The sequence below is a fragment of the Coregonus lavaretus genome (genome assembly GCF_964263955.1).
Source record: "Coregonus lavaretus genome assembly, chromosome: 10".
NCBI classification, from domain to species: domain Eukaryota; kingdom Metazoa; phylum Chordata; class Actinopteri; order Salmoniformes; family Salmonidae; genus Coregonus; species Coregonus lavaretus.
This window is the reverse complement of record NC_139997.1, coordinates 54141925-54286103: the sequence shown is the minus strand read 5'-3', so window position 1 is coordinate 54286103 and position 144179 is coordinate 54141925. Positions and strand designations below refer to the sequence as shown.

The following is a 144179-nucleotide window of genomic DNA, read 5'->3' as shown; positions in this document are numbered from 1 at the left end:
GCATGTACATAGCTTGCCAGCTCCATATCAAGCTGCTCTATCCATTGGTGAAGTATTTTTGAAAAGCTAAATGTAAAAAAATATATATTTCAGAGGTTTAAAAAGGAACAATATTGTTACTTTTTTGGGGGTTCAAACCAGTTCAGAACTTTAAAATGATGGTTCAGAACTAAACAATTGGAAAATAATTTTGGTTCCAACCCCTGCTTTTACTCCAATTCACTTTATATCCATAAAATTATTAGCTGCAGCACACTTGGTATTGAACAGCTGGGATTTGTTAGTAAGATATCATCAGCTGATAGGTTGGTTTTGAAGTCATGACCACTAAATAGTGAAACCACTTACACACTCCTTAGCTCTAATAACGTAGGCAAGTGGATCTAGTGCCAAAATGAATATACCTGGGGAGGCCGAACAGCCTTGCCTTTTAGAACGGAAGAACTGAAAGCGGTCAGATACTAGGCCATTTGCTTTAACTGAAGCAATAGGTTCATGATAGAGTGCCCTAATCCATTGTATGATAACAGGCCCAAAACCAAATTTAGTGTGTAAAACAGATAAGGCCATTCTATTCTATCAAAAGCTTTCTCTGCATCCAGTGATACTGCTATCGCTGGATGCTGGAGAGATCTAGCCCTTGACATAACATGAAAAAGTATCCTCATCTTGTTGGAGGATAGGCGACCTGGTACAAACCCCACCTGGTCCAGGTGTATTAAAGGGATATTTCTAATGTTTTATATATATTCATCATCAACAAAAATATAAAAGCAACATGTAAAGTGTTGGTCCCATGTTTCATGAGCTGAAATAAAAGATCCCAGAAATGATCCATATGCACAAAAAGCTTATTTCGCTAAAATTTTGAGCAGAAATGTGTTTACATCGCTGTTTGTGAGCATTTCTCCTTTGCCAAGATAATCCATCCACCTGACAGGTGTGGCATATCAAGAAGCTGATTAAACAGCACGATCATTACACAGGTGCACCTTGTGCTGGGGACTATAAAAGGCCACTCTAAAATGTGCAGCTTTGTCACAAAACACACGTTTTGAGGGAGCGTGCAATTGGCATGCTGACTGCAGGAATGTCCACCAGAGTTGTTGCCAGATATTTTAATGTTAATTTCTTTAGCATAAGCCGCCTCCAACGTCGTTTTATAGACTTTGTCAGCCGCATAACACGTGTAACCACGCCAGCCCAGGACCTCCACCTCCAGCTTCTTCACCTGCGGGATCATCTGAGACCAGCCACCCAGACAGCTGATGAAACTGTGGGTTTGCACAACTGAAGAATTTCTGCACAAACTGTCAGAAACCGTCTCAGGGAAGCTCATCTGCGTGCTCGTCATCCTCACCAGGGTCTTAACCTGACTGTAGTTCGGCGTCGTAAACAACTTCTGTAGGCAAATGCTCCATTTCGATGGCCACTGGCACGCTGGAGAAGTGTGCTCTTCACAGATGGCAGACAGAATGTATGGCATCGTGTGGGCGAGCGGTTTGCTGATGTCAACGTTGTGAACAGAGTGGCCCATGGTGGCAGTGGGGTTATGGTATGGGCAGGCATGAGCTACGGACAACGAACACAATTGCATTTTATTGATGGCAATTTGAATGCATAGAGATACCTTGACGAGATCCTGAGGCCCATTGTCGTGCCATTCACCCGCTGCCATCACCTCATGTTTCAGCATGATAATGCACGACTCCATGTTGGAAGAATCTTTACACAATTCCTGGAAGCTGAAAATGTCCCAGTTCTTCCATGGCCTGCATACTCACCAGACATGTCACCCATTGAGCGTATTTGGGATGCGCTGGATCAACGTGTACGACAGCGTGTTCCAGTTCCCGCCAACATCCAGCAACTTCACACAGCCGTTGAAAAATAATGGGACAACATTCCACAGGCCACAGTCAACAGCCTGATCAACTCTATGCGAAGGAGATGTGTCGCACTGCATGAGGCAAATGGTGGTCACAAAAGATACTAACTGGTTTTCTGATCCACGCCCCTACCTTTTTTGAAAGGTATCTGTGACCAACAAATGCATATCTGTATTCCCAGTCATGTGAAATCCATAGATTAGGGCGTAATTAATTTGTTTAAATTGAATGATTTTCTTATATGAACTGTAACTCAGTAAAAAATGTTGCATGTTGCGTTTATATTTTTGTTCTCCAGCACCACCCCAACATCAACATACACTACATATACAAAAGTATGTGGACACCCCTTCAAATTAGTGGATTCGGCTATTTCAACCACAACCGTGGCTGACAGGTGTATAAAATCGAGCACACAGCCATGCAATCTCCATAGACAAACATTGGCAGTAGAATGGCCTTACCGAAGAGCTCGGTGACTTTCAACGTGGCACCATCATAGGATGCCACCTTTCTAACAAATCAGTTCGCCAAATTTCTGCCATGCTAGAGCTGCCCCGGTCAACTGTAAGTGCTGTTATTTTTTACGTGGAAATGTCTAGGAGCAACAACGGCTCAGCTGCAAAGTGGTAGGCCACACAAGCTCACAGAACAGGACCACTGAGTGCTGAAGCGCGTTGCCCATAAAATTAATCTGTCCTCGGTTGCAACACTCACTTCTGGAAGCAAAGTCAGTACAAGAACTGTTCGTTGGGAGCATTGGAAACTCTGTGATGAATCACACTTCACCGTCTGGTAGTCCGACGGATAAATCTGGGTTTGGCGGATGCTAGGAGAACCCTACCTGCCTGAATGCATAGCGCCAACTGTGAAGTTTGGTGGAGGAGGAATAATGGTCTGGGGTTGTTTTTCATGGTTCGAGCTAGGCCCCTTAGTTCCAGTGAAGGGAAATCTTAACGCTACAGCATACAATGACATTCTAGACAATTCTGTGCTTCCAACTTTGTGGCAACAGTTTGGGGAAGGCCCTTTCCTGTTTCAGCATGACAATGCCCCGTGCACAAAGCGAGGTCAATACAGAAATGGTTTGTCGAGATTGGTGTGGAAGAACTTGACTGGCCTGCACAGTGCCCCTGACCTCAACCCCATCGAACACCTTTGGGATGAATTGGAATGCCGACTGCGAGCCAGGCCTAATCGCCCAACATCAGTGCCCGACCTCATTAATGTTCTTGTGGCTGAATGGAATCAAGTCCCCGCAGCAATGTTCCAACATCTAGTTGAAAGCCTTCTCAGAAGAGTGGAGGCTGTTATAGCAGCAAAGGTGGGACTAACTCCATATTAATGCCCATGATTTTGGAATGAGATGTTCGACGAGCAGGTGTCCACATACATTTGGTAATGTAGTGTATGTGAAAATGGCACGTTTCAATGTTTTGTAGTAAAAAAGATAGAGAAAGATAAGTGCTTCCAATGATATCATCAACCAATTAGTAGACAATTAGTAGGCAATGCCTACTCATAATTGGTTAAAATCACACAATGCACACAATGTCGTCATTGGAAACACTTATCTTACAGTATCTTTTTTTCTACAAATCATATAAACATGCCATTTTCACATATGTTGATGTGGTGCTGGATATGATGAATATAAAGTTGAAATTTTTTGAAAGAAGGGATAACCTTTTCTAGGCGCATATCAAGGATCTTGGCAAACAATTTATAGTCATTATTTAATAAGCTGAAAGTGCCAAAATTGCTCATTTGCTAATTATCCTTGCCTGGCTTTGGTAGCAGAGAGATGGTGGCAGAACACATGCTCATTGGCACTAACTGATTGTCAATTATGTCATTGAATAGCAAAACAAGGAGTGGCGACAATCAGTTTTGGAAACATTTGTAAAATTCTATACTATAACCATCGTCACCTGGGGTTTAAACAAGCAATTACTGCCATTCAGAATTGTAAAGGGTCCATATTATGTGATCAAAAACAAATACATTCTGCTTTTGGAGAGAACTACTCTGGACTGTATAAATCTGAATATTAACAACAAAGAGATGGATCGTTTTTTCAAAGATATGTCTCTGCCCACTCTTAAGGAGAATGATAGAAAGGTAATGGAGGCACCTGTTCTGAAAATTGAAATCATACTTTATCTGACATTAGAGTCCTCTCAGCTGGAAAAACCACAAAAGGTGATTACTAATAAGAACGGACATCACGGACAAGTGTTTAGTAATATCAGGATCATAGTTACCTTTATTTGCCAAAATACATTTATTTGCATGTACAGGAATTTACAGTGAATTAGTCCTGCCACAATAAACCGAATTTACAGACAGACAATAAACAGAATATATGGACAAGATAACACCACCCTTTCAATACATGTGTCATTCATCAACTCTACCTTATTTTTCTACACATGGAGTGTGGGGGCAATATGGGATACCATACAGCAGGGATTGGCAACGTTGATGGGGGTGAGGTCCGCAGTGGCTCGCAGGTCTACGTACCAACATCCATAAACCCCCCAGTTACATGAAGCCTGTGTTAGGCCTACTGCTGCTAGGTAGCTCTCTCTCTGCTCTCCCCCTCCCATCTGTCTGTCCTTGATTGCAGGAGTGAAGTCTGGTGTGCGGGAGTCAGGGTTCCAGCTGCAGCTCATTCACCATTATCACCTCAGCCTTTAAGACCCGGTCAAACTTGCCAATAGTCAAGACGACCATGTTAGTTTCGCTGTTGACTCAACCTGCTTGTTTTCGCCCTTTGTGTTTTTGGCCTGTTCTAGTTACTTTTCTCCTGTGCCACAGATTATTGGAACCTGACTCCTGCCTCCGCTTCACTCCTGCCACCACCATCCTGCTTTCCACTACCGGACCTCCCTTTTGGACTCACCACGGACACCAGGACGTTACGGTACCACTCCTGCTCTGAACCTGGATCTGTTACCCTCCCTGTAAACCTGGACTTGCTCTTCCCCTATTATTGGGAACCTGGACAAATTGAACTTTGTAAATAAACCTGTTAAACCTTCTCTGGCTCGGTGTAGTTGTCTGCATTTGGGTTCAAATCCAGTTAAATCATGACAGTATGATCTGACCAACATGAACCCAGCAGACAGTAGCTCGGATACCACCCCAGAGTGCACTCAAATTTGGACTGCCATAGCCAATCAGGGCATTTTACTTGGCCAACATGATACCCTGTTTAAGACTATATCCGAGAACAGTCAGGTGCTGCTTAATCAGGTTCAATTACTCACCAATCAAGTGTCTGCCCTTACTACCCAAGTTAATAATGCACCCCTCGTTCATGGCATACAAACTGCTCCTTCTCATGCTCCGCCTGTTTTTCCGGCTCCTCCAGCCCAGATCAGAGAGCCTTTTGTTCCTGCTCCAGAGCGCTATGACGGGAACATGGGAACCTGTGGTGATTTTTTTGACTCCATGCTCGTTGGTGTTTGAACAACAGCCCCTCACCTACGCCTCCGAAAGAGCCCGTATTGCCTACCTTATCAACTCTACTAGCGGTTCCGCTCGTTCCTGGGGATCCGCGGTCTGGGAGAGTCAGTCGGACATTTGCAACGCTTACGTTGCCTTCACCACTGAGATGAGGAAGGTTTTCGACCACCCCGTACGGGGCAAGGAGGCTGCTAAACGTTTGTTTTCTCTTCGGCAGGGGTCTCGCAGTGTGGCGGAGATGGCAGTGGAGTTTCGGACTTTAGCGGCAGTGAGTGGTTGGAATGACGAGGCATTACAAGGAGTGTTCGTTAATGCTTTGGCTGAGACCTTGAAAGATGAATTGGTGTCATATGATGAATCGCCTACGCTGGATAATCTTATTTCACTCACCATCAGGTTGGATAATCGGATTCGGGAGCGCCGCCGGGAGAAGAGTGGTAGTTCCAAGCAACCTGTCTGTCGTCAACCAACTCCTCCCCGCCTCTTCCCTACGGAGAAGGCAGAGTCTTTCCGAGTCGATACTAGGAGCACTGAACCCGAAGCCATGAAGGTGGGTCGTGCACGGTTGTCCTCAGAGGAGCGTGCACGTCGTATTCAGGCTCGGGTCTGCCTGTATTGTGGAGAAGCTGGTCATTTCGTTCCTTCCTGCCCAGTTCGTCCGGGAAAAGGGCCGGCTCATCATTAATGGGAGAATTTTTGGTGAGCCGAGCAGCGGATTCTTCCTCTTCTCCCCGCATTCTGCTCCAGGCATCCCTCCAGTGGCAGTCCCAGAATTTCCCTGTTAGTGCGCTGGTTGATTCTGGTGCCGATGAAAGCTTTTTGGATCGAGAGTTGGCTCAACAAATGGATTTAGAGACTGTACCTATGGACCGTCCGCTGCAGGCTAAGGGTCTAAATGGACAATTGTTGACCCGTATTACTCATCAGACTGTGCCTGTTTGTCTCAGAGTGTCGGGTAATCATCAGGAGAACATTCAGTTTCACATCATTGACTGCCCACAGACCCCCCTGGTCCTTGGTATCCCCTGGCTCATAAGACACAATCCACACATTGATTGGGTGACCGGTAGAATTGTTTCATGGAGCACATTTTGTCATGTGAATTGTTTGTGTTCTGCTCAGACCCCTGCCAGCACTGTGCCTCAACCTCCACTGGAGTCCATGGATCTCTCTGCTGTCCCTGACGTGTATCATGACCTGGCATCCGTTTTCTGCAAACACAGAGCTACTTCTCTTCCTCCTCACCGGCCTTACGACTACGCCATTGACCTCCAGCCAGGAGCCCCTCTCCCCAACAGTCGCCTGTACAATCTCTCCCGCCCGGAGGCTATGGAGAACTGCATTCGGGACTCCTTGGCGGCAGGTATTATTCGTCCTTCCTCGTCACCTGTAGGAGCGGGATTCTTTTTTGTGGGAAAGAAGGATAAGACCCTCAGACCCTGTATTGATTTCCGTGGACTTAACAACATCACCATTAAGAACAAATATTCTCTGCCTTTAATTAATTCTGCTTTTCCCCTCCTTCATGGTGCAACTATCTTTACCAAACTGGATCTACGAAATGCGTATCACCTGGTGCGCATTCGTAAAGGTGATGAATGGAAGACTGCCTTCAACACACCCTTGGGACATTTTGAGTATCTGGTTATGCCTTTTGGGTTGTCCAATGCCCCTGCTGTTTTTCAGGCACTAGTGAATGATGTCCTTCGGGACATGTTGAATCGTTTTGTTTTTGTCTATCTGGATGATATCCTGATTTTCTCAGAGTCCTCCCAGAAACATGAACTGCATGTGCGCCAGGTGTTGCAAAGGTTGTTGGAGAACAAACTATTTGTGAAGATGGAGAAGTGTGAATTTCATGTGTCTGAGACCTCTTTTTTGGGTTACATAATAGCTCAGGGGGAGTTGCGGATGGACCCAGCTAAGATCTCTGCTGTCACGGACTGGCCAGCCCCCTCCACCCGCAAACAACTTCAACGATTCCTGGGGTTTGCGAACTTCTACAGGAGGTTCATCAAGGACTACAGCCGCATTGCGGCGCCACTCACCGCTCTCACCTCCATCTCACTACCGTTCGCTTGGAATGAAGGGGCCGAATCAGCGTTCGAAGAACTGAAACATCGCTTCGCCTCGGCTCCCATTCTGATGCAGCCGGACCCCGACCGCCAGTTTGTCGTGGAGGTGGATGCATCCGACACTGGGGTAGGTGCGGTGTTGTCACAACGTTCTCCTGAAGATAACAAACTGCATCCCTGTGCTTTTCATTCACGGAAACTTTCTCAGGCAGAGAGGAATTATGATGTTGGCAATCGTGAACTGCTCGCCGTTAAGCTGGCTTTCGAGGAGTGGCGGCATTGGTTGGAGGGGGCAGAACAACCCTTCATCGTTTGGACGGATCATAAAAATCTGGCATGCATCCAGTCAGCGAAGCAGCTCAACCCCCGTCAAGCCAGGTGGGCAGTATTTTTTGGGAGATTCAATTTTTCTCTGTCTTACCGTCCTGGGTCACGCAACGTCAAGCCTGACGCCCTGTCTCGTGTTCATTCGGCTGTTGATACTGGTAGTAACCCTGAACCCATCTTGCCTCCTACCTGCAGTATTGCGGCCATCACATGTGACATCGAAGGGATTGTTAGACAGGCTCAACATCATCAAGCTGACCCTGGGAGGGGTCCTCCTAACCGGTTGTTTGTCCCTGAGTCTGTTCGCTCCCAGGTACTTCAATGGGCTCACTCGTCTCCCCTTACCTGTCACCCTGGAGTTACGCGGACCCTTGACTTTGTGCGACGGAAGTTCTGGTGGCCCAGGATGGAGGCGGACACTCGAGCCTTCATTGCTGCTTGTACGGTATGTGCACGAAGTAAGAACTCCACCCAGGCCAGCGCTGGTCACCTACGACCTCTGCCTATACCCAGCCGGCCCTGGTCGCACATTGCTATGGATTTTGTCACTGGACTTCCCTCCTCGTCTGGAAAGACTGTCATTCTTACTGTGATTGATCGTTTTTCTAAGTTCGCTCATTTTTTGGCCCTACCTAAACTGCCCACTGCCAGAGAGACGGCTGATATTTTGGTTGAACATGTGTTCCGCTCTCATGGTCTACCCACTGATATTGTCTCTGACAGGGGTCCCCAGTTTGTCTCCCAGGTATGGAAAGCTTTCTGTAACGCTTTGGGCATCACATCCAGCCTGTCCTCGGGATATCACCCCCAGACCAACGGGCAAGCCGAGAGAGCGAACCAGGAGATGGAGACCGCTCTCCGCTGTGTCACAGGGTCTAACCCTGGGTCATGGAGCTCCATGCTTCCCTGGGTGGAATATGCTCATAACACCTTGACTAACGCTTCCTCTGGTTTGTCTCAATTTCTGTGTGCTCTGGGTTATCAACCTCCCCTGTTCCCTTCTCAAGAGAGGGAACTGGCGGTACCCTCGGTGCAGTCCCACATGCGCCGCTGCTTCAAGGTCTGGAGGAAGGCCAGGGTAGCTCTGTCCCGAGCTTCGTCGTACATGCAGAGGCAAGCCAACCGTCACCGGACACAAGCTCCCGGTTACTCTCCTGGTCAAGAGGTATGGCTTAAGTCACGTGATCTTCCATTGAAAGTGGAGTCTAAGAAGATGGCGCCGCATTTTATAGGACCATTCAAGATACTGTCTATTGTTAACCCCTGCGCGGTTAAGCTACAGCTTCCTGCCTCCCTACGGGTTCATTCCACTTTTCATGTTTCCCAGATTAAGCCTGTGTCGGTTAGCCCTCTGTGCCCGCCCTCTCGTCCCCCTCCGCCCAGGATCGTGGGTGGGGGTCCTGTCTACACTGTCCGGTGACTTCTGGATGTTCGCCGCCGGGGTCGTGGTTTCCAGTACCTGGTGGATTGGGAGGGTTATGGTCCTGAGGAACGTTCCTGGGTGCCCAGGAGCTTCATTGTGGATCCTGCTCTGGTCCGTGAATTTCATAGGTTACATCCCGATAAACCCTGTCGGCCGCCAGGTGGCGTCCGTAGAGGGGGGGGTACTGTTAGGCCTACTGCTGCTAGGTAGCTCTCTCTCTGCTCTCCCCCTCCCATCTGTCTGTCCTTGATTGCAGGAGTGAAGTCTGGTGTGCGGGAGTCAGGGTTCCAGCTGCAGCTCATTCACCATAATCACCTCAGCCTTTAAGACCCGGTCAAACTTGCCAATAGTCAAGACGACCATGTTAGTTTCGCTGTTGACTCAACCTGCTTGTTTTCGCCCTTTGTGTTTTTGGCCTGTTCTAGTTACTTTTCTCCTGTGCCACAGATTATTGGAACCTGACTCCTGCCTCCGCTTCACTCCTGCCACCACCATCCTGCTTTCCACTACCGGACCTCCCTTTTGGACTCACCACGGACACCAGGACGTTACGGTACCACTCCTGCTCTGAACCTGGATCTGTTACCCTCCCTGTAAACCTGGACTTGCTCTTCCCCTATTATTGGGAACCTGGACAAATTGAACTTTGTAAATAAACCTGTTAAACCTTCTCTGGCTCGGTGTAGTTGTCTGCATTTGGGTTCAAATCCAGTTAAATCATGACAGCCTGGTCTAGGCCAATTGAGGAAAGCCTATGAATTAGCAGTGAGTGATCAACAGTATCGAAAGCTTTTGACAGGTCAATGAAGAGGGTAGCACAATATTGCCTTTTACAATTAACCACATAATTTATAACTAGGGATGCAGCAGAGTGCTATGACCTGGTCTAAAACCAGACTGATGTACATTTAGAATACATTTCAAAGATAAGAAAGATCTTAGCTGAGAATGAATCAATGATTCTAATATTTTAGCTAGGCAAGAAAGTTTGGAAATAGGCCAATAATTATTTAGGTCACAAGGGTCAACACTTTTGTGAAGGGGGAGTACGCCTTCCAAGGCATCTAGCACATCACAGGTGGTAAATTGCTGAAATGAAAACAAAGATTCACTAGAAGTTGACGTGTTAACCGTTGAGTCAGCTAGAGGCTGGCAGAGGAAAGAGCAGTCGATTGACTGACCAGGGTAAATTAAACCACCATTTATCTCAAATAAAAAGCCTGCCGAGATAACATGCTGATTAAAAGCATTACTTATCCTCTTCTTCTCAGTTATGATGCCAGAGTCAGACAGAGCTTGCTTAGGCAGGGAAGAAGAGAAATTTGTACAATTTACTGTTTTCCAAAATGTAGAAGGATCACCAGCAGAGTCAGAGATCGAGCTTAAAACGTAGCTTGACTTAGCTTTCTTAATCGAGATAGTGGCTTGCGAAAATATTCACCCCCATTTGCATTTTTCCTATTTTGTTGCCTTACAAACCCCCAAAAAATCAATTTTAATTCCAGGTTGTATCATTTGATTTACACAACATGCCTACCACTTTGAAGATGTCACATATTTTTTAGTGTGTGACGAACAAAAAATTTGACAAAACAGAACTTGAGTGTGCATAACTATTCACCTCCCCAAAGTCAACACTTTGTAGAGCCACCTTTTGCAGCAATTACAGCTGCAAGTCTCTTGGGGTATGTCTCTATAAGCTTGGCACATCTAGCCACTGGGATTTTTGCCCATTCTTCAAGGCAAAACTGCACCAAATCCTTCAAGTTGGATAGGTTCCGCTGGTGTACAGCAATCTTCAAGTCATACCACAGATTCTCAATTGGATTGAGGTCTGGGCTTTGACTAGGCCATTCAAGACATTTAAATGTTCCCCCTTAAACCACACAAGTGTTGCTTTAGTAGTATGCTTAGGGTCATCCCCATATTGTTATTTATTTTGCTCATTTGCACCCAAGTATCTCTTTTTGCACATCAACTTCTGCACATCTATCACTACAATGTTAATACTAAATTGTAATTATTTTACACTATGGCCTATTTATTGCCTTACCTCCATAACTTACTACATTTGCACACACTGTATATAGATTTTCTATTGTGTTATCGACTGTATGTTTTGTAACTCTGTGTTGTTTTTATCGCACTGCTTTGCTTTATCTTGGCCAGGTCGCAGTTGTAAATGAGAACTTATTCTCAACTGGACTACCTGGTAAAAAAAAGGTGAAATAAAAAATTAATTTAAAAAATTGTCCTGCTGGAAGGTGAACCTCCGTCCAGTCTCAAATCTCTGGAAGACTGAAACAGTTTTCCCTCAAGAATTTCCCTGTATTTAGCGCCATCCATCATTCCTTCAATTCTGACCAGTTTCGCGGTACATGCCGATGAAAAACATCCCCACAGGATGATGCTGCCACCACCATGCTTCATTGTGGGGATGGTGTTCTCGGGGTGATGAGAGGTGTTGGGTTTGCGCCAGACATAACGTTTTCCTTGATGGCCAAAAAGCTCAATTTTAGTCTCATCTGACCAGAGTACCTTCTTCCATATGTTTGGGGAGTCTCCCACGTACCTTTTGGCGAACACCAAACGTGTTTAGTTATTTTAATCTTTAAGCAATGGCTTTTTTCTGGCCACTCTTCCGTAAAGCCCAGCTCTGTGGAGTGTATGGCTTAAAGTGGTCCTATAGACAGATACTCCAATCTCCTCTGTGGAGCTTTGCAGCTCCTTCAGGGTTATCTTTGGTCTCTTTGTTGCCTCTCTGATTAATGCCCTCCTTGCCTGGTCCGTGAGTTTTGGTGAGCGGCCCTCTCTTGGCAGGTTTCTTGTGGTGCCATATTCTTTCAATTTTTTTATAACGGATTTAATGGTGCTCCGTGGGATTTTCAAAGTCTCTTTTTTTATAACCCAACCCTGATCTGTACTTCTCCACAACTTTGTCCCTGACCTGTTTGGAGAGCTCCTTGGTCTTCATGGTGCTGCTTGCTTGGTGGTGCCCCATGCTTAGTGGTGTTGCAGACTCTGGGGCCTTTCAGAACAGGTGTATATATACTGAGATCATGTAACAGATCATGTGACACTTAGATTGCACACAGGTGGACTTTATTTAACTAATTATGTGACTTCTGAAGGTAATTGGTTGCACCAGATCATATTTAGGGGCTTCATAGCAAAGGGGGTGAAGACATATGCACGCACCACTTTTCCATTATTTATTTTTTTAAATTTTTTGAAGCAAGTTATTTTTTTCATTTCACAATTTGCACTATTTTGTGTATGTCCATTACATGAAATCCAAATAAAAATCATTTTAAATTACAGGTTGTTATGCAACAAAATAGGAAAAATGCCAAGGGGGTTGAATACTTTTGCAAGGCACTGTATGTTTCTCAATTGTCAGAAAAATTGCCAGTCCCACTACATAGTCAGTTTTCCTTGCTTTGGCCCAGGCCTGATTTCTCATCTGAATGAGCTCAGATAGCTCAGAAGAAAACCAAGGTTTACATCTATCTTTCACTCTGAATTGTTTAAAAGGGGCGTGATTATCTGCCAGATAAATAAATATGGAGGATTCATTTTCTAGAGCCAACTCAGGGTCAGGAATACAGGAGACAGTGGCTAAATCAGAGTAGAACATGTAATGTAAAAACCCTTGAGGATATTGGTTATAGTGTGATAGTGATGGGTTCTAGGCTACCACACGTTGTTTAAGCAGTTGTTGTTGGTCGCATTATTCCGTGCCGGGCGTGTGAGTGACAGCCCAAGGTCTGTTTGATTACTTCATGATGTAATCAAAAAGCATTGCTACTCTTGCATTAGAGCTAGATATAATGTTGTGTGCATTAAGTTACGATGTTTCCGTTATTTTTCTTGATTTGAGTTTGAAGTTTTGGAATATTTCTTCCCCCAACTGAAGGGCTAGGTCCAATAGTCACGGTTCTCCACTGAGGAGTAGTAGTAGTAGTAGTAGTAGTGGTAGTACTACTACAAGACCATGGTACTTGCCTACGGAGCAGCAAGAGGAACTGCCTGCCCCTACCTTCTGGCTATGCTCAAACCTTACACCCCAACCCAAGCACACTTGCTGTGTTAGGCCTCTGAGCCGCAGAGGCCCATGGTATAATCTTCAGTATCATTTTGCGAAATAGACTTTGTGATGATACTGGACATTATAACTTATTTAAATGTTTCTAGTGAGTAAACACTCTTGAATTACAAATGTTGGAATATTTTATGTTGTTGAAAGTAAATAAAGAAACCAGACTGCAATGAAAGGTTGTTGTCATTCTTCATAAATTCTCTTGTCCATTATTTACATAACATAATAAACAGATCGTAATCAAGGTTAAAATCATGACATGTTAGTATCTTGTCAAGTTACTGTTTTACAACTCAAGCTCTGGAAGGTGTACAAAATAAGGGAGGGTTCATAATATACACAATTATTACCCAGAGGAAAATGGGGAGGGTCATGCTTTTCAATTTCAGTCAGGGTTAGGGTTTAGTATTTTTTAATTTAGTCCAGGGGAGGGTCATGTAATTTGTAATCGATTAAATGTCATATTGCTCAGGGTTTGAGAATTAGTTGCTTATTATAGTATCTTGATGTGTGCCCGATGATGCCCCTCATCCCTGATTCTCTGCTGGGTGGGCAATATCAACTGAGCCTAGTGTGGTCTCAATAAAATGATCCATAATACGAAGAGCATGCTCGGAGAAGCACAGGGCAAAGTTCTATTTCTAAGAAAATGTACTTTCTTCCCGAGTTTTTGATCTGCTGGGATGTTGTATATAAAACTAGGCTACACTGCATTACACACTGCAATGGATGGTCGTTCCCAATCATGAGCCCCGGCCTGCCCTGCTCTTGCTGATGTAAACCCTTTTGTGCTGCCTAACCAATTACTGTGCTGTGTACAGTGGCACTTCAGGAGGCGAGTCAAAGGCTTCTTCCGATAAATAAATAAATATATATATATATATATATATATATATATATATATATATCTGTGCATGCGGACTAGGCATATTGATGACCTTATCAATTTGAGAGGGAGAGCGTGAAGATGAGGAGTACTGGAGGTAAGCTTGCTACTGCTATAATTGATTTTAATAAAAACTGTTTCGTTGCCCATAAAGAAGCTATGATCCAGCTTTAAATGACATTCAGCTTATAAAGGCTTCATAAAGCCTTCATAAAGCCTTCATAAGCACTACATAAATGTGTTACAAAGCATCTATAACCGTATGTCATGCTTTATAAAGGGTTCATAAATGTGGCATACCTGTGTGACATTATCACCAATGTCAAATGTGACATAACCCACTATGTCGAATATGATATGAACATGTGCTTTGTAAAGGGTGACATGTTAAGCTGAAGGATGGCATACGTCATGTTTGTCACATTACACCTAATCTCGTTCCCAGAAACTTCCGCCCAAATGCGAGGAAGGTCTGGTGGATCAACGCATCAAACCTGGCCATAATTAGTTAGGGTTAGGTTTAAAATCAAATTTTAAGAAGATAAATTGTGGAAATGGGTAGGGTTTAGCACTAATTATGACTTTTTGACTGTGTTAAGTAGTGACGATGACAAATACTTTACTTAGTAAGGTCACTCCTATGGAATTCTATGGTCACTCCCACTAAGGCCAACTTTGAATGGTTGATATCCCAGGCTTATATATGCTGTGTATGCAATAGCCTGGGGATGGAGTTACACCAAGAAACACTTACCTTGATGAAAGCCCACAACCTAAAGAAATTGAAAGTGTCTTTCTTCTGGAACCAAGTTACATGTTCCTCAGTACACAAACACACACACAACAGAAACAAGCCATACGGCGCGATGCTGGACCCAGTCAGGTCTTTGACACATTCACCCACTCCCCCGCTGAAAGATCAGTGGCAAAATGTGGTCAACATTGTAACAGGTTGTAATCAAGCCCTGGTCTCCAGCATGGGAACAGAAAAGGAATAGCTGGCGCGGTAGTCTCAGGTTGGACTACTCCAAATCATCTTGGTTCTGACACACACACAAACACAAGCTTTGCAGGTCCATCAACCCATTTAAATACCTCTCACATCCTACACTAACCTGTGGATCATGAGAGAACCTTCATAAATCAGCAGAACGTTAATAACCAATTATTATAAAAAAATTTACCCCCATTTCTCCCCAATTTCGTGATATCCAATTGCGATCTAATTACGATCTTGTCTCATCGCTGCAACTCGGGAGAGGCGAAGTCGAGTCATGCGTCCTCCGAAACATGACCCGCCAAGCCGCGCTTCTTAACACCCGCACGCTTAACCTGGAAGCAAGCCGGACCAATGTGTTGGAGGAAACACTGTTCAACTGACTACTGAGGTCAGCCTGCAGACGCCCAGCCTGCCACAAGGAGTCGCTAGAACGTGAAGAGCCAAGAAAAGCACTCCCCGAAAAGTTTACATACACCTTAGCCAAATACATTTAAACTCTGTTTTTCACAATTCCTAACATTTAATCCTAGTAAAAATTCCCTGTCTTAGGTCAGTTAGGATCACCACTTTATTTTAAGAATGTGAAATGTCAGAATAATAGTAGAGAGAATGATTTATTTCAGCTTTTATTTCTTTCCTCACATTCCCAGTGGGTCAGAAGTTTACATACACTCAATTAGTATTTGGTAGCATTGCCTTTAAATTGTTTAATTTGGGTCAAACGTTTCGGGTAGCCTTCCACAAGCTTCCCACAATAAGTTGGGTGAATTTTGGCCCATTCCTCCTGACAGAGCTGGTGTAACTGAGTCAGGTTTGTAGGCCTCCTTGCTCGCACACGCATTTTCAGTTCTGCCCACAAATGTTCTATAGGATTGAGGTCAGGGCTTTGTGATGGCCACTCCAATACCTTGACTTTCTTGTCCTGAAGCCCTTTTGCCACAACTTTGGAAGTATGCTTGTGGTAATTGTCCATTTGGAAGACCCATTTGCGACCAAGCTTTAACTTCCTGACTGATGTCTTGAGATGTTGCTTCAATATATCCACATCATTTTCCTTCCTCATGATGCCATCTATTTTGTGAAGTGCACCAGTCCCTCCTGCAGCAAAGCACCCCCACAGCATGATGCTGCCACCCCTGTGCTTCACGGTTGGGATCGTGTTCTTCGGCTTGCAAGGCACCCCCTTTTTCCTCCAAACATAACGATGGTCATTATGGCCAAACAGTTATATTTTTGTATCATCAGACCAGAGGACATTTCTCCAAAAATTACGATATTTGTCCCAATGTGCAGTTGCAAACCGTAGTCTGGCTTTTTTATGGCGGTTTTGGAGCAGTGGCTTCTTCCTTGCTGAGCGGCCTTTCAGGTTATGTCAATATAGGACTTGTTTTACTGTGGATATAGATACTTTTGTACCTGTTTCCTCCAGCATCTTCACAAGGTCCTTTGCTGTTGTTCTGGGATTGATTTGCACTTTTCGCACCAAAGTACGTTCATCTCTAGGAGACAGAACGAGTCTCCTTCCTAAGCGGTATGATGGCTGCATGGTCCCATGGTGTTTATACTTGCATACTATTGTTTGTACAGATGAACGTGGTACATTCAGGCATTTGGAAATTGCTCCCAAGGATGAACAAGACTTGTGGAGGTCTACAATTTGTTTTCTGAGGTCTTGGCTGATTTCTTTTCATTTTCCCATGATGTCAAGCAAAGAGGCACTGAGTTTGAAGGTACAGTGAGGGAAAAAAGTATTTGATCCCCTGCTGATTTTGTACGTTTGCCCACTGACAAAGACATGATCAGTCTATAATTTTAATGGTAGGTTTATTTGAACAGTGGGAGACAGAATAACAACAAAAATATCCAGAAAAATGCATGTCAAAAATGTTATAAATTGATTTGCATTTTAATGAGGGAAATAAGTATTTGACCCCTCTGCAAAACATGACTTAGTACTTGGTGGCAAAACCCTTGTTGGCAATCACAGAGGTCAGACGTTTCTTGTAGTTGGCCACCAGGTTTGCACACATCTCAGGAGGGATTTTGTCCCACTCCTCTTTGCAGATCTTCTCCAAGTCATTAAGGTTCGAGCCTGACGTTTGGCAACTCGAACCTTCAGCTCCCTCCACAGATTTTCTATGGGATTAAGGTCTGGAGACTGGCTAGGCCACTCCAGGACCTTAATGTGCTTCTTCTTGAGCCACTCCTTTGTTGCCTTGGCCGTGTGTTTTGGGTCATTGTCATGCTGGAATACCCATCCACGACCCATTTTCAATGCCCTGGCTGAGGGAAGGAGGTTCTCACCCAAGATTTGACGGTACATGGCCCCGTCCATCGTCCCTTTGATGCGGTGAAGTTGTCCTGTCCCCTTAGCAGAAAAACACCCCCAAAGCATAATGTTTCCATCTCCATGTTTGATGGTGGGGATGGTGTTCTTGGGGTCATAGGCAGCATTCCTCCTCCTCCAAACACGGCGAGTTGAGTTGATGCCAAAGAGCTCCATTTTGGTCTCATCTGATCACAACACTTTCACCCAGTTCTCCTCTGAATCATTTAGATGTTCATTGGCAAACTTCAGACGGGCCTGTATATGTGCTTTCTTGAGCAGGGGGACCTTGCGGGCGCTGCAGGATTTCAGTCCTTCATGGCGTAGTGTGTTACCAATTGTTTTCTTGGTGACTATGGTCCCAGCTGCCTTGCGATCATTGACAAGATCCTCCTGTGTAGTTCTGGGCTGGTTCCTCACCGTTCTCATGATCATTGCAACTCCACGAGGTGAGATCGTGCATGGAGCCCCAGGCCGAGGGAGATTGACAGGTCTTTTGTGTTTCTTCCATTTGCGAATAATCGCACCAACTGTTGTCACCTTCTCACCAAGCTGCTTGGCGATGGTCTTGTAGCCCATTCCAGCCTTGTGTAGGTCTACAATCTTGTCCCTGACATCCTTGGAGAGCTCTTTGGTCTTGGCCATGGTGGAGAGTTTGGAATCTGATTGATTGATTGCTTCTGTGGACAGGTGTCTTTTATACAAGTAACAAACTGAGATTAGGAGCACTCCCTTTAAGAGTGTGCTCCTAATCTCAGCTCGTTACCTGTATAAAAGACACCTGGGAGCCAGAAATCTTTCTGATTGAGAGGGGGTCAAATACTTATTTCCCTCATTAAAATGCAAATCAATTTATAACATTTTTGCATTGCGTTTTTCTGGATTTTTTTGTTGTTATCATGTCTCTCACTGTTAAAATAAACCTACCATTAAAATTATAGACAAACGTACAAAATCAGCAGGGGATCAAATACTTTTTTCCCTCACTGTAGGCCTTGAAATACATCCACAGGTACACCTCCAATTGACTCAAATTATGTCAATTAGCCTATCAGAAGCTTCTAAAGTGTCACGGTTCAGACAGACGACAAGAGGACCACAATTGCGTCACACCAGAAAGTTTATTAAAACTTAAGGGAAAAGGGAAGTAGGGAGTGAGTGAAGGTTCCAGGGGTTATTCCGTCCAATGTGCTGGGTCTGTGCCCCCCCCCAGTGGCAGCGATGCGTCCGATGACGCCGGTGGTTGGTGGTCCAGAAGTCCTGGGGGGGAGGAAACACAGACACAACGGGGCGGATGAAACAAGGCAGAAGTACAGTTCAAGGGAAATCCAAATACGTTGTAGCAAGGCAGAAGGCTGGTCAGAGTTACCGGGGTCGAAGAGTAGTCAGGAGTCGTAATGGCAGAAAGCAGGTCTGGTTTTCCTGGGGCAGAAGAGTATCCAAGAATCAGGCAGGTCCGGGGTCACAAAACAAGGGTGAGCCAGAAGCGCGAGCAAACAGGTTCCGGGTGTGAGCTTTGCAGACGATCTGACAAAGGAGAGCTGAAAGACAGGACTTTAAATACTGGGAGAGGTTAGTGGGTAATGCAGCGCAGCTGGCAGAGTAATTAGAGCCGAGCAGAGCAGGGACAGGTGGAGCTAGTTAGGCTGAGTAGAGAGAGAGTGGTGAGCAGAGTGGAAGATAGTGGAAACAAATTAAGGTGGTAACCCGGTGGAGTGAGAGGGCTCATGACAGAACCCCCCCCCCAAGGGACGGCCCCAGAAGTCCCAAGAGCAACACCACGCCGGGCGGGAGGAGGGGAGCCGGAGGAGGGCTAGAACTCCTCCGAACGGTCCGAGCGAACGTCCTCATCCTCGGAGGAAGCCGGAGGGCCGTGGTCGGGAGATGGGACAGGTCCCGAGACAGGATCAGGCACAGGACAGGAAGCCGAGCGGGCAGGACGGTTAGGGATCCCTCTGGGGCGGCCCCTACGGATTGCAGGTTGATCAGGATGCCGTTGGTGGAAGGCGGTGATGAGAGTCCTATCCACAATCCGACTAGCTGGCACCCAGGTCCTTTCCTCAGGTCCATAGCCCTCCCCGTCAATGAGGTACTGGAGACCCCTACCCCTCCGTCTGGACCGAAGCAGGCGGCGGACGGTGTAAACCAGACCACCATCGACGAGCTGTGGAGGAGGAGGACAAGGCGCAGCAGGGACCAGCGGACTCTCATGAATGGGCTTAATCTTAGACACATGGAAAGTGGGGTGCACCCTCATGGAATTAGGCAGTTGGAGCCGGACAGCAGTTGGGCTAATCACTCTTATGATAGGGAATGGGCCAATGAACCGAGGTGCCAGCTTTTGCGACTCCACCCTGAGTGGCAGGTTCCTTGACGACAACCACACCCTTTGACCAACATGGTAGGTGGGAGCAGGGATTCTCCGACGGTTGGCCCCGGTAGTGTAGCTGGCAACGGATCTGAGGAGTGTGGCTCGGGCTTGTGACCAGGTGCGGCGACATCGACGGGCAAAAGCAAGTGCAGATGGGCAAGTAACCTCCCCTTCCTGGCTGGCAAATAGAGGAGGCTGGTATCCATAAACACATTGGAAAGGGGACATACCGATGGCAGAGCAGGTCAGAGAATTGTGTGCGTACTCCACCCATGTCAATTGCTGCGACCAGGAGTGGGGGTTGCGTGAAGTCATGCATCGCAGTGCCTTCTCGAGCTCCTGATTTGCCCGCTCTGACTGCCCATTGGATTGGGGATGGAATCCGGAAGTCAGACTGACTGTGGCTCCCAGCAGGTGACAGAACTCCTTCCAAAAAGCGGAGGAGAATTGTGGACCACGGTCAGAAACTACATCCTTTGGCAGTCCGTGGATCCGGAAGACGTGTTCCAGGACCACCTGGGCGGTCTCCTTGGCGGTTGGGAGCTTGGGGAGGGGAATGAAGTGTGCCATCTTGCTGAATCGGTCAACTATGGTGAGAATGACGGTCATGCCACTTGAAGGGGGCAGCCCCGTGACAAAGTCAAGGGCGATGTGAGACCAGGGACGTCTGGGCACAGGCAGGGGCTGCAGCAATCCGGCTGGGGGCTGGCAGGACGACTTGTGTTGGTTGCAGATGGGGCAGGCTTGGACGAATTCCCGTACATCCTTTCTCAGAGAGGGCCACCAGAACCTCTGGGCGAGCAGGTTGTAAGTGCGGGTGGAGCCAGGGTGACAAGCTAGGCGGGAGTCATGTCCCCACTGAACGACCTGGGACCTCAGGTTTTCGGGGACAAAAAGGCGGTCAGCTGGGCAAGTGCTGGGACCGGGCTGGTTACGGAGAGCTTCCAGCACCTGTTCCTCAACAGCCCAGGTCAGAGCTGCTACGATGCAGGGACTTGGCAGAATCGACACAGGATCCTTGGAGGGGTTGTCATCCTTCTGGAATTGACGGGAGAGGGCGTCTGGCTTGGTGTTGCGTGATCCAGGCCGGTATGACAGAGTGAAATTAAACCTGGTGAAGAACAGGGCCCAGCGGGACTGCCTGGAGTTCAACCGTTTGGCCGTGCGGATGTACTCCAAGTTCTTATGATCGGTCCAAACGAGAAATGGAATGGTGGACCCCTCCAGCCAGTGACGCCACTCCTCCAAGGCAAGCTTCACAGCCAGCAGCTCTCGGTTCCCTATGTCGTAATTGCACTCAGAGGGGGACAACCGACGTGAGAAAAAGGCACAGGGATGGAGCTTCCTATCCTCCGCAGCCCACTGAGAAATCACAGCACCAACTCCCACATCCGAGGCGTCCACCTCCACAATGAATTGCCGGTCCACATCAGGCATCTGGAGGATGGTAGCGGAGGTGAACCTTACCTTGAGGGTACTGAAGGCCTTGTCGGCTGCTGGGGTCCAGGTGAAGGGTTGCTTGGTGCTGGTTAGAGCAGTGAGAGGGGCAGCAACGGTACTGTAGTTCCGGATAAACTTTCTATAGAAGTTAGCAAACCCCAGAAACTGTTGCAGCTTCTTTCTGTTCTCCGGAACTGGCCATGAAGTGACTGCTGATACTTTGGCAGGATCCATTTGGATACTTCCCTCTGCCACTATGTACCCCAGGAAGGCCACTGTCTTGACGTGAAACTCACATTTCTCTGCCTTGGCGTAGAGGGAATTCTCCAGAAGACGATGAAGGACTTGCTGGACATGGCGGGTGTGTTCAGACAGGTTTCTGGAGTAGATTAAGATGTCATCCAGGTAAACGAAGACAAACTTGTTTAACATGTCCCGCAGTACATCATTCACTAGAGCCTGGAACACAGCAGGAGCATTGGTGAGGCCAAAAGGCATAACCAGATACTCGTAGTGGCCTGTTGGTGTATTGAATGCGGTCTTCCATTCATCTCCCTCCCGGATCCGCACTAGGTGGTAAGCGTTTCTGAGATCCAACTTGGTAAAAACAGTGGCTCCCTGGAGCAACTCAAAAGCAGAGGTGAGCAGAGGGAGAGGGTAACGGTTTTTCACTGTGATGTCGTTGAGTCCCCTGTAGTCGATGCAGGGGCGAAGAGATCCGTCCCTCTTCCCCACAAAGAAGAAGCCAGCACCAGCCGGAGATGAAGATGAACGGATCAATCCTGTGGACAGAGAGTCATTGATGTAGTCCTCCATGGACCTTCTTTCAGGAGCAGACAACGAATAAAGACGGCCCCTGGGAGGGGCTGTTCCAGGGAGGAGGTCGATGGCACAGTCGTACGGTCGGTGAGGGGGCAGAGATGTGGCTCTTGCTTTGTTAAACACTTCTCTGAGACCATGGTAGCATTCTGGGACATGGGAGAGGTCAGGAGCGGAGTTAGTAGGTACTGGCCGAGGGGGTAGTGCGGCAGCAAGCAGGCAGGTTCGGTGGCAGTCCTCCCCCCACTCCCTGATCACCCCGGTCACCCAGTCGAGCTGAGGGTTGTGCCGGCGGAGCCATGGGTAACCCAGGATGAGGGGTTGGCCTGGAGAGGGGAGCAGGTGAAACTGGATAGTTTCTTGATGGTTCCCGGACAGACCCATCAAGACCGGGGCCGTGACATGAGTGACCGATCCGAGTAAGTGTCCGTCCAGTGCCCGGGCAGGAATAGGAGGTGTCAAACGGAGGTTCTCCAGTCCCAGTTGGCGTGCCAGCTTGATGTCCATTATGTTGGCTTCGGCGCCAGAATCCACCAGAGCAGCCAGGGTGTGAGTTGAGTCAGAGAGGCGGAGGTGAACTTGCAGCAGGGGTTTGCGGTCGGAGGACTGGATGGTCATTGAGCTCAACCGGACTCCCCCTATGCCCGGTGAGCTTCGGCTTTTAAAGGGCAGGTTACCACACGATGTCCATCACCTCCACAATAGAGGCAGAGGTTTGAGGTGAAGCGGCGCTGGCGCTCTGCAGGAGTGAGAGAGGCTCGCCCAATCTCCATAGGCTCAGACTGATCAAGCTGACTTGGGTGAGTGGCAGTAGATGACAGGAGCCCAGTCGGATCTCTCCGAATGCCGGTAGTTGGTGGACCTTGGCGCCCCCTCTCACGACGACGGGTCTGTATCCTTCTGTCGATCCGGACAGTCAGTGCGATGGCTTCATCAAGAGTGGAAGGCAGTTCATGGGAGACCAACTCGTCCTTGATATAGTCAGCCAAGCTATGGAAGAACGCGTCCACCAACGATGGTGTGTTCCAAGAACTTCGTCTTGCCAGGGTTCGGAAGTCGATGGAATGGTCTGCGACTGTACGTCTGCCTTGTCGAATACTGAACAGTTCACGAGACGCCTCTGCGGTTGGTGAATCCAGGTCAAACACCTTCAGCATCTCCTCAGCAAACAGGTCGAAGGTTGCACATGCGGGGGTTTGACGTTCGAACTCTGCTGTTCCCCAGAGTCGAGCTCGGCCCGTCAGGTGAGTGATGGCATACCCGACCTTAGCCCCCTCCGTGGCGAAGGTCCTTGGCTGCAAGGAGAACTGAAGTCGGCAGCTAGTCAGGAATGGCCGGACCTGGGTAGAATCGCCGTTGAACCGCTCGGGGTTTCCCATCTTGGGTTCCGGAGCAGCGGCTGCAATGACCGGGGCAGGTAACTCGGAGGCAGGGCTGGTGGGCAGACTGGCTGGGGTAAGGTTGGTGAGGAGTTGGATGATCATGGCGAGTTGTTGTTGCTGCTGCTGGGACTGCTGCTGGTGCTGCTGGAACTGCTGATGCTGTTGGTGGCCGACCTGAAGCAGAGAGGTGATGTCGCCGCTCATGCGGCCTAGCTCTCTCTCAGTGTGTTCCAGGCGTAGCATGGCGGTGGGTTGCTCAGGTTCTTCGGTTTCCATGTCGGGGGAAGTGTGCGCTGAGTCCATGATGGTCAGATCGTACTGTCACGGTTCAGACAGACGACAAGAGGACCACAATTGCGTCACACCAGAAAGTTTATTAAAACTTAAGGGAAAAGGGAAGTAGGGAGTGAGTGAAGGTTCCAGGGGTTATTCCGTCCAATGTGCTGGGTCTGTGCCCCCCCCCAGTGGCAGCGATGCGTCCGATGACGCCGGTGGTTGGTGGTCCAGAAGTCCTGGGGGGGAGGAAACACAGACACAACGGGGCGGATGAAACAAGGCAGAAGTACAGTTCAAGGGAAATCCAAATACGTTGTAGCAAGGCAGAAGGCTGGTCAGAGTTACCGGGGTCGAAGAGTAGTCAGGAGTCGTAATGGCAGAAAGCAGGTCTGGTTTTCCTGGGGCAGAAGAGTATCCAAGAATCAGGCAGGTCCGGGGTCACAAAACAAGGGTGAGCCAGAAGCGCGAGCAAACAGGTTCCGGGTGTGAGCTTTGCAGACGATCTGACAAAGGAGAGCTGAAAGACAGGACTTTAAATACTGGGAGAGGTTAGTGGGTAATGCAGCGCAGCTGGCAGAGTAATTAGAGCCGAGCAGAGCAGGGACAGGTGGAGCTAGTTAGGCTGAGTAGAGAGAGAGTGGTGAGCAGAGTGGAAGATAGTGGAAACAAATTAAGGTGGTAACCCGGTGGAGTGAGAGGGCTCATGACATAAAGCCATTACATAATTTTCTGGAATTTTCCAAGCTGTTTAAAGGCACAGTCAACTTAGTGTATGTAAACTTCTGACCCACTGGAATTGTCATACAATGAATTATAAGTGAAATAGTCTGTCTGTAAACAATTGTTTGAAAAATTACTTGTGTCATGCACAAATTAGATGTCCTTGTCACGATCGTCTAACATAGAGGAGGACCAAGGCGCAGCGTTGAACGTGAACATATTTATTTAATAAATGATCACCCGACCAAAACAACAAAACGATGACGTGACAGTCAATGGTCAATAAACAAACCAAACACGAACCTTAACGGAACAAAATCCCACCAACCCGAATGAAAAACAGACAGTTTAAATATGGCTCCCAATCAGAGACAACCCACGACAGCTGACACTCGTTGCCTCTGATTGGGAGTCACTCTGGCCAACATAGAAATAAACACCCATAGAAACAAAACCCATAGATCTACACACCCTGGCTCAACATAACAGTGTCCCCAGAGCCAGGGCGTGACAGTCCTAACCGACTTGCCAAAACTATGGTTTTTTAACAAGAAATGTGTAAGTTGTAATGACTCCAACTTCAACTGTATATCATGGAATTAAATAGATTAAATTAGAAAATGATAGTTTCCCAAATGAAAAACGTTACAAGTGCATATAGGCTTACCTGATGATGTGCGACTTCTGTGTTAAACAACAAATGGCTTTTTCTCAAATTCATTGATGATCAGATACTCACAGATAAACATACACCTAATAATATATCTAGCTATCTAATAATAATAATAATTTATTTTTTATTTTATTCATTTAACCTTTATTTAACCAGGCAAGTCAGTTAAGAACAAATTCTTATTTACAATGACGGCCTACACCGGCCAAACCCGGTGCGCCACCCTATGGGACTCCCAATCACGGCCGGTTGTGATACAGCCTGTAATCGAATCTGTAGTGACGCCTCAAGCACTTAGATGCAGTGCCTTAGACCGCTATCCCCTCTCTTTTTTTCTGGCTCACAAGCCAGTTCGTTTTTAGCTCTAATACCTAATGACACATTTTATTTTGTACAGTCATTAATTAAATATTAACATCAAAAAGACAAGACATGAGCTAAATCAAGTAGGCTACCTTGGTCCGTTTTGGGTGACTGACTCTGACTGCAGCTTGAACAACAGTCAACAGGCTAGCTAGCTAGCTACCATTAGTGAGCTCACAGACTTTGGTAGCTAGCAATCTAGCTAACATTATGTGGCCAGGAAATACAATTACATTGCTAAAGTAAACAACTAATTAGTAGGAAACAACTTTGCCATCATGTCGTCAAATTTACTGTAGAGAGATGGCAATTGCCATAGCTAGAAAACTTAGTCAAAAATAGCTTGCAGTGCTAACATTACCTAGCTAAAATCTGGTCCTGTCCCTCAATCTTAGCTAGCTAGCTAAAGTTATACTCCATCTAAAGACACACTGGCAAGATCACAGTGATGACAAAATGTTTTCATACAAATGATGTGTTCGTTTTACAAGTCACTATAATGCACTTTAGATTAAATCTTCATCGGCATATGGCTCAGAGAATGCATTGAGTAGTAGAACATTGATTCTGTTATCAGTCCTCAAGAGAACATTTAAAACAATATTGTGACGAAGCATGCAACCCACAAGTAGCATGTCCTTAGAGTAGAGAAATAACTATCTACTATAGATACTTAATTAATTGTTGCTGCTGCTGCTGGTTTCAAGACCCATGCGACACAACCTTGATGGAGCTGCTGGGAAATCCATGTGTGTACCTAGCCTGATTTGCAATGCAGTCCGATGTGTTCAGACTGAACTTCTCTGACACTTGATTATGAAAAATAAATCGAAGCCAAATCAGACTAAGTGAATGTTCGGATGGAAGACAGTGCAAAGACTGCAATACTGCACAATCGCTCTTGCTTTGGGGCGGAACCAGCACCAGAACTAAGAGGATATATGCACATAAACGATAAATGTTAATTGGTCTATTATAATCAGCTCGCCTGTATTGTGTTTATTTATTTTTTATTTCTAGGTATTACTGCACTGTTGGAGCTAGAAACAAAAGCATTTTGCTGCACCTGCGATAACATCTGCAAATCTGTGTATGCGACCAATACATTTTGATTGATTTAAATAAGCTCCTATCCCGGTTTTGAGAAGCCCGAACAAGATGCCTCGGATATGCTGATCTTAGACCGGATACTGTGGCATGTAAACAACTCATCCCGTTTACTGTTGTTTTTCGCAGTCTGCGCAGTCTCAGTTTCCCATAGTATGACCTTTGAAGTTCAGATGGGAATAGTAATAGTAGGAATAGTAACTGAAGTCTGGACACTGACTGTAGGCCTCACATGTAGCCTATTATAATATTAACTATAATATAACTAATAATTTTTCTTGCAGTAAAATTATAGACCAAATGTCTCGGGAACAGGAGTAGAGAAATATGATTTCTTTATTTCATCTTGAGAAGATGCGAATGCACGCTTAGGGACTGCTTAGGGACCGTGTTGTGTTTTTCTGCGACATAAAAGCTGACAATAGCTAGGTTTCATCCAATTGCCCATAGATTTTCATGCAAATATTCTAAAATGTGTTTCCATCCAATTTACTTGTTGTGGATAAAAGTCTGTGCATGACTAGAATGTCATTGTATGCTGTAGCGTTAAGATGTCCCTTTACTGGAACTAAGGGGCCAAGCCCAAACCATGAAAAACAGCCCAAGACCATTATACCTCCTCCACCAAACTTTACACTTGGCACTATGCATTGGGGCAGGTAGCGTTCTCCTGGCGTCTGCCAAACCCAGATTTGTCCATCGGACTGCCAGATGGTGAAGCGTGATTCATCACTCCAGAGAATGTGTTTCCATTGCTCCAGAGTCCAATGGCGGCGAGCTTTACACCACTCCAGCCAACGCTTAGCATTGCACATCTTGATCTTAGGCTTGTGTGTGGCTGCTCGGCCATGGAAACCCATTTCATGAAGCTCCCGCTGATGTTGCTTCCAGAGGCAGTTTGGAACTTGGTAGTGAGTGTTGCAACCGAGGACAGATGATCTTTACACGCTACGCGCTTCAGCACTCGGCGGTCCCGTTCTGTGAGCTTGTGTGTCCTACCACTTCACGGCTGAGCTGTTGTTGCTCCTAGATGTTTCCACTTCACAATAACAGCACTTACAGTTGACCAGGGTAGAAATTTGATGAACTTACTTTTTGGAAAGGTGGCATCCTATGACGGTGCCATGTTCAAAGTCACTGTTTGTCTATAGAGATTGCATGGCTGTGTGCTCGATTTTATACACCTGTCAGCAAAGTGGTGTGGCTGAAATAGCTGAATCCACTAATTTGAAGTGGTGTCCACAAACCTTTGGCCATATAGTGTATATATTATGTATATATGTATATTGAAATAAATGTGAACTCACAGTCTAATGATTCCTGCTTGAACATTGACTCCTACTGGTATATGAGGGGTAATGCAATTCAGTGAGAACAAGTCTACCATCCAGATGCCTACGTATTTATAGGGTTAATGGTAACTACTTCGAAACTTTCAAAGATCCAATCAACCATGATAGTATACCTAGCTACACGTTGAAATGATGGTGTCCTTTGATGGGCAAATCAGATGTCAATGTAGCCTACATACACATAACCTCACTCCGAATGTACTTTCACATACAGCTTATGTTTGAAAAGTTAGAGTGAATTTCAACTATTCAATGTTATTTAGGTAGTCTACGGAAATCAGTATGAAAGCTGATCAATGTGTACATTTGTTGACATGTTAACTCACCATGAAAAATAAGATTCTCTGATCTGATAAAACCAAGATTAACTCTTTGGCCTGCATGCCAAGCGTCACAACTGGAGGAAACCTGGCACCATCCCTACGGTGAAGCATGGTGGTGGCAGCTGTGTGGATGTTTTTCAGCGGCAGGGACTGGGAGACTAGTCAGGATCGAGGGAAAGATTAACAGAGCAAAGTACAGAGAGATCCTTTAAGTAAAACCTGCTCCAGAGCGCTCAGGACCTCAGACTGGGGCGAAGGTTCACCTTCCAACAGGACAACAACCCTAAGCACACAGCCAAGACAACGCAGAAGTGGCTTCGGGACAAGTCTTTGAATGTCCTTGAGTGGCCCAGTCAGAGCCCGGACTTGAACCCGATCGAACATATCTGGAGAGACCTGAAAATAGCTGTGCAGCGACGCTCCCCATCGAACCTGACAGAGCTTGAAAGGATCTGCAGAGAAGAATGGGAGAAACTCCCCAAATACAGGTGTGCCAAGCTTGTAGCGTCATACCCAAGAAGACTCAAGGCTGTAATCGCTGCCAAAGCTGCTTCAACAAAGTACTGAGTAAAGTGTCTGAATACTTATGTAAATGTGATATTTACGGGTTTAAAAAAATTAAAAGGTGCAACAAAAAAAAAATATGCTATGTCATTATGGGGTATTGCGTGTAGATTGATGGGGGGGCGGGAAACTATTTAATCCATTTTAGAATAAGGCTGTAACCTAACAAAATGTGAAAAAAGTCAAGGGGTCTGAATACTTTCTGAATGCATTGTAGGATGAAAAACATATTATACATTTCTCTATGTAATTTTCTACGTAATTTCAACGTATACATAGTTCTGATGATTATGTTAAATTTGGTTGATATAACAACATGTTAGTCAGGTTAATTTAATGTATTTAAGTTGAAGTTTTACCCCAATTTCAATGTTTACAACGCTGGTTGAAATTAGATGAAAACAGTACTGGTTAATTACTTTTTGCAAATCCAATGTATTTTCCATGTTGATACCATGTCACAATATGTTGACAAATTACATTGAAAGAATGTTGATTCATCCAGTGTGTGCCCAGTGGGATGTTCTGTTCACCCAATAGAACTCACATCCAAGCTGATTTGGGCCAAGCTCCACTGCTGGAAAGGCCATTTTATCAATATATTTTGTGACGCATTATACTGTCTAAACCATAATTCAATTGCTGGGTGCAGATTTAAAAGACATTCTTGAATTCTTGAAGAGGTTCAATTGAGCTATTAATAGAGACTGGAGCAGTTTGGGAGTTTTGATAATGTGATGCAACGAGATCCATCTTTTGGTCTTTGAAAACAAATCACATCTGACAATAGAAAAAGAGGAGGAAACACTATTTTTTATCACCAGAAACAGCTGTGTGTCTATATATGAATACTAGCAGGCATGTTTCGGTTCCAAACTGTCTCTTCAATTTCCTGGTCTAGGTGGAAGCCCCTACATCTGAATAAACGCAGATAAATCCCACACCTCTTAAAGGGGTTAGAATCAATGCAAGGTATTTTATTACAGGGCAATGATTAATGTGCAACATCTTGGCTGCATTTATACAGGCACCTCAATTCTGATCTTCTTTTGACTAATTCGTGTTTTGACCAATCACATCAGATCTTTTCACATCAGATCTTTTTCAGAGCTGATCTGATTTGGTTAAAAACTGTATCAAAATTGGGCTGCCTCTGTATACATAGCCCTTGTGACATGAAAACTAATACAGTGAATCAAAGCAATTATCCCACTCCCCTGCTGTCTAACAGGCATGTCCACCAACTAACTTAAGATTCCCCCGTGTTGCGGCACAGATTCCTGCACCGCCATGCCAAATAGCTTTGTTCCAGGCAAAATGTGCTAAATGGCTGTCAGGCTGCCTGAATTACCTAGACTGGAGATCTAGGATGACACAATGAACATGGAGCCATGTTTAGAATGAAACTAGTGTATTGTGGTTGCCATTAGAAGCTATACCATAGCTTATGTTTACCATACACACACAAGGAAAGAGGATATCACCCTCTAATTGAAATCTCATACTCTGAGAGATGATACCATTCCATTACTATTTAAAAAATCCATGAAATTATTTATTGAAAATAAAAAACACTTCGACCATAAAATGGGTTTTAGATTACAAGCATATTTTTACAGATAATAACAGATTCCTAGACATGCATCTTTTAACCATTCGGGTAGGTTTGTTTTGGTGCCAATCATGGAACTAGACCATGGGTGATTTAGTTAGATAAATGAAGTAGACCGTTGAAAAAGTCAATAATGTATTTTCCTAATAAGAGAGTGCCCTTGGCCAGTGACACTGGTCTGCAGCTTGAAGAATGGATGGTCATTTAATCTCTCCTGCTCTAACCTCTCTCACCTGGTGGACACCTCTGCTCTGAGCTGTGGCGCTCTGTAATCAGTGCTAGGCTGCAACGCTGGCTCTCTTTATTGTCCTGCCCATGTGGAGACAAATGGCTCAGTCTATTCTTCCTCCTTCCCCAGAGCAGTGCATTTAGAGACTGACCTTTTTTCATCCCTCTCCTCTCTACTCCTTCGGCATGCCAGGTATATATGGGCTCTGGTATGCTGTGGACCGTTCAGGATGTTCTATGAGGGTTTGATGGCCCCAAGCGTTGTGTTTGTGCATGGGCTTTTCTCTTTTCTCTTTCTTCCATTCAGAACTCACTACTCAACTTTTAGATTCTCTTCTTAATTTGTTATTCTGATACTCCAATGATTTCATTAAGTGCGTGCCAGCTACTATGTACACGTCCTTTTTTTCTCCTCACATTTATTTTCTTAAAAATCTAAAATGTATGCTAAATGTGCTCTCATTGCATGGCACATACATTTTGAACATTAAATAACGACAGAAATCCTTTGCATATCCACTTCCTCAGGTGTCATGTTAATGAGAATCCACCATTAACCAGATGGAACGTTATACGAACATTAGTCACACTTTATTTGGATAGTCCATCTGTAGATGCTAAGGTTACAGTTAGGGTACATTTTAGAATAAGAGTTAGGGTAAGGGTTAAGGTTAGAGTCAGGGCTAGGGCTAGGGTTAGGGTAAGGGTTAAGTTTAGGGTTAGAATAAGGGTTAGGGTTAGTAGATAGTTAGTTGAAATGTTATCGATAGTCTGTAGAGCATCTACAGATGGACTATACAAATAAAGTGATGCCCAAACATATCACTCTAACAACCCCACTTAGACGGACTCGTCAGAATGTGCATTCGGCACAAACTCATTAAGCAACAGGCACATTTATCATACATTTACACAGCAACCGTGCATGGCGTCAGTTCTATGCTCTTATCACTTTCTTATGGAACATTTGTTCACACCATTTAGATTTAAGAGGTGATTTTGCACGAGGCTACTGAAGCATTTGAAATACCACTCTCATGGGGGGTTTATTTAACACTGTAAATATTCAACCATGATTCACTAATAATGTAACTTGTTATTCTTTACAGGACTTCTCCCAGGAATCCATTAGGCTTTTCTTCCTTGGACTAATAGGATGCTCAAGGCATGAATCAATTGATATTACATTGCCAAAATGGCTCTGGAGAGATACACTATGTCTACATTTCCTCTGCTATTTGGGTGGTTTAGACAGAATGGTGGGAACCCTGTGGAAGATATTGAGTTTGCAGCTTACTGACCTAGGCTAATACATTGAGCTGCTAGGAAGTCATTATAGAGTAGAAGTCCATTATAATATCCTGTCCATGAAGGTGAAATGGCCAACGTCTGGGTTTGGAATAAAGTGAGAGCATGATACAATGTGGAATTATTGTCAAAGTATATTTCTTGAAAGTCTCTCACGAGCTAGAAGTCATGTCTAATTGGGGATTGAGCTGTTTTGTCAACGCTACAAAGGGGAACATTGACTTGTGCGTCCAAATGCAGAGCTGCAAAGACAAAGTACAACTGAAAACAAATGCGCTTCCAACTACAACTGTACACACAGACTTTATGCAAATCAGTAGCTTTTGTGATTTGGTTTACGAAGCTTTTCTAAAAATTGCTTTTTCTTTGTCATTATAATGAGAACAAAGGATGGCTGGATGGAACATGCGAAAGAGCAGAAGTACAGTATATAACCCAGAGGCTCCAACACCCATACATTTCAAGAACGTTGCGAAAATCCCTGCTTTTGCAGATGCAGCAACTGGTTTTGTGTGTGACGCCTTGGTAAGTAGATATTGGCTACCAAGGCTTCAGAGAACACACTACAATGCTCTGACTAATTTATTCTCGCCCAGAATCCAAAGGTTTATCATGTTCCCCTAAGAAACAGCCCTCTGCTCGGTCTGTGTATAATAATAAAGCAAGGTTTCTCTCGCTCAACCTTTCTCTCCTCCGCCACGTGCAGATGGCATACAGATGCTTCCCTACCCTCCTAGACAATAACCAGGAGACACACATTAAGCAGGCACTAACACAGGACTGTAGCCTACTCCTGGTTCCATTCAGACGTTGTGCTCTAAAACATGCCATTCATTCAAAATCATGACTGTTAATTTCGTTTTTGGGATCCCTACACAATACCAAGCATGTTACAGTTACTGTATGTGTGGCTTTCTAAGAATGGAGTGACAGAAGCACAGTGTCCCTGAAGAAAGTACTTTCTAAGTATTTGTCCTGGTCATCTTAGGTTGTAGTATGTTGAGAATGGTTGGCAGTGAGAGCCATTCAACAGCGTTGCGGGAAGAATTGTTCTTCTGCGGCTGACAACAGAATGGTCGAAACTGATCATGTGATTGCTGCACAGGAGCGACTACTTTCTTCCGTTCTGCTGAAAAATAGATAATATTGCATCCTTATTTGGGAGATGGTGCTGACAGTCCCACGGTCTCCGGGCCCATCCCTCTGAGACACAAGCAACACACAGAGCACAATCCACTGCAATGAAAAATGTATATGTTCAACAGCTGAGAGAGACATGAAAAAGGTTTCACAGTCGCTCGCTGGCTTTTCCCTTTAGAAATCAACAGTTAATTATCTGCAGATCGAGGGGATCAACATCTCACGAAAATAGCAGATTTCTGTCCATATGCTGCCAGAGAACAAAGACTTGTTTTAATTGTGTTTGGCGAGGTTGTGGTGTGATGTGGAGTTTTACAGGGAGAGCTCCTCTTTACAAGATGAAAATATGTGAAGCTCACTTATCATCCCACACACCTGAGAACCCCTGTCTTTTATCAATCATATTCTCTTTACAGAAAATTTTACATTTTAGTCATTTAGCAGATGCTCTTAACCAGAGCGACTTACAGTTAGCGAGTGCATACATTTTCATACTGGCCCCCCGTGGGAAACGAACCCACAACCCTGGCGTTGCAAGCGCCATGCTCTACCAACTGAGCTACAGGGGACTGAATGTTGAATGTTGAATGTTGAGTTTTTGTGATCGACTTGGGTTAGATCTATCCCATTTACTTTTACTGTATGGCAGGGGTAGGTAACTAGATTTTGCCGCGGGCTGGTTTTTTTCGGAGCGGGTGGTCGGGGGACCGGAACATAATCATAATAATTTGTACACTGCAAATTGACCACTAGTAAGCCCAAAAGGAGATTGTATTTTGAAAATAACTTAATCATTTCATACCTTGATGACATTGAGACACGATCACGTCTCTCTTTTTATTTGTGGGAATACTTGGGAACATACTGTATTTTCTAAATGAAACAAAATCACTCGTGGGCTGCCTGTTGCCAACCCCTGCTGTATAGGGTGGCCGTAAGGGGAGAAATACTGTACATATTTTGAACAAACTGAAATTTGGAACATGGTGTTCCAAAGAACAGACAGTAACACTAGAGGGGCGAGTCATCGTCCCTAAAGACAGACCCCCCCCCCCCCCCCCCCCCCCCACACACACATTCCCTCATACACCTAACTACAGCAATCCTATTTATAAACCCCTCCTCCAACTTTCAACACCAACACACTTCATTGAATACTAAACCCACTCCATAGTCTCCATTTTAGTTACTCTCATTCTGAATATTTGAGAAAAATCTCCTCACAACTCGAGAAGAAATCCAACCAAGGGTCGTTGTACAGAATGTCTTTTTTTATTCGATGTAATTGTACATTTTCAAAATTCATTTTCTTGTATCCAAAGACGTTTTAGATTAAGTGGTACTATCTTTTATTCATAACGTTATACACCTGTGGAGAAATATCAGCAAACACAATCCACACTTTTGTGCTTATCTTTTTTTGCAAATCTTTTTTGGGTAATTATTTCAGTTTTTACATTTTCACAATACCAGATGAAATTATCTGCAATAATTTGTTTACCAACATGCACACGTTCTGGACCTTTTTGTAATAAAAACAACACATAACAACAACCTTTGTTTATATGTGCTGGTCTATCATGGCTGCTTCATTCTATTGTGGTTTTCATTATGGATCACAGATTGAAAAGGACTTGTAAGAACAAAATTACAGGACTTACTCACTTACAACAAGGGCTCTGTCACTGGGTATAACTAGACAGAATGCTCTAACTGAAATATAAAATCGCATACTTTAATCTCCCTCTCTTTCTCGTAATACATATTTTTTTAGGTAAAACAGATCCATCCTCATTTGCATTCATATCAACATTGATTCATCGGACTGTGTAGGATAGAAGTTATACAATTGTCAAGTTCTGAATATTCTTTTTATTATTTATTTAGGGAGGACTGAGAAGGGTCTGTTTCTGATCATTAATTAATTATTCAACTATATTCAAATAAAATTATCTCTGATGTATGATCTATGATTTATCCATGTGGCTATATAGTGTCTGTGCGTTTAGTGAATATGTACAGCTTTATCTTTTACAAATACTTTCTTGTTATGTACAATATAATTCACCCAACATTGTGCAAAAAAGCTCCAATCTACATTTGAAGGCCACCGTGTGTCTTTTATTCTACGATGCTCTTTTTCAGAACTTGTAAACTAGAGTACTTACTAAGACTGACCTTTTTGTACTGGGTGTTAGTAAAGTGATAGTAAACAATATGAGATCAACTCAAAGGACCATGGTGTTAAAAAAGAATACTGAACAAAAACTGCACTCAGATCCGCACTGTCAGTTCAGTGACTCCAGTTGTAACCAAGATGTACAGTATTCAGTATTATGAACAAACAATGGAAATTATCCTATATTTACACATCTGAAAAATGGGCAGTATTTGCTATTGCATCTCTATCATATAAGCATCTTTGTTCAGCGTTTAACATGCTGAGTAATCCTCTTTATAGGCTCTGCTGTTGTGGATGTAGCACAAAACCACACTGCAGGCTTTCCTTTAACAGGGCTACTGATGTGAGCCAACCAGGTGTGTTGATGTTTCTTACAAGCTGGCTTTGTTCACTGCATCATCAGTTATATTTAGCTATGCACAGGCCGATTTGAGACACCTCCCACTATGATTCTATAGGTATAATGAAAAGAACAACATTAACGTCGGTCTACTGTATTACTTAGACTTTCATTCAATTCTCACAGGGATGAGAATGCATTTACACCTTGTTGATGGATGTCATTATTTACATATGCAATATGCAGGTTGACGTTTATTGTCATGAATCTTGCCCTGGAGGCAGAACTGAGCGATTTCAGCTAGAAGGGCCTGCTGCAAAGTCAAAATTGTCTATATCATAGAAATTCATGAAAACAAACATGAGCTTTTTGGTCTTAATTTAAGGTTAGGGTTAGGCATTAGCTGGCTGTGCCAGCTCGTTACCACTCTGCAGAGCTGCCTCCAGGGCAAGATTCTTTACAATAAATGCCAACCTGCCTAAAATATAATACATTTTTGGGTTACTTAGAATTTGATATTTACATGTGATAATTTCTGTAGCTATCATTTTATACAGATGCATCTGAAAAAGAAATATAATGAAATACAGTATGTAGGTAAAAAATATATATATGAATGACTGAATAAATGGGGACAAACATTTTGTGAGAGTTCTAACTGCCAAGCCTCTGTTTGTATATCGCACTAAACAGTACCACTGAATAACTTAATAGTAGTCCAAATGCATGGCTTGTACATGGGCATTATTTAAGAAAACAACAATCTTTTGTATAGGAAATCAACAACTATATTTTAGATTTGTGCTGAGTATTTCATTATAATATATCGATCCCTACACAGTGATTCTGGAAAATACATACAATGGGCAGTGCAGGGGCAACTAAAATGATCCTAATAAATAGAAAGACACTTTTAGATGTAGAAAAATAAATATAATATTGCATCAAATAAATAAAAATGACGATTTCTAATTTTATCTTTTAATTATTTTTACTTATTGAATAACATTCCAAAAAAATGAAAGCTGTGGTGTCCCATTGTTATGTTAATCAAACCATAGCTTTCATAAGATCTGAATCACTCATCACTATTGATATGTGACAGTCGTATACATGGGTATTCTTTTCTTTACAATTGTGCTTTGAAAATGTGATCGTATCTAAGACCTATATCATTGAACGTTCTATGAGCAGATGTATTGAAACATTTTCAGGATATCCATAACATCCTAATATTTATATATTTCTTAATTCCATTCTTTTACTTTTAGATTTGTGTGTATTGTTGTGAATTGTTAGATACTACTACACTGTTGGAGCTAGGAACACTAGCTACACCCGCAATAACATCTGCTAAATACGTGTATGTGACCAATACAATTTGATTTGATATATCCAATTTCTTTCACATCATAGTGCTTTAGAAACAGACAAAGTCAAGTATAACGTGTGGACATTATAACTAGTGGACATTAATGTATGCTCAACTGTTGACATGCTGTTTAAATATATATATTTTTCAAGTTTAAGAAACGAGAGCATCATTATCAGAGCTTTGACCTTTGAAGCCAGGGCTAGAGTGGAAGAATATCCAATAGAGTTGTCATTCAATAATGGTGCTGAAGTGAGTGTGCCACATCTGATATACAGTAAGTGCTCATTAGCTCAACATCATCTTGTATAGCTTGCTGATGCACATTATGGGCCAATTGCAACCATTGAAAGCTGCCAGATTATCGCTAGCTGATCTGTCGTTAAACCATCAATATGTGTTAAAATCACCCACACAGCTGATCTCAATTGCAACCAACATTGGGCAGCGATTTACCGCTCCCTAACGCTGATGTCAAGGTTATCTTTTAATTTTGATTGCAGCCAACATTTTCGTCCTCTGGTTGGTGTTATCATCGGAACAATTTAGTCCTACTTTATGAGCAGACTAAGGGACTAACTGAACTTCTGGTTTGTCCTTTTTTAAAATTGCAATCAAGCTTAGTTTAGCCCGCAGGTGCATGTAATCTCCCGTTAGTAGCGTTTTAAGAAATCCAGTGGTAATCTGCAGGAGTGCGTTAAAGGGTAGGAAGCATTACTCACCAGTGTAAAAACACAGTGTGATCAAATACTTACTTGTAGTCACGATCTGGTTACCCATAATTACAAACATTGTTATGTTTTGGGGTTATTACATATTTATTAACTTATTTCGGTATATCTTTTAAACTACCCACAATGCACTATTTTTCAACGTCATATGGAGAATCTACTCTGTGCTACCGAGTTCATATGCTAGCTCAGTAGCTAGCTTATGCTGGCTAATGTTAGCCACACCTCATGCACTTCACTGACTTTGTGGCTGTTTTATCTAGAGGGAACCCGTTAGCACTGTAGGCTCTGGTACCTTCTTGCCATGGGCTCAAAACAAAAGAGAAAATGTTACTTGCTCTAATTGTGTAACTTTAGTACCGCATCTGTTTTTCTTTCTGTTTTGTACACTTTTCGGCATGTTCTCTGTGAAGTAGGCTACGGGAGTTTTGTAACTTTTTCCACCTTGGCTTAGCACTAGCGTGCTAGCTGACTGACATCTGGAATCTATCTAATTTTGATTTTCCTTGCTATATTTTATTGGAATTCCCCTTTATTGGCCCCAGCCATCAATCAGTAAGTCTCTGCTCTTTTGAGCTGCAGTTTTAGTTGTGTCGTGTTAGTTGTGTTCTAACTGGTTTCCGGTAGTTGAGCTCTAGCTTGCCGACCATAACTGTGCTGGTTAGCTAGGCTGGCTAATAGCTAACGTTATTGGCTAAATAGCTAACGTTAGCTGGCTAGATAGCTTGCTGGCTAAGATAACTGCATATAGCTAACATTCTTTGATATTTGGTTAGATGCCATTATGTATTTCCAAAACTTTGGTTTACTTTAATGTAGCTGTAAGCTGAGTGTTGATAGTAACTGGCTGACGAATTCAGTGCGAACGTAACGTTAGCAGGCTGGTAGGGCTAATGTTATTGGGCTTGTAAGGCTAACGTTAGCCAGCTAGTTGGCTAGCAACCTAGCAAGTATTTGCTTGTAAGTTTGGTGAAAATGTAATTTAAATCAGTAATCATGAGTGCAAACGATTTGGTTTAATTTGAAGTTTTACATTTGAAGTTATTTCTGTTGGAGTTTACATTATAGGGTATAGGCTGGCTTGCCGGGTCCTCCATATTACATCACCCCAAAAAAACTTTTTCCAACATGGCATTGTTCAGAATTCTGATCGGTTTTATGTAATAACTCGAAAAATTGAAACGTGAGGTATAACTTTTGATGCATATACTAATGCAAATCCATATGTTACATGTGGTTACATTAATGCTGCCTACCCTTTAAGTTCTGCTGGTTCGTTGCAATCGAGACCATAGTTCTATTTTTCAGTTAGCATTGAATGTTTTAGCAGCAAGCTCTTTGGAACTGAAGTGTACTGCATTAGCAAATAAATATACAATGCAGTCCATACGCACATCTCATGATAAGAAAATAAGATTAGCAAAGTGTGTTAGTTATGTAACAGGTGGACTCACTGTCATCCTGTGTCATCAGTCATAATCTTAAATGTAATATTCCACAAAATAATTACATTATTCTGGAAGGCATGTAAGGATACAGAAAACAAAAAATATTTAGATGTGGTATTCAGTGAAAACAAGAGCAGCGTGTATTCATCAATATCCTTCAAGTCTCATCAATATCTGCAGGGATGTCACCAAGTCTATTACCCTCGTCCATGTGCCCCAGCACCTAATCATCAATATCTATTGACCACAATGGCAAGAACTACCACTGAAAACATCAATCTGTCATGGGATGTTGAGCAATGCTATCCTGTCTGTTCTCCTCTGCCCTCATATCACAAATCCATTGTTGAAATAAGCCCCTGATCTATCTCTCTGTGTGTGTGTGTGAACACCTAATGTAACTGTAGTTAACCCTTTGGGGAAAGCATCTGCACAGGACTACATCCCTCTTTTCAGTCCATGGTGTTTCTTTGTGTTTGACTTCAATCTCATTAAAACAAACCCATCCTTCATCGCCCCTTAAGGAACTCCTTCATCTGTATCCCTTCCCATTTCCGTCTAAAAGCTGTTTTGATATACAGTATCTTTCGCTGTTTTTCAAATTCCCCAACTGAATATGGCTGTATCCATTTTGGGAGGTTAGCCATTGGTTTGATACTTGGGGGAGTTTAAAGAACGGTGGTAAAAAGGCCCATTCTTCCTCTGGAGTTGCCTGCGTTCCTGAAAGTGTTGAAATCAAACAAGCTATTCATCCCCTCCACTCTGGCAGCAGGTATTTTTTGAAAGTGCATTATCGGGACAGCATTAATAATTATTCATTCTGATGCACATTTATCTTCGATTCCTGTGCCACCTGTATGCAACCACTGCACCGATAACATGATGGGGTCAAAAATCAGCAGTGTGTGTAAAACAATCTCTCACACACACACCAATTGTGTTCTTTAGTGCTTTCAAAAGATTGTGGATAAAACTGTACAATCAGATATACCCTTTGAGAGTACAGTAAGTCGTTTGTGAAGAAAGAGATGTCTTTCGTCCATTGTCATTATTCCATTGAGAACAGTCATCCAGAACCTAAAGCATTAGACATAAAGTAGACACTGAGGCGGTGGCGATGAGCACATACATCAATACATACATACATACAGTACATTCATACAAACGTACATACAGTTGCGGCCAAATATATTGGCACCCTTGCACCTTTCTTAAATAATTCCCCTTTTCTTCTCAAATAAGTTGTTGGATTTTCAACATCATAGAACCAATTTTATTTTTGTAAACTTAAGTTTACAATTTTAGTTTAGAAAATTTTAATTTACACAATTGTTGGCACCCCGGAGATAGTACTTGGTTGCAAAGCCTTTGATCAAGATAACTGCAGAAAAACGCTTCTTGTAGCCATCAATGAGCTTGCTGCAACTTTCTACTGGCAATTTGGCCCACTTTTCAGAAGGGGTGCCCTCCACCACCTGCTGTTTTCAGATCTCGCCATAGGTTTTCAATGTGATTCAGATTTGGACTCTTCACTGGCTACTCCAGAACAGTCCAGCATCTCTTCTTGAACCATTACTTGGTGATTTTTGATGTGTGTTTGGGGTCATTGTCCTGCTGGAAGATCCACAACCTTTAATGGGGACCCAGTTTTTGGACAGCAAAGGAACCCCACATCACTATCAAACCTCCCCCATATTTGATTGTAGGGAGGGTGTTCTTTCATTGAATTCTTCATTTTGTTATCAGTAAACACAATGCTTGTCTGTTTTGCCAAAGAGCTCAAATTTAGTTTCATTGGTCCACAGAACATTTTCCTCAGGATTTAGGCTTGTTTAGGTCGTTCAATCAGGCTTTTTTGTGTCTCCTTCAGCAGTGGGGTCTTCCTATGTTTACCAACGACTAAATGAAGCATTTAAAGAAAATAACACCCAATCAAACATGAGGCAAGTTCGATTATGCTGTGGGGTTACTTAGCTGCCTCTGGTACTGGGGGCTTTGAATGTGTGCAAGACATTATGAAATCAGCAGATTAACAAGGTGTTTTGGAGTACAAAGTTCAACCCAGTTTCCAAAAACTGTGTCTCTGTTGAAGGTTCTTGGTCTTCCAGCAGGACAACAACCCCAAACACATATCAAACACACTCTAGAATGGTTCAAAAAGAAACACTGGACTGTTCTGAAGTGGCCAGAGAAGAGTCCAGATCTGAATCACATCTATAACCTTTGGCGAGAGCTGAAAACAGAAGTTGGTGGAGGGTACCCCTCAAACATTGACAAATTATTGCAGTTTACTGCTGAAAAGTGGGCCAAATTGCCAGTAGAAAGATGCAGCAAGCCCATTGATGGCTACAAGAAGCATTTGTTGGCAGTTATCTTGGCCAAAGGCTGTGCAACCAAGTAGTAGCTCCAGGGTGCCAATAATTTTGTCTTTATTTTCTAAATTTAAATTGTAAACTTAAGTTCTGCAATGTTGAAAATCCAATAACAAGGTGTGGGTAGACCAAACATTTATTTGAGAAGAAATAGGGAATTATTAAAGTAAAGTGCATGGGTGCCAATACATACATACATACATACATACAGTTAGCTAAACAGTCATGGTTTTATGCTTGTGTTTTTTTGCTGTCTCTGTGACAGTGTTTTAACTCCCTCTCAGAGACGGTACTTCCTCAGTAGAGCTGCCTGCCACATGTACTTCCTCTCCGGGAAGCGCTCAGGGATCTTGATCTTGCGGAAGTCCTGGATGCACTTCTCCAGCTCCTCCTCAATGGTCAGCTTCTCCTTGGCCGGCCTCTTCTTACAGGTGCTGGTATCTCGGGAGCTGGCAGTGAGTGTTCGGAGGAGATCACTCTTTCTGCGCTGCTCTGACTGCTGCAGCATCTGCACCGGGCCCTTCTTCAGCGGCCGGTCCAGGGTCTGGACATGGGAGTGGGACTGCCGGCTGACCGGCCCACAGATGACGGTGCCCTGGGGTGAGCTGGCCTCTGAATGGCTCTCGGAGCTGGAGGTGGAGAGCTCGTTGAAGGAGGTGCCGCTCTCGCCCTCTCCCTTGTGGTTCTTGCAGCAGCAGTCACAGGGCGGGGAAGACCACCGAGAGGTGCCACCTGGAACACAGAGGGAATAGACGGTGAGACAGGGTCTAACACAACACAATAACAGTTTGGCGATGAAAATATTGATTATACAATTATAACTTAATTGAGTCACGTAAAACATGGCATTTCTCCATGTTTAAACAAATACACACCACAAAACAAGTGAAGTATTTTTATTTTTATATTTAAGTACTCTCTGACACAATAGAGTGAAGTTGCAATCACAATAGATGGGTTGGAAGGTCTATGAACTGTTTTGCTTGAATCCTCTGATGTGTTTGAACCAGACAGCACACTCACCAGCCCCAGACTAGACAGTGCTTTGTAAACTTCCTTTGACATTCGGCTATTGTTAACATGCAACTTTGTGTGTGTGCATAAACTGTAAAATGTTTATTTCTCTCAAAGAAAGTGATGTTATGTAACAAATTGCTATGCATAAGCTGGTTGTAGTAGAATAGCATTCTCAGCTGTAGTGTTTAGGGCCAAGGACAAGAATGCATTGAGAAATCACTTCTCATAGAGCCGTAAACCAAGGCTAATTTATTTTTCATGGTTACCTGTTAAATAATTCAATAAAGAGGGATCTATTGCCTATGAATTTATTTCCCATTTAGCAAGAAGGCATAGCCTCTTGAAACACACAAGTTCAATGCTACAGTTTCCATTTATGTACAGCACAGCATTTTACATCAATAAATAATATGTACTTACAAATATACAATTTTGATTTTATTAATCTAAAACGCAACAGTGGGCTAAATTGATTTACTTATTAGCATTGCTAAATCTATTTATCCTCCCTACATGTATTCTCTCTATACCCTTGACTTTGCACAATACCCACCATGAATCATGCAAAATAGGGTACAAATCTACAGTATATAGTAATTATAGTCATATAAATATAATATTATTTGCATTAACAGTCAGATTTTAATGGAGCTCTGATGTCATTTTCCAACACTCAGTGTCATCTATCAGTGTCATCTATGTTGTATACCGTGCGCCACACAGTCGAGTGCTACCTCTGTGAAATCAGCATGCCATCAAAGCACGCCATCAAAATGCCCTCAGTCACAACCACTCCACCAGCCACCCAGGAAATCTATGGCTGCCTCCCAGTAGTGCACTCTAAAGGGAAGATGGTGCCATTTGGGACGCAGCTTCTAATTACCACTACCATCGCAATACAACTTTCCCTACTCAGTGGAGGACTGTGAATACTGGGCCGACAACCGACATGGGGGACGGAGTCCATCTTTTGTGTTTATGTACCAGGGAAGTCAACATAATTAATTTGTGTCACTCAGCATGAAAAGGGACCTTTGATTGATGAGCTGGTGCCTCATAACATAATTGGTGTTGTGAAAATTGGGCCCTGACTCTACAGAACGGCTAAAACTGCCGCTAGGCAATTTTCTTGTCCAAATAAAATTAACAGGATACTCCAAAGCAGTGTTGACAAATGGTGCGTATTAGACTTGGTTGTGGGGGCAGTGGTTTGGACCTGTACTGCTATTATTTTCTTCCTATCTGTCAGGTAAATCCCCTGGTGTTGACAGATACCTCATACACCTTATATTTAAGACACATCACATGGTTCTACATACTCCACTCTCACATTCACATCTGTAATTATCACATGTATGTCTATGATGTTTGTTTCCAATGGTAATGAGTGACAACCTGAGAAATATTAGTCTTTCGCATGATAATGAACTATACTTAATCTACACTTAAAGGTAAAGATAGAATCGTCACATTCCCAGATGTTTCCGCTCGTTACACCATCCACTTCCAGTCCCGGGAGTTTAGTAGAAAGCATATTAGTGACTCGGGCTCTGACTGCTCTATACAATTCAGAAATCACAGGAACTGATCATTTAATTATTTGTTATAGCTTCCCCTAAGGGCTACAGTAGGATGTAGTGTGGCATTATTATTATATCTGACAACAAAACCTGCAATACATTATCCACAGTTAATTGTGGGGGAAATAATTTGAACTTGACATCCATTTCTATGCATAGTGTATTTTCCCACTCTCCCTGTTAATCTGTCACTGTTTAATATCTCTACAGTCAACAGGGGTGTCCTCGACACACTGATGTACTGTATAAACTTACCACCTTGATCTAGTAGGCAACATATGTGATACTGTGCTGTAGTCAGATCCACAGTGGACACATCAATCATGAACCGGGACTTCAATCTGCACAAGTACATAGCAGGAGAGGACCTATAGATTGGCTGTGCCTAGCCTCTACTGTATGAACTGGGGGTGGGGGGAAGGGATGTCACATGGGATGTGGGCCAGAGTCGCTCCCTGTGTCCTTCCCCAGTCCACATGCTCCCTCCCTCTCCTCCCCTCCCCGCTACACTCCCTAAGCCTGGAGCCATTCATCTCAGATATCAGAGGGGGCCTCTGCAGCCTCAGTTATCAGAGCCCACAAAGGGAGCTGCCTCCCCTCTTCACACAGCCACCAGCCACCCTCCTCCTCCCCCTCCCCCTCCATCACACATCTCTCCTCCCTGCTTGGCACTAAGCGTCCCGATCAATCCAATCCACCACCACCTCGCCTACCTGTGCTGCTCTGCATGCCACAGATCTGTCTCCCCTCTGTCTCCCCATCCACCCATCCATCTTCAGGCCACTTTCCAACCGTATCAACACATCAGCGATTTCGTGGAGGTGTGCAAACGATTGCCCCCTTATTGATTTCTGTCATAAAGCTCTGTGACATGTAGAGGTTATTCAGGGGAGCAAATAACCCCTCTTATTGTCATTTGTTAAGGTTTGGCACATCAAAGCGACTGACATGCATCTTTTTTATAGACTAAGACAATGTATTTAATGCTGGAAACAGTGGGTGAGGCTGGATTTGTACAGGCAGTACAAGCTCCTAAGCCTCAAGGTGTGTACTTTGTGTACATTGGGTATTTATTGTAAAACACAAGACAAATGCCTTTAAAAGTTTCAACAGTACCAGTACGCAATACTCATCTACAATTTGAGAGAGACGTTAGAATGAAAATGTCTGCTGACAAATGAATATTCAAAATGGTATATTTTCATGAACAGATTGGGGGTGTGAGGGACATTTGCATAATTGGCATAACTGAGATGGAGGATGAGGCATCCTATATTCTTTTCCTTTCTGTCTGCAAACTAAAATTGTATTAATCACATGCTTCGTAAACAACAGGTGTAGACTAACAGTGAAACGCTTACTTACAGGCCCTTCCCAACAAGGCAGAGAGAAAGAAAATAGAGAAATAATAGAGAAGTAAACCACGTTAGTCTACACCTGTTTGTTCCAGACTTGCATCGGTACCGCTTGCCGTGCGATAGCAAGAAGAACAGTCTATGACTTGGTTGGCTGGATTTAGGGCCTTCATCTGACATCGCCTGGTTTAGAGGTCCTGGATGGAACTCGGCCCCAGTGATGTATGCACTACCCTCTGTAGCGCCTTGCGGTCGGATGCCAAGCAGTTGCCATACCAAGCGGTGATGCAGCCAGTCAAGATGCTCTCAATGGTGCAGCTGTGTAACCTTTTGAGGATCTGAGAGCTCATGACAAATCTTTTCAGCCTCCTGAAGCGGAAGAGGCGTTGTCGTGCCCTCTTCACGACTGTGTGTGTGTGTGGACCATGATAGATCCTTAGTGATGTGGACACTGAGGAACTTGAAGGTCTCAACCCGCTCCACTACAGCCCCATCGATGTGAATGGGGGCATGCTCGGCCCTCCGTTTCCTGTAGTCCATGATCAGATCCTTTGTCTTGTTGATGGTGAGGGAGAGGTTGTTATTCTAGCACCACACTGCCGGGTCGCTGACCTCCTCCCTATAGGCTGTCTCATTTTCTTTGGTGGTCAAGACTACCCCGTCGTGTCATCAGCAAACTTAATGAGTCGTTCCAAGAAGTCGTGGGTGAGCAGGCTGTACAGGAGGACAGTCGCACACACCCCTGAGGGGCCCCGTGTTGAGGGTCAGCGGGGCGGATGTGTTGTTGCCTACCCTCACCACTGGGGGCAGCCCGTCAGGAAGTCCAGGATCCAGTTCCAGAGGGAGGTGTTCAGTCCCAGGATCCTTAGCTTAGTGATGAGCTTGGAGGGCACTATGGTGTTAAACGCTGAACTGTAGTCAATGAACAGCATTTTCACATAGGTGCTCCTCTTGTCCAGGTGGCAAAGGGCAGTGTGGAGTGCATCTGTGGATCTGTTGAGGCGGTAGGTGAATTGGAGTGGGTCCAGGGTGTCTGGGATGATGGTGTTAATGTGAGTCATGACCAGCCTTTCAAAGCGTTTCATGGCTACAGATGTGAGTGCTACAGGGCGATAGTCATTTAGACAGGTTACCTTGGCGTTCTTGGGCACAGGGACTATGGTGGTTTGGTTGAAACATGTAGGAATTACAGACTGGGTCAGGGAGAGGTTGTAAATGTCAGTGAAGACACTTGCCAGCTGGTCAGTGCATGCTCTGAGTACGCATGCTCACAGTCGCCCAGAACAGCTGGTGCTCTCATGCATGGTTCAGTGTTACTTGCCTTGATTAGATTAGAATTGTATTTAGTCCAGGGTCGCCGAGGTAATTGCAGTGTACAGTGAAATACTTACGGAAGCGGGGAGAACAGGCCGTAGCTCGGGTGGTTGAGGTCGCTGATGATCTTCTTGGCCTTCCTGCAGCATCTGGTGTGGTAGGTGTCCTGGAGGGCAGGCAGTGTGCACCCAATGGTGCGTTCAGCTGAGCGTACCATCCTCTGTAGTGCCTTGTGGTCAGCGAGGGTGGAGTTGCCGCACCTGGCTGTGATGCAGCCCGACAGAATGCTCTCGATGGTGCCCCTGCAGAACACTGTGAGGGCCCTCGGGGACAGGCCACATTTTTGTTGTGCCTTCTTCACCACTGTGTCCGTGTGGTTTGACCATTTCATTCGCGGTAGGCGAATTGGAGAGGGTTGATTGTGTCAGGGTGGGAGGAGGTGAGAGGAGGCGATGTAGTCTTTGACTAGCCTCTCAAAGCACTTCATGATGACGGAAGTGAGTGCTACAGGTCAGTAGTCATTCAGTTCAGTTGCTTTCGAAACGAGCATAGCAGGCATTTCGGTAGCCTGGTAGGCTCGCGTCAATGGGCAGCTCGCGGCTGGGTTTCCCTTTGTAATCTTTGATAGTTTGCAAGCTCTGTCACATCCGACGAGTGCCAGAGCCGTTAAAGTAGATTCGATCTTAGTCCTGTATTGTCGCTTTGCCTGTTTGATGGTTCATCGGAGGACATTGCAGGATTTCTTATAAGTGTCCGGATTAGTGTCCCGCTCCTTGAAAGCAACAGCTCTAGCCTTTGGCTCAGTGTGAATGTTGTCTGTAATCCATGGCTTCTGGTTGGGATATGTACATACGGTCACTGTGGGGACGACGTCGTTGATGCACTTATTAATGAAGTCGGTGACTGATGTGGTAAACTAACTTCTCAATGCCATCGGAAGAATCACGGAACACATTCCAGTCAGCGCTAGTGAAACAGTCTGTAGCTTAGCAACAGCTTTATCGAACCACTTCCGTATTGAGTGTGTCACCGGTATTCCTGTTTGAGTTTTTGCTTGTAAGCAGGAATTAGGAGGATAGTGGATTTGCCAAATGGAGGGCGAGGGTGAGCTTTGCATGCGTTTCTGTATATAGAGTAAAGGTGGTGTAGAGTTTTTTCGCCTCTAGTTGCACACGTGACATGCTGGTAGAAATGAGGTCAAACGGATTTCAGTTTTTCTGCATTAAAATCACCAGCCACTAGGCGCCCCGCCTCTGGATCAGCATTTTCTTGTTTGCTTATGGCCCTATATAGCTTGTTGAGTGCGGTCTTAGTGCCAGCATCGGTTTGTGGTGGTAAATAGACAGCTACGAAAAATATAGATGAAAAATATCTTGGTAAATAGTATGGTCTACAGCTTATCATGAGGTATTCTAACTCAGGCAAGCAGAACCTTGAGACTTCCTTAATATTAGAGATCGTGCACCAGCTGTTGGCCCGGGGTGAGCAGTATGTCCTGCACCTCCGTTGAGGTTAATGGCGGAAACATTATGTAAAAAATAAAGTTAAGATCAGTGCAAAAAAACACACAAAACACCAGAATTGGTCAGAAGCACGTAAAACTGCTGCTATCCAATGCAGCACCATTACTTCTTCACAGTGGAACAGTTTAAATGACGTCTTCGACTGCATAGGGTCTTCAAACTCCAATCCTTTTACATCAGTACCTCTGTTCCTCTGTCTTTTATAGCTGTGTTTGTGTGTGCATGTGTGTGTGTGTGTGTGTGCACACGAGAGTGTGTGTGTGCATTTATGTCCCTGTACTACCTTGTGAAAATATCTTATTTCTTTTCATTTAGCGTTTGGCGTTATACAGTATCTTGGCTAAAAGTGACACTACTTGGTGACAGGTCTCAGCAAGACACTTTTCACATCCCATTTGTGCAGCTGCAATGTCTGCAGCAGTGTGTGTAGCAGCCCCATATGCAGGACCTCTGTCTGCTGTGCTCTCCTCGTCACTAAGCTCTTCATTAGGTACATCTAGTATTTCCAGGCTATTGAAAAGGGCATTTTAAAGTTTAGCTTTCAGACTCCTAACCTTGTTTCCAGTGACCAAGTCTAGATAAATGAACAGGACCAATTAGTGTCTGACATAATGCTGAGCCACAAAGTCTTTTAAACACAGCTTTATGTGTTCTGGGGACCTCAGGTCAACCTCCTGGAAGCAGAACCAGATAGTCTCGGTGTGTTTAGTATTTCCTTACAAGCCTTTAAGGGCCTCTCTCACCCTCTCCAATACGGAGCATCCTTAGTCACCTTATGGGCACTCACTAACTATAGAATGAAGTACTGGCATGCTCGACTATAGTTTGTAATAAAATCTTTGGGTGCAGGCTTCAAAAGGCATCTACAGTGTATTCGGAAAGTATTCAGACCCCTTGACTTTTTCCACATTTTGTTACGTTAAAGCCTTATTCTAAAATGGATTTTAAAAATAAAAAATACTCACTAATCTACAGGCAATACACCATAATGACAAAGCCAAAACAGGTTTTTAGAATTATTTGCATATTTAATAGAAATAAAAAACAGAAATACCTTATTTAGTATTCAGACCCTTTGATATGAGACTCGAAATTGAGCTCAGGTGCATTCTGTTTCCATTGATCATCCTTGAGATGTTTCTACAACTTGATTGGAGTCCGCCTGTGGTAAATTAAATTGATTGGACATGACTTGGAAAGCCACACACCTGTCTATACAGTTGCCTTGCAAAAGTATTCATCCCCCTTGGCGTTTTTTCCTATTTTGTTGCATTACAACCTCTAATTTAAATGGATTTTTATTTGGATTTCATGTAATGGACATACACAAAATAGTCCAAATTGGTGAAGTGAAATGAAAACAATAACTTGTTTCAAAAAATTATTTAAAAAATTGTGAAAAAAATAGAAAAGTGGTGCGTGTATATGTATTCACCCCCTTTGCTATGTATTCACCCCCTTTGCCCCTAAATAAGATCTGGTGCAACCAATTACCTTCAGAAGTCACATAATTAGTTAAATAAAGTCCACCTTTGTGCAATCTAAGTGTCACATGATCTCAGCATATATACAACTGTTCTGAAAGGCCCCAGAGTCTGCAACACCACTAAGCAAGGGACACCACCAAGCAAGCGGCACCATGAAGACCAAGGAGCTCTCCAAACAGGTCAGGGACAAAGTTGTGGAGAAGTACAGATCAGGGTTGGGTTATAAAAAAATATCAGAAACTTTGAACATCCCACGGAGCACCATTAAATCCATTCTTAAAAAATGGAAAGAATATGGCACCACAACAAACCTGCCAAGAGAGGGCCGCCCACCAAAACTCACAGACCAGGCAAGGAGGGCATTAATCAGAGAGGCAACAAAGAGACCAAAGATAACCCTGAAGGAGCTGCAAAGCTCCACAGTGGAGATTGGAGTATCTGTCTATTGGACCACTTTAAGCCGTACACTCCACAGAGCTAGGCTTTACGGAAGAGTGGTCAGAAAAAAGCCATTGCTTACAGAAAAAAATAAGCAAACACATTTGGTGTTTGCCAAAAGGCATGTGGGAGACTCCCCAAACAAGGTACCGAAAAAGGTACTCTGGTCAGATGAGACTAAAATGTAGCTTTTTGGCCATTAAGGAAAACGCTATGTCTGGCGCAAACCCAACACCTCTCATCACCCCGAGAACACCATCCCCACAGTGAAGCATGGTGGTGGCAGCATCATGCAGTGGGGAAGTTTTTCATCGGCAGGGACTGGTAAACTGGTCAGAATTGAAGGAATGATGGATGACGCTAAATACAGGGAAATTCTTGAGGGAAACCTGTTTCAGTCTTCCAGAGATTTGAGACTGGGACAGAGGTTCACCTTCCAGCAGGACAATGACCCTAAGCATACTGCTAAAGCAACAGTCGAGTGGTTTAAGGGGAAACATTTAAACGTCTTGGAATGGCCTAGTCAAAGCCCAGACCTCAATCCAATTGACAATCTGTGGTATGACTTAAAGATTGCTGTACACCAGCGGAACCCATCCAACTTGAAGGAGCTGGAGCAGTTTTGCCTTGAAGAAATCCCAGTTGCTAGATGTGCCAAGCTTATAGAGACAATCCCCAAGAGACTTGCAGCTGTAATTGCTGCAAAAAGTGGCTCTACAAAGTATTGACTTTGGGGTGATGAATTGTTATGCACGCTCAAGTTTTCAGTTTCTTTGGTCTTACTTCTTGTTTGTTTCACAATAAAAAATATTTGGCATCTTCAAAGTGGTAGGCATGTTGTGTAAATCATATGACACAAACCCCCCCAAAATCAATTTTAATTCCAGGTTGTTAGGTTGTTAGGATGGCTCACCCCTCACAGTTCTGGGTGACTTTAACCTCCCTACGTCTGCCTTTGACTCATTTCTCTCTGCCTCCTTCTTTCCACTCCTTTCCTATTTTGACCTCACCCTCTAACCGTCCCCCCCCCACTCACAAGGCAGGCAATATGCTTGACCTCTTCTTTACTAGATGCTGTTCTTCTACTAATCTCACTGCAACTCCCCTACAAGTCTCCAACCACTACTTTCTATCCTTTTCTCTCTCGCTCTCCTCCAACACTACTCACTCTGCCCCTACTCAGATGGTAATGTGCCGTCGCAACCTTCGCTCTCTCTCTCCCGCTACTCTCTCCTCTTCCATCCTATCATCTCTTCCCTCTGCTAAATCCTTCTTCCTCCGATCTTCTGATTCTGCCTCCTCAACCCTCCTCTCCTCCCTTTCTGCATCTTTTGACTCTCTATGTCCCCTATCCTCCCGGCCGGCTCGGTCCTCCCCTCCTGCTCCGTGGCTTGACGACTCATTGCGAGCTCACAGGACAGGGCTCCGGGCAGCCGAGCGGAAATTGAGGAAAACTAGACTCCCTGCAGACCAGTCATCTTTTCACTCCCTCCTCTCTACCTTCTCTTCCTCTGTTTCGGCTGCTAAAGCCACTTTCTACCACTCTACATTTCAAGCCTCTGCCTCTAACCCTAGGAAGCGCTTTGCCACCTTCTCCTCCCTGCTGAACCCTCCTCCTCCTCCCCCTCCCTCCTCCCTCTTTGTGGATGACTTCGTCAACCATTTTGAAAAGAAGGTTGACGACATCCGATCCTCATTTATTAAGTCAAATGACACCGCTGGTCCTGCTCACACTGCCCTACCCTATGCTTTGACTTCTTTCTCCCCTCTCTCTCCAGATGAAATCTTGCGACTTGTGATGGCCGGCTGCCCAACAACCTTCCCGCTTGACCCTATCCCCTCCTCTCTTCTCCAGACCATTTCCGGAGACCTTCTCCCTTATCTCACCTCACCCATCAACTCATCCTTGACCGCTGGCCATGTCCCTTCCGTCTACAAGAGAGCGAGAGTTGCACCCCTCCTCAAAAAACCTACACTCGATCCCTCCGATGTCAACAACTACAGACCAGTATCCCTTCTTTCTTTTCTCTCCAAAACTCTTGAGCGTGCCGTCTCTAGCCAACTCTCCTGCTATCTCTCTCAGAATGACCTTCTTGATCCAAACCAGTCAGGTTTCAAGACTGGTCATTCAACTGAGACTGCTCTTCTCCGTGTCACAGAGGCTCTCCGCACTGCTAAAGCTAACTCTCTCTCCTCTGCTCGTATCCTTCTAGACCTACCTGCTGCCTTTGATACTGTGAACCATCAGATCCTCCTCTCCACCCTCTCTGAGTTCGGCATCTCCGGCGCTGTTCACTCTTGGATGGACAACACCCTGTCGTTCTCCGCTAACATCAAAGCGGTGACCCGATCCTGCAGGTCCATGCTCTACAATATTCGCAGAGTACGACCCTACCTTACACAGAAAGCGGCACAGGTCCTGATCTAGGCACTTGTCATCTCCCGTCTGGATTACTGCAACTCGCTGTTGGCTGGGCTCCCTGCCTGTGCCATTAAACCCCTACAACTTATCCAGAACGCTGCAGCCCGTCTGGTGTTCAACCTTCCCAAGTTATCTCATGTCACCCCGCTCCTCAGCACACTCCACTGGCTTCCAGTTGAGGTTCGCATCTACTACAAGACCATGGTGCTTGCCTACGGAGCTGTGAGGGGAACGGCACCTCCTTACCTTCAGGCTCTGATCAGACCCTACACTCAAACGAGGGCACTACTCTGGCCTGCTAGCCCCCCTACCTCTACGGAAGCACAGTTCCTGCTCAGCCCAGTCAAAGCTATTCGCTGCTCTGGCACCCCAATGGTGGAACAAGCTCCCCCACGATGCCAGGATAGCGGAGTCACTGACCACCTTCCAGAGACACTTGAAACCCTACCTCTTTAAGGAATACCCCCCATAAAAAATAAAAATAAAAGTGGTTGTCCTACTGGCTATCATAAGTTGAATCCACCAAGTTGTAAGTCGCTCTGGATAAGAGCGTCTGCTAAATGATGTAAATATAAATGTAAATGAAACAAAATAGGAAAAATGCCAAGGGGGGTGAATACTTTCGCAAGCCACTGTATAAGGTCCCATAGTTGACAGTGCATGTCAGAGCAAAAACCAAGCCATGAGGTCGAAGGTATTGTCCTTAGAGCTCAGAGACAGGATTGTGTCATGGGGGGCAGGGTACCAAAACATTTCTGCAGCATTGAAGGTCCCTAAGAACACAGTGGCCTCCATTATTCTTAAATGGAAGAAGTTTGGAACCACCAAGACTCTTCCTAGATCTGGCTGCCTGGCCTAACTGAGCAATCGGGGGAGAAGGGCCTTGGTCAGGGAGGTGACCAAGAACCCGATGGTCACTCTGACAGAGCTCCAGATTTTCTCTGTGGAAATGGGAGAACCTTCCAGAAGGACAACCATCCCTGCAGCACTCCACCAATCAGGCCTTTATGGTAGAGTGGCCAGACGGAAGCCACTCCTCAGTAAAAGGCACATGAGAGCCCGCTTGGAGTTTGCCAAAAGGCACCTAAAGACTCTCAGACCATGAGAAACAAGATTCTCTGGTCTGATGAAATCAAGATTGAACTCTTTGGCCTGAATGTCAAGCGTCACGTCTGGAGGAAACCTGGCACCATCCCTACAGTGAAGCATAGTGGTGGCAGCATCATGCTGTGGGGATGTTTTTCAGGGACTGGGAGACTAGTCAGGGAAAGATGAATGGAGCAAGAAGACTCGAGGCTGTAATGAGTAAAGGGTCTGAATACTTATGCAAATGTGATATTCCTTTTTATTTTTTGTATAGATTTGCAAAAATTTATAAAAACCTGTTTTTGCTTCGTCATTATGGGGTATTGTGTGTAGATTAATGAGGGGAAAAAACGATTTAATCAACTTTAAAATAAGGCTGTAAGGTAACAAAATGTGTAAAAAGTCAAGGGGTCTGAATACTTTCCGAATGCACTGTAGACTGGAATATAAAGGCACTCACTAACTATTCAATAAACATGTACCATATGTATGTATATACTCACTACATTTTCCACACATTTATCATATTAGCAGTCTTTTGCAATAGTGTTGTCAACAGTATGTGAGCTGAGCGGACCTAGAACGGAGCGAGGAGCGGAGCGTGTCAAAGTGACACATTTCTATTGGTCTAATGTCCATTGCTCGTGTTTCTTGGCCCAAGCAAGTCTCTTCTTCTTATTGGTGTCCTTTAGTAGTGGTTTCTTTGCAGCAATTCGACCATGAAGGCCTGATTCACACAGTCTCCTCTGAACAGTTGATGTTGAGATGTGTCTGTTACTTCAACTTTGTGAAGCATTTATTTGGGCAGCAATTTCTGAGGCTGGTAATTCTATTGAACTTATCCTCTGCAGCAGAGGTAATTCTGGGTCTTCCATTCCTCTGGCGGTCCTCATGAGAGCCAGTTTCATCATAGCGCTTGATGGTTTTTGCGACTGCACTTGAAGTAAGTACACCATCATGCTTTTGGGATACATATCTTTTCAGATTCCACAATGATTCTTTAGTTGTGGACACTACATCACGCACTCCCTCTCTTGCTCTTGGTCCTCATCTTTGTAAGTCTCCTTGATTTAGCACCTGTGTGTTTTATCAGTTTCTTTATGAAAATATTTAGTGAACTCCATGACAGTAGCTAAAGCAAGGGGCTATAGCAGCACACAAGTAGCCTACAAATGCATGCTGGGCTGAGCATGCCCTGAGCTGGTGAAGTGAGCACTACTGGAGCAGTACTGGAGTGAGATTGGATCAAGCGAGAAGGCCGACGCTCCAGCCTTCGGGAAAATCGCTCTATGCTCCAGTCAAATTGGGCACTCTCTGCTCCTCGCTCCGCTCCAGCTCCGCTCACATACTCCAATCTCCGATAATATGTGTCATATTTTTTTTTCCGTTTAGGCTAGAGAGAAGCCTTTTTCTTTGCTGTAAAGCTGCAAGTATGCCTGTCGCGTTCCTGCTCCATTTTCCCTCTCTGACACTCAGAGGCTGCATGACAGTGACCTTGCAAAGTCTACTCAGACTGGCCTGTGCTCTTGGTTATAACAGCCAATGAAATTATACAATGTATCAATATTGCTCGCTCTGCTCCAATGTAACAAATGTACTAATCTAACAACAGAAAGTTCTTCAGGGTCTGCATCCCCGCTCGCCATCATGGCTAAATTATATTAAAAAAACTGATGGAGGAATAGATGAGTGAGGGCTGGTAGGGGATGCCCCTGGCTGATTACACACATGATATGAGCATGAACGTGAAGTGGATATTATTGGACCTGTGCATACAAGAGACTAGTGGCTGTTGCTTAAATTCAACTGAATTTATAAACAAAACTGAATTTATAAAAAAAATTATAAAATGCGCCAGCAGATTCTTCAGATCAAGGGCTGAAAAATGTGGTAGTATCTTATGAAACGGTACTACAGTATTCTAAAATGTTGGTATCATAAGTGTCATGACGTATTAATCAAATGGCCACCTGGACTATTTACATTGACCTGTATCCCCGCACATTGACTCGGTACCGGTACCCCCTGTATATAGCCTTGTCATTGTTATTTTATTGTGTTACTTTTTATTTAATTTTTTACTTTAAATCAAATCAAATGTTATTTGCCACATGCGCCGAATACAACAGGTGTAGACCTTACAGTGAAATGCTTACTTACAAGCCCTTAACCAACAATGCAGTTTTAAGAAAAGAAAAACAAGAAGTGTTAAGTAAAAAATAGATAAGTTAAAACTAAAAAAAGGAAATAATTAAAGAGCAGCAGTAAAATAAAATTACAAGTAGGGAGGCTATATACAGGGGGTACCGGTACAGAGTCAATGTGTGGGGGCCCCGGTTAGTCGAGGTAATTGAGTTAATATGTCCATGTGGGTAGAGTTAAAGTTACTCTGCATAGATAATAAACTGAGTAGCAGCAGCGTAAAAGAGGGGGTTTGGTGGGGTGGGGGGGACAATGCAAATAGTCCGGGTAGCCATGATTAGCTGTTCAGGAGTCTTATGGCTTGGGGGTAGAAGCTGTTAAGAAGCCTTTTGGACTTAGACTTGGCGCGCTGGCACCGCTTGCCGTGCGGTAGCAGAGAGAACAGCCTATGACTAGGGTGGCTGGAGTCTTTGACAATTTTTAGGGCCTTCCTCTGACACCGCCTGGTATAGAGGTCCTGGATGGCAGGAAGCTTGGCCCCAGTGATGTACTGGGCCGTACGCACTACCCTCTGTAGTGCCTTGCGGTCGGAGGCCGAGCAGTTGCCATACCAGGCGGTGATGCAACCAGTCAGGATTATCTCGATGGTGCAGCTGTAGAACTTTTTGAGGATCTGAGGACCCATGCCAAATCTTTTCGGTCTCCTGAGGGGGAATAGGCTTTGTCGTGCCCTCTTCACGACTGTCTTGGTGTGTTTGGACCATGATAGTTTGTTGGTGATGTGGACACCAAGGAACTTGAAGCTCTCAACCTGTTCAACTACAGCCCCGTCGATGAGAATGGGGGCGTGCTCAGTCCTCTTTTTTTTCCTGTAGTCCACAATCATCTCCTTTGTCTTGAGGGAGAGGTTGTTATCCTGGTGGGAAAGGGCAGTGTGGAATGCAATAGAGATTGCATCATCTGTGGATCTGTTGGGGCGGTATGCAAATTGGAGTGGGTCTAGGGTTTCTGGGATAATAGTGTTGATGTGAGCCATGACCAGCCTTTCAAAGCACTTCATGGCTACAGACGTGAGTGCTACGGGTCGGTAGTCATTTAGGCAGGTTATCTTAGTGTTCTTGGGCACAGGGAGTTTATTAGTTTATTTAGTAAATCTTTTCTTGAACTGCATTGTTGGTTAAGGCATCTAAAGATGGACTATCCAAATAAAGTGTTACCGTCCTGTGAAATCACAACGTTTTATATTAAAAGACCAGGCAGGATTTGTTACTACTAATTGTGACATCATGTTTTCACAGTGTACTACGAATTGAATCAATACTTCAATAACCACTACTAGTATGAATCCCGGAATACCTAAACTACAGTATCCAATGGGTGTTTTACATCTCAATTCCAAATCTTCTAGTTTTTTGATTGGATGTTATACGATGATTGTTAGTCTCATAAACTGTTTCTACTGCAGCTGTAGACCAAATACTGTTACTGTTTGCAGACAAACATGCTCCAACACACTGGCCTCAGATGAATTATTAACTGATGATCTCTATACAAACATCCCATAATTTGCTAACAATAGCATCACCATTATCATGCCCCAACTGAGTCCTTTCTGTACTCTCTCTCTCTCTCTCTCTCTTTCTCTAACTCTCTATCGCTCTTTCTCTAACTCTCTCTCTCTCTAACTCTCTCTCTCTCTCTTTCAGTCTCTCACTCCCCCCTCTCTCTCTCCCTTTCCCTCTCCCTCATTTGTGTCCCTCTCCCGCTGTCCACCAGAGGTGCTTACACAGAGCAAACATATTGGCATGGTCATGCTGACTTCATTATCTGTCTCACTGCAGGACCAAAGTGTTGATGCTGCATTCAAGGCGAAGTGGCCCGGGCGGCTGATAGAGGTAGAAGCCAGATAAAGGATGTGACAGGTGGGGCTGCTGAGCTCCAGGACACAAATAATGAGCAAAATTAGCACTCCATCCACTCTCCCTCAGCAAACAATTGACCGCCTAATTCATGGCCAACATTTCCCAAACAGAAACCAACATCTTTTGTGACTGTGGGTATAAAAGTAAGAATGGCTCAGGTCCTTTTTAAAGGGAGAGCAGATTGATGGGCATCAGATCAATATGCTGTATCAGACGCAAATCTCCTTATCCTGTCACCGCTGGCTTGGCGGCCCTGCCTGCCCCTCAGATCTATGCTTGGAGATGCTTATCTTAAAGGGTATGTGAAGGAGGGAACAGGGGAAATGTGTGTCCAGCTGCATCACTCACATCCCTTCAGGGAGGGGAGGCATCTCTCTCTGGCTGCTGATGGATCTGTCCCGAACACTGGCTCTGCTCTGAGAGGCCTACTGGATTCTTAGACTTAGCACTATACTCTTTAAACCAACCGTTTATTCCCGTTGACAGGTGGCTGTGTATGTGTGTGCATAAAGAGCTGTAAACAAAAACAGGGTGAACTAGGGGAACAAGTAGTCCCTATTTCGCTCTACTTATGTGTCTCTCAATCAACCTTCCGTCTTCTGTAAATAGTCTGACCAGGCTCTGGGTTGCAAACAGCCTCATATTTGGCAGATTTCAGTAGAGCATCCCTGAGAGTAACCCAGTAACCACATATTGCAATACCACAGTGCTGTAGGCTAGAGGTTTTTGTTGCACACTTCCTAGCACTTTTAAAATGGGGTACATTTTTCTCTGACTGCTTATATGGATTCATCACCATTGTTTATACCGATGCTGCTGTTTCTTCCCAGCAGTTGCTTATAAAATAAATGAAGTATGGATTTTGCATCTGGTCATGGCAGCTCGCTGAGACTAAGATGTTCCATCCTGACAATACGCAGCCAGGTATGATTCCAGTGCAGAAAACAACAAGGTGACATACAGTGAGGTCCAAAAGTATTTAGACTGTGACACATTTTATGATGATTTGGCTCTGTACTTTTGATGATACTGTTACAGACCTATATCCATCCTGCCCTGCCTAAACGATATTATAACCGCGATCGATAATAGACAGTACTGTGCAGCCGTCTTCATCGACCTGGCCAAGGCTTTCGACTCTGTCAACCACCGCATTCTTATTGGCAGACTAAATAGCCTTGGTTTCTCAAATGACTGCCTCGCCTGGTTCACCGACTACTTCTCAGATAGAGTTCAATGTGTCAAATCGGAGGGCCTGTTGTCTGGACCTATGGGGGTGCCACAGGGTTCAATTCTTTGGTCGACTCTTTTCTCCGTGTATATCAATGATGTCGCTCTTGCTGCTGGTGACTCTCAGATCCACCTCTACGCAGATGACACCATTTTGTATACATCTGGCCCTTCATTGGACACTGTGTTAACAAACCTCCAAATGAGCTTCAATGCCATACAACACTCCTTCAGTAGCCTCCAACTGCTCTTAAACACTAGTAAAACTAAATGCATGCTCTTCAATCGAACGCTGCTGGCACCCGCCCACCCGACTAGAATCACTACTCTCGACGAGTCTGACCTAGAGTATGTGGACAACTACAAATACCTAGGTGTCTGGTTAGACTGTAAACTCTCCTTCCAGACTCACATTAAGAATCTCCAATCCAAAGTTAAATCTAGAATCGGCTTCCTATTTCGCAACAAAGCCTCCTTCACTCATGCTGCCAAACATGCCTTCGTAAAACTGACTATCCTACCGATCCTTGACTTCGGCGATGTCATTTACAAAATAGCCTCCAACACTCTACTCAGCAACTTGGATGTAGTCTATCACAGTGCCATCCGTTTTGTCACCAAAGCCCCATATACTACCCACCACTGTGACCTGTACGCTCTTGTTGGCTGGTCCTCACTACATATTCGTCGCCAAACCCACTGGCTCCAGGCCATCTATAAATCACTGCTAGGCAAATCCCCGCCTTATCTTAGCTCATTGGTCACCATAGCAACACCCACCCGTAGTATGCGCTCCAGCAGGTATATCTCACTGGTCATCCCCAAAGCCAACACCTCCTTTGGCCGCCATTCCATCCAGTTCTCTGCTGCCAATGACTGGAACGAATTGCAAAAATCTCTGAAGCTGGAGACTCTTATCTCCCTCACTAACTTTAAGCATCAGTTGTCAGAGCAGCCCATCTGAAATTAGCCCACCCAACTACCTCATCCCCATATTGTTATTTATTTTGCTCATTTGCACCTCAGTATCTCTATTTGCACATCATCTCTTGCACATCTATCATTCCAGTGTTAATACTAATTGTAATTATTTTGCACTATAGCCTATTTATTGCCTTACCTCCATAACTTGCTACATTTGCACACACTGTATATATATTTTCTGTTGTATTTTTGACTTTATGTTTTGTTTTACCCCATATGTAACTCTGTGTTGTTGTTTTTATCGCACTGCTTTGCTTTATCTTGGCCAGGTCGCAGTTGTAAATGAGAACTTGTTCTCAACTGGCTTACCTGGTTAAATAAAGGTGAAATAAAAAAATTTAATACAATGACTATGGGGTTAAAGTGCAGACTGCCAGCTTTAATTGAGGGTATTGTCATTCATATCGGGTGAACCGTTTAGAAATGACATAACTTTTTGTACATAGTCCCTCCATTTTAGGGAACTGAAAGTTTTGGACAAATTCACTTATATGTGTATTAAAGTAGTCAAAGGTGTAGTATTTGGTCCCATATTCCTAGCACGCAATGACTAAATCAAGCTTGTTGATATTTATGCCTCTGTAACGTTCTCATTCATCATTATTCACAATATATTCATGATTATCTGTAATCATGGTAGCATCCACATTAATGTGGAAGTGTTTAGAAACATATTATATTCTTATTTACAAAATAAACTGCAAATGCCTCCAACAAATTTGTAGAGTCATAAGCTTGATGTAGTCATTGCGTGCTAGGAATATGGGACCAAATACTAAACTTGTGACTCCTTTAATACACATATAAGTGAATTTGTCCAAATACTTTTGGTTCCCTAAAATGGGGGGACTACGTACAAAAAAATAGCATTAAAATAAAACTGACAGTCTGCACTTTAACCTCATAGTCATTGTATCATGTCAAATCCAAGGTGCTGGAGTACAGAGCAAAAACTAAAATAAATGTGTCACTGTCCCAATACCTTTGGACCTCACTGTATTTAAAGCCTGCCTGTGAATAAATATGATAACGTGTCTTAATATAATGCTGGTGATGATGCCAGTCTGTTCTCACCACGCAGGCCAAACGCAGGCCTTGAGATTCAAAGGCAGCTAGAAACAGTCTGGGAATCAATGGAGCCGTTCCCAGGAGTCTCATTATGACTGCTGCATACTGTGGCTGGAGAAAAGAAATGGCTTTGAGGATATGAGACACAAACGCTGGAGCGGGCTTCCAAATATGCCAGAACTATGCTAATTCAAGTCACAACTAAGCCATGTGTTTGTTAGCTTGTCAAATGTGACTTAGAGATGTTTGTGCATAAGCTAGCTCACCACAACTTAAGGAGAGAGAGCCTCAATGAGCTCGGCGACATCAATGTGATTTCATTCAGAGGCGGTACGCTACAGTAGCTAATTGAATTCTCACTTTTTACACAGCCCTGTGTTCTTGGCGAACTAAATAGCATTACATTTGATGTGTGAGTCAGCTCGGCTTACAGCTCTGAGCCCTGTGTGTGGTGGGTCATTATGTACGACAGCTTTGGCTCATTGTGACTTTCTGACTCCCCAGACATGCTAGCTAAGTGAGTGTGTTTTCCACACATCTGCTGCGTGTCAGGGCTCTAGGAGTGGGGCTGTGGCTCTGACACACTGCATTTAGCTCCATACAGCACACTACATGAGGCCTCCTACACATATTAGTAATATCAAAGCCAGTCAGTACTACATATAAGGGAAGGAACATGTTTCTCACAACATCAGGGAAGCTTCTTGATCTGGAAGCTTTATGCCTAATAACAGATAAATATATAGATAAAATAGACCCTTAATGAAAAACACAGTTACATTTTTGTGAGGATTCTGAGGGGTTCAAAGGTCAACCCCCATGACGGACACAAACACCAACATAAATACAGTGGGGAAAAAAAGTATTTAGTCAGCCACCAATTGTGCAAGTTCTCCCACTTAAAAAGATGAGAGAGGCCTGTAATTTTCATCATAGGTACACGTCAACTATGACAGACAAAATTAGAAAAAAAGATCCAGAAAATCACATTGTAGGATTTTTTATGAATTTATTTGCAAATTATGGTGGAAAATAAGTATTTGGTCAATAAAAAAAGTTTCTCAATACTTTGTTATATACCCTTTGTTGTCAATGACACAGGTCAAACGTTTTCTGTAAGTCTTCACAAGGTTTTCACACACTGTTGCTGGTATTTTGGCCCATTCCTCCATGCAGATCTCCTCTAGAGCAGTGATGTTTTGGGGCTGTCGCTGGGCAACACGGACTTTCAACTCCCTCCAAAGATTTTCTATGGGGATGAGATCTGGAGACTGGCTAGGCCACTCCAGGACCTTGAAATGCTTCTTACGAAGCCACTCCTTCGTTGCCCGGGCGATGTGTTTGGGATCATTGTCATGCTGAAAGACCCAGCCACGTTTCATCTTCAATGCCCTTGCTGATGGAAGGAGGTATCTCACGATACATGGCCCCATTCATTCTTTCCTTTACACAGATCAGTCGTCCTGGTCCCTTTGCAGAAAAACAGCCCCAAAGCATGATGTTTCCACCCCCATGTTTCACAGTAGGTATGGTGTTCTTTGGATGCAACTCAGCATTCTTTGTCCTCCAAACACAAAAAGTGATATTTTGGTTTCATCTGACCATATGACATTCTCCCAATCCTCTTCTGGATCATCCAAATGCACTCTAGCAAACATCAGACGGGCCTGGACATGTACTGGCTTAAGCAGGGGGACACGTCTGGCACTGCAGGATTTGAGTCCCTGGCGGCGTAGTGTGTTACTGATGGTAGGCTTTGTTACTTTGGTCCCAGCTCTCTGCAGGTCATTCACTAGGTCCCCCCGTGTGGTTCTGGGATTTTTGCTCACCGTTCTTGTGATCATTTTGACCCCACGGGGTGAGATCTTGCGTGGAGCCCCAGATCGAGGGAGATTATCAGTGGTCTTGTATGTCTTCCATTTCCTAATAATTGCTCCCACAGTTGATTTCTTCAAACCAAGCTGCTTACCTATTGCAGATTCAGTCTTCCCAGCCTGGTGCAGGTCTACAATTTTGTTTCTGGTGTCCTTTGACAGCTCTTTGGTCTTGGCCATAGTGGAGTTTGGAGTGTGACTGTTTGAGGTTGTGGACAGGTGTCTTTTATACTGATAACAAGTTCAAATAGGTGCCATTAATACAGGTAATGAGTGGAGGACAGAGGAGCATCTTAAAGAAGAAGTTACAGGTCTGTGAGAGCCAGAAATCTTGCTTGTTTGTAGGTGACCAAATACTTATTTTCCACCATAATTTGCAAATAAATTCATGAAAAATCCTACAATGTGATTTTCTGGAAAAAAAATCTCAATTTGTCTGTCATAGTTGACGTGTACCTATGATGAAAATTACAGGCCTCTCTCATCTTTTTAAGTTGGAGAACTTGCACAATTGGTGGCTGACTAAATACTTTTTTTCCCCACTGTATGTAGTCATGGTTACGGCAAAGCATATACACTTCCCTCCATGTGTATTTGGACAGTGAAGCTAACATTTAAAATGTGTCTCTGAACTCCAGCATTTTGGATTTGAGATCAAATGCTTAATATGAGGGGTTCGGCCGAGGCTGCCTCCCCTCCTTGTTCGGGCAGGCTTCGGCATTCGTCGTCACCGGAGTACTAACCACTGCCGCCCCAATCATCATCACAATTGTCTTGTCAATCACACACACCTGGTTCTAATCCCCTATTTAGTCCGTGTATAAGTGTTCCCTCTGCCCCCTTGTCCTTGTGGGTGATTGTTAATTGTGAGAGTAGTGTAGCTCGGTGGAGCTACTCATAACATTGTGTTGCCAGGGTAGATTTCCCCCCTATGCCTATGTATTATTGGATTCCTTTACAGTGTAATTGCCAGGGATGTTTGTTTCCCCTGTGCCTGTTTCGTTGATCGCTATTGGAGCGCATTTGTGTGTCAACGAAGGAATAAACTCTGTATTCGGTGATTACCCTCCTGCGCCTGACTCCTTTCACCACACTCACCACACATATCTGTTTTACCGTTTAGAAATGAAAGCATCCAGTCCCCCCATAAAATAAGGGTTAAATAAAAATACAATTTGAATAAGTCATATAAATATTTGGACAAATTCACTTATGGTTTATTAAAGTAGTCCAAAGTTTAGTATTTGGTACCATATTCATAGCACGCAATGACTACATCAAGCTTTTGGCTCTACAAACTTGTTGGATGCATTTGAGGTTTGTTTTGGTTGTGTTTCAGATTATGTTTTGCTGAATTATGTATTGTGTCATTTTGGAGTCTAATTTTATTATTGTAAATAGGAATATAATATGTTTCTGAACACTTCTACATTAATGTGGATGCTACCATGATTACGGATAATCATGAATGAATCATGAATAATAACCCCCAAAATCATGAATAAAGATCATACCCCCCAAATAAAGATCATACCTCCCCTGTTATTGGCAATGGTGAGAGGTTAGCATGTTTTTGTTTTGTTGTAGCCTCTGAACGGCATCTCACTCATCATTATTCATGATTCATTCATTTCTTAATCATGGTATTATCAGGATTAATTTTGAAGTGTTCAGAAACATATTATCTACTCATTTAGAAAGGAATTAATCCAGTCATCATTCACCATTCAGTTACAATTGGGCAAAACATAATCCAAAACACAACCAAAACAAACTGCAAATGCATCCAAAGAGTTTGTAGAGTCACAAGCTTGAGGTACAGATGTAGGATCTTAATTTGAGCCAGTTTGCTACAGCTGGACAATAATCCTGCAGCAACAGGAAATGTGAATTATTATGTGGATTACAATGAATGGACATTTTGGTAACGCTTTACATTAAGTTGCCCCTATTACTATGTAACTACACAATAGTAACTGTAGTAACAACATAGTAGTTACATAGGTGCTACTGGTTAATTACATGGTAATAAGGTTGTAGCGCTATCAGTTAATACACAATTGGAACAAGGAATGTGTAATTACACATCCACTTAATTCCACATGTAATTACTGATGTTATTACACATTTTCTTGTTCCACTATGTAACTGTTTTGTAATTACACATTTGAAACTCACCTGTGAATTACCATGTTAATAACTCAAACCAAAATCGGACCTTGTTACATGTAACTACAAGGTGCCACTACCATCAAATCTACATGTAATACCAGGGTTGAAATATGGGACCAAATACTAAACTTTGACAACTTTGATACACTATAAGTGAATTTGTCCAAATACTTATGCCTTCTTCAAATGGGGTGACTATAAACATAAAGTAATTTCATTTCTAAATGGTAAAACAGGCATGTATTAAAACACCCTCAGATAAAAGATGACATTCTGTACTGTCACCTCATATAATTATTTTGTATCTCAAACTCAAAATGCTTGAGTATAGAGCCCAAAAAAATGTTTTACCTTCACTGTCCAAATAAATATGTAGGGTAGTGTACCTAGCTGCTCAGATGTGCCAGGTGTAAAACAAAGCGATCATTAACCTAATTGCTGCTTTGTGTTTCAGCGGAGGCTCGTGTTGAAATTGCACAGCTTGCAGAAAGCTTGTTAAAAACCTTGGGTATCAATTTTTTTGTTCGACTACCTCCATAGTGAATTTATTGGTGCATGATTGACTACCCCTCGGGTTCAGTTTATGATTTTCGTCTTGTCAAAACCTCTGCTCCCATCCTAAGTGTAGAAGGCTGAGGCTGCTCTGTCATAAATGCGCGGTATGACTGGCAGCCAGAGACGAATGGCTAGTAGCAGATGCCTTTAGGGGTGTCTTTACAGGGACTGGAGTGGAGCCCCGCTCTTATTCAGCCAGATGTTGCCTCTTATTCAGCATTCTGGGCCTTGGTCAGCCATCTCATTCTCTCTCTCTCTCTCTCTCTCTCTCTCTCTCTCTCTCTCTCTCTCTCTCTCTCTCTCTCGCTTCTCTCTCTCTCTCTCCAGGCAGGTCCCCTGTGTATCCAGCCTGCCAGCAGGCACCAGGAGGGGCAAATCTTTAATCTCCTAAGTGGCAAATAGTCAATGCCATTACCTGAATGATGGGCGAGGGAATCAAAAGAGGCAGGCAAATGCTAATTGGTGTGTCATGCTCCGTTCCGCCACTGGGAAACAATGAAAGTGAGTCATCCTTTTTAGGGGAGAAATCAAATACAACATTGTTTCATTTGTCTTTGTTAATACATTGAATTTCTCAGACTTGGATGTGGACTTGGATATTTCCAATTCCTTCCATCATCTACCAACACAGTAATGATCAATCCAACAGCTTTCCATCAATGTCACCGCATCATTTTCAAATGATACATTTTCCTTTCATTCAATGACATAACTGTTTCATTGCAGGTTTTAATGGACTTTGATGTAAGATGTAAATGGAGGGAAAATCACGTTGCGAGAAAAGACAGACGGTGCCCATTTAGCAAAATGAAAAAGGCAACATTAATAATTTAACAACCACAGACATTTCTATTTCTATTTCAAGGCCTCCCTAATGTGCAGTGCAGAGGCATCCTTTCCCAAATGTGACTGGGTTCAGGAATGAATACTGTAAGTCTTCATCATTGTGGTTCACTAATGAGAATTCGAGAAGTTCATGAAATATTGCTGACAATCTACTCTGAGAATGCCTATAATTCATCCATTCACATTTATCAAAATAATTTTTGATAGATGCACAATTGCATATGATCGCCATAATGTGAATGGTATTACTCAGTTGAAAGAGCAGTTGACTCAGAACGCACACCTTCTTGGATCATTGTGTCTTGTAAATGCTTAGACGGTATATACACTGAGTGTACAAAACATTAGGAACACCTTTCTAATATTGAGTTGCACCACCTTTTGCCCTCAGAACAGCCTCAATTCATCATGCCATGGACTCTACACAGTGTTGAAAGCGTTCCACAGGGATGCTGGCCCATGTTAACGCCAATGTTTCCCACAGTTGGGTAAAGTTGGCTGGATGACCTTTGGGTGGTGGACCATTCTTGATACACAGGGGAAACTGTTGAGTGTGACAAACCCAGCAGCGTTGCAGTTCTTGTGACACTCAAACCAGTGTGCCTAGCACCTACTACCATACCCCATTCAAAGGCACTTAAATCTTTTGTCTTGCCCATCCAAACCTCAAGGCTTAAAAATCATTTTTTAACCTGTCTCCTCCCCTTCATCTACACTGAATTCAGTGGATTTAACAAGTGACATCAACAAGGGATCATAGCTTTCACCTGGATTCACCTGGTCAGTCAATGTCACGGAAAGTGCAGGTGTTCCTAATGTTTTCTACACTCAGTGTATTAGAAACAGCCCACACATAATGAATAGACTGTCATTAAAACATCACTTGACAGAAGGTCATTATAGATCTGTTTTAATGTCCTTAGTAAACAACAGTTTGACCATGAGTAAATGTCATCGGCCCAGTGCACATTGCCAAGATCATCACGCTACACCAGTAATTCGTTGGACAACCAGCTCCGAAGCCAATATAGCTCTGATGAAGATGATGGATGCTGTCTAGTTCTTCACTGTAAACCTCAACATAGATATGCGAGGCTGATGTTATGTTGTGGTTTTGTCTTCTGACATTTACAACCTTTTTCATTAAAAGCCCAAAAGTACAGGATCCACTAAATGTAAAAAATGACATGAAAATAAATTGAGGGACAAGAGGTTTCCCCGTGAAAAGGAAATATTGTTTTTTTTCCCCCACCTTATTTACAAAACAAGATATTGAGCCAGACACTATCAGGAAATGAGAGTGACACTGCTAAGCCCTTCATAACACTTGTGTCACATACGTTGACAAACAGGCCTGAAGAGAACAAATACATATTAATGGATTGATATAGTATTAGTGCCTATTCACCTGTAAAAATATAACACCTCAAATGTGTAAGTCTGCACAAAGCATTTAAATAACAGTAAAATGTTGAATGAATCCAAGCAAACAGCATTAACTGAAAAGTAATAAAGAACTATAAGTACAGAATGGAAAATGAGAGCATCCTATTGCGAAAGAACATCTCCAAGTTAGCTAGCAGATAGCCTGCATTTGGTGGTCTTTGTGTTCAGCTCAATTCAACTGTGCATAGTCCTAAAAAGATTGTATTGTAATCCACCAATTAGTGTCTAGTCTGTGGGGTGGCCTCCAAGGCCCTCAAAGGTATTCTATTGCTCGACTTTCCACCAAACTTCTCACAGCAGAATTCATTAGCATGTGAAGCACAGAGCCAATTATTTGGCATTAGTGTGTCTGACTTAAGGGCTTACCTACTGTACACGACCTTGTTAATCACACTTGGTTCAACCAAACATAAACATAAACTTAACACTTTCAAACGAATCTCTTCATGTTCTTCATGATGCCAATGTTAGAATAACAAAAATGGAATTGAGAGCTGACCTGAAAGAAGAGGGGTTGTGAATCAACAGGGTTTAAGCAAATCTAGGAGCAGTGGGCAGGCATCGGTTGCTTGCCGGTCCTTCCAGACAGATAGATGGAATAGCTTACAGCAGGACAGTCACGCAGGCGCTATGATGACATTGATGGACAGGTAGATATTGCCTCCTAATCTCTCTCTCTCTCTCTCTCTCTCTCTCTCTCACACACACACACACACACACACAGACACAGACACAGACAAACACACAAGCATGTGTCTGTGCAGCACGCACACAGATTCATATCCTCCTTCCCCTGTATCAAACACCCCAGCTCAGTCTGAAGGACACCCTGGAAGGGAAGTACACACATAAAGAGCAAATGAGTATACTTTAAAACTAGTATCTAGTAGTACTGTGGAATAGAAGTATAGTCCTTTTTAAATGTCCTACCCTTTTTACACATTCACCTATTCATTTGTTGGTAGTCAAAGATGTTTCTCCTTTCACTGCTGTTGTCGTGGGGTTTGCTGCATTGTTTTCGATAGTCTGGAGACCTGATTCCGAGTGTGACCTGGTTCTGTAAATGAGAATCTTCTTCCCTAACCAGACAACATGGAATAGAAATGAGCTTGAAAAGAGGAAAGTAACACTGCTGCAGTCCTCAGAGCTCCATGCAGTCAGCTGTCTGAGGAGAGGGACGTGGGCTGAGACAAAGAAGGAAAATAGACTTTCACAGGGACACTCTAAAGTCCTTTGTGCCTCTGAAGGAGAGATGAAATGGATGTGAGCACTCTTGTCCCCTGGAGGGCATGATGAAAGCATATTCCTCCCTGGCTGTTCATTTAGTTAGAGTTTGGTTTGGGGTCAGATTGTGTGGGTGGCTTGGGAAGATGTTAAAATGCTTCATTGCATTCTTTCCATTTGTCTTTGTTTCTCAAGGCAGCTATGCTGCAGTGCAACTCCTGCGTTCATTCTCAAGAGTACCAAACAAATAATGTGAGAGTCACAGGTCAGTTATACCATTGGGGACTACATTTATTTGAATTCACTTATCAAGATGGCTGGTTAGACCAAGGTTGTTTTACAGTATTAGTAGTCCCCTGTTGAAAATGTGTACAGCATTATTATTATTATTATTATTATTATTAACATTATGCATGTTTTTACCCTTTAGTGTGTGTACTTTACTGCATTTATACTTAGGATATCGCTTTTCAACAGCAAAAGTACAAAAAATCGCTGGAGGACGTCTTTTAAGATTAATGAACAGGAATTAAATGACTGCTTAAAGTTGACTGATGTACTTGGCTTATCTAAGACGCAATTTGCCAGTTCTCTTCAATGTAAGAATCAGAATGGCATGATCATTATATTTTCCCTGGAGAAATTGATTGTGTCTACGATCATTGAAATCAGGCTCTCACACGCCTTTCTGCTGGGGCTCTTTCAATCTGAATTGATGGCTTGGATAGTCTGGCAGATTTGACTGCCAGGTAGGAGAGCCAAGGAGGCTGTGTCTCTTTAATGGGCATTGTGGTGGCAGGATGAGAGCTCGGCTTTGACATCAAAGAGTAGATGAGCACATCCTTATCCAAGCTGTGTGCTTCAGAGGAATTCCCCAATCGTGATATTCATTGTGTTATTCCCTGTCTCCATCCACTGTAAAAACGGTGAAAGGTTGACACCTTCCCATGTAAAACAGGGGCACTGAGCAACATGCCTCTAGGCTTTTATTTTATTTTACCAAGCCCAACACTGCAGCCACAGAAGAGACGTTAGTCAACCGCCACAGCTCTGAAGTGAGACGTGGACTTCCTCTGTGGTTCTGTCTGTGTGAAGTGTGTTCTCATATTCATGGTGGCAGGCGCTGGAGCAGCCCCATTCATTCACTACGGAGACCATCAGTCCTCTGACCTGCTGAAGTTAATGAGGCGTAGGACCCCTGTATGGTTCTGCACCCTCCCTACCACCGCCTCCGCCCCTGTGCCGCACCGCAACCCTCCCTCTCTTCCTAACCATCTCCCCCTCCAGCCCCTCCTCCTCTTTCTCCCTCTCCTCACGTATTCATGACTCTACCCATTCAGAAGAAACTCTATAAATCATATCATACAGGGTGTGATGGCTGTTGAAATATGGCCTCGCTGGAATTTTACGTCGTACTGACAATTAAGTCCAGTATTGATTTCCTTTTAACCTCTCTGACAGACAGGACTGATGATGGGAAAGTTGCTAACCCAACATTCTCGTTAAACCTAGAACTGTTTACTCACAGCCACATTGGTATATTGGCGTGTGGAAATGGCCCAATTTTTACTTGCTATAAACAGATTATTGGAGTAGGTTCAGTAAAAGACAACTATAGTTATTACAAGCTAATACCACAGTGGTGAACTTGTATCACCTGAGACATTGAGCTGAGGGTGAATGGTAGAGACATCATAGGAGACGGTTTCTGACCCGAGCGTGCTCCTATCTGATGGGTGTCACACACCTGGGGATCTCTCCCTCTCCATCTCTACAGTAACACCAGCTCCTCCACCACCGCCACAGCTACAGCCGGGAAATGGATGGGTAGCTGATAAATTACAGCCACTCCTCGGTTGTCAGCACAACGGGTTACAGGTGGAGAAACAGAATGGGAATGGGAGAGAGTGTGCCGGAGAAAGACAATGGCAGAGTTTCAGAGCAGAAAATAAAAACACAGAAAGATTGGAGAGAGCAACAGGTCGGTGGTGCCAAACGAGGGCACGGCCATATGTATAATTACCCCCATTACCATCATTACTCTTGTATTCAACTGAACCAGCTTTCACTCTACCATCTAGAAACGGCCCAAAATAGCTTTGAATTTTAAATTATACATTGTGATGGAAATACATGAACCACCACCCCACCCTCACTCTTCTCGTCTTCTCTCACAGATTTTTTCCCTCCAGAGCACATCCTCTCATTAGTCGTTCCCCTCTATCTTTCTGAGCACTGTGTCAGCTGAAGGGATGGGGGCCATCTTGACAGGCCCATATTAACTCCAATAAGAGTGGGCCATTCCTGTTTTTGTTTATGTGCTTTGCCTCCGCCTCCACAATTACCACAGAGTGCCTTTCAAAGCACTTTCATTAGGAATACAAATAGCGTTTCGTTCACATCGGCAGAGACAAGCCCTACAGCTAGTTGGTAGTTTTTTATTCACATCGGTCTGAGAGCCCCCGATAGTGAGTACTATATACAGGAAGGTCTTAACACGCCACTGTGAAATATGGTTCATTTACACTCAGGATTTGCCTTAAAGGAAATGCATGAATATGATTATGTCCCAGGTTGGGAAGGAGGTGGGGAGTACTCACATCTTTGTTTACTTTGATCTCATGGAGAAATGGAAGTGCTAAAGTTGTTTATCTACCTTTCAATTCCTTGGAGACATTAATGTGCAATAAAAAAACAACATCAATCATGCAATTATGTTCCTCACAAAGGGTAATGGCGGATAATCACCAGGGTCACAGTGAGTTAATGTTCATATTCTAATGGACAAAGGGCTCCACATCAAGCATCTGTGATGAGTGTACAGAATTCAAATGATCAGACAATAGAAAGACACGTACTGTAATGATTTATTACTTACAGGTTGAATGTAAACCTAAATAATACTCCTTATTTGCATTCCCACAGGCTCCAGTGCTTGTTTAGTTAAATTAAGTAATTAAAAAGTACTCAAAAAAGATTGAGACATAGCTAAAATGTCAGCTTGAGGGCATGAATGGTATATTAATTATTTTAAAACGAAATACATTTTCCAAATGATGATTGCAATTACAGTCATTTTACTTTCAATTGTTTCCCATAACTGTATTGCCATTGTAAGAATGTAAAGTATTATCCAAGGTAACACTTTATTTGTATAGTCCATCTGTAGATGCTCTACAGACTATCAATAACATTTCAACTATCTATCTACTAACCCTAACCCTAACCTTAACCCTTATCCTAACCCTAACCCTAACCGTAACCTTAGCAAGCAGTTGCTTATCAACAGATAGTTTGTAGATAGTATTACCATCTGTAGTATCCGGACTATCAAAATAAAGTGTGACCTTTTTCCAATAAAATTGATAAAAACACAACAAACAGTGCCACCAACCCTTTCAGTTGCACGGGGCTTATGGAAAGTCAGAGCCATTCATCAGTGACTCATCCAGGCTGGGATCAATGTGCTCGACGTTTATGAAAGGTAATGAACAATCCCTCTCCGCAATGCAGCACTAAAATTGTTTTGTGTGAAATAACTACCACTAGTAATGGTGATATTTTCCGAGGTGGAGGAGAGGGAGGGAGAGCACTCGGGATGAAGTTATCGACTATCTATAAGCCTGAGAAAACCTGACACTGTGATCCCTTCCCCCTGAGCCATCCTCTTGCTTACCTTTCAATTGCCCTGCCAAGACGAGTGCTCTACCAGCTTCTACAGCCATGAAATACCATGGCCTCGGATCCATCTTGATGCATTTCCATACAGGATTTACCCCAGTGTGTTACACAAAAGGCTCAGACTTTTCTGTTTCTGTCTACGCGGGCCGGCACACGTGTCTCACTGGGCCATGGCTCCAGTGGACCTGCTCTCACTTGGGGCCAAGATGGCCACTGGTACTTTTCAGCTGGCATTTACATAACCATGGCTAACTGTGGACTTTAACACCTTCTCACAAAGCAACTGTTTTGATTATGCAGAGGCTGTTGATTCTGCTCTTCACAAGTCCTCACTGTCAGCCTTAGCTATGGAAATACAATTTCTCTAGTATAACATAAGGGTGTATACACTAGTGTAACACTGGTGTTACAGTCAAAAAGCAGCAGCTGTCGAAAAGTGAGGGCAGGCAGGCAGGCCTCAGACACAGCCTCTTAAACGGGTGATGATCCTGCCAGGTCCTGATGGACAGCCCTGGGGGAGGTATCACTGGGCTGGGCCAGGGTGGCTGGGTATGTGTGGTGGTGGATATCACACACCTGCTAGGTGGGCAGTAAATTATGCAGTCTTTCCTGCTCTGTTGAATTAGAAAAGTGTAACCACAGTTGGGTTCCTTGTCATGGAGATTCCTGGGAGTTGGGTTAATGGGGAGAGGATTATTTTCAAAAGCACTTGACCTGCTTAATTTCTTCCTGTCTGCTGGTCCATTCAAATGGCTACCAGACTCGAGAAAACACAGACCTACAAATGTGCATCTATTTCATTAAAAGCAGTGTTTCCTTATAATCAAATTGCATTTCAGCAACTAACAGAAAATGGCCTTAACTATCTGAATGCTAATAATACCCACCAAAGGAACATAAAACTGCCTATAGTGAAAAGAGGGAAACATTCAGATTTTGACAGTACACAGAAGAAACACAATACCTTCAGCTATGACCCCATGTCATGCAACCTGCTCCCCCTGTGCCCCCTGCTGATTCTCCTCCTGAACAGAGAGCTGCTGAATCCTTCAAAATGCATTAGCGTGTAAACCATTTCTCCTCTACCTGCTGTCAAAATGGGCACATCGCGTTCCCTGGAGAAATACCAGGAGACAGCATCAATGCCAACTCTTCCCTCATTATAAACAGCCTTGACAAGGTTCCACTGACCAAGCCAGACGCACGGGATCCATTGAAACAGCGGAATGTGCATGAGTATGTGTCTGACATTTTGCCACGTGTATTTTGTATGCGGAGGGACCGGAGGGAGACACAGACAGCCTGCAGTTCCCCTCTTTTATTCAGAGTGACTGTTCAGATAAAACTAGGAGGCTGGAGCTGATGCTAGGGCTTGTCATGAAGAGGCACGCAGCCTTGGAGCCCATGGGTGAGACTCAACCTTAACGTGCCAACGAGCCACTGCATGGTGTGCTAGCCAGTCAGTCAGTCAGTCCTGTGGTAGCTAAGGCTAAGCTGTCGAGGTTTAGCATTTCCAGCCGCATATCCTATCCTACTACTGTGACAGCTGCATGCAGCTCCTATTCCTTCCTCCTCTGCCTCCGTATAACCTAGGAGGTCTCACGAGTCTATCGAGTGGCCTGTCCTTTTACAACTTCCAGAGACTATCAGCAACAAATGAAAACCCTGCTTATTACTACTATCAGAGCTGGAACACTCCTTGTTGTTGAGTTTGTTTGTATCAGCATAGTATCTGGCCTGAAGTGTAGGAGGGCAGGGAGGGCATTGGAGTCTGGCAGTGAGGGCTGAGAGCTGGCTCAAGGCTGGCTGAGTGGGGTCAGGGGTCAGAGGAAAACAAATCCATCATTTTGCTGAGCTGCAGGCTAGGACTGGGGGAAGAGGCTATACGGACACGCCTGGTGCCCAAATTGATGATGTATGTCGAGCAGCTGAGAGTCGAGTGTGGAGACGAATGGATTCGGTTCAGGCAGTCATCCTGATTAGCCCCTTCCCAGGCCCAGCTAGTTTATCCTGGCTAGCTGGCAACAACAGCAATATGGCTCTAGTTGAAACTTGTAAAATAAAATGATGTTTATGTCGATGGGCAAGGGAAAAATAACTTGTAGTATTGGTCACCATCTGGATTTGGCCACTATCTCCAATTTGTTCCATCCAATTTCATTTTATTTTGAGTAGGATAGCAGCCTGCACAAGAAATAACTTGTAATATTGGTAGTAACCATCTGGATGTCACCGTGATACAGTCTACACTACTATGTTTATTACATATCCTGATTGCCTTGTCACTTTTACCCCTACCTACATACTGTATTACCTCAATTACCTCAACTACCTCGTACCCCTGCACATGGACTCGGTATTGGTACTCCTTTTATATAGCCTCGTTATTGTTATTTTATTGTTTTACTATTTCCTTTTATATTTAGTAAATATTTATATTACTTTTTAACTCTGCATTGTTGGGAATGGGCTTGTAAGTAAGCATCTCACAGTAAAGTCTACACCTGTTATATTTGGCGCATGTGACCAATAAAATTCATATCATCAAAATAAAAAAAATCACTCCGATAACTTTTGGGGGATTCTGAACACTCCCAAGTCCCAACTTTGGCAGACAAGTTTCAAATTCTCAGTGACGTTTCTAGCCACAAGCATAAACTATCTAGCTGGGAAGGGCTCATCAGGACGACTGACTGAACCGAATCCGTTCATCTCAACTCGACTCTCGCTGCACGATAATCGCCATCAATTTGGGCACCAGGTGTGTCCGTATAGCTTCTCCCATGGCTGGGCTTCTGAACATCAGAGCACACTGGCTATGACTTATTATGACTGTGAGATTTATAGCACTACATCAAAACCAAGGCTCCTTGATGAGAATTAGCATATGGATCTAACCAAGTAGTGTTTAAATGCAATAATCCATCCAGAAATCCATCCAGAAAATAAACATACATCAAAGCAATCAGCAAGATATTGAGTATATTTCAATGTTAAGCAGACTTCATAATTTGATCTTGAGTATGACCTTACAATACAATACTTCCAAATTCCAGTCATCCAATATTACAAACAGCTTGCAGTATAATTCAAAGCAACAGAATGCTGACTCAATTAAGTGTTCAAACTTTTAGAAAGTACTAATCGTTCTGGTTTGTGACACAGCTAACCAGGCATAGAGGCCTGCTTCAAGTATATGCCGGCCCTATATGGATCCCGGATCATGGTGCAATATATAGCCTGTCCCCAGTGACTGGCCTAATGTAGGTCCAGCAGCTTTTAGCTAATATAATAGCTAAGTGCTAGAGACCCAGACGGCTGCTGCTCTGTTCTCTCACTCTCTCTCTCTCAAAAGAGAGCGAACAGAGCAGCAGGCGTCTGAGAGACCCACTGCAGAGAAGCAATTTAAAGAGATCTAATCACATTCATATTGAATGTGCAGGAATTAGAAGCCAAAACACCCCAAAGCCAACACAACAGAAAGCAGACTGGCACTGAAACTTCCACTCAAACTCCTTGGATCTAATTTAAGATCCTGACAATGTTGGTTATGAGCTCCAGCAACCAGTGCATTAAATGCTGATGACATTATTCCATTATTTATCATAATGTTCAGAGATGAACTGATATTCCAAATCAGTTACTTGCGCGATAATGCCCGAGAAGCCGGTGTTTGGAGGATATATGTGACTCATTTCAGGCATATGTCGCGCGTCACTACTTCACAGAAGACCCATTTGAATGTAAACTTTTTTTTTATTTTTACAAAATGCGTTTTTTTGCAGAAATGTGAACTTTCATGTGCCTTAATAATATACTTGTATGCCATCTGTAAATACAAATACAATTGGTTGGTTTAGTAACAGAAAAAGACAGGAATCTTCCCGCTTTGGTTGTTTAGTACATGGCCTCACATGTGAATCCTTAAAGAGCTGGATGGGGCTAAGGCTTAAGGGGGTGTGAAGGATGCTGAATGGGTGTAGACAAAGAAGAGCTCTCCAGTAGGTGTACCAAAACATTTAAGCGCCATTTTCTCAAAAGTGAGGTTACAAGTTTATCAACTTTCAAAGCAGAATTATTCCCATTGTTCCTCCACTGTAGTGTATGATATAACATGTTCTAGCTCTGAGTCTCTACTTTTATCCAATGTAAAAAACACAATTTCAAATTTTGCTACATAAGACTGAATCGAGCCGGTCAGTTACATATTTGCTGTGCTAATATATCCTCCAAACATCGGCTTCAAGGGCATTATCACTTTTATACAACAGGTTACCAACATGTTAAAATAATGATGTACATATTTTCATTAAAAACTTTATTTTTATGAATTTATTTATTCATACTATTTCGTATATAGATATATAGTCCCTGCAAATATCTAGGGTTGCTACCCAAGCCGGCTGGTCATTCTATCTATCGGTTCGGTTGCCAGAGTCTCGACCCAGTTGTTAAGTCTTTTTGTTCAGTCGTTTGTTCTAAATGTTCCGTTGCCATGATGGCTGGCAACGTTCTTATCCCTTGCTTGCTAGCTAGCCAACTTTGGCTAACTCAGTCACGTCAAACAGTGCAGCCAGAATAACAGCAAAGTAGCTGCATTTGTGTTTGTTTAAGCTGTGATTTTTGGATACATCCACAACAATGAGCTAATGGTGTGCGATTTCGCCTGGCATAGAACATTTAATCTCTTGCCAAGCCACTGTTCAGAAGAGACAGCCAACTACACAGCTAACACAATCACTTCAAACTGAAGCTGGAATGACAGCAAACTAGCTGCATTTCGTGTTTTTCTATTGACATGTCTTTGTATATATCCATAAAAATTATGCTGATTCATGATTTCAACTGGCTGAGAAAAGCTGCCAGCCAGTCTGTCTCATCCTGACTCCCGACACGTTCATTACCATAGGACAGCTGAAGATCGAATTTCAATATTGAAAGTGGATTGCGCAGTCAGATGGAACAGAGTAAATAGGCATTTCAACTTCATAGATTTAGCCGGTGGTAACTTGTGGAATAGATACCTGCTGGAATGCGGTTTTAACCAATCAGCATCCAGGATTAGACCCACCCGTTGTATAATGTATTGTAAAGCTTGTATTAGAAGAGCGACGGCATAGTTGTGAATGCATTGTGGAATTAGATGGTAGCATGGGAATAGCCTATAGGAATAGCCTCATGAAGATAATGATAAACTAACCGCAAACCACAGCGTCATTTGTGATTAGTTATAGTCAGCTACATACTGTCAGTAAACGAAGAGTTGTGGTACACGGATAAACATTCGTTTTATACAGTATGTGCATAATAATTTATTACACTGTAATATGACCACAAACCTCTGAAATAGTGTTGTTTGCTGTTGCAGTGGACTTAAAGGGAAATTTCATCACTGCTCTTTCACTGTATATGTCCATTAATATGTTATTAACATATAACATGTAATAAAAATCAAGAATTTCCTCACTATACGCAAATACTAGTGTTTCTGCATCTCAAACAGGCCATCTACATTTCCTGTTTGTAGTCAGCATTTTCAGCCAGAGGATTTCGAAACGGACCTGAAGTTTCAACTGATGGGGTTGCCAGGTCATCGAACGTTGAAAAGTGATGGTATTCCATCGAATTTCCCATTCACTTCAAAGAGGAAGTAATCCAATCAGCCAACATCAGTGCAGTAGAAAAGAAGTCAAGCTGAGGTAGCTACATTTGTTTATCTAAAACAAAATCTAGCTAGCTAGCTTTCATAATACACTGGCTATACATTCCAAAGCAAATCAATAGAATTAGCCAGCTTCTATCTGGCGATGTGATTTTTTACTTTGCAAGCTGATGTTAGGTTACGTTAGCTACAGCCTAATGGACCATATCTAACTGTTAGCTTGCTAACTAACGACCATCCTAAATGCCCCCCAGCCTTCAGATGTGAGCTAAATAGTACAGATGCGTTTTAAGGCTATGGATGAGAAAGTTGATTAATAATTTCCAAACGTTTAGGTCAGTTGTATGCTGCTTTGCGATCTATTAACAACAAGGGTTGCATTAAATAGGTGCAATATTTTTTACTGATGCATTTGGCAATATTCAGTTCATACGCACAAAACATATAAGGGTGATTCTGCAACTACGGGCACTTCTATGTCCACTTCTATGTCAGATGCATTTTATACCTGTCACGGTTCAGACAGACGACCAGAGGACCACAATTGCGTCACACCAGAAAGTTTATTAAAACTTAAGGGAAAAGGGAAGTAGGGAGTGAATGAAGGCTCCAGGGGTAACAGGGATCCCGTCCAATGTGCTGGGTCTGTGCCCCCCCCAGTGGCAGCGATGCGTCCTATGAAGCCGGTGGTGGGCGGTCCAGAAGTCCGGGATTGCAGAGTAGTCAGGAGTCGTAATGGCAGAAGCAGGTCTGGATCTCCTGGGGCAGAAGAGTATCCAAAAATCAGGCAGGTCCGGGGTCACAAAACCAGGGTGAGCCAGAAGCGCGAGCAAACAGGTTCCGGGTGTGAGCTTTGCAGACGATCTGACACCGGAGAGCTGAAAGACAGGGCCTTAAATACTGGGAGAGGTAGTGGGTAATGCAGCGCAGCTGGCAGAGTAATTAGAGCAGAGCAGAGCAGGGACAGGTGGAGCTAGTTAGGCTGAGTAGAGAGAGTGGTGAGCAGAGTGGAAGAAAATTAAGGTGGTAACCCGGTGGAGTGAGAGGCTCATGACAGAACCCCCCCCCCAAGGGACGGCCCCAGAAGTCCCAAGAGCAACACCACGCCGGGCGGGAGGAGGGGAGCCGGAGGAGGGCTAGAACTCCTCCGAACGGTCCGAGTGAACGTCCTCATCCTCGGAGGAAGCCGGAGGGCCGTGGTCGGGAGATGGGACAGGTCCCGAGACAGGATCAGGCACAGGACAGGAAGCCGAGCGGGCAGGACGGTTAGGAACCCCTCTGGGGCGGCCCCTACGGATTGCAGGTTGATCAGGATGCCGTTGGTGGAAAGCGGTGATGAGAGTCCTATCCACAATCCGACTAGCTGGCACCCAGGTCCTTTCCTCAGGTCCATAGCCCTCCCAGTCAATGAGGTACTGGAGACCCCTACCCCTCCGTCTGGACCGAAGCAGGCGGCGGACGGTGTAAACCAGACCACCATCGACGAGCCGTGGAGGAGGAGGACAAGGCGCAGCAGGGACCAGCGGACTCTCATGGATGGGCTTAATCTTAGACACATGGAAAGTGGGGTGCACCCTCAGGGAATTAGGCAGTTGGAGCCGGACAGCAGTAGGGCTAATCACTCTTATGATAGGGAATGGGCCAATGAACCGAGGTGCCAGCTTCTGCGACTCCACCCTGAGTGGCAGGTTCTTCGATGACAACCACACCCTTTGACCAACATGGTAGGTGGGAGCAGGAATTCTCCGACGGTTGGCCCCGGTAGTGTAGCTGGCAACGGATCTGAGGAGTGTGGCTCGGGCTTGTGACCAGGTGCGGCGACATCGACGGGCAAAAGCAAGTGCAGATGGGCAAGTAACCTCCTCTTCCTGGCTGGCAAATAGAGGAGGCTGGTATCCATAAACACATTGGAAAGGGGACATACCGATGGCAGAGCAGGTCAGAGAATTGTGTGCGTACTCCACCCATGTCAATTGCTGCGACCAGGAGTGGGGGTTGCGTGAAGTCATGCATCGCAGTGCCTTCTCGAGCTCCTGATTAGCCCGTTCTGACTGCCCATTGGATTGGGGATGGAATCCGGAAGTCAGACTGACTGTGGCTCCCAGCAGGTGACAGAACTCCTTCCAAAAAGCGGAGGAGAATTGTGGACCACGGTCAGAAACTACGTCCTTTGGCAGTCCGTGGATCCGGAAGACGTGTTCCAGGACCACCTGGGCGGTCTCCTTGGCGGTTGGGAGCTTGGGGAGGGGAATGAAGTGTGCCATCTTGCTGAAACGGTCAACTATGGTGAGAATGACGGTCATGCCACTTGAAGGGGGCAGCCCCGTGACAAAGTCAAGGGCGATGTGAGACCAGGGACGTCTGGGCACAGGCAGGGGCTGCAGCAATCCGGCTGGGGGCTGGCAGGACGACTTGTGTTGGTTGCAGATGGGGCAGGCTTGGACGAATTCCCGTACATCCCTTCTCAGAGAGGGCCACCAGAACCTCTGGGCGAGCAGGTTGTAAGTGCGGGTGGAGCCAGGGTGACAAGCTAGGCGGGAGTCATGTCCCCACTGAACGACCTGGGACCTCAGGTCTTCGGGGACAAAAAGGCGGTCAGCTGGGCAAGTGCTGGGACCTGGCTGGTTACGGAGAGCCTCCAGCACCTGTTCCTCAACAGCCCAGGTCAGAGCTGCAACGATGCAGGGACTTGGCAGAATCGACACAGGGTCCTTGGAGGGGGTGTCATCCTTCTGGAATTGACGGGAGAGGGCGTCTGGCTTGGTGTTGCGTGATCCAGGCCGGTATGACAGAGTGAAATTAAACCTGGTGAAGAACAGGGCCCAGCGGGACTGCCTGGAGTTCAACCGCTTGGCCGTGCGGATGTACTCCAAGTTCTTATGATCGGTCCAAACGAGAAATGGAATGGTGGACCCCTCCAGCCAGTGACGCCACTCCTCCAAGGCAAGCTTCACAGCCAGCAGCTCACGGTTCCCTATGTCGTAATTGCACTCAGAGGGGGACAACCGACGTGAGAAAAAGGCACAGGGATGGAGCTTCCTATCCTCCGCAGCCCACTGAGAAATCACAGCACCAACTCCCACATCCGAGGCGTCCACCTCCACAATGAATTGCCGGTCCACATCAGGCATCTGGAGGATGGGAGCGGAGGTGAACCTCACCTTGAGGGTACTGAAGGCTTTGTCGGCTGCTGGGGTCCAGGTGAAGGGTTGCTTGGTGCTGGTTAGAGCAGTGAGAGGGGCAGCAACGGTACTGTAGTTCCGGATAAACTTTCTATAGAAGTTAGCAAATCCCAGAAACTGTTGCAGCTTCTTTCTGTTCTCCGGAACTGGCCATGAAGTGACTGCTGATACTTTGGCAGGATCCATTTGGATACTTCCCTCTGCCACTATGTACCCCAGGAAGGCCACTGTCTTGACGTGAAACTCACATTTCTCTGCCTTGGCGTAGAGGGAATTCTCCAGAAGACGATGAAGGACTTGCTGGACATGGCGGGTGTGTTCAGACAGGTTTCTGGAGTAGATTAAGATGTCATCCAGGTAAACGAAGACAAACTTGTTTAACATGTCCCGCAGTACATCATTCACTAGAGCCTGGAACACAGCAGGAGCATTGGTGAGGCCAAAAGGCATAACCAGATACTCGTAGTGGCCTGTTGGTGTATTGAATGCGGTTTTCCATTCATCTCCCTCCCGGATCCGCACTAGGTGGTAAGCGTTTCTGAGATCCAACTTGGTAAAAACAGTGGCTCCCTGGAGCAACTCAAAAGCAGAGGTGAGCAGAGGCAGAGGGTAACGGTTTTTCACTGTGATGTCGTTGAGTCCCCTGTAGTCGATGCAGGGGCGAAGGGATCCGTCCTTCTTCCCCACAAAGAAGAAGCCAGCACCAGCAGGAGATGAAGATGAACGGATTAATCCTGCGGACAGAGAGCCATTGATGTAGTCCTCCATGGACTTTCTTTCAGGAGCAGACAACGAATAAAGACGACCCTTTGGAGGGGCTGTTCCAGGGAGGAGGTCGATGGCACAGTCGTACGGTCGGTGAGGGGGCAGAGATGTGGCTCTTGCTTTGTTAAACACCTCTCTGAGACCATGGTAGCATTCTGGGACATTGGAGAGGTCAGGAGCGGAGTTAGTAGGTACTGGCCGAGGGGGTAGTGCGGCAGCAAGCAGGCAGGTTCGGTGGCAGTCCTCTCCCCACTCCCTGATCACCCCGGTCACCCAGTCGAGCTGAGGGTTGTGCCGGCGGAGCCATGGGTAACCCAGGATGAGGGGTTGGCCTGGAGAGGGGAGCAGGTGAAACTGGATAGTTTCTTGATGGTTTCCGGACAGACCCATCGAGACCGGGGCCGTGACATGAGTGACCGATCCGAGTAAGTGTCCGTCCAGTGCCCGGGCAGGAATAGGAGGTGTCAAACGGAGGTTCTCCAGTCCCAGTTGGCGTGCCAGCTTGATGTCCATTATGTTGGCTTCGGCGCCAGAATCCACCAGAGCAGCCAGGGTGTGAGTTGAGTCAGAGAGGCGGAGGTGAACTTGCAGCAGGGGTTTGCGGTCGGAGGACTGGATGGTCATTGAACTCAACCGGACTCCCTCTATGCCCGGTGAGCTCCGGCCCTTTAAAGGGCAGGTTACCACACGATGTCCATCACCTCCACAATAGAGGCAGAGGTTTGAGGTGAAGCGGCGCTGGCGCTCTGCAGGAGTGAGAGAGGCTCGCCCAATCTCCATAGGCTCAGACTGATCAAGCTGACCTGGGTGAGTGGCAGTAGATGACAGGAGCCCAGTCGGATCTCTCCGAATGCCGGTAGTAGGTGGACCTTGGCGCCCCCTCTCACGACGACGGGTCTGTATCCTTCTGTCGATCCTGACAGTCAGTGCGATGGCTTCATCAAGAGTGGAAGGCAGTTCATGGGAGACCAACTCGTCCTTGATATAGTCAGCCAAACTATGGAAGAACGCGTCCACCAACGATGGTGTGTTCCAAGAACTTCGTCTAGCCAGGGTTCGGAAGTCGATGGAATGGTCTGCGACTGTACGTCTGCCTTGTCGAATACTGAACAGTTCACGAGACGCCTCTGCGGTTGGTGAATCCAGGTCAAACACCTTCAGCATCTCCTCAGCAAACAGGTCGAAGGTTGCACATGCAGGGGTTTGACGTTCGAACTCTGCTGTTCCCCAGAGTCGAGCTCGGCCCGTCAGGTGAGTGATGGCATACCCAACTTTAGCCCCCTCCGTGGCGAAGGTCCTTGGCTGCAAGGAGAACTGAAGTCGGCAGCTAGTCAGGAATGGCCGGACCTGGGTTGAATCGCCGTTGAACCGCTCGGGGTTTCCAATCTTGGGTTCCGGAGCAGCGGCTGCAATGACCGGGGCAGGTAACTCGGGGGCAGGGCTGGTGGGCAGACTGGCTGGGGTAAGGTTGGTGAGGAGTTGAATGATCATGGCGAGTTGTTGTTGCTGCTGCTGGAACTGCTGCTCATGCTCATCGGTTTCCATGTCGGGGAAAGTGTGCGCTGAGTCCATAATGGTCAGATCGTACTGTCACGGTTCAGACAGACGACCAGAGGACCACAATTGCGTCACACCAGAAAGTTTATTAAAACTTAAGGGAAAAGGGAAGTAGGGAGTGAATGAAGGCTCCAGGGGTAACAGGGATCCCGTCCAATGTGCTGGGTCTGTGCCCCCCCCAGTGGCAGCGATGCGTCCTATGAAGCCGGTGGTGGGCGGTCCAGAAGTCCGGGATTGCAGAGTAGTCAGGAGTCGTAATGGCAGAAGCAGGTCTGGATCTCCTGGGGCAGAAGAGTATCCAAAAATCAGGCAGGTCCGGGGTCACAAAACCAGGGTGAGCCAGAAGCGCGAGCAAACAGGTTCCGGGTGTGAGCTTTGCAGACGATCTGACACCGGAGAGCTGAAAGACAGGGCCTTAAATACTGGGAGAGGTAGTGGGTAATGCAGCGCAGCTGGCAGAGTAATTAGAGCAGAGCAGAGCAGGGACAGGTGGAGCTAGTTAGGCTGAGTAGAGAGAGTGGTGAGCAGAGTGGAAGAAAATTAAGGTGGTAACCCGGTGGAGTGAGAGGCTCATGACAATACCTCAATTTCACTGTTTTGCCCTTGTCCCTGACCCAGACATTTGAGCTTATACTATGTTTTTCTATGAGAAAACATTAATAATTACACATTATATAATGTTATCTACTACAGAAAGAGTCAATGAAATAAAATCTATATCAATATTTATTGTGAGTATGCCCTTTATATCATTTTTTACACAAAATATACCTGTCCTTTGGTAGTGGTGTCGTTTCCACCACTGAGGAAAAATTCCTCATTAATAAAGTTTTTTCAAGATAATGTTAATTTAGTTACCATGGAAACATATTGTGACACTGAAGCACATGGCTGCAGCAGACAGTTGTTCCAGATGTGATGTCCAGAAGTTGAAGAAAAATCTAGGTAAATATTGCTTGTCTAGAGAATATTTTTATTGTCAGTCATTTCCAAACAGGCTATATTTTCTTTAATTTGAGGTAGAAATGTTGTTTTTTATTTTTATTTTATGTATTTAGTGTAAACTACGTACATGCTAGCTGTTTTTAGAAGATGCCACATAAAACAGCACAGAGGTCACAAACATATAGAAACAAAATAAAAAAGTATCCTATACGATACCAGGGACATCTGCAAAAAGATAGGGAGAGATACTAGAAGAAAAAAGAAGAAGTTAAATCTATCTCTGAGCTTACAAAGCGAGAACAAAGAAACAAGAGAAGGTAATGAAAATGCAACCAATGGAATAGAAGACATTTAAAGAGAACAATTGCAATGGAGACCTACCTATCAGACGACACACCACCTCAGTCACTAGATGACTTGCAGCAAGAACATGAGGCCAACATACCTGCCCCTAACTTACCTGCCCCTGATGCACACCCTGATACCCCTTCCTCATTGTCTGAAACAGGAATGAGAAGTCAAATGCTTGCTGGAAGGAAAAAGGTTGGAAGAGGTCGCTCAAAAACATACAGAGATCTTTGCAAGACAAATGTCAAACTTGATAATGCTTTTACGGAAAGCTGAGAAACACAAAAAAAGGTATGATCGACTGATGAAAAAAATGGAGAGACAAGATTCCCCAAAGACAAAGCAGCAAATAAATGCCATCATTGCAGAGTTAAAGCAAAAGTATAAAAAAATGTGCAGTGCCAAGGACAAACAAGTGGCTTCAAAAATGCTCAGAAGTAACATCCTGAGAAAGTATGGCCTGGTCAAAGCCGCAGACAGAGAATTTGGATTTTCAGCAAAAGCAATGAGGGCAAATGAAAACAGGTCATCAAGTCTTCAATACTCCAGGAAAAATCAGTGTAACAGAATTAGCGATGCCACAGAAGAGAAAATCACTAGATTCTATGAACGTGATGACAACAGTAGAGCAACAACAGGGAAAAAGGACACACTAACGAGGAACAAGAAGAAAAAGCAAAAGCTCTTCTTAAATGGCACAATTCAGAACCTTTATCAGAAGTTTACGAGAGAATATTCAGAGATTCAAATGTCCTACTATGAATTCTGCAAAATACGTCCTTTTTGGGTTGTCAAGCCAGTAGTCCAAGACAGGGACACATGCCTCTGCAAAACCAACGCCAACCTCCAGTTCATGGCAGACAAACTACAGCATCACAAAGGGATCAGCTGCAGCAACATTGAGAACCTTATTGAGTCTTTGTGCTGTGAGGACCTGAAGAAAGAGTGCATGTATAGAGAGTGCTCCCTTTGCCAAGCAAAAGAGCTTCAAACATCTGACTTTGATGCTGGTGAGCAGACATGGTGGTTTGAGTGGAAACACAAAGCTGAAGAGAGAGAGAAGAAACACATGGAGAAGTTCACTGTACATTTGACAGTAAAAGAAAAGGTGTGTGGCACACTTTAGATTCTACTGGAGGACTTCTCCAAACGATTTAAAGAGAAGTTGGGGAAACATGTGTACGACATTCAACACCAATACTCCAAACTGAGAGAATTAAAATAAAATCTGGGGAAAGAGGAGATCATTGTGCATATTGACTTTGCAGAGAACTGCCTGTGTAAATACACCAGTGAAATCCAGGCAGTTCACTTTGGTGATTCTTACCTTTTATCTAGAATCTAGTTGAAACTAGCTAGCCAGCTAACTAGCTACTTGCTATTAGCCACAGTTAGCGGTATTTCACCCAGAACATTGGATTTTTCTGCTGGAATAATTTAATCACTGGACATTAATCACCGGATCGCAACTAGCTAGCCGCAACCGAATGGATGTTGCTGTTTGGTTAATCACCACTGCCCCCGATTCAAGCACCAGTTAGCCTCGAGCTAACCAAGAGCCAGGCTCATATCCCGGCTATCTACCTCTAGGTCTACCGGACGGGAGTAGCCAGCTAACTAGCTACTTGCTATCACCTACCGTTAGCGGTTTTTCACCATTGTCCGTGGCCTGTACCACCTACCAGCCAGCTCTAGTCTGGACTATTATTCGGCCAGTCTGCACTGTCTGTACAGCGCGTTATCGACCCAGAACATATCAGTTTTTCTGCCGGAATCACTGAATCACTGGACCTTTAACTCCGGATTCATCGCTACCAGCTAGCTGCAACAAAATGGACGTTGTGGTCTGGCTAATCATCCTGAGCTAGGCCCATCTCCCATCTCCCGGCTATCTACGTCTCTGTCAACCGGACGGGACAACCTAGTGTTGACACGGAGCCCCGCCGATCCTACACGACTGGTCTGCCGACGAAATCGTCTGATGTGGTTACAACAGGCTTCCCGTTACGACGTCGACCACGTAGATTCCATCTGCTAGCCCCGGCCCGCTAGCACACGCTAGCCGTGGCCTCTTGCTCGCTAGTGCTTTAGCAGCCCCCGAACTATCCTATTGCTGTTCACCGGACCTTATGATAACTCAGCTATACAGCTGATGTCTGCTGGACTGTTCCTTTTTACGGTACTGCATCCTGTTTATGTTTAGCCTCAGCCCAAACTGTGTCGTCATTACCAGCTGTTGTCTTAGCTCTCTCAAATTACACCTGTGATTGCTTTATGCCTCTCTCCCTTGTCAATATGGTTAGCTTATTGTTGTTTCGGTTATTTCTAATTGTACTATTTCACTGTAGATCCCCCAGCCCAGCTAAACCTGCCTTAGATAGCTCCTTTGTCCCACCCCCCATACACGCGGAGACCGACTCAATTGGTGCCTCCAGTGATGCTATCTCTTTCATTGTTACCCAACGCTTAGGTTTACCTCCACTTTACTCATATCCTTCCATATCCTTGTCTGTACATAATGCCCTGAATCTTTTCTACAACGCCCGGAAATCTGCCCCCTTTATTCTATGTACCCAACGCACTAGAAGACCAGTTCTTAAAGCCTTTAGCCGTATCCTTATTCTAGTCCTCCTCTGTTCCTCCGGTGATGTAGAGGCTAACCCAGGCCCTGCAGCCCTCAGTATCACTCCTACTCCCCAGGCGCTATCATTTGCTGACTTCTGTAATCACAAAAGTCTTGGTTTCTTGCATGTAAATATCAGAAGTCTACTTCCTAAGTTTGAGTTATTCACTGCGTTAGCACACTCCGCCAACCCTGATGTTCTAGCAGTGTCTGAATCCTGAAATTTCCATCCCCAACTACAACATTTTCCGTCTAGATAGAACTGCCAAAGGGGGTGGAGTTGCAATCTACTGTAGAGATAGCCAGCAGAGCTCTATCATACTATCCAGGTCTGTGCCCAAACAGTTTGAGCTTCTACTTCTAAAAATCCACCTTTCAAGAAATAAGTCTCTCACTGTTGCCGCTTGCTACAGACCCCCCTCAGCCCCCAGCTGTGCCCTGGACACCATATGTGAATTGATTGCCCCCCATTTATCCTCAGAGTTCGTACTGCTTGGTACTGCGACCGCGCCAACCAAACACAACAGGGTAGTGGCCGGGTAGGGGCCGTTTGGGCATTCCGCCTCGGATGCGGATCCGGCTCCGGGCGTGACCACCACTCTCTCTCTACCCCCCCGTTGCGCCCCTGGTCTGGTCTGGCCCCGCTGGCCGGAGCTGGACTGAACACCGGTGGAGCGGATTGCTCTGGCTCCGGAGTGGAGCAGCTGACCGGTGCCGGACCAGGCACCGGTGGAACAGGCACGGACCATGCCGGACTGACGACGCGCACCACTGCCTTGGTGCGAGGGACAGGAACAGGCCGGACCAGGCTGGCGACGCGCACCACAGCCTTGGTGCGAGGGGCAGGAGCAGGCCGGACCGGGCTGGCGACGCGCACCACTGGCTTGGTGCGAGGGACAGGAGCAGGCCGGACCGGGCTGGCGACGCGCACCACGGGCTTGGTGCGTGGAGCAGGAACAGGCCGGACCGGGCTGGCGACGCGCACCACAGGCTTGGTGCGGGGAGCAGGAACAGGCCGGACCGGGCTGGCGACGCGCACCACAGGCTTGGTGCGGGGGACAGGAACAGGTCGGGCCGGACTGGGAACACACACCACTGGCCTGTGCGGGAATCAGGAACGGGCCGGACTGGACTGGTGACACACACCACTTGCTTGGTGCGAGGAGCGGGACTGGGTTTCCTCATAAACCTACGCTCCCTCTGCTGCCTAACCAGTTCCTCTCGCCGTGCCTCTACACTCTCCTTCTCCCTCGTGACCAATAGCCCCCGTAACCTGGTGGCCTCCTCTCCTAGTCTGCCTCCAGCAGCCCCGTCGTCCACGCCGTGTGCCCCCCCCCCAAAACATTTATTGGGGTTGCCTATCGCGTGTCCGTCGTCGGCACGGTTGGCGCCGTTTCTCCTCTCCTGCCTGGGCATTTACTTTTGCCCATGGCCCTCTGCCCGCGAATATGTCCTCCCATGACCACCATTCGCCCACCTGAGCCATCGCCCTCTTCTCCTCCTGGGCACGCTGCTTGGTCCTCTGGTGGTGGGTTCTTCTGTCACGATCGTCGACAGATGAAGCGGACCAAGGCGCAGCGTGATAAGCGTACATTCTTTATTTAGTACACACACGCACCAAAACAATAAACCAAACGATACGTGAAGTCCTAGGTTAAACACAAAACCCTACGAACACGATCCCACCAAATTCTAGTGCCAAACAGGCTGCCTAAGTATTGGCCCCAATCAGAGACAACGAGCTACAGCTGTCTCTGATTGGGAACCACACTGGCCAACATAGATATAAACGATCTAGAACAAAAGCATAGAAAATGTAACAGAAACTCCACACCCTGGCTCAACATAAAGAGTCCCCAGAGCCAGGGCGTGACAGGTGCTGGGTTATTAATTTTGGGCTATGGATATTTGACCCAGCCAGTGGGTTAATTCACCCGCCACCAGCTTGTGAAGTCCACCAGAATACAGTACTTGCAAGTATTCTAGTTCTAGCTAGTGCAACTAAGTGACTGACGAGTGGAAAACAGCTAACGTTATTTCGACAGACTGAAAACCGTGAAAACGGTAAGTAACAAACGTTTAAAATTATGAATTTGATGGTCATTTGCACAGATATTCTGTCACAGTGACCAATACAGGTGAAATAGGTTGTCCTATCATAATTAGGTAGCTAATCTGTCATTCAGCCCTTGAGCAAGGCACTTAACCCCCAACAACAACTGCTCCCCGGGAGTCGAAGTCGTGAATGTCGAGTAAGGCAGCCCTCCGCACCTCTCTGATTCAGAGGGGTTGGGTTAAATGCGGAAGACACATTTCGGTTTAATGCATTCAGTTGTGCAACTGATTAGGTACTCCCTTTTACCCTCACTTTTGCAGCGGAAGAGCTGGACAAGGAAACACTCTTGCTTTTGGACGACTCGACTATAGCCTGAAGTTAAAGAAGAACAAAAAAGCCTTACACGCAGTGAGTATTCTGTAAACGCCACCTTTTTATACACGAGGGGAGGTACTCGGGACACACACATAAATACATAGGACTGTGGACACACCAAGCGACACACCAAGCTTGTGCAGTAGCCGGGTATTGCCAGTTACATGTTGAAAGATGTACCTGGCAATAGATAAATGTTAAGTTGTCTATTGTTTTTGTCAATGTATGTTATTGTTTGAAAAAAAGTTACATACGTTTTTTTTTTTTTTTTAAGTAATTGTCTGCTTTACTACAGATTGCTCAGAACCTCTACATTTTAAACCCGGACTGATCGGGGAAACTCACTGATAACTGGATTGCGGTGTTCAAGGACAAAAAGCTTTGCTTCGCCAGCCCAGAGAAAAGCAGGCCCAAGATCTTCTCTTCGAAGTGCAGTTTGAAATGACCCTGCTGGTGGTGCCTTAGATGCTTATTTATTTTTAGCCTGAGACAATCAAGTTATTCACTAAACATTCTTCTCTCCAGATACACAAGGTGACATCACTTTAAGACTTCTGCCAGTGGTCCTCCCAACACCAGTCTACAAGATAGGCAGGAAGACTTTCCGACCCAGCTTCAATGAGACCAGAAAGTCCTTCATTGACTTGCAGCATGTACATTTAAATAGTGGATAGGCATGGGGAGATTAATGGGGAAATTAGTGATAGCATTTGTAAACCTTGAATGAAAAAAACAGCATTGCAAAATCTGTTACGCATCACTGCACACTCCAAGACGTTAGGTAGGTTTCCATCCAATTTATGACAGATTTTCATGCGATTATTCTATAATCTGCATTAAACAATATGCACATTTTCCCACCGGAGATGGTTCCAGCAAACAGACTTTTGGCGGATAAAAGGCTGCGTGACAACATAATGCACATACTTTTGCCGTTAAATTTGCATGTACCAAAAATTATAATAATAGTTAAATGGGTTTCCATTGCATTTTTTACTCTACTGATGATTTTGTCACTAACTGTTGCGTTGTATAGCAAATGTGCCCACTCTGGTCTTGGCACATGCACTCTACCCAACAGCTCACACATACAGTGGGGGTAGGCTATCTACATTATGAGATTATTATGGATGAGTGATATTTGTATTTGTCAAACGGCAGCCAAACATCAATCATCATGTCACCAGAATAAGACCCTCAATATTTATTGGAAAGGAGCATCAAGCTCATCACCTTGCACATTCACCATCCTGTGAAAGACATCATAATTTATATAATCTGTAGCCTAATAAACTTCATGCTTTACCGAGTTGTAGTGGGAGGACCACACAACATATCATCCATCACGTGACTCCAAGTTTACTTCGATATGACGGTTATTACTGTATATCAATATTTGCGCATAAAGGAGTTTCCACCGCCATTTCTCGCATAATTAATTTTCACAACACAAAAAGATCACACCATGTCGAACAAACAAATTGTCTGTAGGCATTTATCAACTTGTACTGGCATTTCCTGTTTCCATCAGCCCAGTCGTGACTTTTTTCATGCGTCAGGTAATTCATCTGCATTAAATGGTTGGCTGGAAACGTGGTTAGTGTTGTATAAATTAACCAATGAGCCCCAGCCCAAATGAATGGAAGACATAGGCGTTAAACAGGGATTGGGTGTTGATTGATGTAAATGGCTATAAAATATACACAATAAATTGTGTGATGGCATTGTCAGTGTGCCTCCATGCTTTGCACAAGTCCTCATATTCTAAAATCAAATGATTTCTCTAACAGGTTGGGACCAACATGGTTGAGTACCTGCACCAGACGGAGGTGACCTGACCCTACCCATTTGTGTTGGCTCTTGGGGACTGTTCACAGGTGTTTGCATTCATTAGTGGACCAAGGTACACTACTTGGGGCACTGGATGTGTGCTTCAAGTCCTATTATGTGTTTGATACTTTCCCACTGTGCCCCAGCATGGGAATTCCTACAGACCACGTGTATCAGCTGCCAGGAACAGAATCCCCTGCAGTAAGACTGTTGCGAGCATGTCTTTTTTCCACTGAACAATAGTGGATAAGTATCTGCGCTATGTAATGTGAGAAGTGACATGAGGAAGCAAAGCCCTCCAGCTGATGTGTTCCTGTGAATTAATAGATTCCTGGATGGATGAGACATGAGTGTCTCATTCCAAAGCTAATATGCTCTTAAGGCACTATTTATAGCTCTGTTAAATTGACTTATTATTTTCTATTTATGCATTTGTGCCTGCTTTTTGCCTACAGTATGGTATGTGGCTCATTTGCCTTAATTCAACTACTGAAGCACGTTCTGGTACGCTTTCCTTCTATCACAGTAAATTATTTTAAATACAAATGTTACATTTTGTGAAAAGTGCTTTATGAATGAAATACAGTTATTAAGTAATGAGTAATTAGTCCATGTCCTTAGTAGAGTGACCTTCAAATGTAATATTTTACACTTGTTCTGTGTAACAATGTTTTAACTCGACCCAAATGTAGACCATTATTGTATGGCTAAACAGCATGGTGTGTGTGTGCGCGTGTGTGCTGTCATCTAAGATAGCTGAAGTGTGTCAGTGAATGTGAATATCTATTGATTCGCTCTGGCACTGTCTGATAGATCTGTGTAAATACCACTGAAGACAGACAGTGTCGCACGCATGCTTTGTTTTGTACATCAATTTATCAATTTCAACTGAGGCTTTAGTCTGATGTTTGGACTGTTTGATTGTTTTTATTTGGATTTCATGTAATGGACATACACAAAATAGTCAAAATTGGTAAAGTGAAATGCAGGCATTAGAAATTCAACATTACATCTTGATTGTGTGTAGGAAAGGGAGGGGGTGAGATGGTAGAGAAGACAAAAATATGCAAGCAAAATTGAAATTAGGATGACACTGAAAATAATCCAAGGATTACATAAATTACCCAGCTGCTGGGTCAATCCCCCAACCCAATGTGCTGGGTTTATGTCTCAACCCAACACACTGGGTTGTTTTAACCCAGCAATATAGTCTAATTTACCCAGAGGTTGGGTCAAGCGCTCAACCCAAGGCGATGGGTTAGAAGCACAACCCAAACCCGCTAGGTTGAATTAACCCAACGCTGTGTTTGTCCAATATTAACCCAGCGCTGGGTTACCCAAATTGGGTCATTTTTAACCCAGCATTTCTTAGAGTAACAATAATTCATTTAGGAAAAATTATATTAATTGCCATTTTAGGCATAACTCAAAATTATCCAATTTTTTGTTTGTTTTCTGATTGTTTCAGTGCATGCATTCAACATGCTCAAAAAGGCAATAGTTCTGAACTGGGTTTGATTTAGTTTTTGTTGTTTTAATTATTAAAATTGTGTTAATTATCTTTTAAACTTCCATCAGTTAATCTATTGCTCAGTTGTCACTTGGCTCATGTAAATAATTATGTAGTTGTCCCTTTAAACATCCTAAGGTCAACATCCCCATTGTCACGGATCCCTCCGAGACTGCCTCCTCTCCTTGTTCGGGCAGGCTTCAGCGTTCATCGTCACCGGCCTTCTAGCCACTGCCGCTCCTCTGTTCATCATTCCATTTGTTTTGTCTTGTTTTCACACACACCTGGTACATATCCCCTCATCAGTGTCTGTATTCCCTCTGCTCCCCCATGTCTTTGTGTGTTATTGTTACTTTGTGGAGGTATCGCTAGCTCGGTTGAGCATTTTGTTATTTTTATCGCCGGGAATATTTACCCGTGTATGTTTGGTTCCCAGTACACATTTCGCACTGGAATCGTGTTTACGCATTGCTGCAGACTACCTTATTGGGCTGAATAAAGCATATTCCTTCTTCACACTCCTGCGCCTGACTCCGTCCATCCCATCGCTACACCGATAGTGTTATCATTTCTCTCATGTACAGTGGGGGGAAAAAAGTATTTAGTCAGCCACCAATTGTGCAAGTTCTCCCACTTAAAAAGATGAGAGAGGCCTGTAATTTTCATCATAGGCACACGTCAACTATGACAGACAAAATGAGAAAAAAAATCCAGAGAATCACATTGTAGGATTTTTAATGAATTTATTTGCAAATTATGGTGGAAAATAAGTATTTGGTCAATAACAAAAGTTTCTCAATACTTTGTTATATACCCTTTGTTGGCAATGACACAGGTCAAACGTTTTCTGTAAGTCTTCACAAGGTTTTCACACACTGTTGCTGGTATTTTGGCCCATTCCTCCATGCATATCTCCTCTAGAGCAGTGATGTTTTGGGGCTGTCGCTGGGCAACACAGACTTTCAACTCCCTCCAAAGATTTTCTATGGGGTTGAGATCTGGAGACTGGCTAGGCCACTCCAGGACCTTGAAATGCTTCTTACGAAGCCACTCCTTCGTTGCCCGGGCGGTGTGTTTGGGATCATTGTCATGCTGAAAGACCCAGCCACGTTTCATCTTCAATGCCCTTGCTGATGGAATCTCACGATACATGGCCCCATTCATTCTTTCCTTTACACGGATAAGTCGTCCTGGTCCCTTTGCAGAAAAACAGCCCGAACGCATGATGTTTCCACCCCCATGCTTCACAGTAGGTATGGTGTTCTTTGGATGCAACTCAGCATTCTTTGTCCTCCAAACACGACGAGTTGAGTTTTTACCAAAAAGTTATATTTTGGTTTCATCTGACCATATGACATTCTCCCAATCCTCTTCTGGATCATCCAAATGCACTCTAGCAAACTTCAGACGGGCCTGGACATGTACTGGCTTAAGCAGGGGGACACGTCTGGCACTGCAGGATTTGAGTCCCTGGCGGCGTAGTGTGTTACTGATGGTAGGCTTTGTTACTTTGGTCCCAGCTCTCTGCAGGTCATTCACTAGGTCCCCCCGTGTGGTTCTGGGATTTTTGCTCACCGTTCTTGTGATCATTTTGACCCCACGGGGTGAGATCTTGCGTGGAGCCCCAGATCGAGGGAGATTATCAGTGTCTTGTATGTCTTCCATTTCCTAATAATTGCTCCCACAGTTGATTTCTTCAAACCAAGCTGCTTACCTATTGCAGATTCAGTCTTCCCAGCCTGGTGATGGTCTACAATTTTGTTTCTGGTGTCCTTTGACAGCTCTTTGGTCTTGGCCATAGTGGAGTTTGGAGTGTGACTGTTTGAGGTTGTGGACAGGTGTATTTTATACTGATAACAAGTTCAAACAGGTGCCATTAATACAGGTAACGAGTGGAGGACAGAGGAGCCTCTTAAAGAAGAAGTTACAGGTCTGTGAGAGCCAGAAATCTTGCTTGTTTGTAGGTGACCAAATACTTATTTTCCACCATAATTTGCAAATAAATTCATTAAAAATCCTACAATGTGATTTTCTGGATTCTTTTTTCTCAACTTGTCTGTCATAGTTGACGTGTACCTATGATGAAAATTACAGGCCTCTCTCATCTTTTTAAGTGGGAGAACTTGCACAATTGGTGGCTGACTAAATACTTTTTTCCCCACTGTAAATGTTGTAGCTACATAAAAAGATTAAACAATTTCCGGTCTTTGTTATTGTCTTCATTACCATGCTGATGATTTCAAGTTGTACAGTTTCTACCCCCAAGCCATACGTCTGCTGAACAATCAATCAAATGGCCACCCGGACTATTTGCATTGACCCCCCCCCCCCCCCCCGGATAAGCTCCGTACAAGACTATCCTACCAACGGGACATTAAAAACTGTAATATCTTATGTTTCACAGAGTCGTGGCTGAACGACAACATGGATAATATACAGTTGGCTTGGTTTTCCGTGCATCAGCAAGACAGAACAGCTACCTCTTGTAAGACGAGGAGTGTGGGTCTGTGCCTATTTGTCAATAACAGCTGGTGCGCGATCTCTAATATTAATTAAGGAAGTCTCAAGGTTTGGCTTACCTGAGGTAGAATCCAGAACAATTAATCAAATGGCTACCCGACCCCTCCTTTTGTTACGCTGCTGCTACTCGCTGTTTATTATCTATGCATAGTCACTTTTTACCCCTACCTACATGTACATATTACCTCAATTACCTCGACTAACCTGTACCCCCGCACATTGACTCGGTGCCAGTACCCCCTGTATATAGCCTTGTTATTGTCATTTTATTGTGCAACTTTTTTTACTTTCATTTATTTAGTAAATCTTAACTCTTATTTTCTTAAAACTGCATTGTTGGTTAAGGGCTTGTAAGTAAGCATTTCACAGTAAGGTCTCCACCTGTTTTATTCAGCACATGTGACAAATACAATTTGATTTGATTTGTCCCCAAAATAGGTGCGCTGTTGGTTATAAAAGTGGCCATAAGCCAAAATATGCATATATTTAGTGATCCCTCTCAATTCTGGAAAAACATTCATCCACTGAAGCGGAGTAATTCCTCTATTTCCCTGCCAAGCAAGTAGTTTTAGACTCCTGCATCATTACTGAAAAAGTTCAGATTTGTGATGCTTTTAATTAGCATTTTACAGTATATCAGCTGGTTTCATATAGAAAGAAATGGTGGTCGTACTGGTCTGGGCCAGTCAGTTGACTGTTCTTCCTACATACAGCCTCCAGTTGACTGTTCTTCCTACATACAGCCTCCAGTTGACTGTTCTTCCTACATACAGCCTCCAGTTGACTGTTCTTCCCACATACAGCCTCCAGTTGACTGTTCTTCCCACATACAGCCTCCAGTTGACTGTTCTTCCTACATACAGCCTCCAGTTGACTGTTCTTCCCACATACAGCCTCCAGTTGACTGTTCTTCCTACATACAGCCTCCAGTTGACTGTTCTTCCCACATACAGCCTCCAGTTGACTGTTCTTCCCACATACAGCCTCCAGTTGACTGTTCTTCCCACATACAGCCTCCAGTTGACTGTTCTTCCTACATACAGCCTCCAGTTGACTGTTCTTCCCACATACAGCCTCCAGTTGACTGTTCTTCCCACATACAGCCTCCAGTTGACTGTTCTTCCTACATACAGCCTCCAGTTGACTGTTCTTCCCACATACAGCCTCCAGTTGACTGTTCTTCCCACATACAGCCTCCAGTTGACTGTTCTTCCTACATACAGCCTCCAGTTGACTGTTCTTCCTACATACAGCCTCCAGTTGACTGTTCTTCCTACATACAGCCTCCAGTTGACTGTTCTTCCTACATACAGCCTCCAGTTGACTGTTCTTCCTACATACAGCCTCCAGTTGACTGTTCTTCCTACATACAGCCTCCAGTTGACTGTTCTTCCTACATACAGCCTCCAGTTGACTGTTCTTCCTACATACAGCCTCCAGTTGACTGTTCTTCCTACATACAGCCTCCAGTTGACTGTTCTTCCCACATACAGCCTCCAGTTGACTGTTCTTCCCACATACAGCCTCCAGTTGACTGTTCTTCCTACATACAGCCTCCAGTTGACTGTTCTTCCCACATACAGCCTCCAGTTGACTGTTCTTCCCACATACAGCCTCCAGTTGACTGTTCTTCCTACATACAGCCTCCAGTTGACTGTTCTTCCTACATACAGCCTCCAGTTGACTGTTCTTCCCACATACAGCCTCCAGTTGACTGTTCTTCCCACATACAGCCTCCAGTTGACTGTTCTTCCTACATACAGCCTCCAGTTGACTGTTCTTCCCACATACAGCCTCCAGTTGACTGTTCTTCCCACATACAGCCTCCAGTTGACTGTTCTTCCTACATACAGCCTCCAGTTGACTGTTCTTCCTACATACAGCCTCCAGTTGACTGTTCTTCCTACATACAGCCTCCAGTTGACTGTTCTTCCTACATACAGCCTCCAGTTGACTGTTCTTCCTACATACAGCCTCCAGTTGACTGTTCTTCCTACATACAGCCTCCAGTTGACTGTTCTTCCTACATACAGCCTCCAGTTGACTGTTCTTCCTACATACAGCCTCCAGTTGACTGTTCTTCCTACATACAGCCTCCAGTTGACTGTTCTTCCCACATACAGCCTCCAGTTGACTGTTCTTCCCACATACAGCCTCCAGTTGACTGTTCTTCCTACATACAGCCTCCAGTTGACTGTTCTTCCCACATACAGCCTCCAGTTGACTGTTCTTCCCACATACAGCCTCCAGTTGACTGTTCTTCCTACATACAGCCTCCAGTTGACTGTTCTTCCTACATACAGCCTCCAGTTGACTGTTCTTCCTACATACAGCCTCCAGTTGACTGTTCTTCCTACATACAGCCTCCAGTTGACTGTTCTTCCTACATACAGCCTCCAGTTGACTGTTCTTCCCACATACAGCCTCCAGTTGACTGTTCTTCCTACATACAGCCTCCAGTTGACTGTTCTTCCCACATACAGCCTCCAGTTGACTGTTCTTCCTACATACAGCCTCCAGTTGACTGTTCTTCCCACATACAGCCTCCAGTTGACTGTTCTTCCTACATACAGCCTCCAGTTGACTGTTCTTCCCACATACAGCCTCCAGTTGACTGTTCTTCCTACATACAGCCTCCAGTTGACTGTTCTTCCCACATACAGCCTCCAGTTGACTGTTCTTCCTACATACAGCCTCCAGTAACCTCGATGGATGATCAGTCAACCTCACGTGACTTGGGAAGTGGTAGTCAGGGTTTTTCTGTTTGGCAACTCACAGAAACAGTTCTTGCTGCCTTATTAGCTATTGACACAAATAAGTAAATAGGGGCTGACAATTTGAACCCGTCTTTGCTTCAGTATGCAGCGCCCCTCATTACTGGCTCAGTAACACACATTTTTTATTTTACTTTAGTATCAAGAAAAATATTCAAAACGTGTGGAAAGCAGCTTTTGTGCTACCACTCCATAAGGGTGGGGTGATCTTGATCATTATCGACCCATTTCCAGGCTCCCTTGTCTTGCGAAAATAGTAAAATCATTGGTCAACAATCATCTACGTTATTTTCTATCTGAAAATTGTGTTGTTAATGTTAATCAATATGGATTCAGACCTAAACATAGCACCACTACATCTACCATGCTTGTTGTAAATTATATTGCAAATGCCTTAGATGATAGATATAATTGTGCTGCCATGTTTGTAGACTTGTCAAAAGCTTTTGATACTGTAGACCATGTCATCTTGTTGAATAAGCTGTCCTCGATAGGGTTGGGTGCTGATGCTTGCCGATGGTTTCATAATTATCTCGATTACAGAACTCAGGCCATCAAGGTAGACTGGGTCAAATCTGAGTTCTTTGAGTTATATAAAAGGGGTGCCTCAAGGTTTGATATTTGGCCCACTACTGTTTACAATCTATATAAATAACACTGGTAATTCTGTAAATGTTTTTATTATTTTGTATGCAGATGATACAGTGTTGTATTCCATTGCGCCATCGGTTGTTCAAGCCTTTTCACATTTGAAGTCTGATTTTCAAGCACTGCAGAGATCACTATTGGATCTAAAGTTAGTGCTACATTTTCTAGGTCCCATAAACCAGATTTAAACTAATTTGTAATGACTAGTTTGAACGCTACACAAATTGAGCGAGTTCCTTCCTACAAATACACTATCAGTCAAAAGTTTAGTCACACTTACTAATTCAAGGGATTTTCTTTATATTTTACTATTTTTTACATTGTAGAATAATAGTGAAGACATCAAAACTATGAAATAACACATATGGAATCATGTAGTAGCTTTTTTATTTTTACAAATTAAAATATATTTTATATTTGAGATTCTTCAAATAGCCACACTTTGCCTTGATGACAGCTTTGCACACTCTTGGCATTCTCTCAACCAGCTTCATGAGGTAGTCACCTGGAATGCATTTCAATTAACAGGTGTGCCTTCTTAAAAGTTAATTTGTGGAATTTATTTCCTTAATGCGGTTGTGTTGTGACAAGGTATACAGAAGATTAAAGACCAAGTCCATATTATGTCAAGAACAGCTCAAATAAGCGAAGAGAAATGACAGTCCATCATTACTTTAAGACATGAAGGACAGTCAATACGGAAAATGTCAAGAACTTTGAACGTTTCTTCAAGTGCAATCGCAAAAACCATCAAGCGCTATGATGAAACGGGTTTTTATGAGGACCGTCACAGAAATGGAAGACCCAGATTTACCTCTGTTTCAGATCTCACCTCGTGGGGCATTAATGATCATGAGGAAGGTGAGTGATCAGCCCAGAACTACATGGCAGGACCTGGTCAATGACCTGAAGAGAGCTGGGACCACAGTCTCAAAGAAAACCATTAGTAACACACTATGCCGTCATGGATTAAAATCCTGCAGCGCACGCAAGGTCCCCCTGCTCAAGCCAGCGCATGTCCAGGCCCGTCTGAAGTTTGCCAATGACCATCTGGATGATCCAGAGGAGGAATGGGAGAAGGTCATGTGGTCTGATGAGACAAAAATAGAGCTTTTTGGTCTAAACTCCACTCGCCGTGTTTGGAGGAAGAAGAAGGATGAGTACAACCCCAAGAACACCATCCCAACCGTGAAGCATGGAGGTGGAAACATCATTCTTTGGGGATGCTTTTCTGCAAAGGGGACAGGACGACTGCACCGTATTGAGGGGAGGATGGATGGGGCCATGTATCGCGAGATCTTGGCCAACAACCTCCTTCCCTCAGTAAGAGCATTGAAGATGGGTCGTGGCTTGTTCTTCCAGCATGACAACGACCAGAAACACACAGCCAGGCAACTAAGGAGAGGCTCCATAAGAAGCATCTCAAGGTCCTGGAGTGGCCTAGCCAGTCTCCAGACCTGAACCCAATAGAAAATCGTTGGAGGGAGCTGAAAGTCCGTATTGCCCAGCGACAGCCCCAAAACCTGAAGGATCTGGAGAAGGTCTGTATGGAGGAGTGGGCCAAAATCCCTGCTGCAGTGTGTGCAAACCTGGTCAAGACCTACAGGAAACATATGATCTCTGTAGTTGCAAACAAAGGTTTCTGTACCAAATATTAAGTTCTGATTTTCTGATGTATCAAATACTTATGTCATGCAATAAAATGCAAATTAATTACTTAAAAATCATACAATGTGATTTTCTGTATTTTTGTTTTAGATTCCGTCTCTCACAGTTGAAGTGTACCTATGATAAATATTACAGACCTCTACATGCTTTGTAAGTAGGAAAACCTGCAAACTCGGCAGTGTATCAAATACTTGTTCTCCCCACTGTATATACATGCAGCAGCATCTACACTTAGACCACTAGATGCTGTTTTCCATTGTGCCCTTAGGTTTATTACTGGTGATGGTTATAGAACTCATCCCTGTGTTTAGTATAATAAATTGGGTTGGGCCTCTTTGTATGTAAGTAAAGAGCAGCATTTTCTTGTGTTTATCTACAAAGCACTCATGCAGAAACGTCCTATGTATCTATCATCATTAATTCAATTTAGACTTAAAAATGACCAAACCCGGTCTCAGGCTTGGATAACACTGGAGGCCTGTTCGGTCTCCACAGAGTTGGGTAAAGCTGCTTTTAGTTTTTTTGCAGCCTTTATGTGGAACAACTTACAGAGCTCTCTGAAATTAGATGTTCTGGTCCCCATTGGTCAGTTCAGAGTAATGATCGGAGACCTCTATGTTGATAAATGTGTCTGTTTTTCTTAATATGTTTTGAAATTTTGTATATTGTATGTGTTTGATGTATTTTTGCGGGGCTCATCTGTAAAAGAGACCCTAGTCTCAGTATGACTTGCCTGTCAAAATAAAGGTTAAATACAATTAATAATACATGTAAGTAGTTTTTGTTCTCATTAAAATAATCACGACTATTTCATCGTACATCTTTGAAAACAGATTTGCAGCCTGCTGCCTTCCGTGCCTTTAGCTAGCTACGTGCTTTAGTAGGCCTAGAAGTTATAATTGTTCGAACAGTAAGGTTAGCTACAGGGTTACTTGCTGTTGAACATCAACTTCATATTTAACGTTAGCCTAGTTATTTAGCAAGCTAGTTTCATGACACATAACCTGTTATGGTAAGCTGCACCCGTTACTGTTTAACCTTGGCACTCCAATTTGTAACCATATTTGAACTTTTAGGAAATGCTCTATTAAAGCACGTGTCAAACTCATTCCACAGAGGGTTTTCGCTCCTCCCACTTGCTTGATTAATTAAGGTCACTGATTGGTAAGGAACTCCCCTCACCTGGTTGTCTAGGTCTTAATCGAAAGAAAAAACTAAAACCAGCAGACACTTGGCCTTCCATGCAATGAGCTTGAAACCCCTGTGTTCCTTAAATGTGCTGAGAATGTTCCAAAGCCAATCAACTATGCTGCACCATTCCCAGAAAGTTTTGGAAATGTTGTATGCAAAATAACCATAGGACAACCACACTCTCATCAAGCTCTAAGAAACATGGTTCTCAGAATGTTATGTGCTAGCTCATTGGTTCTGGGAACAAAGCCTTATTTTCAAACCAAAAACCGGTAAAACATTACTTTAAAAAAAAAAATCTGAGAACGGAAGTGAAATTTCGCCCATTCTGGTGTCTGAAACACCTCTCATCAATCAGAAATATTTATGGAAACTGAAAAACACCCCAAATAGTTTCTAGCTGTGAATTTTCCCTTTAACACTGCACAATATCTCCTCTGATTTCCATGCAATCATATCCTATCTGTCTTCCAGTAGTTCTAGTATTATACTGACTGTGCTGCAATCTGAGTTATTTTCAATATGATTTTTGCTGTCAGTGCAATTGGTACAATGAGGCAAACTTGAGCATCATGAGGGACTGAGAGAAAGAGAGAGTCTGACAGAGAGAAAAATTAAGCAAAAGAACAGCACATCAGACAAAAGTTATTTTTCTCAGAGAGGACTAACTTGTGTTTGTCTTGAGTCATTGGTGACGGCTGGGGACGTTTGCTCTCAGAGCCACCGTTCCTCAAAGCGCATGCAGTCAGAGAACCGGAGAGATCATCTTTCTCCCTCCACTGCTGCTGCTGATGTGGGAGATTTGCTGCAGAGCTAATTCAGTTAACATGTGCGAGTGCTGCATTATGAAGTGTGCACAGGAGCAGTGCATTTCCTCCCTCTGTGCCTGAGTGGAGGTGGAAACAGAATAATGTCCTGCTGATGTGTTTCTCTCTCTCTCTCTCTCTCTCTCTCTCTCTCTCTCTCTCTCTCTCTCTCTCTCTCTCTCTCTCTCTCTCTCTCTCTCTCTCTCTCTCTCTCTCACCTGACTGGGCTTCCCTAATGGTGTGTGGGTGGAGGAAAGGAAGAGATGCTGAAATCAATGGTTGTTAACCCTAAAACTGTCATTCCAAAAGTACCAATTTACTTCTTATAGCATGACCCTGGTCTTCACATAGCTTGTACAGTGAATCAATGAAGCTACTGTATCATTCCCTCAAATGAGTGCTCCTGCCCCCTCCTTCCTTAGCTCCAGCTCCTTGTTATAAGGAAGGCAGAGTTCAAAGAACACAGAGAAGCCATAGAGGAATGCTCTTTACAATTGACATCCCTGCCACTCAAACCTAGTCCTCAGGGCCTACCAGCTCTTCTAGCACTGTTTACACCAGAAGCATTGGATAGGACATCTTCATTCAGTAGATACTGACTTTCAATCCCACCTAGGCCTATAAAGGCCATAGGCCACATTCCCGGATCAGCCTTCTTCACGTGTCCACTTATACACATTTCCATCACAGCCCAGCACAACATTTAAGAGCCTCAGTGTGACAGAGAGTATATAATTGTACTTAGCTAGCACTATTCCACTAGTCTGGCTGATACCAAACTCGAAGTCCTCCTGACTTCAAAGTCAGGAACCATTGTGTGTATTTGTATGTATTGGGTATATGTTGTGAAATTGTAAGATATTACTTGTTAGATATTACTGCACTGTCGGACCTAGAAGCACAAGCATTTCACTACACCCGCAATAACATCTGCTAAACACGTGTATGTGACAAATAAAATTTGATTTGATTTGATTTGATTTGGAAAGGTTGTTTTGATGTCTGCACAATGCAGTGATAATGAAGGGAGGTGTGCTTTTACTGGTTGGTTCTCCTCCATGTCTTTCTCACTCAAACACCCACAGGCACAGCCACACACAGCCCCGGAGCACCACTCCCTTCCATTACAACTGTTGGATTTTCAAATCCAAACAACGATAGTTTAAACCCCCCAGATAAAAATACATTTAAGAGAACCAATGAATGCGTCCGCTTTTCATTTACAACGTTTGCGTTTACAAACGGCCTCCTGCCCAGACCAGTGAATCACAGCTCTTCCTGGCTGTGTACCATGTGGGTCACGTCAGCCAGGCTACTATCCAACGCTCATTGGAAGGAGTGTTGATGAGTCCAAGTGATTGTTGACTCATGCATTCTCATGCAGGGGAGGGAATTGTGTGCTCATTAGCCAAGACTAATGTACAAATGTACACTTGCATAAAAGAGAACAGTAAGCAGATAGGTTTCCGAACAGAAGGCTAATACAAATCTTTTTTGCACTAATGACAGACACAGTGCATTCGGAAAGTATTCAGACCCCTTGACTTTTTCCACATTTTGTTACGTTACAGCCTTAATCTACAATTGATTAAATTCATTTTTTTTCATCATCAATCTACACACAATACCCCATAACGCCGAAGCAAAAAAGTTTGGCAAATGTATTAAATATAAAAAACAGAAATACCTTACTTACATAAGTATTTAGACCCTTTGCAATGAGACTCATAATTGAGCACAAGTGCATCCTGTTTCCATTGATCATCCTTGAGATGTTTCTACAACTTGATTGGAGTCCACCTGTTGTAAATTCAATTAATTGGACATGATTTGGAAAGGCACCCACCTGTCTATATAAGGTCCCACAGTTGACAGTGCATGTCAGAGCAAACACCAAGCCATGAAGTCGAAGGAATTGTCTGTAGAGCTCCGAGACAGGATTGTGTTGAGGCACAGATCTGGGGAAGGGTACCAAAACATTTCTGCAGCATTGAAGGTCCCCAAGAACACAGTGGCCTCCATCATTCATAAATGGAAGAAGTTTGGAACCACCAAGACTCTTCCTAGAGCTGGCCGTCTGGCCAAACTGAGCAATCGGGGGAGAAGGGCCTTGGTCAGGGAGGTGACCAAGAACCTGATGGTCACTCTGACAGAGATCTAGAGTTCCTCTGTGGAGGTGGGAGAACCTTCCAGAAGGACAACCATCTCTGCAGCACTCCACCAATCAGTCCTTTATGGTAGAGTGGCCAGACGGAAGCCACTCCTCAGTAAAAGGCACATGACAGCCCACTTGGAGTTTGCCAAAAGCACCTAAAGGACTCTCAGACCATGAGAAACAAGATTCTCTGGTCTGATGAAACCAAGATGTAACTCTTTGGCCTGAATGCCAAGCGTCACATCTGGAGGAAACCTGGCACCAACCCTACGGTGAAGCATGGTGGTGGCAGCATCATGCTGTGGGGATGTTTTTCAGCTGCAAGGACTGCACCTAGTCAGGATCGAGGGAAAGATGAACGGAGCAAAGTATAGAGAGATCCTTGATGAAATCCGTTTCCAGAGCACTCAGAACCTCAGACTGGGGCGAAGGTTCACCTTCCAACAGGACAACGACCCTAAGCACACAGCCAAGACAATGCAGGAGTGGCTTCGGGACAAGTCTCTGAATGTCCTTGAGTGACCCAGCCAGAGCCCGGACTTGAACTCGATCAAACATCTCTGGAGAGACCTGAAAATAGTTGTGCAGCGACGCTCTCGATTCAACCTGACAGAGCTTGAGAGGATCTGCAGAGAAGAACGGGAGAAACTCCCCAAATACAGGTGTGGCAAGCTTGTAGCGTCATACCCAGGAAGACTCAAGGCTGTAATCGCTGCCAAAGGTGCTTCAACAAAGTACTGAGTAAAGGGTCTGAATACTTATGTAAATGTGATATTTCAGTTTCAATTACTCAAAACCTGTTTTTGCTTTGTCATTATGGGGTATTGTGTGTAGATTGATGAAGGAAATAATACTATTTAATTAATTTTAGAATAAAGCTGTAACGTAACAAAATGTGGAAAAAGTCAAGGGGTCTGAATAGTTTCCGAATGCAATGTATCTCCACAAGTCTAGAGTTTACTGTTTTCTAACATATTAGCATTACATAAATAGTATGCTAGATTAGCACTGGGAAGTGGCCACAAAAGCCACTTCAAAAGGCCACAACATAAGTGCAATTCCACAGTAACAGAATGATGCTGAGACTACGATTATTCACTTTAAAAGTATGCCAAGCAAAAAGCAACAGACCATACAACTCAATGCACAATGACTACTTTTAACAATTTCACATGTATTTTTTACAAAAACATATTTACTGGAAGAACAGTGCAGATGTAAAGTTTGGTAACCAAATTACAGTAAAATCTCCCACAGTGTTTTATGTGACCACGTTTTCCAAAAACTCTGTTAAATATCTGCTCCGAATTAAGAGATCCCACCAATTAAGGACCAAGCAGCGTGTCCAGGAGCAAACGCCGGAGGTAACGCTAGTGGATGTCCTCCTCGGTTGGGGGAAGATCACCGAGGAGGAGGCCGTCCGCTACCGGAGGGCGATGAGGGAGGATGTCCAGGCAGGAGAGGAGAAGCGGCGCCAACCGGGCCGTCGTCGGACAGGCGAGAGGCAACCCCAATAATTTTTTTTTGGGGGGGCACACGGCATGGACGACGGGGCTGCTGGAGGCAGCTACAGGGCGAGTTTGTGGACTAGGAGAGGAGGCCACCAGGTTACGGGGGCCATTGGTCAGGAGGGAGAAGGAGAGTGTGGAGGCACGGCGAGAGGAACTGAGTAGGCAGCGGAGGTTTATGAGGAAACCCAGTCCCGCTCCTCGCACCAAGCAAGTGGTGTGTGTCACCAGTCCGGTCCGGCCCGTTCCTGATTCCCGCACAAGGCCAGTGGTGTGTGTTCCCAGTACGGTCAGGCCCATTCCTGCCCCCCGCACTAAGATAGTGGTGCGTGTTCCCAGTACGGCCCAACCCGTTCCTGCTCCCCGCACAAAGTTAGTGGTGCGTGTTCCCAGTCCGGCCCGACCCGTTCCCGCTCCCCGCACTAAGTTAGTGGTGCGTGTTCCCAGTCCGGCCCGACCCGTTCCTGCTCCCCGCACTAAGTTAGTGGTGCGTGTTCCCAGTACGGCCCAACCCGTTCCTGCTCCCCGCACTAAGTTAGTGGTGCGTGTTCCCAGTACGGCCCAACCCGTTCCTGCTCCCCGCACTAAGTTAGGGGTGCGTGTTCCCAGTACGGCCCAACCCGTTCCTGCTCCCCGCACTAAGCTAGTGGTGCGCGTCGCCAGCCCGGTCCGGCCTGTTCCTGCTCCCTGCACCAAGCCTGTGGTGCGCGTCGTCAGCCCGGTCCGGCCTGTTCCTGCTCCCCGCACCAAGCCAGTGGTGCGCGTCGTCAGCCCGGTCCGGCCCATTCCTGCTCCCCGCACCGAGCCAGTGGTGCGCGTCGTCAGCCCGGTCCGGCCCGTCCCTGCTCCCCGCATCAAGCCAGTGGTGCGCGTCGCCAGCCCGGTCCGGCCGGTTCCTGCTCCCCGCACCAAGCCTGTGGTGCGCGTCGTCAGCCCGGTCCGGCCTGTTCCTGCTCCCCGCACCAAGCCAGTGGTGCGCGTCGTCAGCCCGGTCCGGCCCATTCCTGCTCCCCGCACCGAGCCAGTGGTGCGCGTCGTCAGCCCGGTCCGGCCCGTCCCTGCTCCCCGCATCAAGCCAGTGGTGCGCGTCGCCAGCCCGGTCCGGCCGGTTCCTGCTCCCCGCACCAAGCCTGTGGTGCGCGTCGCCAGCCCGGCCCGGCCTGTTCCTGCTTCCCGCACCAAGCCAGTGGTGCGTGTCGTCAGTCCGGCACAGCCCGTGCCTGTTCCACCGGTGCCTGGTCAGGTACCGGTCAGCTGCTCCACACTGGAGCCTAAGCAATCCGCTCCACCGATGTCCAGTCCAGCTCCAGCCAGTTGGGCCAGACCAGACCAGGGGCGCTACGGGGGGGTAGCTAGAGAGTGGTGGTCACGCCCGGAGCCGGATCCACCTCCGAGGCGGAATGCCCACCCGGCCCCTCCCCTGTTGGGTTTAGTTGGAGCGGTACTGTCACGCCCTGGCTCTGGGAACTCTTATATGTTGAGCCAGGGTGTTAGTTTCTATGTTTAGTGTTCTATGTTCATGTTCTAGTTCATGTGTTTCTATGTTGGCCGGGGTGGTTCCCAATCAGAGGCAGCTGTGGCTTGTTGTCTCTGATTGGGAACCATACTTAGGCAGCCTGTTTTACACTTGTCATTTGTGGGATCTTGTTCCGGAGAGGTTTGTGTTTTGTTAACCTTAGGACTTCACGTATTGTTTTGTTGTAGTGTTATAAAGTACTCATTAAAAGATGTACGCATATCACGCTGCGCCTTGGTCTGCTTCCTATGACGATCGTGACAAGACCTATATCCTGTGTGGCACAAAATGCTCAGCAAACCTCAAGGGTACTCAGTGACATTTTGCTTAAAAGACAGATGGATTTTTATTTTATTTTTTCATGTTCACAGGTTTCTAATTCATTTATACTGTTTGAGTGGAAAATTGCTTCCACATAAGATTACACTATTGTCTGGATTGCCAAGTTTTTTAAGCAATTATATTTTCTGTTCTATTGTCTCCAACGTGATTGAGCATCAGTCACATAGTCATTACATTCAATATTGTTAGTCTTTAACCATAATAATATTTTTTCTATTTATTGAAAAATGTGGTGTTCTGTTTTCATTTAGCAGAAACTTGATTAATTCACTTGTTAAATTCACACAACTAAAACCCAATTAAACACCATATATTGTAAATGTGTATGCATGGAAAACATGCACTACATTACCAAACGAAAGTGGACACCTGCTCGTCGAACATCTCATTCCAAAATCATGGGCATTAACGTGGAGTTGGTCCCCCCTTTGCTGCTATAACAGCCTCTACTATTCTGGGAAGGCTTTCCACTAGATGTTGGAACATTGCTGTGGGGACTTGCTTCCATTCAGCCACAAGCATTAGTGAGGTCGGGCACTGATGTTAGGCGATTAGGCCTGGCTTGCAGTCGGCGTTCCAATTCATCCCAAAGGTGTTTGATGGGGTTGAGGTCAGGGCTCTGTGCAGGCCAGTCAAGTTCTTCCACACCGATCTGGACAAACCATTTCCGTATGGACCTCGCTTTATGCACAAGGGCATTGCCATGCTGAAACAGGAAAGGGCCTTCCCCAAACTGTTGCCACAAAGTTAGAAGCACAGAATCGTCCACAATGTATTCTGTAGCATTAAGGGGCCTAGCCCGAACCATGAAAAACAGCCTCAGACCATTATTCCTCCTCCACCAAACTTTAATTGGCACTTGTAGTGGAAATTCTAATCAATGAGGAGAGACAAGGTCAATCACCAATCAGGACATTACTTTATTCAAAATATATTAATAAGGTAATAAGTAGGCTGGTCAGCCCAACTATTGACTGAATACAAATATATTTTATAGCAAAGATACACCCTCTTAGTCTACATGACAAATAACAGATGTATGGTATGGGTCACAAGGTGAGACTTGATATATGAGAAAGGAGTATCTCCCATCCAGAGAGCATTTGCTATGAAGACTGTTCTTACTGCATGGAAACTAGAGTTTGGCTCCTAAGCCAAGGTTCCTCTCATCATTATCCATACCCGAGCCATCTCTCCCTGGTACATTACACAAACACCAACTCATTCTACGGAATGAATGCTAAGTCAGACCGGAGCCATCTTCCTCACATTAATGGAATGTGGCTTGTTAGGTTTATCTAAGGCATCGTAAATCTACTGTCAGTGTTAACACAGACACATAAGAGTTCTAAGAACCGTATTCTATTTCAGAAAACAACCATTTGATGCAATAACAGTATTATAACATAATCTTGTAATTTTGCTCTCACACACTATGCATTTGGGCATGTAGCATTCTCCTGGCATCCGCCAAACCCAGATTCGTCCGTCGGACTGCTTGTTTCATCACTCCAGAGAATGCGTTTCCACTGCTCCAGAGTCCAATGGCGGCAAGCTTTACACCACTTCAGCCGATGCTTGGCATTGCGCATGGTGATTTTAGGCTTGTGTGCGGCTGCTTGGCCATGGAAACCCATTTCATGAAGCTCCCGACGAACAGTTCTTGTGCTGATGTTGCTTCCAGAGGCAGTTTGGAACTCGGTAGTGAGTGTTGCAACCGATGACAGATGATTTTTACGCGCAACGCGCTTCAGCACTTGGCGGTCCCATTTTGTGAGCTTGTGTGGCCTACCACTTCACGGCTGAGCCGTTGTTTCTCCTAGACGTTTCCACTTCACAATAACAGCACTTACAGTTGACTGGGGCAGTTCTAGCAGGGCAGAAATTTGACAATGTTGAATGTCATTGATCTCTTCAGTAAGGCCACTCTACTGCCAATGTTTGTCTATGGAGATTACATGGTATGTGTGCTCAATTCTATACACCTGTCAGCAACGGGTGTGGCTGAAATTGCCAAAACCACTAATTTGAAGGGTGTCCACATACTTTTTAATATATAGTGTATCGCAGGCCTACAACCTAAGAGACTCTATTAAAAAAAGGATTTCATTATCTTTGTTAAGTCTATCTATTTCGCAGCCAAGATCTGTGAGAAGATGTGCTTTGATGGTGACAGCAGTACAGTGAGATATCTTCTTAGGCTTCTAGGGGCGATTTAATATTTACTATTTATCATTGCATTACATCAAAGAGTTACATACGCAAGCATGCCTGTCCTTGCTGCATGTCTTTTTTTGTCACATAATGGGCTATTTTTCTTTATTGATGGTGCGTGGAAAACGCCTTACTCCAAATCAACACAGTGGTTATGGCTTTGTCACAGTGAGGTATATAAGCCTGAGTGACAGGCCCTACAAAATGAGACAACTGTCAATCATGGCCGTGCAATGGAAGAATAGGATCAGTCCAAAGGGAAACATGCTCTACCAAAACATACCAGCCCTAAACTACCTGAGCAGCTCTCTCTCAAGGGTCGGTCTCTGTCGATAGGTTTCAAGCGAGCGGTGCGCCATTTCCTGAAAATAATTAAATTGCCAAACTGAATTAAAAGCCCTAGACATATTTAACGCAAGAGCTCTTAATTGCGGTTCGTTAAATTACCGTTGCCTAGCCGCAGTTTCCTTTCATGTTCTGTGCCAGCGTGTTTGTCACGCCTCATCACAGGGAGAGGAGAATGATTCCTTATGATAGCTCCTCGACAGACTAGGGATATGTCCCAAATGGCACCCTATTCCCTACATAGTGCACTACTTTTGGCCAGAGTCCTATGGGCCCTGGTCAAAAGAAGTGCACTATATAGAATACGATGACATTTGGGATGTGTAGGAGAACAGGGGCAGCACAGCCAGTCTTCACACTGTAGTAGACTTCAAGGTGGGTCATAATAGCTAGTCCCTTTAGTTCCAGTGAAGGGAAATCTTAACGCTACAGCATACAATGACATTCTAGACAATTCTGTGCTTCCAACTTTGTGACAACAGTTTGGGGATAGGCCTTTTCCTGTTTCAGCATGACAATGCCCCCGTGCACAAAGCGAGGTTCATACAGAAATGGTTTGTCGAGATCGGTGTGGAAGAACTTGACTGGCCTGCACAAAGCACTGACCTCAACCCCATCGCACATCTTTGGGATGAGAGTTTCCTTTTGCGAGGTTGGAGACATTGTCTTTGGCGGAACTCTCAATTTCTAACAAGTATGAATACAGAAGTTAATCACGCAGCTGACCAAATTACCAGAGATTTTACTTCTGGGTTAACAGAGATTAACGGAGACTGGATGTCATTCTCCATCACACCTCAAGGTCATATTTCTGAAGGGCGTATTTCCTTGAGACCCTTTCAGGCTATTTTTATAACCACATCACTGAAGTAAAAACACCACTTAGGTTTTCTCTCGCTCTCTTTCTATAGCACCACATTCTACTGTATATGTTTAGATGTGGCCACATTCCAGACAGCCATCAGAGCCTTTTTGTAAAGGGCTTTTCCCTGGCAGGCTGGCACCCATCCTACCAGTCAGTCCGTCATGACTGGAAGGTTTCAGATGGTGTTTTAAGGATTCTAAACTTAAAAACAGATTGATAAAGGATTTGTCCTTAGAGCAGACAGGAAACTCAAATAAACATAAGACAAAGGAGAAGCTAAGGGAGGATCGTGAAGGAATGTATCTGCCCCCTGTGGTATTCACTGTTTACTGAATTTCCCTCAAATTGGTTTTCTTGTATCAGGTCCCCCAGAGGGATGGGAGGCTCAGGCAATTTGCCAAGCAGTCTCCCAACCTGTCAGAGGGCCCACTATCGGATGATCAATTTGACTCTAAAGATACCACAAAATCTAGTGAACTGAAAGGAAATATGAGTTGATAACGCTAGATGAGATTTTTTACTTTTTCCAAACCATGTGACCATTATGATCGACCTAATGCTTGTGTACAAGGGAAGATTCATAGTGAATAATTTAATGTTTAGAAATAAAGTCATGATCCATAAACTTCAGTCAGATGTTACAGTATATGACGCTCATATACTGCATTGACCTACATGCCAGCTGTTTGAATATTCAATTCAAATATATATAAAGCTGAATAAAGATACATTCAAATATACATAACGTCTCTGAATATCCACAGTAGCCTTTGTTTTGTACTTTTTTCTATAGCTATGTAGTAGCTCCAAAGTTTAGTAGAGTAATTCTAAAAGTCTACTATTCAGTGTGAATTCAAAAGTCATCAATTCAGATGGATGTACTATTTTAGCTCTAAATCATAATTCTATTTAGTATAGAAGACGCAACAATTCACATCATCAACCCACCAATTCAAAAAGCTCATCACTCATGAGAATAATTTATTAGACTTATTCATGCAATATAGCTAAAGGGATCTTCCAGTAAGCATGTGTCGGTGACCCAGGAACTCCATGGCCCGTTCCAGCTGTCTAATGGGAACTTGTTGTGTGAAGGCGATGACAATTCTTCGGAGCTATTCTTCTGCCAAATACAGACAGACAGACAGGGTGAGAATTTCATCTCATGATTGATGCTGAGAATTTGGCCACTTTTTCTGTGTCACATAGAGGTAGAGAGGAAATCAGTGCTGCAGATGGAGAATTGACTGTCGTGAGACTCAAGCGAGTTTCTCTGGAGCTGCAGAGAGGTACAAACAGCCCCCCCTCTTCAAAATCCCCACCCCCCTTTAAAAATGGGGATGAGGCAGGAGACAGACCGAGCGCACCTTCCCTGAGAACTTCCCTGACTGACTGTAGTCCTGCCATGTCAATCAGCTCCCTTAGCTGTGTGTGTGCAATGCAGTATGGTTTACAAGTGTAGGATCTTAATTTGATCACCATTTTGTTGCTGAGAATTGTCATGCGCCGCAGGAAATGCAGATGAGCTTCCAATTTACATAAATCCACTGAAAACCCGCACTAACACATGGTTATACTAAAGGGTAGGAAGTATGAGTTTTTACTCACCAAAGTAACAACACAGTGTGGTCAAAGACTTAGTAACTTAATTGTAGTCATGATCTGGTTACCTATAAGGGTTTTTACATATTTATTAACTTATTTCCGGATATCTTCTAAACTACCCACAGTCTCAACGTCATATGGAGAATTTACTCAGCGTTAGCTAGCTCGAGCTGGCTAACGTTATCCATTAGCCATGCAGACCGAGTGTTGGCAGTGGTGAGCTACAATCCACCATTCTCAAGGAGGTGTGATGTAAACAACCAATCAGATTCCCCACACGTGGTGGCCGCATGATCTCCGTGAAGCAGGCTACCAGAGTTTTTCAACCATGGCTTAGTACTAGCGCACTACAGTAGCTGACTGACTGTGCTGTTGTGATCATCTCCATCTGCCTGGAGCCTTCCTCCAATCGCAGTCTTATTGTTGACTCTTCACCTCGTCTCCTGTACCCAATGCAGCCTCTAGATTATTGCCTCATGAATCTATCTACTTTGGATTTACCTCACTATATCACTATTGGATTAGCTGACTCTTCCTCGGCCGGTGAAACGGCCTCTCCCTCTGAAACGCCTCTCTCCTTGACTCTTCTTTGGTAGCTAACTCAGCCGTCAATCGGTAAGTCTCCGCTCTCTCTCCTGTATATCTGCTGAATTTTTGTGTTCTTTGAGTTCCCGCATGTGCTAAACTAGTTGGTGTTGTTCTCTGGCTTACTACTTAGCTATGTCGACCGTGGTGGTTGGCTAGCTAGGCTAGTTAACTGGCTAGGCTAGCTAGCAGGCTAAAATAACTAACTTTAGCTGGCTGGCTTGCTGGCTAAGATAACTGCATATACTGGTAACATTCTTTGATAATTGGTTAGATGGCATTATGTATTTCTATTACTTTGGTTTACTTTAATGTAGCTGTAAGCTAGGTGTTGATAGCAACGGGCTTACTCATGCAGTGCTAATGAAACGTTAGCAGGCTAGTTGGCTAGCTACCTTGCAAGCTGATTTGTAACAATCAATTCATAAAGTATTTGCTTGTAAATTGGCTGAAAAATCAATTGAAACCAGGAGTCATGAGTGCAAACGATTTGCTTTAATATGAAGTTATACATTTGAAGTTATTTTGGTTGGAATTTACATTATAGAGAATAGGCTGGCTTGCCAGGTCCTCACAATTATGTCACAACCTGCAAAAACATTTTCCGGCATGACTTTGGCAGAGAAGTGAGATGTAACCTTGCATTGGGAGTTTTGATGCATATACTAATGCAAATCCATATGTTACATGTGGTTACATTAATGCTACCTACCCTTTAACAGTATTGCACTTTTCATCCCAACTAACCACCGATCAAGCAACATTGTGTACTAAATGTTCAAATCCTGTTGCTGCAGGATTATTTTGCTACAATAATATTGGTCAAATTACGATCCAACATCTGTACCTTCAGATCTAGTCATTTCATATTGTTTCAAACTGTCAAATGTAGGTTTCTCAATAGGAAGCAGTTTATTTACACTGAACAAAAATATAAATGCAACATCCAACAATTTCAAAGATTTTACTGAGTTAGAGTTCATATAAGGAAATCAGTCAACTGAAATAAATTCATTAGGCCCTAATCTATGGACTGGGAATACAGATATGCATCTGTTGGTCACAGATACCTTTTTTAAAAAGGTAGGGGCGTGGATCAGAAAACCAGACAGTATCTGGTGTGACCACCATTTGCCTCATGCAGCGCAACACATCTCCTTCGCATAGAGTTGATTAGGCTGTTAATTGTGGCCTGTGGAATGTTGTCCCACTCCTATTCAATGGCTGTGTGAAGTTGCTGGATTTTTGCGAGAACTGGAACACGCTGTCGTACACGTCGATCCAGAGCATCCGAAACGTGCTCAATGGGTGACATGTCTTTTGAGTATGCAGGCCATGGAAGAACTGAGACATTTTCAGCTTCCAGGAACTGTGTACAGATCCTTGCGACATGGGGCCGTGCATTACCATGGTGAAACATGAGGTGATTGTGGTGGATGAATGCACCGACAATAGGCCTCAGGATCTCGTCATGGTATCTCTGTGCATACAAATTGCCATAGATGAAATGCAATTGTGTTCGTTGTCCGTAGCTTATGCCTGCTCATACCATAACCACCATGGGGCACTCTGTTCACAACGTTGACATCAGCAAACCGCTCGCCCACACAACGCCATACACGCTGTCTGCCATCTGCCCAGTACAATTGAAATCGGGATTCATCTATGAAGAGCACACTTCTCCAGTGTGCCAGTGGCCGTCAAAGGTGAGCATTTGCCTACTGAAGTCGGTTACAACGCCGAACTCAGGTTAAGACCCTAGAGAGAACGACGAGCACGCAGATGAGCTTCCCTGAGACGGTTCCTGACAGTTTGTGCAGAAATTCTTCAGTTGTGCAAACCCACAGTTTCATCAGCTGTCTGGGTTGCTGGTCTCAGACGATCCCACAGGTGAAGAAGCCAGATGAGGAGGTCCTGGGCTGGCGTGGTTACACGTGTTCTGCGGATGTGAGGCCGGTTGCACGTACTGCCAAATTCTCTAAAACGATGTTGGAGGCGGATTATGGTAGAGAAATGAACATTCAATTCTCTGGCAACAGCTCTGGCGGACATTCCTGCAGTCAGCATGGCAATTGCACGCTCCCTCAAAACTTGAGACATCTGTGGCATTGTGTTGTGTGACAAAACTGCACATTTTAGAGTGGCCTTTTATTGTCCCCAGCACAAAGTGCACCTGTATAATGATCATGCTGTTTAATCAGCTTCTTGATATGCCACACCTGTCAGGTGGATGGATTATCTTGGCAAAGGAGAAGTGCTCACATGTAAACAACTGTGTGCCAAAAAATTTAGAGAAATAAGCTTTTTGTGCGTATGGAAGATTTCAGGGATCTTTTATTTCAGCTCATGAATCATGGGACCAACACTTTACATGTTGCATTTATATTTCTGTTCAGTATAGTTGGAAATAATCTAAGACCGATTTTACCTCGCCAATGTACCTCAGTCTCACTGTATGGTGACAGTAGAATTCAAATCCAGAAACGATATATATATATATATACAGTGGGGCAAAAAAGTATTTAGTCAGCCACTATTTGTGCAAGTTCTCCCACTTAAAAAGATGAGAGAGGCCTGTAATTTTCATCATAGGTACACGTCAACTATGAAAGACAAATTGAGAAAAAAAAATCCAGAAAATCACATTGTAGGATTTTTTATGAATTTATTTGCAAATTATGGTGGAAAATAAGTATTTGGTCACCTACAAACAAGCAAGATTTCTGGCTCTCACAGACCTGTAACTTCTTCTTTAAGAGGCTCCTCTGTCCTCCACTCGTTACCTGTATTAATGGCATCTGTTTGAACTTGTTATCAGTATAAAAGACACCTGTCCACAACCTCAAACAGTCACACTCCAAACTCCACTATGGCCAAGACCAAAGAGCTGACAAAGGACACCAGAAACAAAATTGTAGACCTGCACCAGGCTGGGAAGACTGAATCTGCAATAGGTAAGCAGCTTGGTTTGAAGAAATCAACTGTGGGAGCAATTATTAGGAAATGGAAGACATACAAGACCACTGATAATCTCCCTCGATCTGGGGCTCCACGCAAGATCTCACCCCGTAGGGTCAAAATGATCACAAGAACGGTGAGCAAAAATCCCAGAACCACACGGGGGGACCTAGTGAATGACCTGCAGAGAGCTGGGACCAAAGTAACAAAGCCTACCATCAGTAACACACTACGCCGCCAGGGACTCAAATCCTGCAGTGCAGGACGTGTCCGCCTGCTTAAGCCAGTAAATGTCCAGGCCTGTCTGAAGTTTGCTAGAGTGCATTTGGATGATCCAGAAGAGGATTGGGAGAATGTCATATGGTCAGATGAAACCAAAATAGAACTTTTTGGTAAAAACTCAACTCGTCGTGTTTGGAGGACAAAGAATGCTGAGTTGCATCCAAAGAACACCATACCTACTGTGAAGCATGGGGGTGGAAACATCATGCTTTTGGGCTGTTTTTCTGCAAAGGGACCAGGACGACTGATCCGTGTAAAGGAACGAATGAATGGGGCCATGTATCGTGAGATTTTGAGTGAAAAGCTCCTTCCATCAGCAAGGGCATTGAAGATGAAACGTGGCTGGGTCTTTCAGCATGACAATGATCCCAAACACACCGCCCGGGCAATGAAGGAGTGGCTTCGTAAGAAGCATTTCAAGGTCCTGGAGTGGCCTAGCCAGTCTCCTGATCTCAACCCCATAGAAAATCTTTGGAGGGAGTTGAAAGTCTGTGTTGCCCAGCGACAGCCCCAAAACATCACTGCTCTAGAGGAGATCTGCATGGAGGAATGGGCCAAAATACCAGCAACAGTGTGTGAAAACCTTGTGAAGACTTACAGAAAACGTTTGACCTGTGTCATTGCCAACAAAGGGTATATAACAAAGTATTGAGAAACTTTTGTTATTGACCAAATACTTATTTTCCACCATAATTTGCAAATAAATTCATTAAAAATCCTACAATGTGATTTTCTGGATTTTTTTCCCTCATTTTGTCTGTCATAGTTGACGTGTACCTATGATGAAAATTACAGGCCTCTCTCATCTTTTTAAGTGGGAGAACTTGCACAATTGGTGGCTGACTAAATACTTTTTTTCCCCACTGTATATGTATATATATATATAGTTGAAGTCCGAAGTTTACATACACCTTAGCCAAATACATTTGAACTCAGTTTTCTTGACATTTAATCCTAGTACAAATTCCCTGTCTTAGGTCAGTTAGGATCACCACTTTATTTTAAGAATGTGAAATGTCAGAATAATAGTAGAGAGAATGATTTATTTCAGCTTTTATTTATTTCATCACATTCCCAGTGGGTCAGTGTCACGATCGTCAAAAGGAGGAGACCAAAGCGCAGCGTGTTGAGCGAACATCGTAGACTTTATTATAAAGAAACCACGATCAAAACAACAAACCAAATATGACGAAAGTGAAGTTCAATACTGATAATGACTAACAGCAACAAGGAAACAAAAACCCACAAAACCAAGGTGAAACCACACAGTATAAATATGGCTCCCAATCAGAGATAACGAGCCGACAGCTGACACTCGTTACCTCCGATTGGGAGTCATATGACTAAATCAACATCAAAACCAAACATAGAAATGAAACAACTAGATCCCACATAGAACTACACCCAAATGAAAATGACAACCCTGGCTCACTACTAAGAGTCCCGGAGCCAGAACGTCACAGTACCCCCCCCTAAAGGCGCGGACTGCGACCGCGCCTCACAACCCCACAATAGGGGAGGGCTGGGTGGGTGTTGCTCCCCGGAGGCGGTTCCGGCTCCGGGCTTGACCACCACCCCACTATAGTTACTACCCGCTTTCTTAACCTCCTCCCAATGACCACCCTCCACTTAAACCCACCTGGATTAAGGGGCAGCACCGGACTAAGAGGCAGCACCAGGCTGAGGGACAGCACCGGACTAAGGGGCAGCACTGGACTAAGGGGCAGCACTGGACTAAGGGGCAGCACCTGACTAAATGGCGGATCCTGGCTGGCTGGCTCTGGCGGATCCTGGCTGGACGGCTCTGGCGGATCCTGGCTGGACGGCTCTGGCGGATCCTGGCTGGACGGCTCATGGCTGGCTGACGGATCTGGCTGCTCATGGCTGGCTGACGGATCTGGCTGCTCATGGCTGGCTGACGGATCTGGCTGCTCATGGCTGGCGGAAGGCTCTGGCTGATCCCGTCTGGCGGAAGGCTCTGGCTGCTCCTGGCTGGCGGAAGGCTCTGGCTGATCCGGTCTGACGGAAGGCTCTGGCTGCTCCTGTCTGGCGGAAGGCTCTGGCTGATCCTGTCTGGCGGAAGGCTCTGGCTGATCCTGTCTGGCGGAAGGCTCTGGCTGATCCTGTCTGGCGGAAGGCTCTGGCTGATCCTGTCTGGCGGAGAGCTCTAGCGGCTCCGGTCTGGCGGACGGCTCTGAAGGCTCATGGCAGACGGGCGGCTTTGCAGGCTCAGTACAGACGGGCAGTTCAGACGGCGTTGGGCAGACGGACAGTTCAGACGGCGTTGGGCAGACGGGCAGTTCAGGCGCCGTTGGGCAGACGGGCAGTTCAGACGGCGTTGGGCAGACGGACAGTTCAGGCGCCGTTGGGCAGACGGGCAGTTCAGACGGCGTTGGGCAGACGGACAGTTCAGGCCCCGTTGGGCAGACGGCAGACTCTGGCCGTCTGAGGCGCACCGTAGGCCTGGTGCGTGGTGCCGGAACTGGAGGTACCGGGCTGAGGACACGCATCTCAGGGCTAGTGCGGGGAGAAGCAACAGGGCATGCTTGGCCCTGGGGACGCACCGTAGGCCTGATGCGTGGTGCCGGAACTGGAGGTACCGGGCTGAGGACACGCATCTCAGGGCTAGTGCGGGGAGAAGCAACAGGGCATGCTTGGCCCTGGGGACGCACCGTAGGCCTGATGCGTGGTGCCGGAACTGGAGGTACCGGGCTGAGGACACGCATCTCAGGGCTAGTGCGGGAAGCAGCAACAGGGCATGCTTGGCCCTGGGGACGCACATAAGGCCTAGTGCGGAGAGCAGCAACAGGGCATGCTGGACCCTGGGGACGCACATAAGGCCTAGTGCGGAGAGCAGGAACAGGCCGGGCTGGGCTGGCGACGCGCACCGTATCTCTGGTGCGAGAGGCCGGAACAGGCCGGGCCGGGCTGGCGAAGCGCACCGTATCCCTGGTGCGTGGAGTAGGAACAGGCCGGGCTGGGCTGGCGACGCGCACCGTATCCCTGGTGCGAGTGGCCGGAACAGGCCGGGCCGGGCTGGCGAAGCGCACCGTATCCCTGGTGCGTGGAGTAGGAACAGGCCGGGCTGAGCTGGCGACGCGCACCGTATCCCTGGTGCGAGTGGCCGGAACAGGCCGGGCCGGGCTGGCGAAGCGCACCCTATCCCTGGTGCGTGGAGCAGGAACAGGCCGGGCTGGGCTGGCGACGCGCACCGCATCCCTGGTGCGAGTGGCCGGAACAGGCCGGGCCGGGCTGGCGTAGCACACCGTGGACCTGGTGCTTGGAGTAGGAACAGGCCGGTCCGTACCGGGAACACACACCACTGGCCTCAACCGAGGATCAGGAACGGGCCGGACCGGACTGGCAACACACATCAGTCTTTCACGCCGTGCCACACACACTTCCCTCCCTCTACTCGCCAATGGCTCCCGTACTCCGTTAGCCTTCTCTCCTTTTCTCCCTGTGGCAGCCTCCTGCTGCCCAGCCGCCCAAGCCATGTGCCCCCCCCAAAATTTTTTTTGGGGTTGCCTCCCGTCCTTCCGACGATGGCCCTGCCGATGCCGTTGCTCCTCTCGCCGTCGCCTCTCCACCGTCTCGTTCCATGGTCGGCGATCCATACCATCCAGGATCTCCTCCCAAGTCCAGGACCCTTTACCGTCCAACAGTTCCTCCCATGTCCAGACCCTTTGCTCCTGGACGCGCTGCTTGGTCCTTTTATGGTGGGTTTTTCTGTCACGATCGTCAAAAGGAGGAGACCAAAGCGCAGCGTGTTGAGCGAACATCGTAGACTTTATTATAAAGAAACCACGATCAAAACAACAAACCAAATATGACGAAAGTGAAGTTCAATACTGATAATGACTAACAGCAACAAGGAAACAAAAACCCACAAAACCAAGGTGAAACCACACAGTATAAATATGGCTCCCAATCAGAGATAACGAGCCGACAGCTGACACTCGTTACCTCCGATTGGGAGTCATATGACTAAATCAACATCAAAACCAAACATAGAAATGAAACAACTAGATCCCACATAGAACTACACCCAAATGAAAATGACAACCCTGGCTCACTACTAAGAGTCCCGGAGCCAGAACGTCACAGTCAGAAGTTTACATACAATCAATTAGTATTTGGTAGCATTGCCTTTAAATTGTTTATCTTGGGTCAAACGTTTCGGGTAGCCTTCCACAAGCTTCCCACATTAAGTTGGGTGAATTTTGGCCCATTCCTCCTGACAGAGCTGGTGTAACTGAGTCAGGTTTGTAGGCACCCTTGCTCGCACACGCTTTTTCAGTTCTGCGCACAAACTTTCTATAGGATTGAGGTCAGGGCTTTGTGATGGCCACTCCAATACCTTGACGTTCTTGTCCTTAAGCCATTTTGCCACAACTTTGGAAGTATGCTTGGGGTCATTGTCCATTTGGATGACCCATTTGCGACCAAGCTTTAACTTCCTGACTGATGTCTTGAGATGTTGCTTCAATATATCCACATAATGTTCCTTCCTCATGGTGCCATCTATTTTGTGAAGTGCACCAGTCCCTCCTGCAGCAAAGCACCCACACAGCATGATGCTGCCACCCCCGTGCATCACGGCTGGGATGGTGTTCTTTGGCTTGCCATCACCCCTTTTTACCTTCAAACATAACAATGGTCATTATAGCCAAACAGTTCTATTTTTGTTTCATCAGACCAGTGGACATTTCTCCAAAAAGTACAATCTTTGTCCCCATGTGCAGTTGCAAACCGTAGTCTGGCTTTTTTATGGCGGTTTTGGAGCAGTGGCTTCTTCCTTGCTGAGCGGCCTTTCAGGTTATGTCGATATAGGACTAGTTTTACTGTGGATATAGATACTTTTGTACCTGTTTCCTCCAGCATCTTCACAAGGTCCTTTGCTGTTGTTCTAGGATTGATTTGCACTTTTCACACCAAAGTACGTTCATCTCTAGGAGACAGAACGCGTCACCTTCCTGAGCGTTATGACGGCTGCGTGGTCCCATGGTGTTTATACTTGCGTACTATTGTTTGTACAGATGAACGTGGTACCTTCAGGTGTTTGGAAATTGCTCCCAAGGATGAACCAGACTTGTGGAGGTCTACTATTTTTTTGGCTGATTTCTTTTGATTTTCACATGATGTCAAGCAAAGAGGCACTGAGTTTGACGGTAGGTCTTGAAAAACATCCACAGGTACACCTCAATTTGACTCCAATGATGTCAATTAGCCTATCAGAAGCTTCTAAAACCATGATATCATTTCCTGGAATTTCCCAAGCTGTTTAAAGGCACAGTCAACTTAGTGTATGTAAACTTCTGACCCACTGGAATTGTGATACAGTGAATTATAAGTGAAATAATCTGTCTGTAAACAATTGTTGGAAAAATGAATGTGTCATGCACAAAGTAGATGTCCTAACCGACTTGACAAAACTATAGTTTGTTAACAAGAAATTTGTGGAGTGGTTGAAAAATGAGTTTTAATGACTCCAACCTACAAATGTATGTAAACTTCCGACTTCAACTGTACCAGTCAAAAGTTTGGACACACCTACTCATTCAAGGGTTTTTCTTCATTTTAATAGTGAAGACATCAAACCTATGAAATAACACATGTGGATTTTTTTTAAAGAAATCAAATTCTTCAGATTCTTGAAATAGCCACCCTTTGCCTTGACAGCTTTGCACACTCTTGGCATTCTCTCAACCAACTTCACCTGGAATGCTTTTCCAACAGTCTTAAAGGAGTTCCCACATATGCAGAGCACTTGTTGGCTGCTTTTCCTTCACTCTTCAGTCCGACTCATCCCAAACCATCTCAATTGGGTTGAGGTCGGGGGATTGTGGAGGCCAGGTCATCTGATGCAGCACTCCATCATTCTCCTTCTTGGTAAAATAGCCCTTACACAGCCTGGAGGTGTATTGGGTCATTGTCCTGTTGTAAAACAAATGATAGTCCCACTAAGCCCAAACCAAATGGGATGGCGTGTCGCTGCAGAATGCTGTGGTAGCCATGCTGGTTAAGTGTGCCTTGAATTCTAAATAAATCAGACAGTGTCACTAGCAAAGCACCCCCACACCATAACACCTCCTCCTCCATGCTTTACGGTGGGAACATGCGAAGATCATCCGTTCACCCACACCGCGTCTCCCAAAGACACGGCGGTTGGAACCAAAAACCTCCAATTTGGACTCCAGACCAAAGGACACATTTCCACCGGTCTAATGTCCATTGCTCGTGTTTCATGGCCCAAGCAGATCTCTTCTTCTTATTGGTGTTCTTTAGTAGTGGTTTCTTGGCAGCAATTCGACCATGAAGGCCTGATTCACACAGTCCCCTCTGAACAGTTGATGTTGAGATGTGTCGGTGACTTGAACTCTGTGAAGCATTTGTTTGGGCTACAAATTCTGAGGCTGGTAACTCTAATGAACTTATCCTCGGCAGCAGAGGTAACTCTGGGTCTTCCATTCTTGTGGCGGTCCTCATGAGAGCCAGTTTCATCATAGCGCTTGATGGTTTTTGAGACTGCACTTGAAGAAACTTTCAAAGTTCTTGAAATGTTCCGTATTGACTGACCTTCGTGTCTTAAAGTAATGATGGACTGTCATTTCTCTTTGCTTATTTGAGCTGTTCTTGCAAAAATATGGACTTGGTCTTTTACCAAATAGGGCAATCTTCTGTATACCCCCCTACCTTGTCACAACACAACTGGTTGGCTCAAATGCATTAAGAAGGAAAGAAATTCCACGAATTAACTTTTAACAAGGCACACCTGTTCATTGAAATGCATTCCAGGTGACTACCTCATGAAGCTGGTTGAGAGAATGCCAAGAGCGTGCAAAGCTGTCATCAAGGCAAAGGGTGGCTACTTGAAAAATCTCAAATCTCAAATATATTTTTGTTTAACACTTTTTTGTTTACTACATGATTCCATATGTGTTATTTCATTGTTTTGATGTCTTCACTATTATTCTACAATGTAAAAAATTGTAAAAATAAAGAAAAACCCTTGAATGAGTACAGTGAGGGAAAAAAGTCCTCTGACCCAACTCCTTGTGTGCTGATGACTTGGGTCATGACAGAGCCAGGCAGGCAGAGGGATTCCCAGGTGTTTACTCAGAAGACATGCTGCCCTCCCAAGCCCTGATGCTGAAGGTCAGCAACCAGATCAGATGTGCCAACAGAGCTGATGCAGTGGAAGGAAAAACAGACACGTCCTCAGAGTGAGAAAAGAGTGAAATATAATCTTGGCATGGCTTTCCGTGTGGATGCAGTGGCTAGAAAGGAGTGAGATATAATATTGTCATGGCTTTATAATAGTATATATATATACACTACCAGTCAAAAGTTTGGACACACCTACAGTGAGGGAAAAAAGTATTTGATCCCCTGCTGATTTTGTACGTTTGCCCACTGACAAAGACATGATCAGTCTATAATTTTAATGGTAGGTTTATTTGAACAGTGAGAGACAGAATAACAACAAAAAAATCTAGAAAAACGCATGTCAAAAATGTTATAAATTGATTAGCATTTTAATGAGGGAAATAAGTATTTGACCCCTCTGCAAAACATGACTTAGTACTTGGTGGCAAAACCCTTGTTGGCAATCACAGAGGTCAGATGTTTCTTGTAGTTGGCCACCAGGTTTGCACACATCTCAGGAGGGATTTTGTCCCACTCCTCTTTGCAGAACTTCTCCAAGTCATTAAGGTTTCGAAAATATCCAGAAAAACACATGTCAAAAATGTTATGAATTGATTTGCATTTTAATGAGGGAAATAAGTATTTGACCCTCTCTCAATCAGAAAGATTTCTGGCTCCCAGGTGTCTTTTATACAGGTAACGAGCTGAGATTAGGAGCACACTCATAAAGGGAGTGCTCCTTATCTCAGTTTGTTACCTGTATAAAAGACACCTGTCCACAGAAGCAATCAATCAATCAGATTCCAAACTCTCCACCATGGCCAAGACCAAAGAGCTCTCCAAGGATGTCAGGGACAAGATTGTAGACCTACACAAGGCTGGAATGGGCTACAAGACCATCGCCAAGCAGCTTGGTGAGAAGGTGACAACAGTTGGTGCGATTATTCGCAAATGGAAGAAACACAAAAGTACTGTCAATCTCCCTCGGCCTGGGGCTCCATGCAAGATCTCACCTCGTGGAGTTGCAATGATCATGAGAACGGTGAGGAATCAGCCCAGAACTACACAGGAGGATCTTGTCAATGATCTCAAGGCAGCTGGGATCATAGTCACCAAGAAAACAATTGGTAACACAAAGGGACGATGGACGAGGCCATGTACCGTCAAATCTTGGGTGAGAACCTCCTTCCCTCAGCCAGGGCATTGAAAATGGGTTGTGGATGGGTATTCCAGCATGACAATGACCCAAAACACACAGCCAAGGCAGCAAAGGAGTGGCTCAAGAAGAAGCACATTAAGGTCCTGGAGTGGCCTAGCCAGTCTCCAGACCTTAATCCCATAGAAAATCTGTGGAGGAAGCTGAAGGATCGAGTTGCCAAACGTCAGCCTCGAAACCTTAATGACTTGGAGAAGTTCTGCAAAGAGGAGTGGGACAAAATCCCTCCTGAGATGTGTGCAAACCTGGTGGCCAACTACAAGAAACGTCTGACCTCTGTGATTGCCAACAAGGGTTTTGCCACCAAGTACTAAATCATGTTTTGCAGAGGGGTCAAATACTTATTTCCCTCATTAAAATGCTAATCAATTTATAACATTTTTGACATGCGTTTTTCTAGATTTTTTTGTTGTTATTCTGTCTCTCACTGTTCAAATAAACCTACCATTAAAATTATAGACTGATCATGTCTTTGTCAGTGGGCAAACGTACAAAATCAGCAGGGGATCAAATACATTTTTCCCTCACTGTAGGTGTGTCCAAACTTTTGACTGGTAGTGTATATATATATACTATTATAAAGCCATGACAATATTATATCTCACTCTTTTCTCACTCTGAGAACGTGTCTGTTTTTCCTTCCACTGCATCAGCTCTGTTGGCACATCTGATCTGTTTGCTGACCTTCAGCATCAGGGCTTGGGAGGGCAGCATGTATTCTGAGTAAACACCTGGGAATCCCTCTGCCTGCCTGGCTCTGTCATGACCCAAGTCATCAGCACACAAGGAGTTTGGTCAGAGGACACTGTGACCCTTTTCCCTTCTGTAGAAGTGACTTCATGCAACCCAACATCATATACGGAAACAAGATACAGTAAAGAAATTAATCAGAGCAAGCAAGATTAGAAATATTGGTCTGTGGTGTTATATGCAAATGTATGGTACACTACATAAATTGATTTGGTAAAGCTTGCATTATAGAGCAGCATTAGCAATATGGCACTGTCATAAGAGTATCTGTGTGAAGTAGAAGAGCACCAGTAACTGCTAAGGTGAATATAAGGAGGTAATGAAGCATTGCAATGAGAGGAGAGTAAAACAACAGCACCCCGGCTCTGCATGCTTCAGGTGAAGTAAAAAAAATCAATGGAAATGCAGCATACTGCAATACTGGAGAGCACACTCAGCCCAGCAATCTATCTGCACAGTGTTTTCATGCTCTAAATGCTGCAAAAGGAGCACAAATGCTCCAAGAATTGAGTGGACATTAAACTCCCTGGATTGCAGAGTGCATCTCTTCTGTTGCTCCTAGTCTAGTTAGACAGTGCATGATGCTGCCTGGAAATGAGACAAACCTATTCTGGAACTACTCATGTAGCAGGCTGTGTGGCTGTTAGTATTATGTCTGCCTCTGCAAGCAGGAGGAAATAGTTCACCCTCTGTAGGAGTTAAAGGGAAACCAGACATTAGAGGAGGATGTGGGGAGGAGCTGAGCACAAAATGCCACTCAATATTTTGTTTTAGACAAGAGGGAAAGCTGAAAACGTAATAATAAAGTTGTCCTTCAGTTGGCCTTGGTGCAGAATAATCAGGATGATGGTACAGATTAGGACAGATCATAACACTATATGGGTTTAGCACGTACACTACATGACCAAAAGTATGTGTAAGATTTCCCGTCAATGGAACTAAGGGGCCTAGCCCGAACCATGAAAAACAACCCCAGACCATTATTCCTCCTCCACCAAACTTTTCAGTTGGCACTATGCATTCGGGCAGGTAGCATTCTCCTGGTATCCGCCAAACCCAGATTTGTCCGTCAGACTGCCAGATGGTGAAGCGTGATTCATCACTTCAGAGAACGCGTTTCCACTGCTCCAGAGTCCAATGGCAGCAAGCTTTACACCACTCCAGCCGACGCTTGGCATTGCGCATGGTGACCTTAGGCTTGTGTTGTGCTGCTCGGCCATGGAAACCCATTTCATGAAGCTCCCGACAAACAGTTTTTGTGCTGACGTTGCTCCAGAGGCAGTTTGGAACTCGGTAGTGAGTGTTGTAACCAAGGACAGTTGATTTTTACTAGCTACGCACTTCAGCACTCAGTGCTTGTGTGGCCTACCACTTCGCGGTTGAGCCGTTGTTGCTCCTAGACATTTCCACTTCACAATAATAGGACTTACAGTTGACTGGGGCAGTTCTAGCAGGGCAGAAATTTGACGAACTGACTGGTTGGAAAGGTGGCATCCTATGACGGTGCCATGTTGAAAGTCACTGAGCTCTTCAGTAATGCCATTCTACTGCCAATGTTTGTCTATGGAGATTGCATGGTTGTGTGCTCACTTTTATACACCTGTCAGCAAGGGGTGTAGCTGAAATAGCCAAATCCACTCATTTGAAGGGGTGTCCACATACTTTTGTATATATAGTGTTTCTGTACTTATCTCACTGTTTTAACGTTTTAAAAGCTTAAACAGTGTTGACCATTTCTGTATTGCAGGCTATTTGCTGAGGGTCCAGGGGCCTCATTTATAACAGTTGCGTAAATTTCACCCAAAATATCTGCGTGTGCTATTTCTGAAAGGTCTGCGTACGTACAAAAATATTGAGATTTATAAACTTGGTAAGGGAGGTGACCAAGAACCTGATGGTCTCTCTGACAGAGCTCTTGCGTTCCTCTATGGAGATGGAAGAACCTTCCAGAAGGACAACCATGATGAAACCAAGATTGAACCTGGCACCATCCCTACGGTGAAGCATGGTGGTGGCAGCATCATGCTGTGGGTATGTTATTCAGCTGCAGGGACTGGGAGACTAGTCAGGATCCGTTTCCAGAGCACTCAGAACCTCAGACTGGGGCGAAGGTTCACCTTCCAACAGGACAACGACCCTAAGCACACAGCCAAGACAATGCAGGAGTGGCTTCGGGACAAGTTTCTGAATGTCCAAGAGTGGCCCATCCAGAGCCCGGACTTGAACTCGATCGAACATCTCTGGAGAGACCTGAAAATAGTTGTGCAGCGACGCTCCCCATTCAACCTGACAGAGCTTGAGAGGATCTGCAGAGAAGAATGGGAGAAACTCCCCAAATACAGGTGTGGCAAGCTTGTAGCGTCATACCCAAGAAGACTCGAGGCTGTAATCCCTGCCAAAGGTGCTTCAATAAAGTACTGAGTAAAGGGTTTGAATACTTATGTAAATGTGATATTTCCGGGTTTTTTAAAATATATTTTAGCAAAAATGTATAAAAAACAGTTTTTGCTTTGTCATTATGGGGTATTGTGTGTAGATTGATGAGGGAGAAAAACGATTTAATCGATTTTAGAATAAGGCTGTAACCTAACAAAATGTGGAAAAAGTCAAGGAGTCTGAATACTTTCCGAAGGCACTGTAAATCTCCAATCAATACTCTAAACTGCCCGAACGGCACCAGAACATTTAGAATTTTGTTCCAGCAATACGGTGCTTTAAAACTAAAAGCAGATTTACCTAGCTCGGTGGAGACCCTAGGAACTTCAAGAGTTAACCAATCCTGTGAACAGGTTAGGCAACTCAGCTGTCTATACTTCAACAGCAATGTTAGATAAGACGGAAGTTTATGAAGTAGGGCCTTGTAAACAAAAGGTGAATAATGTAGAGATCTATGGGTCTTTAGTGAAGTCCAGCCAACCTTTTGATACAGGATGCAGTGATGAGTATCAAAACTCCATGGGATTATAAAAAGTAAAGAAGATTGTAAAATAATATATTTCAGCATGTGCTATACAACCATGATACCACATGTCTCTGGTCACAGATGCACATGGAGCTCAGGTTTCAGAATTAAGGGCTGTATTCTTACTAGAATCTTGATCCAGTTTAAGAACTACAACTTCTCAAATCCATGTCAACATTCCCACAGGTCATCAAGCTGTAGTATAGAGTGAAGTATTTGCATTTGTTATATACGTAAGACATGGATGTGAAGCTATGCCACAAAAGATGAACAACTGGGGTATCTTCACTGGGATTCTATCGCAAAAATGTTTTTTTTAAACAATATTATCCTGCCCCAGACATTGAACAATATGACGCTTGATCTACAGTATTTGCAGCATTTCATAAAATTGATATTGGTGTTCAAGTGAGCGGGGAGCATAATCTCTTTCTGAATGAGGCTCATTTTTCGTTGGTGGGCCCATTGCACTTTTTTCCTCTAGAATTACAACGAGAGTAACTCTGCTCTCCTAATGGGGGACTTCATGGCCATTTTCTGGCGAGATGGGTACTAAACTGTGCAGTATCAAGCAGTTGAGATGGGTACTTAACATTTGATGGGTCTCAAGGGTCAGTAGCATCACCACATTCAAAAGTGGTGGTGATTGGTCATTTAAAGATGCACTATGCAGAAATCGCTCCGCCATTTCCTGGTTGCTAAAATTCTAATAGTTCGCCTAATTTCAGTTTATGTGACAAAACAAGCAGGTATAGTGTAGAGAATCATTGTACCATCTAAACCGCTGTGAAATATATTTTCCATAACCAAAAATATTGTATTTTCAGCTGTTTGAAGCTGGTGTACAAAACCGAAAGTAAAAGATGCAAAAACGAAGCATAGAACAGATCTACCGCTTCTTAGACTTGCTTTCAATGAGAATGACAGATCTATAACTTATAATTCTATGTGAATTTTGTCAGGTCACCCAAAAAGTTACATATTGCAGCTTTAAGTTTGATGGGTATGGGGGTCGATCAGTATTATAAGGAAAAGTCTCATCACCATAGATATATCCACATTCAAAAGTTTCCTTTATTATTCATTTGGGGTAGCCTCTGGCTAGAGGTTGGTGACATGTACTTCCTTGGTTTAAGATTATATTTCTTGTAAAAGAAGATTTATCGACTTCATAATTTTCTTTATGGATTAACACCTACTCCAACCTCAACAGACATTCAATAATGCAATGAGCCAAACATCATCATCCCAAAATGTTGTATATGCACATTTCATAGAAATTGTCATTGAGATGATTTAGACTTTTTTTAAACAAATGCTTATGTCATTTTCAATACCCTGCCCAAGCCTAGTGCCCAGTGTTATGCTATGCATTGCAGCATCAGTGTACTTGTGAAGAGTCACTCCATAAGCTCTTTGTGCTATTATCTGCTGCACCACAGAGCACTTACTCCATCACAACAGCAGAAGCATCCGCCGTTGCAATCCACTCTGTGAATACAACCATGCATAGAAAATATTAGAGAAGAAAATGGAATGATAAAGAGATGGAATAAGGTTTTTTGGACTATGCAATCTCTCCCTCAACAGGTCTTTCTTAGTCAAATGCACAGCAGCTCCAGAGTTCCTAGGATTCCCTTGGGGCCTGGGATTGCAGTCATTAAACAGTTTGGAGAGCAGGTCAAGGAATCCAGTCCATCTTTCCCAGATATCCTTCCTCTGTCCTCTACCATCCCTCCCTGATTCTATCTGAATAATGCAGACTTTGGGATCAGTGGCAGCTCCCCTGACAGACTGGACTGGGAAGCAGCTGCACCTATGAAGCGCAGCCTTTGAGCTGTCACGCCCCATCTCCAGCTAAGCAAATCGGTTTAAACAAGCAAAGAGCATTGGGCTCCTTCTCAAAATGTCACAGAAAGTTTTACTGCGAAACACTCATATGCTTGATGTATTGCTTTTTGCACTTGTTCCAGCTGAAACCGGTGCATGTGTGTTTTTATGGTGCCACTCTGGAAAAGTGGAAAGGCCTTGAATGTGTCGGGTCACAAATGGTGCCACGCACCCTCCTTCCCACCTGCCGCAACACATTACAGGATCATTATTCATTTGTGTATTCTAAGCTAATAGTGTTCTTTGTCACACATGACTTACCATCGCCATATGAAAGGCCATTCACAATGACAGAATTTTCTGTAATGTAATAATTTGATGTATACATTTACGCCAAGAGGAGGGACACAGGCAAACGGTTTGGAAATTATTATTTTGCCCAAAAATATGATTGCGTGATTTACTATGTCTTTGGGCATTCAGGTCCCTGCAGAGTCCTCCGACTGTCACTGCAAATTATTGATTATCAATCACTCTAACCATGCGACAAATTGGTAAATAAATGTGCCTTCTGTGGATAGCAGGTGACGCAGACACCGAGACGGAGCAGTGAGGCCTATAAAAGGCAACTGGTGCGCTCTGCCAGGGGCGACGGGGGAGCAGGAGTGTGCCAGGGAGGCAGAGAGAGAGAGAAGACAAACAAGAGGCTGTCACTGACTTCATTGATTCCACTGGGTGCCTTCAACCTTTACAAACATCCTGTTACAAACAACTCACCAGCTAAATATTGGTTGACGGGATCCGGAAAGCAATGTTATTTCACTGTAAACAAGGAGAGGTCTTTGGAGCATACTCTCATCGACAAATAGACGGGGTATCACTAGAATGTGCGTTTGTGTACTACAGAGACCAGACAGTGTCAAGTGCATGCTACTCATGTGAACTGCATGACCCATGACACAGGTTTCCCTGCTGTGGAAATGTATCTAGTCCTTTTCTGAAGGAATCATCTCTAATTTGTTGCACCTGTTAATCAGGAAATGTAATATGCTCCCAACATACGGTGCTCATTGGTAATCTAATAACATATCCCTGGAAATGACACAGACGAATCTACAGTATACTGTTTATGCTTGAGAAAATCTTGTCTCAATATGCTTTATGAGCTCAGAGTGGAATGCAGTCGCAGTATGAGCTTGCTTTGCATTCTACCTTTTGGCAGGACCTATGCAGCTAAGGAACACATTATATACTGTCACCTCTGAGTATATGTGGTATTTTGTTGCACCATAAAATATTATGAGAGCCATTATAAAACCCATCATCCTACCATGCCTCAAAATGAAGGCTTGGAGAGAAATGAGGAGAGGCTGCAGCACACTCAGTATGGAAGATGAATAGCAATTCCCAGGTAGGAGTTTCTGGAAACAAGTGGGTTTAGACCCATGTGGGAATATAACAGAGCAGTAAGATTGAACTCATATAATCCAATTAAAAGGAGTGAACTCAAATTAGATTAGTTCCTGAGTGGGCAGACAGACTGTCCTCAACACATACCAGCATTCAAACTACACATTATGTTGCTCAACTTGTAGTAGGCTATTTTCAGTTGTCTTTTTCATGGAGTGGATTGGAACATACCATTACAGACAGCGACTGAGTGACTATCTCTGTGCATGCATGTTATTGTGTGTGTGTGTGTGTGTGTGTATGTGTGTGTGTGTGTGTATGTGTGTGTGTGTGTGTGTGTGTGTGTGTGTGTGTGTGTGTGTGTGTGTGTGTGTGTGTGTGTGTGTGTGTGTGTGTGTGTGTGTGTGTGTGTGTGTGTGTGTGTGTGTGTGTGTGTGTTTGACCACTCTCAGAGCTACTTCAAAAGCAGGATGCTTGGGGAAAACCTGTAAAGCAAGTGTGCCTTCTAGTGGTGATTTGGAGGACTATTTCACATGGGATGTGTGTAGAGTTACGCTGGTACCTGGTAAAAACGAAAGCCACTTACGATAGAAGATGTATTCAGTGTAACTTGACCAGATCTTGTCCTCTGTGTGTCGATTCACGGAGGACGCTGTGACTGAAGAGTTACAGGCAACCATCTGGAAACCACACTCTGACAGGATGTCAAATGATCTCTCAAGGTGTTTGAACTTCAGGTAAAACCTGGAAGTATATCGATCCGGTGTCCTGTCTGGGTCTCGACTCTCATTCAAGGTCTCCCCAAAAACTTCCTTGGCTAACGCAACCCTCCCACAAATCAAAATCCGCGGGACCCTTCTGAATTTGGCGTCGGTTTGACTCTCTCTGCCCATTGTGCAAGAGCCCCTGTAACCAACTGTAATGAACCCACTTTTTCTGTCCGCCGGGACCAGTGACGACGGCGGACACATCTTGTGGTCGCTGCCATGAGAACCATCTTCAAAATCACTGTGGAAGTAATCGTCTGGACTGTGTTTTAAATCGTCGGGGGTCAATAGTTTGACCATGTCTGACAACTGAAAGTACTCCGCCTCTTTCCTAAGCCTCCCCTTCTCTGGAAAATGGTCGGGCAGTACAACTTGTTTGTCTCTGAGGAAGTCCAGCACATATCGAAATAAAAATCCATCTCTGTCGATAAAATAGCGTCCCTTAGTGTCCCGCGCCAAGTCGTTAGTGGTATCTTTCTTGGGTGAGAATATTTTTCCAAGCAAGGAATTCGGGGTGCTTACTAACGTTGCATGACGCGTGTAATACACCTGTCCCCCGACATTTAATTCTACAACATCTGGGAAACTATTCTGAACAGATCCTTGGTCGTTGGACGTAGAGTTAGTTCTACAGTTTCCACTCAATGCCATTGTTTCCATCATGAATTACTAAAAACTCCACTGAATTTTAGATGGAAACGGTAGATTGATGTCCAAAAGTTGCTCTTTTACTTGGAATAAAACAAGGTATCTTGGTGAAAAAAAGGTACAGTGTACAATTAAACACACTGAAGATAGATTATGACAAATAATCCTTATAAAGACAGTCATTCACCTACCAGTAGTCCTCGAAAAATCGCATAGTGAAGGATGTCCACGAGACCCACCTTAAAAAGATAGCAAAAAATAACAGAGCTGGGCAGTCGAAAAAATCAGTGTTTTGAGACTACAAAAATATATACGGACGCATCAAAGGTGCATCAGTTGCTCTGCCTCCATTGCCCCTGGGAGAAGAACATTACCGAGGGAAATGACTGAGGTTCATGAGAACCACCGCTGCCAGATCAAATAGAAACGCTGTCAAGCTGTTTGCTAGAGCAAAATTAATAGCCTGTAGATAGCCTAATACTCTACATAAATGCACAAATATATCTACAACATATTCAATGGAAAAACTCCCCACAACAACTTCTGAAGTCCAAAGGGAAAGATATCGTTATCACCGGCGTTTTATCTCTAACTTCCTTTGACCACGAGGACTTGGTCTTGCTGACCAAAAAGGCTGTCTGAAGAGTAACTTCACAGAGGTTGCATCCACTCTGCCCTAATGAGTCCTGTAGTTTCCCCCCTAGTGCTCAGGTTGTGCTGTTAGCGGTCGGAGGAACAAATTGTGTCTTGGTTGTGCGCCCGCTGAAGGCTGCATAGCTAGAGCTGTCGGAGTAGCTGAAACGATTCTCCCGGTCCCCTCCAAGCAGGGTGGTGCCGCGTAAAAAAACAACGTCTCAGCTGATGTTGCCTCAGTGGTGCAGGGATAAACCATAATAGGTAATAAATAATTACATCATCTTAAAGAAATATACTGACATATATATATTTAATATAATGAAAGCTACCTTTCACAATTTTTATGTCGACCTCTGATAAAATGACAGTATAGGTTAAACTTGTGCCAATTGAAAATTAGCCTAACAAGATTACGTTTCAACAGCCAACACCCAATCCGAGTGCAATCATTTCTGCATTATCTTAGTCCATAGGAGGTTTTTGTGAGTATTTAAAACATAAACAATTTCAGGCTCGAAAAGAATGGACAATAGTGTTGTCAACCATAGTAGGCCATGATGATAGAAATAAATACTTAACAGTAGCCTATCAATTTGCATTGCACTTGAATGGTCTGGAGTGGCACATAGCTACTGCCCCAACTGTTAACATTCTGATTATGCAACAGCGCCTCTTGCTGTATTTTCGAAGCTCCGAAATAAAACAATGCTCATTTTAGGACCACGGACAGCTCCACCGGCTCACTGGCACCTTGCACGCAACTCTAGCTTGCGGCACGTGCACATTTTAGCATTTTGTTTGTTGAAACTCAACGTGTTGTAGCCTGTCTTAATGTCTCTAAATGTGTTGATACAAGCGTGGAAATAGTTATCTTGGAGATAACTGTTTGGGGGGAACAAGGCAATTATTGAGCCTCTGAAATAATTAGGCCTACTTTTTCACGGATAGGGCTAAATGCTATTGGTTTTAGAAGCCAAGATTGCACAAAGTACCCAACTAGGTCATGTTGGGTATAACTCCACAATATGTTCAAGATAACTACATAACTACATCTAGGCCTCCATTTCATAACAAAAGGTTATACTGCTACTACTTTATTAGAAATAAGTTCACTCGTTGGATTTGGACTTGGCTGGCAGTCCCAGCAGTCATTGTAAATTGGTGTTCATATTGTCCAATATCCCACATTAATTAACCTTTTACTGCAGTGGGCTAAATCAGGGTCACACAGTGTGTTTCTTAGTAGTCTTAAAACAAATCTACTTTGAAACAAAAGTATACACCTCACACACATGGCTATGGGCTTAAAAAAAAGAAGACACCTGTACCATGTCAGATATAGAGGTGAAATCTATTCAATTTTGAGTTTGCATCCCAATATTACACTTTATATACATCACAGAAGACTGAAATATAACAAAACCGTTTGACATAGAAACACCGGATTATTATTTTTATTTTTTATTTTTTATTATTTATGAAATTATGAAAATTATTAATAACATCCACCCATGAGGCCACTAGGTCATTTGACTGTGGGAAAGGGCTACTCAAACTGAGAGGAGTGGTACTCTCCTGTCATTCTGAGCACTTTCATTTCAGAAGAACCTACCATCAATTTTAATATTTGATGGATTCCTCCCCATTGCAACTTTCATCAAGTGATTAAAAACCGCTCCAGCGGTTTACCCTGGATGATACTCAGCTACCTCAAAAGGACTATACAGTAAATGGAAGAGATGATGCAATTGCCCTCTTTTAAAAAAAATACTTCTACTCGGAGAGGAGGCCTTCCTGAGACCTCTGTGCACTCAGTCAGAAGTAGGCCATGGCTGTAATCATAAATACAACGTAATGTGCTGCTATTTAAAGGGGTATGATCATCTGTAAGGTGTTATACTGTTGGTGTAGTAGGGCTATGGCAGTTTCAAATTAGATACATAAAAAAAATCAACATTATGCTCTTTTTCTTTTAGAGGTTTTGTTCAATAAAAACCTAGGTAGGTTTACTTAGCAGAATAATCTATCAACATCAGACACCTGCAACCGAGGAGCTGGTCTACATCCACTTTACCATTAACTTCCTCTCAAACCCCAACCCCTCTATGGAGGGGGCTTAATGGAAGCATCTCAGAGAGAGAGGCCCACTACTCACTCATGTATGATGACTTACTCATTCACATCAGCATGATTTTGGTGTGTGTACTTGCGTGCGTGCTTTCTGCCCAGATTAATCCCCCTCTGCATTTCATTGAACTGCTTTCAGCCACTTGCAGCAGGGGATTGGGGCACCTCAGAACCGTGTGGGTGATCTCTTACAAAAAAAACATAAAATAAATATTGTGAAAAAAAGTACTTTTCGGACATGCGTGAACAGGTGTGAACAAATCACTTTGTTTCTTTTTTGGTCAGACACGTGGTTTTCGGACACGTGTGAAGTTTCACATGTACATTTTCACGTGATTTTCCCTCCAGAAGAAAATATTCCCCAAATGAGACATTTTTTTTACACATTTATCTCCTGCATTTGGGCTTTTTACATGTGATTGGGGGCATTTTTTAGGGTGACCACATCTAAAAAGCCCAAATGCAGGACATAAATGTGTGAAAAAAACATCACCTGGGGAATATTTTTTTCAGGAGGGAAAATCACATGTGAAAAATGTCCCCTAAATCCACTGGTGGTAACATTGCTACTGCAACATGTTAACAAAATATTACCTGTCTTAGGTCAGTTAGGATCACCACTTTATTTTAAGAATGTGAAATGTCAGAATAATAGAAGAGAGAATGATTTATTTCAGCTTTTATTTATTTCATCACATTCCCAGTGGGTCAGAAGTTTACATACACTCAATTAGTATTTGGTAGCATTGCCTTTAAATTGTTTAACTTCGGTCAAACATTTTGGGTAGCCTTCCACAAGCTTCCCACAATAAGTTGGGTGAAATTTGGCCCATTCCTCCTGACAAGCTAGTGTAACTGAGTCAGGTTTGTAGGCCTCCTTGTTCGCACACGCTTTTTCAGTTCTGCCCACAAATGTTCTATAGGATTGAGGTCAGGGCTTTGTGATGGCCACTCCAATACCTTGACTTTGTTGTCCTGAAGCCATTTTGCAACAACTTTGGAAGTATGCTTGGGGTCATTGTCCATTTGGAAGACCCATTTGCGACCAAGCTTTAACTTCCTGACTGATGTCTTGAGATGTTGCTTCAATATATCCACATAATTTTCCTTCCTCGTGATGCCATCTATTTTGTGAAGTGCACCAGTCCCTCCTGCAGCAAAGCACCCGCACAGCATGATGCTGCCACCCCCGTCCTTCACGGTTGGGATGGTGTTCTTTGGCTTGCAAGCCCCCCCTTTTTCATCCAAACGTAACGATGGTCATTATGGTCAAACAGTTCTATTTTTGCTATTTTTGTTTCATCAGACCAGAGGACATTTCTCCAAAAAGTACAATCTTTGTCCCCATGTACAGTTGCAAACCGTAGTCTGGCTTTTTTATGGCAGTTTTGGAGCAGTGGCTTCTTCCTTGCTGAGCGGCCTTTCAAGTTATGTCGATATAGGACTCGTTTTACTGTGGATATAGATACTTTTGTACCTGTTTCCTCCAGCATCTTCACAAATCCCGTTGTTCTGGGATTGATTTGCACTTTTCGCACCAAAGTACTTTCATCTCTAGGAGACAGAACGAGCCTCCTTCCTGAGCGGTATGACAGCTGCGTGGTCCCATGGTGTTTATACTTGCGTACTATTGTTTGTGCAGATGAACGTGGTACCTTCAGGCATTTGGAAATTGCTCCCAAGGATGAACCAGACTTGTGGAGGTCTACAATTTTTCTTCTGAGGTCTTGGCTGATTTCTTTTGATTTTCCCATGATGTCAAGCAAAGAGGCACTGAGTTTGAAGGTAGGCCTTGAAATACATCCACAGGTACACCTCCAATTGACTCAAATTATGTCAATTAGCCTATCAGAAGCTTCTAAAGCCATGACATAATTTCCTGGAATTTTCCAAGCTGTTTAAAGGCACAGTCAACTTAGTGTATGTAAACGTATGACCCACTGGAATTGTGATTCAGTGAATTGTAAGTGAAATAATCTGTCTGTAAACAATTGTTGGAAAAATTACTTGTGTCATGCACAAAGTAGATGTCCTAACCGACTTGCCAAAACTATAGTTTGTTAACAAGAAATTTGTGGAGTGGTTGAAAAACGAGTTTTAATGACTCCAACCTATGTGTTTGTAAACTTCCGACTTCAACTGTACTGTATGTGTGAAGTTTTACATGGATTTTTCACATGACTCAGACATGTGCATCCCCATCATTTCACATGTGCTATTCTAAGTTTCACATTTGTGCTTTGGTAAGAATGGTGTTGCATCCCTCTAACAGAGTTCCAGACACTTGTAGAATCTATGCCAAGGTGCATTGAAGCTGTTCTGGCTCGTGGTGGCCCAACGCCCTATTAAGACACTTTATGTTGGTGTTTCCTTTATTTTGGCAGTGACCTGTATATTTATTATACATTTCTCTCAATCTCAGAATATTTATTGTTCAATTCAAAATATGGCTGTCAACGTTTAAAAAATGTAATCAAGATAATCGCAGAATTTGCTGTGGTTGATAACAGTTAATCGCAAATTCAGAATTTGGTCAAATTGAGCTGTAATTTAAGATTGTTTTATATAAAAAGCTTACAAAAATATTGAGGTCTTCATTTTGTCCAAAATAATGGTTTGCAAAATCAAGTAAATTGATAAAGCACACTTTCTTTAACCTCAATGTCAACTTGTTTTGACATTTCATATAGTTTTTTTTTAGCTGTATAGCTTATGTCTTTTGGATGTTTTCAGTGTATTTGGATCGCTTTTAGTCAATGTGATTAATCACGAGAAAAAAATGATTGTGCAATAAAATTACAAAAAGTTAACTTGAGTTAACTGATTAACTCTGACAGCCCTATTTCAAAATCATCTCTTAGTAGAAAAATATCTGTTTACATTCACTCCAAAAGCAAACACATTCACACATTTTCAAATACATTAAAATCCCTTTTGGGCCTGTGTATTAAATGTAACAAAAACCAATGGACAGCTAACAATAACAGAAGCAAAAAATAGCTAGCTAGGACAAAATGGAAGGCTAGCTATCGCCTATCACAAAGCTAGCTAGCGGTTAGCAATTAGCATGCAACCATAAGATACAAATGTCATAGAAAGTAACCTTCTAAAATACATATCATTAGGGTGGTTCATATGTACACATGTAAATACACTCATTTAAACCCTTAAAGGCTAAGCAGTTGGGGGGGGGGGGGGGGGGGGGGGGTCTCTTCCACCGCAGATGCGGAAGGCTGACATAAGCAAATGCGGTTGATTGAGATGCAGCCCATACAAAAAAAACAGATATCTCTAGCGTAAACATACGGATTTTGATGGGGATTTTTTATTATGTTAATTATATTGACACATCAATCAACTGTTAAGGATTTTAAGAGCCAAAACATTTATAACGGAAATAGAAAATCATCCGAAACACCTTCTTGTTGTCATTGACTTGCATACAAATACGAGCTAGTAAGCTAGCTACTTAGCTTGGCTACACATGTAAATGGCAAAATCTCACTAGTTTTTCACTCAGTGAAAACAATTAAATTATACATCAAAATGACCAGAAAACTCATAGTTTAGTTAATCATGTTATCTCTAGATTTTGAAAATGTAACCATGTGTACAAACCGGAAAACAGGATAAGAAATAAGGAGAAACAGGGAGCTAGCTTCTCTGTTCTTTTCACTGGGCTTCTCCCAATGGTCACGGACCAACATACGAAGAAGAGAGGTGATCGCCTGCAGCATTAACACTTTGAATGCCTCTCCCTAGTGGTAGAGCTAAGTATACATGTACACTGAGTGTACAAAACATTATGAACACCTGCTCTTTCCTTGACATAGACTGACCAGGTGAATCCAGGTGAAAGCTATGATCCCTTATTGATGTCACCTGTTAAATCTCCTTCAATCAGATGTGAAGGGGAGGAGACAGGTTAAAGAAGGATTTTTAAGCCTTGAGACAATTGAGACATGGATTGTGTATGTGTGCCATTCAGAGTGTGAATGGGCAAGACAAAATATTTAAGTGTCTTTGAACGGGGTATGGTAGTAGGTGCCAGGCACACCAGTTTGAGTGTGAACTTGCAATTCCACATATGAAAGTAAGATTTTCACATGTGGAGTTTTCTTACATATGAAACTGCAAATGTGATTTTCACATGTAATCGTTTTTCAAATGTTAACTTGCAATTCCACTTGTGAAAGGGAGATTTTCGCATGAAAGCGATTATTAGAGTATTTCCTCAAAATCCAGATTCAGCTGGCCTAGTCCAGATCCAATGGAGGACATTACAGTATTCTATTCTAAGTATCTCAGTAGCAGTCTTAGATACATAATGATGAACCATATACAGTGAGGGAAAAAGGTATTTGATCCCCTGCTGATTTTGTACATTTGCACACTGACAAAGAAATGATCAGTCTATAATTTTAATGGTAGGTTTATTTGAACAGTGAGAGACAGAATAACAACAAAAAAATCCAGAAAAACGCATGTCAAAAATGTTATAAATTGATAAGCAATTTAATAGGCGCCAGGTAGCTTAGTGGTTAAGAGCATTGTGCCAGTAACCGAAAGGTCGCTGGTTCTAATCCCCGAGCTGACTAGGTGAAAAATCTGTTGATGTGCCCTTGAGCAAGGCACTTAACCCTAATTGCTCCTGTAAGTCGCTCTGGATAAGAGCGTCTGCTAAATGATAAAAAAATGAGGGAAATAAGTATTTGACCCCCTCTCAATCAGAAAGATTTCTGGCTCCCATGTGTCTTTTATACAGGTAACGAGCTGAGATTAGGAGCACACTCTTAAAGGGAGTTCTCCTAATCTCAGCTTGTTATCTGTATAAAAGACACCTGTCCACAGAAGCAATCAATCAATCAGATTCCAAACTCTCCACCATGGCCAAGACCAAAGAGCTCTCCAAGGATGTCAGGGACAAGATTGTAGAACTACACACGGCTGGAATGGGCTACAAGACCATCGCCAAGCAGCTTGGTGAGAAGGTGACAACAGTTGGTGCGATTATTCGCAAATGGAAGAAACACAAAATAACTGTCAATCTCCCTCGGCCTGGGGCTCCATGCAAGATCTCACCTTGTGGAGTAGCAATGATCATGAGAACGGTGAGGAATAAGCCCAGAACTACACGGGAGGATCTTGTCAATGATCTCAAGGCCGCTGGGACCATAGTCACCAAGAAAATAATTGGTAACACATTACGCCGTGAAGGACTGAAATCCTGCAGCGCCCGCAAGGTCCCCCTGCTCAAGAAAGCACATATACATGTCCGTCTGAAGTTTGCCAATGAACATCTGAATGATTCAGAGGAGAACTGGGTGAAAGTGTTGTGGTCAGATGAGACCAAAATGGAGCTCTTTGGCATCAACTCAACTCGCCGTGTTTGGAAGAGGAGGAATGCTGCCTATGACCCCAAGAACACCATCCCCACCGTCAAACATGGAGGTGGAAACATTATGCTTTGGGGGTGTTTTTCTGCTAAGGGGACAGGACAACTTCACCGCATCAAAGGGACAATGGACGGGGCCATGTACCGTCGAATCTTGGGTGAGAACCTCCTTCCCTCAGCCAGGGCATTGAAAATGGGTCGTGGATGGGTATTCCAGCATGACAATGACCCAAAACACACGATCAAGGCAACAAAGGAGTGGTTCAAGAAGAAGCACATTAAGGTCCTGGAGTGGCCTAGCCAGTCTCCAGACCTTAATCCCATAGAAAATCTGTGGAGGGAGCTGAAGGTTCGAGTTGCCAAACGTCAGCCTCGAAACCTTAATGACTTGGAGAAGATCTGCAAAGAGGAGTGGGACAAAATCCCTCCTGAGATGTGTGCAAACCTGGTGGCCAACTACAAGAAACGTCTGACCTCTGTGATTGCCAACAAGGGTTTTGCCACCAAGTACTAAGTCATGTTTTGCAGAGGGGTCAAATACTTATTTCCCTCATTAAAATGCAAATCAATTTATAACATTTTTGACATGCATTTTTCTGGATTCTTTTGTTGTTATTCTGTCTCTTGCTGTTCAAATAAACCTACCATTAAATGTATAGACTGATCATTTCTTTGTCAGTGGGCAAACGTACAAAATCAGCAGGGGATCAAATACTTTTTTCCCTCACTGTATATTCTGACAGACTGGGTGCATAATACTGTATCTAGTCGTCGTATATACAGTGCTGTCAGAAAGTCTTCACACCTCTTGACTTTTTCCACATATTGTTTTGTTACAGCCTTAAAATTGAAATATTTACAAATTAATTAAAAATGAAAAGCTGTTTAACATGATTTTTGAATGACTACCTCATCTCTGTACCCCACACATACAATTATCTGTAATGTCCCTCTGTCAAACAGATTCAACCACAAAGACCAGGGAGGTTTTCCAATGCCTCATACAAAAAAGGGCACCTATTGGTAGATGGGTAAAAAAAAAACTAAAGTAGACATTGAATATCCCTTTGAGAATGTGAAGTTATTAATTACACTTTGGATGGTGTATCAATACACCCACTCACGACAAAGATAGAGGCATCCTTACTAACTCAGTTGCCGGAGGAAACCGCTCAGAGATTTCACCATGAGGCCAACGGTGACTTTAAAACAGTTACAAAGTTTAATGGCTGTGATAGGAGAAAACACAAGATGGATCAACAACTTTGTAATTACTCCACAATACTAACCTAATTGACAGAGTGAAAAGAAGGAAGCCTGTACAGAATAAAAAACATGCATCCTGTTTGCAACAAGGCACTAAAGTAATACTGCAAAAAATTTCGCAAACAATTCACTTTTTGTCCTGAATAAAAAGTGTTATATTTGGGGCAAATCCAATAAAACACATTACTGAGTACCACTCTCCA

At 44.3% G+C, this 144179-nt stretch overlaps 1 protein-coding gene across 1 annotated transcript; it reads right to left on the bottom strand.

The window, feature by feature from the left end:
• Window positions 1-41899: 41899 nt before the first annotated feature.
• On the bottom strand, window positions 41900-134567 carry LOC311136600 (BTB/POZ domain-containing protein KCTD16-like; the record flags this gene model as incomplete). Its single annotated transcript, XM_084170793.1, has 2 exons — window positions 41900-42351; window positions 133724-134567. The coding sequence occupies 2 exons, from the start codon at window positions 134565-134567 to the stop codon at window positions 41900-41902; spliced, it is 1296 nt and encodes a 431-aa protein (XP_084026919.1).
• Between the last annotated feature and the right edge of the window lie 9612 nt (window positions 134568-144179).